Below are 144,179 nucleotides of genomic sequence, written 5' to 3' on the forward strand. Positions count from 1 at the left end.
GGCCTGGGTCCAAGTGCCACCTGCTTCAGAAGTATGTCAGAACAAACTTGGGTTTTGGGTCTGTTTTGAAACCCGATTATCAACAAATTGAGGATCACCATTAACTAAAAGTTGACTGGATGAGCTATGTCAGAAGTCACACAACACCAGGCTATAGTCCAACAAGTTTATTTGAAATCACAAGGTTTTACAGCACTGCTCCTTCATCAGGTGAAGTCATTTGCTCATCATAGTCTGTATTGCAGGTTGATTTGAGTGGGTTTGTGATCTGTAGTCTTTCAGGATCTTCTTGGTTTCTTGCATTTCTGCAGAAACTTGGTGCCTATGTTCATGTGTGCAATCTTCTTGGTGATCCTCTCCACTTTGAGCCAAAGGTTGTCGTGTCAATGGTAGCCATGATGTGAAGGTGCCAGTGTTGGACTGGATAAACAAAGAAGTCACATGACACTAGGTTATAGTCTAACAGGTTTGTTTGAAATCACAAGCTTTCAGAGCACTGTTCCATCATCAGATGAAGTGAGTAGCGCTCCAAGAGCTTGTGATTTCAAACAAACCTGTTAGACTATAACCTGGTGTCATGTGACTTCTGACTTTGTCTACCCCAGTCCAACACTGGCACCTCCACATCATGGATTAGCTATATAAGTGGCTACAAGAACAGGTCAGAGTGTTCAGAATATTGTAGTGAGCAACTCACCTCCTGCCACCTCAGAACCCATTGTCTTTTAAACTTTGCTTCTTCTTTTTTCTGACCTATGGTGTATAGCTAATATAACTTCTTTTTTCTTCATTTCTCTATTCCGTAAGGATTGTACCTAGGTAGCTTTGTACCTAAGAGAGCATTGTAAGTGGTGACTTATAATCTTTTTGTTGTACTCATTTGAATACATGTGACAATAAAACTAATTCAAATCAATTAACCGTCTACAAGGCACAAGTCAGGAGTGTGATGAAGTAACCTCCTTTATCTGAATATATGAAGTTCCAATAACACTCTCAAGAACTTGACACCATCCAGGCAAAAGCAGCCTGCTTAATTGACACCACGTCCACAAATATTTACTCCTTCCAGCACTGACACTCAGTAACAGCAGTATGTAGCGCCTACAGGTTGCATTGCAAAGCCTCACCAAGGCTCCTTTGACAACACTTGAAATATCATGACTGCTACCTTATAAATAAATAAGTTCAACATATACATTGGAAACATTGTATGCAAGGTCCTTCACTGGGACTAAATTCTGGAACTCCCCCCATCCACCCACCCACCCCCAACGGCATATAGGTCTGTCAACACCAAATGCTTTGCAGCAGTTCAATAAGATAGCTCACCATCATTTTCTTCATTGAGTTCATCTATCAGGTTTTCTCCTGGTCTGTAACGTTAATTTGATTCAGTCACCCACAAACCCCTTCCTAAGGATATTTTCACCATTAAGGCTGTAGTACCTTAAAACCATCAAATTAGCAATTGGCAATACATGCTGGGCCAGCCAGTGATACAACATCCTATCACTGAATTTTTTAAAAAATCTCACCTCCAGTAGAAAGCAGTCTTAGCTGATGTTCCCTCTCTAAGCTGTGTGGCTGCACAGCCATAGGAAGGTTTGTCACAGGCTGGTTGGAGAGCTTCCAGCAGCCTCTGCTTGCAGTGACCTTTGAGGTCTACAGACACAACTGTGAGAGGGAATGTTGGTTACAACCTGGACTTTTACAAGGGATGACTTTTAATTGGCTAAAGTGTGGGTTAGGTAGCAATTTAGCAACCGCAGGACAGGAATGAAAAGTGGACCAGACTTGATAGAGCACTGTTGAGACATCTGTCAGCAGTGAGACATCCAGCTTTTAATTACATGAGTCCTTGGCAGTTGTCACAAAGTCTTGATTATTTTTGTCATTGCAGAAGCAAGGGACATGTATTGACCACAAGAGGATGCAGACTGGAGGAGAGATTCCTTATCTACACTTTATCACTGGCATCGAGGAGGAAGACATGAAGATCATTAAAGACACTATTGAGAGCAAGTGAAGAAGACAAAATGTACACCCATAATGGCATTTAGTGGGCTAAAACCTAGCAAAGAGAGTTAAATGTAGTAAGGTGTAAAGTCATGCACTTTGGTATAAATAATTAAAAAGCACATTTCCATTTCACTTTGACTTGCAAAGAAATAGGCTTGATTATGGCGCTGAAAATGATGGAGTCATCGGTCAGTGTACATAATATGACAGGATTCACCCTGCAGTTTGAGAAGGATAAGTGGGAATAAAATGTAACAGCATTACAACTGGGGAAAGGTAACTATAAAGACATGGGGCAGGAGCTGGCCAGAGTTGATTGGAAGGGGACCTTAGCAGGGAAGATGGTGCAGCAACAATGGGAAGAAGAGACATACAAAGGGGACGATGAGGTCGATGAGACTATTCAGGGACAGCAAAAAAAGTAAAACAGAAAGCATACAATGTGCTGAAGATTAGTGGGAAGCCAGAAGATTGGGAAGCCTCTAAAACCCAGCAGAGGATAACTAAAAAAGCAATAAGGGGGGAGAAAGATTCACAAGTTTTTTTAGGTATCTAAATGGTAAGAGAGGGGGGAGAATGGGCATTGGACTGCTGGAAAATGAGGCTGGAGAAGCAGAAATGGGGAACAAAGAAATGGCATAGGAACACAATAGGTACTTTGCATCAGTTTTCACAGTGGAAGACACCAGCAGCACATCAGAACATAATGATATCCAAGAGTAGAGGTGTGTGTACTAGCCATTACTAAGGGTAAGTGGTTGGGGAACCTGAAAGGTCAAAAGATGGACAAATCACCTGGACAAGATGGACTACATGCCCGAGTTTTAAAGGAAATAATTGAGGAGATTGTAGAGATATTGGTCATGATCTTTCAGGAATCACTAGAGTCAGGGAGGGTACCAGAGGATTGGAAAATGGTTAATGTAGCACCCAATTTACAAAGGAATGGAGGCAAAATACAGGCCAATTAACCTGTCCTCTTTTGTTGGTAAAATTTTAGAGTCCTTTATTAAGGATAAGATTGTGGAATACATGGTAAAATAGGGCAGAACCAGCATGGCTTCATCAAAGGGTGGTCATACCTGACAAATCTGTTAGAATTCTTTGAGGAGGTAATGTGGAACTTAGACAAAGGAGAGCCAGCAGACATTCTTTGTTTCGATTTCCAATAGGTCTTTGACAAGGTACCACACAGGTGGTTGCTAAATAACATTACAGCCCATGGTGTTAAGGGCAAGGTACTAGCATGGATAAAGGATTGGCTGATTGGCAGAATGCAAAGAGTAGGGTTAAAGGTGTCTTTTGTCAGGATAGCAGCCAGTGACTAATGGAGGTTTGCAGGGGTCATTGTTGGGAACACAACTATTCACATTATACATTAACGATCTGAATAAAGGTACTGAGGGCATTTTGCCAAGTTTGCAAATAACACAAAGATGGTGGGACAGGTAGTGTTCAGGAAGGGGGGAGGCTGCAAAAGGACTTGGACAAGCTAAGAGAGTGAATGAAGAAATGGCAGATGGAATACAATGTGGGAAAATGTTAGATTGTGCACTTTGGTAGGAAGAACAAAGGTGTAGACAATTTTCTAAATAGGGAAATTCTTCAGAAAGCTGAAGCACAAAGAGACTTGGGACTTGTCATTCATATTAATATGTAGGTTCAGTTAGCAGTTAGGAAGGTAAATGCATTATTAACTCGAATACAAGTACTGTTGAGGCTGTATAATGCTCTGGTCAGATTGCAGCTGGAATATTGTGAGCAGTTTTGGACCCTGTATCTAAGGAAGAATGTGTTGGCCTTGGAGGGGTTCTAGAGAATGTTCAGAGATTGACACGAGAGATTAAGGGCTTGACATAAGAGGACTGTTTGAGGACTTTGGGTCTGAATTTAATGGAGTTTTGAAAGATGAGGAGGGAATCTATTGAAACTTATAGACTACTGAGAGGCCTGGATGGAATGGATATGGAGAAGATCTTTCCACTAGTAAGAGAGACTAGGATTCAAGACACAGCCTCAGAGTGAAGGGACTCCCTTGAGAACTGAGAAGAGGAGAAATTTCATCAGTCAGAGGGTAATTAATCTGTTGAACCCATTGTTGCTAAGGGCTGTGGAGGCCAAGTCATTGACCATATTGAAGTCAGAGATAGATAGATTCTTGATTAGTAAGGGGATCAAATGTTATGGAGAGAAGGCAGAAGAATGGTGTTGGGAAATGTATCAGCCACAATCAAATGGCAGAGCAGAACCACTGGGCTGAATGGCCTTATATTGCTCCTGTATCGTACGATGTTAACTGGTGGAAAAATCCAAAGATGCACATAAAATGTTAGTGTTCAGTTGCAGTGAGTAATTAAGAAGGCCTGTTTTGCTAGGGATTTGGAGTTTAAAAATATACAAGTCTTGTTACAACTGTACAGGGTATTGTTGAGGCCATACTTGGAATAACGTGTACAGTTCCGATCCCTGTATTTAAGGAAGTTTAACCACAAGCATCCCCAAACCTCAAAGCCAATGGACTATATGACAGGTTCCTGCCATCCCAGCTGCAGACCTTTGGTCTGTACATGGACGTAGTAGAAATACAAGGACAAAAAAACCCTTCTGAGGGTACATAGGTTGCTTGGGTTCATTGTAAGTAGAATATCACATTTATACATAGCACAAATATATTGACATAGATGAAGCAGTGGGTGCAATATATTTGGATTTTCAGAAGATGTTTGAAGGTACCACACAATAAACAACTTAATAAGATAAGAGCTCATGGTGTTTGGAGGTAATATAGAGGACTGCTAAAGGCTGTGGAGGCCAAGCCATTTAGCATATTGAAGTCAGAGATAGATAGGTTCTTGATTAGTAAGGGGATCAAATATTATGGGGAGAAGGCAAGAGAATGGAGTTGGGAAATGCCTGGATAGAGGACTGGCTAACTAATAGAAAACAGAGAGTCAGGGTAAGGGGAATTTTCAGAATGGCAACCTGTGACTGGTGAAGTGTGATTAGAATCAGTACTGGGGCCATATGGAAGAAAGAAGTTATTACTACAGTCAAATTTGGACATGACACAAAAATGCGTAGAAAGGCAAGTGATGAGGTTGATGTAAAAAGTGCAGAGGGATTGGGATAGTTTGAACAAGTGGCTAAAAACTTGACAGATGAAATATAATGTAGAAAAATATAAGTTAATGCAATTTGGTAGAAAACATAGAGGAGCTAAATATTATTTAAATGGAGAAAGACTGCAGAAAGCTACAGGGCATACGTATTTGAGAGCCCTTGTACACGAATCTCAAAAAAGCTACCCTACAAGATCAGTAGGTAATAGGGAAGGCAAGTAAAACATTGATCTTTATTTCAAAGGGGATGGAGTATAAAAGTAGGGAGCTTTGCTAAAACTATACAAGGCACTGGTCTGACCACAGATGGAATACTGAGATCAGTTTTGGAAAGGTTGGAGGCAGTGCAGAGAAAGCTGATAGCAGGTATGAAAGAACTGTTTTATGAGGAGAGGTCGATGAGGTTGGGCCTGTACTCATTGAAGTTTAGTAAAATGAGAGAGATCGCATTGAAACAAACAAGATATTTAGGGGATATGTCAGAGTAGATGCAGAAAAATTATTTCCCCTTGTGAGAGGTTCTAGGACCAGAGGGCATACATTGAAAATCAGGGATATGCCAATTTAAGACAGAGATGAGGAAGAATTCCTTCCCTCAGAGGGTAGTGAATCTGTGGAAGTCTTTACTGCAGAGGACTGTTGAGTTTAGATCAATAAGTATATTTAATGCTGGGTCAACATATTTAATTAGTATAGGAATCAAAGGTTACAGGACAAAAGCCGGAAAGAAGAGTTGGTCAGATCAGCCATGATCTCTTTGAAAGCTGATGCAAACTCAATGGATCGAATAGCCTACTTCCGCTCTTACGGTTTATGGTCTTATGGTCATCTGTCTGATCAACTGTCATTTTAGCATAGCATCTTGTCAATATTGAATATGGGAGCATCATATATTGTAAAACTTTCAAACGGTTTAACTTTTATTAAACAACACAAAAAACAAATAAAGAATGAATAATGAAACTGTATTTGCTTCTGAAACTGAATAGGGACTACTTGCTTTTTGAGCAGCAACCACATTACACCCAATGAATGAAGTCTTCACCCAACACAGACCTATCGGGAGTGGGTATCAATTACATGCTGTCTGGCTTGTTGCACCCAACACTGCACCACTCTGTCATGGCAAAGATCATGGTCGTCCCACTCAGTGTCTTCATCCTCCTCCTTGGAAGACTGATACTGTTCTTCCAGCTCTTCAGTGTCCATCACTTCCCCACTCTAGTTGTGCAGAGAACAGCAGGTTAAGATTTTGCAGCACACCAGAGACCAATCCCATCTTGAGGAATCTATCACCTATTATGTAAAGTCCATGGAAGAAGAATTGCATTGTATCTATACTCAGCCTCAAACAAGAAGGTTAGGTGATGGAGCCATTAGCCACGCTCGGAGAGGATATCCCCTATCTGTACGAGTCATCCTTGTGTTGTCTAAACCCTTTAGACACGGTGATCAATAAATTATAAATGAATTTACCCAGGGGTCCCACAATAACATAATGGTCAAATTACAGGAACAAATTAGTACTGATGCAAACTGTCACAATATTATAAAGGAACAAGTAACAGTCAGGCTTTAATACTATTCCTAATCCTGCCTGATCCCCTTAGTCATTACAATACTTCACAGAGTCTCTTGTAACTTAAGTCAGGTTCACAAAGTAGTTGTTCTTTTTCTCTCTCAGTCTGGATGGTCAATCATTCTTTGCCTTTGCCATTCCGGTCACCTCTTCTTTGTCTCCAGAAGAGATTGATCTGCAGGTTAGCCCTGTTTTTAAACTTTTTTGAATGGCTTTATGGAACTTTCTACAGTTACGACCAATCAGGGAAACTTGTTGAATGGTTTGAAACATTGTCAACTGTTTGGATGGCTCATTAATGTTTGTTTCTTTGTGTGGCAGGGCCTGGGTGCCTTTCTGTCAGGTGTTTGGTTGAAATTATGCATTCCTTCTTTGTTTGGTTGAACCGTTGATGAGACGTATCCTTTTACATTATTCTGATGTGATTAGCAACCTGGCAGCTGTGTTTGTACTGGGTCTAGTTTGTGGATTTGCAATTTGCAGAGCTTGACTTGGCCAACGTATCCCTTGCCCAGCATCCCCTGCTGTTTGGACAAGTTGGCAATCGAGTTGTGTTTTAGCAGTCATGAGACTATGACACTTGTAAGGCACCCTACCCATGGAATGAAGCAGGCATTTGGGAGTTCTCATGGATATAGGCATCATGGCAGCTCCCAGGTATTTGGCACTGACTTCTAAAATATTGCAGGAATGGTCACAGGTAATTTGGATATTGACTACTTGGAACTCTTTTCCATTAATAAAGTCAATTATATTATAAGGTGGCACTCTCAACACAACAGTGTACAGTCTATAGTGCACTGCACCTGGCAAAAACCTGCCATGGAGGCAAAGGCTACTGCCAGGGCTGTGGCACTGATCTCCTTATGGGCAAATGAGTGTGATATTGCACAAAGTACATCAGTAACATAAGAATGAGAATTAATAACAGGCCTCCAACTGTGTCATCTGCTGGAGCAGCACTTGTGATCTGAATGGTGGGTAGCCATCAAAGTAACAGACAATAACTTCAACTGTGAGAAGCAGACAGTTGAAGTTACTGTCTGTTACTTTGATGGCTACCCACCATTCAGATCACAAGTCCTGCTCCAGCAGATGACACAGTTTTGTGACCGTGTTCTGGGACATTCTCACTCTGTGGTAGTAATGTGCTTTGCTCATCTGGAAGAAATGGCAATGTGACTCTATGCCTCCTGTATGTCCTTTGCATCCTGAGGAGACCTGCAACTGTAGCTTGTCCATGTGGAAGTTGTTTAGCAGTTGCTGGAGCTTGCTGCCGGTTTTCTGGTGTAATTGGCTCCCCCTCAAATTTCTCTGCACCTTTTCTAGTGATTGTAACGAGGTCAGCCAGGTGGACCTCACAGAATATGAGTTGACTAATTCGGGCTTTTAACCTGGTCCAATCAGGGACCCTTGCTGACAGAGAAGAACAAGAGTGTCGCTGTGGAGTCCGTGGACCACGTGTATATTGGGTGTGGGCGTTTGCACTCCCTTTTTGATTTTCTCAAAAACCTCCTCCTCTGTTTTTGGCTGCACTTCAGTTCCACGCTCCAGATCTTTGGGCACCTGGTACGGAGGAGGGAGGGCAGGTATGAAGACCTCCTCGTGGGTCTGCTCCTGGGCCTGGCCAAACTGGCCATCAACAGGTCCAGGCAGCGGGCTGTGGAGGGGGTCGTTAGGGCCAGCTGCCTGCCACTCTTCCGTGGTTACGTTAGAGCCCGGGTGTCCTTGGAGAAGGAGCACGCGGTGTCCACCAACACCCTGGAGTTGTTCAGGGAGAGGTGGGCGCCGCAGGGAGTGGAGTGCATTATTTCCCCCTCCAACTCTATTTTGATTTAGTCCCTACCCTCCCCTTCACTGTTTTGATCACACAGCACTGCCCTTTGATGTGAAGGGCACTGCTTGTCACTGGCCACTGGGTGTTTTCCTATCTTCCTGGTGGTGGAATTGAATAAAGATTCGTGCACTTTGTGTCTCTCACTGTGTCTCACACCTGCACACACACACACCATGGATGCTGGGGAAAAAATAAGCACTACCACGGTTAGGCGGTAGTGTGGGGAAAAAAAAGAAAAAAAAGGGAAAAAAAGTAAACAGGGGATCACACCTGCACACACATACCATGGGTGCTGGGGAAAAATAATAAGCACTATTGCAGTTAGGCGGTAGTGTGGGGGTTATATATATTAAAAAAACAGGGACTTGCCCTTTGATGTGAAAGGCAGTGCTTGTCACTGGCCACTTGGGTGTTTTTCCCTATTGAGAGTTGGATCAGTGTGTGAGTGTGCACATGTGCAAACAAAAAGAAAAAAAAAGAACAAGAGTGTCAGACATCCTCCTCACTCTGAGAGCTGGCTCTGAGGGAGCTGGATCAGTGTCAGAGAATCGCCACGTATAAATAAAAAGTGACTCGGTGGCAGGATGCTAGTCTCTCTGGCGTTATTTCACCCTTGTTTTGCTGTGGTCCCAGGAATGGTAATGACTGCTGAAGCTGGATCCAATGATCGATCGAAATCATGGTTCCAATGACCCTATCTATTGGCATCAGAAATCTAGCTGCTATTGCAGACTACTGAAAGTAGCTCTAATTACTGCGGCAACCACAATTTCATTGTGTGCATTTAAAACTATTGATATTGCGCTTTCAATCATGCAGTAGTGTATGAACTGATTCAAGCAAAATGCCATCCAGTAATGGTGTAGTTCTTTATCTTTTTCCGTCAAGTTTGAAACATGAAGAGACAGAATACAGTCATTGTATTCACCAAGGCTGATTAGCACATACATGAGCACTTAGCTCTGTGCTTGGTTTTGAATCTGATGGGAAAGTGGCCTATCAAATTCATGCTGAGTTTGTCCAACTCTGTAGTTAGGATGGAGTTGTAGAATTGACCGTTTTGATACTTATCTACAGTCCAGAGAAAATTTATGGAGTATGAATGCATCAGGTTTACCGTGATCTCTTTTACTCAGAACTGAAATGCATGATTGGACCTGAAAATCTGGTTGAGTCCCTTTAACAGTGTTTAGCATTTTGGCAGTTAAGTGTAAATTCAGAGTTGCTTATGGACTTTCAATAATGTGAGCAATGTATGTACGAACTCCTGACAAGAGTTTTATTTAGTTTGCACCCAACAGAATGCATTAATTAAACCTGGCAGTCACTTCTGAGAGGAAATAAAGCTACTACAGCTCTCAGAAGCTATATATCCCATTAACGCTCAGCCCTGATTCTGTATTTCAGCTCAGGTTAATATATCCTGTCTCAGTAGAGATATCTTACTCTGGATTTATTTTTCTTCTGTGGACTGTGATCATTGGATCCAGTCTCAGCAGGGGTTATCATCACTGTGACCACGTGGCTGTGAGTATCACTTCGAAATCTAATAATTGTTGCCCACCCCTAATTGCTATACAGAGCTTTAAAGTCAGCCTAATAGTGCTGTGGATATGTAGGCCAGACTGGGTAGAAAGGCAGATTTCTTACCCTAAAGGACATTATGATGAGTTTTTATGTCAACTGATGATCATTTCATAATCACTACTGAGACTCTCTTTCCATTCCATAATTATAAATTAACTGAAGTTAAATTAGATTGACTGCCTTGGTTGAAGTTCACAGTGGTACAATACAGTCTTTGCAGGATACTGGGTGGGAGGAGGTGTAGGAAGGGTTACACCTGAAATGTTGACTTCTCCATCTCCTGATGCTGCCTGGCTTGCTGTTTTCTTCCAGCCTCCTGCTTGTCTACCGTGGTAGGACTTCAACCTGTGCAATTATATTGAAATGATTTTAAGCACGGCCTATGTTGTGTGCAATTCTGGTCTCCTTCCTATCGGAAAGATGTTGTGAAACTTGAAAGGGTTCAGAAAAGATCTACAAGGATGTTGCCAGGGTTGGACAATTTGAGCTATTGGGAGCGATTGAATAGGCTAGGGCTGTTTTCCCTGGAGCGTCGGAGGCTGAGGGATGACCTTATAGAGGTTTATAAAATCATGAAAGGCATCGATAGGATAAATAGACAAAGTCTTTTCCCTGGGGTCGGGGAGTCCCTAACTAGAGGGCATAGGTTTAGGGTGAGAGGGGTAAGATATAAATGAGACGAAGAGGCAACTTTTTCACTCAGAGGGCGGTATGTGTATGGAATGAGCTGCCAGAGGAAGTGGTGGAGGCTAATATAATTACAACTTTTAAAAGGCATCTGGATAGGTATATGAATAGGAAGGGTTTGGAGGGATGTAGGGCAGGTGCTGGCAGGTGGGACTAGATTGGGTTGGGATATCTGGTCGGCATGGACGGGTTGGACCAAAGAGTCTGTTTCTGTGCTGTACATCTCTATGACTCGATGACTAAATGCAGAATGTTGCAGATACTGAAAATCTGAAATAAAAACAGACAATGCTAAAGATAGGAGAGACTGCAAGGCAGGACATAGCCTTCCAGGGCCAAAATAAATGGTAAAGGAGTAAAAGAAACAAAAATGCAAGAAAACAAATATGCAAAGAGCAGGAATGCTCCTCTGTCATTCCTTTTCTCCTGTTGCCATCCCACCTTCCATTTGTTCTTGTCCCATTCAACCCTTGACAAAATCAATTTCATTTCAAGCTTTTCCCAATTCTGGTGCAAGATCACAGATTGAAAATGTTAGGTTGAACTTTGTTGTGCTTTGGCTAAGTGTCAATTTCAGAGAGTTTCATGGACGGTTTCTTCCCTGAGTCCTGCAATCTCACATAATCTTCTGTGGCTCATCTTGTTAATTATGCATCCGGGGTTCACAATATCCTTCTCAGACAATCATGCAATAATCAAAGGTGCAACCAGTGCCAGGACCTTTGAGTGTTCACATGGGTGGCTGTTATATTTAAACTCCAGCCGAGCACCACTTCAAGTTGCAAGCCAGGAGCAGCCAGTCCAAGCAAGTTACTCACGTGCAGTTTGAAAGGAAATGCCTGAGAAAGGGAAATTGGCACCTCACCTTAAGGTCCTGGTAGACAGGGTATGGGATAGGAGGGTTGTCCTCTTTCCTCAGGAACACAGGAGGAAACTATGGCAGCAGACGTTGCCAGCCTGATCAACATAGCAAATTGGATCATAGTCAGAAGAAATGCACAGCAATGTTCTAGGAAGGGCAAAAATCCTCTGTACTCTGCAAGGTTAGATCATAGGACCATAAAACCCAGGAGCAGAAGTAGGCTATTTGGCCCATCAAGTGTGCTTGGTCATTCATGGTCAGGATCAGATTATCTTCATCTTCACTTTCCTGCCTTACCCCCAAAAGTTAGGCTATCTTAGCCAGGTTAAGTGGCAGCAATTTTTCTCAGTTACCTCACGTTCACTGCACACCTCTATGAAGGCTCATGGTCTATTATTCCTACTGATGATATTCATTTATTCAAGGGATGTAGGCATTGCTGGCTGGACGTGCATTTATTGCCCATCTCTAACTGCCTAGAGGAAAGTCAAAAGTCTGGAGTCACATGTAGGTGAGACCAGGTAAGGATGACAGATCTTCTTTCCTTATAGGCATTAGTGAACCAAACGGTTTTTTTTCCAACAATCGACAATGGATGCATGGTCATCGTTACACTCTTAATTCCAGACTTTTTATTGAATTAAAATTCCACCATTTGCCATGGCTGGATTTGAACCTTGGTCCCCAGAACATTACCTGGGTCTCTGGATTAATATTCCAGTGATAATGCCACTAGACCATCATCTCCCCACTAATGCATGCAATATCTCTCCAAATGGCTCAAATCCTCTTCATCTTCCAAAACTACTGAGTATCCTGCCCTCTGTGCTTTCTACACCTTTAATGAGGACAACTCCAAACCTTTCCTGCTGCTGTGGTGCCACTACAACTCTTACATACACTTCCATCATACTCAGTATTTCCTTTTTTCTTGTTACAGAATGAAGTAACCTACCACCTAGACTGATAGCTCCACAGCATCCTATCTGACCTTCCTGTATTTCTCAGATTGGCCAGACTTAATCTAGAGGAATCATGGTGGCTGAACCTCTGGACTGCGGTTGGACAATAGCCATGACTGACTGTGGCGGCACACCCTAACTGATCATAGTTGCCCTTGACTCAACCAAGGATTATTCCTCTTAGATGTTCAGATGGGGCCACCTGGCTGAATCATATGTTGTGTGGCTACCATGTAAGCTGCGGGCAAATGCAGTAGGTGTGACATTGATATAGCGCCCTGCTAATAGAAACATGTCCATACCCATGACTGTTCCATGCTGGCAACATGACAGGGTGCCTGGCTTTCTCTCTGTGATAAAGGCAGGGCAGAAATGCTGTGAGCATCCAAGCAAGCACAGAGTGTGTGAGCATTAAGAAAACAAGCCAGCACTCCAAAGGTACACTCTGTTCCAAGGCATGAGATGGGTGTGCACTCGGGTAACCTGGCAGAAACTTTTCAATATAAGACCTTGTGAGTTGTGAAGGAGTAGTGGAGGTGTACTGAAGTGATTTTATAAGTTAGTCCAAATTCAGTCATGATGTAATGGTGAGGTTGATGTTTTGCCAATTCTAACTGCAGTACATGGAGGGTGGAGGATTGCTGCCCATCGACCGTCTCTGACAGGAATGATGATCAACATGGAGGTCCAGAGAAGCCAGTTAACTGCTCTATGACTTATCTTTAAGCTCTATAGAAGTTCATGTCACAAATTGGCACCATCACATTTCTCACCAACAACCGGGAGAGTCGTAAACAGTCTAAAAGTGAGAAGAGGTTAACCAATAATGAGGTACTAATAGGGTTAGGTAGTTAGCCACTTGGAATATTGTGCACCCGTAGATATTTGCAGTTAATGAACTGTATAAAAGAACGATATTAAGGAACAGGTCCTCGAGTTCATTATCCCCAGATTACAGCCCAAGCCATGTGCAAATTGGCTTAGGGTTAGGAAAATTAGGGAAGTAAACACGCAGCTAAGGGAGTGCGTGTGAAAGAGGGGTTCCATTTCATGGGGCATTGGCATCAGTTTGTAACTGGCGGGATCTGCACTGATGGGATGGTCTCTACCTGAACTGATCTGGATCCAGTGTTCTAATGAAAAGGATAAATAGGGTGGTCACTAGGACTTTGAACTAGTGAGTCGGGGGGAAGGGAAGGGGAAAACGACTGGAAGTATGATGGTACATAAAAAGGTAAGCAGCAGATTAGCATGTGTGCAGGGGGGTTTAAGTACAAGGCAGACTATGAAACAAGTAAAATGGAAGGATGACTCAGGAGATATTATTAGATATGTTGGAAATCATGAGGGTAAGAAAGCTAGCATCAGGGCACTTTACCAGAATGCTCATAGCATTTGTAACAAGGTCGATGAGTTAATGGCACAAATCATCGTGAATGAATATGATTTAGTAGCTATTACGGAGACATGGTTACACAATGGTCACAACTGGGACCTACATATCCAGAGGTACCAGACTATTCCGAAGGACAGACAGGAAGGTAAGGGAGGTGCTGTAGCTCTGATATTCAAGGACAACATCGGGGCGATACTGAGCGATGATGTAAGTTCTGGGGAAAATAGGGTTGAATCCATTTGGGTGGAAATTATAAATTTTCAGAAGAAAATGTCACTGATAGGCATGGTCTACAGGCCATCAAATAATAACATCACACTGGGGCAGGCAATAAACAAAGAAATAACTAATGCCTATAAAAATTGTACAGCAATTTTCATGGAGGATTTCAATCTACATGTTGATTGGTCAAGTCACCCTTAGGAGGAGTTCTTTGAGTATCCATGATAGTTTTCTTGAACAGTGTGTAATGGAACCGACAAGGGAGCAAGCTACACCAGATCAGGTCCTGTGGAATGAGACAGGAATAATTAATGACCTCATCGTTAAGGATCCTCTTCGAAGGAACATTCACAGTATGGTTGAATTTAGAATACAGATGGAGAGTGTGAAGATAAAATCCAATGCCAGGGTCCTGTGATTAAACAAGGGAGACTATAATAGAATGAAGGAAGAGTTGGCTAAAGTAAACTGGAAGCAAAGATTTTATGGTCAGACATTTGATGAGCAGTGGAGGATTTCCAAATAAATTTTCCAAAGTGCTCAGCAAAAGTATATTCCAATGAAAAGGAAGTACTACAAGAAAAGGGGTAATATGTCATGGGTGTCTAAGAAAATAAGGAAGGCTATCAAATGAAAGAGAAGGCATACAAAGTGACCAAAAACAGCAGGAAACTAGAAGAGTGGGAAAACCACAACAAGAACTGTAAAGAAAAGTAAGATAGAACATGAGAAAAAAACTAGCACAGAATATAAAGGCAGATAGCAAAAATTTTTAAAATATATAAAATGAAAAAGAGCGGCTAAAGTAAACTCTGGTCTTTTAGAGGATGAGAAGAGACATTTAGTTATGAGATATGATGAAATGGCCGAGGCATTGAACAGGTAATTGTTTTGATCTTCACAGGGGAGGACACGAATAACATGCCAGTAATTGATCAAAGAGATGAAGGTAGGTGAGGACCTGGAAACAATCATTATTACAGAAGAGATAGTGTTAGGCAAACTAATGGAGCTAAGGATACACAAGTCTCCTGGCCCTGATGGAATGCATCCCAGGGTACTAAAAGAGATGGCGGGAGAAATAGCAAGTACACTGGTGATATTTTTCCAAAATTTACTGGACTCTGGGGCAGTCCCATCAGATTGGAAAACAGCAAATGTGATACCACTGTTTAAAAAGGGAGATAGACAAAAAATGGGGAATTATAAACTGGTTAGCTTAACCTCTGTCGTGGGGAAGATTATCAAGGAAAAAATAGCAAGGCATCTCAATAGAAATTGTCCCATTGGGCAGACGCAGCTTGGGTTCATGAAGGGAGTGTCATGCTTAACAAATCTTTTTGAATTCTATGAAGACATTACAAGCAAGGTAGACAATGGGGACCCAGTGGATATGACGTACCTAGATTTCCAAAAGGCCTTTGACAAGGTGCCGCACAACAGGCTGCTGCGTAAGATAAGGATGCACGGCATTGTGGGTAAAGTATTAGCATGGATAGAGGATTGTTTGACTAACAGGAAGCAAAGAGTGAGGATAAATGAGTGCTATTCTGGCTGGCAAACAGTGACTAGTGGTATGCCTCAGGGATCGGTGTTGGAACTGCAATTATTCACAATTTATATAGATGATTTGGAGTTGGGGACCACGTGTATTGTGTCTAAGTTTGCAGATGCCACTAAGATGAGTGGCAGAGCAAAGTATGCAGAGGTCTGGGCATCTTTGCAGAGAAACATAGATACTTTGAGTGAGTGGGCAAAGGTCTGGCAAATGGAATATAACATTAACAAATGTGAAGTCATCCATTTTGGTAGGAGTAACAGTAAAAGGGATTATTACTTAAATGGTAAAAAGTTGCAGCATGCTGCTGTGCAGAGGGACCTGGGTGTCCTTGTGCATGAATCACAGAAGGTTGGTCTGCAGGTATACCAGGTATTTAGGAAGGCAGATGAAATTTTGTCCTTCATTGCTAAAGGGATTGAGTTTAAAAGCAGGAAGGTAATGTTGCAGCTGTATAGGGTGCTGGTGAGGCCACACCTAGAATACTGTGTGCAGTTTTGATCTTCTTACTTGAGAAAAGATGTACTGGCACCAGAGGGGGTGCAGAGGAAATTCGCTAGGTTGGTTCCAGAGTTGAGGTGGTTGGCTTATGAGGAGAGACTAAGTAGACTGGGATTATATTCATTGGAATTCAGAAGAATGAGGGGCCATCTTATAGAAATGTATAAAATTATGAAGGGAATCAATAAAATAAAAAGAGAGAGGATGTTTCCACTGGCAGGTGAAACTAGGATAAGACGGCATAGCCTCAAGACTAGAGGGAGCAGACTTAGGACTGAATTGAGAAGGAACTTCTTCACTAATTTTTTTTGCACAATAAAGGAATTAAGGGATACGGTGAGAGAACTGGTAAGTGAAGCTGAGTCCACGAAAAGATCAGCCATGACCTAATTGAGTGGCAAAGCAGACTCGAAGGGCCAGACGGCCTAATCCTGCTCCTAGTTCTTATGTTCTAATGTATTTAAAAAATCAGCAATCCTTTTAAATAGTAGGCAGCATAATTTAGCTAACTTTAGGGAAAACCAGACATCTTTTTCTTGATGTTGACAATCTAACTTTTTCATTCTCACCATACTTTCCCAAGTTTCTTGCCATTGCCCTGGTCAATAATGGAAAATTCTGCTGGAAAACTGGGTTTCTCTCTTTACTCAGATACTGCCTAACATGCTGAGCAACATTTTACCCAGGGATTTTCTGTTTTCCTTTTCATTTATAGTCTGTCCTTCTGGTTGCTGGTCTATTCACACATTGCACCCAATAGAAGCTGCGCAGTGCAGAAGGTAGAATTAAGACAGCATATTCCTCATTCCAATGTCATGTTATCCTAAAGTCAGTTGAATCCATCTGATTTAGTGGGATGGCTCCAAAATTTACATAAACTGGAGTCTTCTCACATAGATAGTGTCCAATAGACAGTTTTATTGTCTTCGTAAGAATATGCCATACTTGGTTTGGCTGCTGGGCCAGAGATGCAAGACCATCAAAGAAAATATTTTTAAAAATGTAATTCTTGAGCAATTCCTTCTGCTCCTACCTTCACATTGAGCTCTCCCATTCCACCAACTCCTCACTCGCTGTTGGGCAGCCTCTGGACTGACTAACATTACGATGACTCACATCAGAAAGTCTTTGAGAGCATCTTTTTTGGGACAGGCAGATAGGGCAACTCAATTTAGCTGATAAAATAGTGAGGAGCTACTGCTGCAGTTCTGCTGAGCAACAGCCTATTACTTAAAATTTTCACATATGTACTTACATACACAGATTGTGGAAATTTATTGTTATTTTTCAGCTAATGTTGCCAGAGGTGACAGTTGTGACAAATAAGAAAGGAACTGCAGGGACAATTACAGAATGTATTACTTATCACAAATAACTGGAGGTGAGTCAGGTTCAATGCAGTTTCAGATAATCAATTATAATTACGAGGTGTTTGATTTACCCTTTGAACTTCGTTGGTAGCCATGACTTCTCAATGGATAATGAAAGACCAGGGCTGCTTACAATCATGAAAGGGGATTATTTTGATCAAATTTCATTAACCTTAAATGGTAAATCTGCTCCACTATTTGATCATGGCTGATACGTTTCTCAACCCAAGGAGACAAGGGAATGGCGTTGAGAAATATAAGAGCCATGATCGAATGGCAAAGCAGATTCAATGGGCCAAATGGCCTAATTCTGTTCTGATCTTTTATGGTCTTATAATCTATGATCTTAACTCTGTTTCTCTTTCCATTTACACTGCCTGACCGAATGGGTATTTCTATCACTTTCTATGGTTATTTCAGATTTCCATCATCTGCAGTGCCTTGCTTTTATGACTTGTTAATGATCCTTTTACTGTTTGTGAGTTTTGCAGTGTGCACATTGCTCTCTACGTTTGCCTACATAATAACAATGTCCAGAGCTCAAAGATGAAGTGGTTTGGCATGTCCCATATATATGATGGCATTGTATAGGCAATAAAAAACATTTTAAAATACTTTTATTGATGAAGAACAAGGCATAAGACTGATGATGAAGTGATTGAATTATAAGGGCAAAAAAAATGGAATAACATCCAGAGAAGAGACTGCCTATATTTCAATTATTTTAGCAAAGCTGGGAATTTACAAAGATCTCTTAGAGCACAACATCGAGGGCAGAAAGAAGGGAGGACTGAGGCATTTGGACAACATTATGTCATAGTATGGTTACAGATGAGCTATTAAATATGTGTGAGGATGTCACAAGACAGATAAAGATGATGTAATATGTCAGCAGATCTTTTGGTAAGAGCAGTTATAAACAGGATAGGACGAGACAGGGCTAAGTTTTATAAAACAAGCAAAGAATGCTGGAGAAACTCAGCAGTTCCCACAGCATCTGTGGAAGGATGTTTACAGAGTTAACATTTCGTGTCCAGTATGACTTTTTTCAGAACAAAGTTTGACAACGTTGCATTTTTGGACATCGTAAAGCAGTATGCATTCGTGACTTATTCAACCTTTTCTTTTTATACAATTGTGCAAAATAAATCAGGAGGGCTTAGTTAGGTCAAAATCTAACTAATCTAACTAATTTCAAGAACTTCATCTTGAAATAGAGTAGTCCCCCGTATCCGCAGGGGATATGTTCAAAGACCTACCGTGGAAACCCAAAACCATGGATAGGAGTGAACCTATTCATTTAAATTTGATAGATCCAAAAACAGACAGAGTTACCACTGTGTGATTTGCATGTCCACTCATGACAATTGAGGTAAGCAGGCTAAATTATGCTGCCTGCTGTTTGTTAGGATTGCAATGTTTTTATTCTGCACTTCATTGATTGCAAATATCTACAGGGTACCCAATATTCCAAGTGGCTGACACTACCTAAAGACAGCCTGCATTTCTTAAATAAATGCAGAAAGTGTTGCAAAAAATCATTAGCCTGGTGACATCTGTAGAGAGAGAGAGACTTAAGTTTGAATAGAGGAAGATATGTTCACATTTCTATGTTCCTATGCACAGAATCCAGCCATCAGCTGATAGCTGAGGGTGAAAGGTTGAATTAATCTTTCTTCACTTGCACCATTTTATGTCAAATAGACATAACTCAGTTTAAAAACTAAAGCAGAGGGTGGGAAAAGGCAATTAAATATGGTTGCAAAAGGTATGCTCAGAGAAGAATGATCATCAATTCCAATAATATGTTTCAGGGAGTGTGTGAGTAAGTAAAGACTAGTATATTCACTTGTGACAATGCAGGCAAGTGTGGATTTCACTTGAAAATGAGTTATTCCCCTCTCAAATTCATGAGGATGGTGGTTTATATTTTCAGCAATTGCAATGTGAAATTATTAATATCTTTCCATGAGATCCTCATAGAAATTCAATCACACTATAAACTCTCCTGATGGTGATAATAAATGAATTACGCAGATCTTCTCTGAATCAGCTAAAACAGGAACAAACTGTAGCAGAGTTTCCACTGAGAAAGAAAACTTACCTAGGAGTTTTAAGTGAATTGATCCAAAGAAACAATTACAGATGCATTTGCACAGAATGACACCATAGGTTTGAAAGTTAAACATTTATGTTTGTTGGGGGGGGGAGCATCAGTTTAGCTCAGTTGGCTAGATTGTCATACAAAACGCCATGGGTTCAATTTCTGCTGTAGCTGAGATTCCCATGTTTGTCAAATTCTCCCTTTGCCTGAAGTACGGTGACCCTCAGGTTAACCCACCTCCAGTCATCTCTGTCTAATGAGGGAGCAGCCCTATGGTTGGTAAGACTACTGCAACTTTATTTTTTATTAACATTAGATTAGAATGGATTAGATTATTTACAGTGTGGGAACAGGCCCTTCGGCCCAACAAGTCCACACCGACCCGCCGAAACACAACCCACCCAGACCCATTCCCCCACATTTACCCCTGCCCCTAACACTACGGGCAATTTAGCATGGCCAATTCACCTAACCTGCACATGTTTGGACTGTGGGAGGAAACCGGAGCACCCGGAGGAAACCCACGCAGACGCAGGCAGAATGTGCAAACTCCAAACAGTCAGTCACCTGAGGCGGGAATTGAACCCGGGTCTCTGGCGCTGTGAGGCAGCAGTGCTAACCACTGTGCCACCGTGCTGCCCACTTGCCACCCTGCCAACCAGGCAGCTTAGACAGCAACAGCATAAAGCCCATGACATAAGAAAACAAATGTTGGCTAAAAAGAGTATTGATGATACAATAACATGCACGGTGTAATCAATGCTGTCAAACTTATTTGTGGCCCAATCACTCACGTGTCCACCACATCAATAGCCAAGAATGGAGGGGAGTTCATCAGGGCCAGAAGGCTTACTGGGGAAAACATTTTGAGGAACTCCTGAATGGAGATCTGTCTTTGACTCAAATGTTCTCAACTCCACTACTCAACAGCTCAAAAACTGCAGTCTACCTGATGTGGGTTGACACACAATGCCATTAGGGAGAGAATTCCAGGATTTTGACCAAGTGACAGTGAAGGAATGGTGTTATATTTCCAAGTTAGGATGATGAGTGTCTTGGAGGGGAACTTGAAGGTGCTGGTGTTCCGATACATCTGCAACCATTGTGCTTCTAAATGGAAGTGGTTGTGGGTTTGGAAGGTGCTGTCTAAGGATCTTTGATGAATTGCTACAGTGCATCTTGTAGGTAGTACATGTTGCTGTGACTGAGCATGCTTATGGATGCTTGTGGATGTAATGCCAATCAAGCAAGCTGTTTTGTCCTGGACAATGCCAAGCTTCTTGAGTGTTGTTGGGGATGCACTCATCCAGGCAAGTGGGGAGTATTTCCGTCACACTCCTGATTTATGTCTTGTTGTTGGTGGACGAGCTTTGGGGAGTCAAGAGGTGAGTTACTCACTGGAATACTCCTAGCCTCTGACCTGCTCTCATAGTCACTGTGTTTATGTGGTGAATCTAGTTGAGTTTCTGCTTAATGATAACTCCCAGTTTGTTGATAGTGGGGGATTTAGTGATGGCAATATCACTGAAAGTCAAGGGGTGAGGGTTAGATTGGCTCTCATTGGTGATGGTTGTAGCCCGGCAGTTGTGTGGCATGCATATCACATGCCATTTGCTAGCTCAAGCCTGGATATTGTCCAGATCTTGTTACATTTGAATATGGACTGCTTCAGCATCTGAGGAGTTGCAATTGGTGCTGAACATTGTGACATCATCAGCAAAATCCCCATTTCTGGCCTTATGATGGAGGGAAGGTCATTGATGAAGCAGCTGAAGTTGATTGGGCTGAGGACACTATCCTGAGGAGCTGAAATGTCTGACCTCCAACAACCACCACCATCTTCCTATGTGTCAGGTATGGCTCTAACCACCAGACACACATTGATTTGCCCTCTGACACACATTGATTCCAGTTTTACTAGGGCTGCTTGATGCCATAAGAGAAAATGCCTAACAGCATCTGTAAGGAGAGAAAAGAGCTGATGTTTCGAATCTAACTGACTCTTTCTCTTTCTCCACAGTAATTTGTTTTTATCTGCTTGTTGCCATACTCAATTGAATGCAGCCTTGATGTCAAGGGCTATCACTCTGTTTTTGTCCATTGATAGAGACTTATAGACATGATCGTCATGTGTGGCAACTTCAAGAAAAATGCAAGGAACATCAACAAACACTGTATGTCATCTTTATTGAGCTAACAAAGGCCTTTGATTCTGTCACTATGAAAGCATATTGAGTATCCTGCTCAGATTTATTTGTCTCTGAGATTTGTAATCACCATCCCACAATGATACGCACACTGTGATTCTCACCAATATGACCATCTCAACCCCATCTCATTGAAAACCTGAGGCAAGTTAGACTGTATCATTGCAACAACTCATTTCTATATTTTACTCATTACAACACTGCCCCTCACCTCCAGGAAATTACTCACACAGGTGGAGATAACCGACAGAAACCACAGGAATCTGTTAATCCTACTTCATCTTCAATCCAAAACCAGAGCCATTCTAAACTCAGCCACACAATTTCTGTATGCAGATGGTGTTTTCATGAGTGTTCAGGTTTTTGTTTTGATCTCCAGGTCATCTACAGTTAGCTCCTTCTTTGAAATATATGAGAAAATCAACCTTCCACTAAATGCTCAGAAAACGAAGGTCCTCTTCCATCCAAAACAACAAAATATCTCTTTTCATTGATGAAATTCAGTGGTGAAATCTTGGAAAATGTGGATTGCTTTCTGTAAGATGGGAGTCTTCTATCAATGAAAGCATAAGGAATAAAATTCATCATCATCTCCAATGTGGTAGCTCAGCCTTCAGCTGACCAAGGATTGGTGTATTTGTGGACTCCATCCAAGCCAGCTGCTGTTTAAAGTTCCCTGGACCAGTTTAAAAATGGATGGTTCAGATCCCCTGTAACTTAGATGGAGGAAGCCATGAGCGGAAAGGGAGCCTGATCTACTTCGAATGAGTGGGGTCATGAACCCTGGCAGCACAAAGAGTGTTTCCCGTTTGACAGATCATCAGGATATGCCACAATCTGAGACATATTGGTGTCACCCATAATCAAAGCTGGGCAGATTTTGGTACAAATGTAACAGCACTTTGCCAGGTTGGCTTCGACTTCTTGTTTTGAAAAGGCAGATGGCATTCTCAAAGAGAGTTTTAAATGATATGATTATTTTGAGAAAAGTATGACTCTCTGATGGAACGTATTTTGCCCCCAGACATTTATCGACTAATATTTTATGCTTTGTTTGAAATGGGCATTTGTAATGTATATGGGCAAAAGTGAAAACTGGGTGAAGGTAGATATTGGTTCTAGTGAAGAGGTGAAGGAAGGGTGAAGGTGGATTTGTAATGTTTTATTTGTAGTTTTGAACTAGCTGCTGACAGAATGTCTCTTGTGTCTGAACCGCCAGCCTTCCAGCCTGTGGTCTAGGTGAAACAGTGTGCTGAGAACTGGTGCATGATGATAAATCATGGCAAGAAACCAGGCACAGACCTGCACCCGTGGTCTGTATTCACAAACAGATGGAATATTTAATAAATGGAATCTTGTCAAGTCTGTACTTTATTCTTAATGGTTCCAGGAAATGCTATTAGGAAATCACAAACATCAATATCAAATGTGATGTTTTTATTTTGATATTCTGCCTTACTCTTCTAAAGCAAGAACTTTTAAATTAGTTCTGCTTGCCATTCCCTTATCTGCATTATAAACACCGTCCTTGACCTAATCTGTAATGTTTCAGACTATTTTAATCATTAATTTTACCTTCCTGTGCCCTTGGAGAGAGACTGTGGTGTTTGTCTTTTTAACTTTGCTTCTTGCTTTTCGATCTATGGTTATATGGTGTATGGCTGTAATGCAACCTTTCTTTTCTTCATTTCTCTATTCTGTAAGTAAGGATTGTACCTCGGTACTCTGTACCCAAGATGGTGCCATGTGTTGGTGATATTGTTACACTATAACTTAACTTGTAACTGAAGAAACTGCACCTAGATACCTTTGTACCTGAGACGGTATTGTTGGTGGCGACTTATCAACTTTCCACTGTACTAATTTGAGTGAATGTGACATTAACATTAACTTCATTCAATTCAATTCAATTCAATACACAAGCTAGCATTTGTTGCTCATCTTGAGTTTCCCTTGAGAAGGCAATGCTGAGTCTGAGCAACCTTCTTAAGTGGCTGCACTCTACCTGGTGCAGATAAACTGACAGTGCTGCTGGGAAGGGAACCAGCATTTTGATATTCTATGGCAATAAGGAACAGCTACTTCAAGTCAGAATGGCACGTGACTTGGATGGGAACTTTGAAATTTGCAATGTTGCCATGTGTCTGCTATCCGCGTCCTGCCAGATGGCAGAGATCAGAGTTTTGGAAAGTGCTATTGAATGAGCTTTGGCATGTTCCTGCCGTATATCTTTAAATGATGCATACTGCAGCACTGTACATCTGTGGTGAAGAGTGTGAATATTTAAAGTGGTGGATTAAGTACTGATCAGTCTCCTTTGTCCTGGATTAGGTTGAGTTTCCTGAGTAATATTGGAGCTGCATTCACCCTGGCATTGTTGCAAATAAGTTAGAATATTGAAAGTACTGATAGAGGAAAAACAGATGGTTTGGATTTCTCTTAGAGAGATGTAAGTGTCCTGAGTCAGGGTAATGCTTTGTCCCATTTTAAAAGCCAATAATTAAAGTCACTCTTTAAATTATGTTAGTGTCTGTCTAGAAGCAAGACCTGCAAAAATATCCCAAAATCTTTGAGACATGATGAAGCTCTGCTCTTCATCTTAAACTTCATTCTGATTATACTCAACACTGACACTAAAGGGATCACTTTTTGTGATGGAGGGAATCTATATACGGTCTCCAGTCTATTAGAAATGGGAACATACACTTTAAGAAGAATTGAGATGTGTCAAAGTGAGTAGTGCAGGAATTTATAAGTTTGTGACCCTATAGCTTTGAGGTCCTCATAAAAATGCTATATAAAGCAGTCAGGGAAACTCTGCAAATAGCTTTCAGTTTGTATTTAGGACTTGTGCAATTAGGGCTTGGGTAGTACTGTGGAACAGAGGGACTTTCAGGGTTCCGGTACGCAATTCTTTGAAGTTTGTCACATTCAGACAGGGTGGTTAAAAAGGCGTTTGGCATGCTTGCCTTCATTGCTCAGTCCTTTGAGTATAGGAGTTGGGACGTCATGTTGAGGTTGTAGAGGACATTGGTGAGGCCTCTTCTGGAATACTGTGTCCAGTTCTGGTCACCCAGTTATAGGAGGGATATTACTAAGCTGGAGAGGGTTCAATAGAGATTTACCAGTATGTTGCCAGGTATGGAAGGTTGAATTGTAAAGAAAGGCTGGATAGGTTGGGGACTTCTTTTCACTGGAGTGTAGGAAGTTGAGAGGCGACCTTATAGAAGTTTATAAAATAATGAGGGCTATTGATAGAGTTAATGGTAGTTGTCTTTTCCCTAGTTTGGAGGAGTTCAAGACCAGGGGACACAATATTAAGATGAGAGGAGAGAGATTTTAAAAAGATATGAAGAGTATTTTTTTTACACAGAGATAGTGGTTCATATGTGGAATGAACATCCTGAGGAAATGGTGCATGTGGGTACAATTATAACTTTTAAAAGACATTTGGATAATTACATAAATAGGAAAGGCTTGATTAGATTCCCTTCAATGTGGAAACAGGCCCTTTAGCCCAACAAGTCCACATTGACACTCCGAAGAGTAACCCACCCAGACTCATTTCCCTCTGACTAATGTACCTAACACTATGGGCAATTTAGCGTGGCCAATTCACCTGCCCTGCACATCTTTGTACTGTGGGAGGATACTGGAGCAAACCCACACAGACATAGGGAGAACATGCAAACTCCACACAGACAGTCACCTGAGGCTGGAATTGAACCTGAGACCCTGGTGCTGTGAGGCAGCAGTGCTAACCACTAAGCCACCATGCCACTCATAATGAATTATAGAAACCTACAATGTGGAAACAGGTCCTTTGGCCCAATAAGTCCACAGCGACCCTCTGAAGTTTGGAGGGATATGGACCAAGAGCACGCTGGTGAGACTTATTTAGTTAGGGATTATGCTCGGCATGGACTGATTTGACAGTTTCTGTACTGTATGACTCTATTTACAAAAAACCAGAAGCTATCCTCTGGCATTTAGCAGTGAGATTTATGAAAAACACTAGAAGGTATTGGTTCCCATCCCATAAGCCTACCCAGCTTGGATGCCAAATGAAAGTTTTCTTCCTGGAGTTGACACAACTCTCAATCTCCCAAAATCTTCTCCAGATCCTGATCTGTCTTTCCGATTTCAATCTCACTTCAGTTTTTCAATAGTCACCTGAATGCAGTTTTCTACAAATAAAAATTAAACACTAAAGAACAAGCCTGCTTTAATTGGGATGAAGAAAATTTACACTTTCTTACATGAGTTATATAAAAGCAGAGAATTGAGACATAGAAACATGGAGAAAGTGAGGATTGCAGATGCTGGAGATCAGAGTCAAAGAGTGTGGTGCTGGAAAAGCACAGCAGGTCAGGCAGCATCCGAAGAGCAGGAGAGTCGACATTGATGAAGAGCATATGCCCAAAACATTGGCTCTCCTGCTTCTAGAATGCTGCCTGACTGACTGTGATTTTCCAGCATCACACTTTTTGACATGGAAACATGGATCTACCATTGGTCATAATACTGCTGTGATGAACTTTGACCCACTGTAAGGATGCATCCCTAGCCCTGATTGAGTTTTCAGAGTGATGTGTAAGTAAAGTGGACAGAAACTGGTTGTTTTAGGTCTCAAAGCATAGCAACACACACAGACTCTGAGGCAGTTGAAGAATATTTTCAAGGTTGTTGAGCTGTGGAATTGAACAAATTTACTTATGACCAATTCCACTCCTTTTGGAGATTTAAAAATTAAGCCCATTCTCTAACTCCTTACTGTCCGTAACAATGATAGTGTAAGGCAAAAATAGAGAGACACAAGCTGTCTCTTTTACCTGTTTTTGTAAATAATTGAAAATCGAGAATCACCAGGATTCTAAATTACACTCGGCAGCATGTGAGATGTGCAACAAGGGAGAGCAAAGCTAATATAGTATAGAATAAAGGAAAGAGACAGGACCCAGAGATGTAGCTACAGTGGCAGTTTTCAGAATTGCTTACAAGTTTATAAAAGGATGTGTTTGCATCATTGACTACAATACGTAGGTAGGGCTGCAGCTGAATCATCCTGCATTTACAATACTATGCAAAATCTATTGTAAATTACATGAAGGCAAAGGAGTAAAGAAAATAACTGACAAACTTGTAGAAGCTTCACCAAAGCTGTCACTGCCGAGGGATGAATCAGCAATTCCAAGTAAGGAGCCTTTTCCACTACCGCACGTAAAGGCTGGAACAAGAGAGGGAAAATTCTATTTTTATATTCCTGGAACTCAAGTGCTTGAGGCACAAACTGCTGAAGCTACTGATTCAGTGCCTCAATCTGCCTGAGATCAGCTGTTTTCCATGAGCACTGTTTTGAAGAAAATTGGATGTCATTCATAAGTGATGGGCAACTGTAACATGATAGAGAAAGGCAGGGATAGCAAATTGTGAATTAAAATTCTCTTTTTTTGTAATAGCACTGCCTAAAACATCATCCTGAGCTCATGATTGCGGACACTTTTCACAACACAACCAACTTTAATCATTCGAAAACCTCTGAAGAGAAAATGACAGTTTCTGCTGTCATTCAGCAAATAAAATGTATATTTGTGAGATGTAAACTGAATAACGTGGCCATGTCCTGGACATGGGCCATGTGTGATTAGCAGTTTCAGTAGCTTACAAATCATGTAACTGTCCTAGAAATCTCTCCATCAACATTTCAAGACTGTTAATACTTTGTTTCATACCCATCCCATGACATACAAGAATTATAAAAGCTTAAACTGATTGTCCTCCAATAGCTAAGTTACAGACCTTGCTCGGGGATGTGCTGAAGAGCTATCAAATCTGTTACGGAAAATTCATGCCCAAGTCATTATCTTGACACATACAAAACACTGAAATAAAAGGCTGTTGATAGTCTTCAGATATTTCAGAGTTACACCGAGGAAGAAATTTGAGGAGGTTTCACAAAGGCTTGGCAGAGTTCAGGCCTGTATCTCGAGTTATGGTGATGTTACTACTGGACAAATCTGATCCCAGATCGAAATCTGGCTTGACAGATCATATTTTGTTATTTTAGTTTTAATTGTTGGTCTCTCACTGAAACATAAGTGTGCATTGTTGGGTATTTTGTTTAAACAACAGAACAGACGTTTATGAAGCAAACAATATTAAAATAAAGTAGAACAAAGCAATTCATGTACTTATAATATGAATTTAAATAGTTTCAAACAACACAGTAGAAATATAATTCTATTAGTCCTAGAACATTCATTTACTAAATCCAAAAATTAAATCTTTTTACAATATCCGAAGGAACCTTTGTACTGTATAGTACTTACACCACAATCCCTTTCTATAAGACTTGATAAGTTTAAGGTAACTGTGACGTCAACTCCTTGACTGAAATCCCTGATAACTATTCCCAGATCTATCACACACCTTCATCTTCACTTCAAGTTCCCTTTGGAGTTTAATCTCAACACTTCCAATATAGAACATGTACTAGTCACTGAATCTGAAGTAATCTCATTTTATTTTCATTTTTTATCAGAAGTGCTGCTCTATATATGCAACTCTATGCAAGGATTTCACAGAACTGCCCAAAACAAAGTAAAACAGAAAAAAAAACACTCCATTTGAACTCAGGGTACCTTCAGGTAAGAAGACTCACTAAGTCTGGAAATTTCTAACATACCAGAAAGCACTATGGTTCACCCTGTTAATGTATATTCATAAGTAAACAAGCACTCATTAGGCTGCTAAAGCAGACCTCACAAACTATTTTAAAAGAAATCACCATGGCCGCAGAAATACTGAAAGTTCATTATTAACTTTTTACACACAGAAAATCCATTTATTACTAGCCAATGATTCAAAACCTACATTTAAAATAACCAATATTAAAGGTATGTATAAATCATTGTTCACATCAGACCATCAAGCCAAACTGAAAACCAAGCAACATTTGCAACTTTTGCAAAGATTCATGCAATAAAAAGCAATGCTTATAGCATGATCTACACTGAGATTTGAACAATCCAGACTGCACTGAACAGGATCAAGTAATTTTGTCCTCCAAGCATCATTCAGGGTGAGAAAAAAAGTTTGCCATCTTTTTCACCATTTCAGTTAGATATACAGTAGGACTTTGATAGCATTAGGGACTTGTCAAAAATAAAAATCCAAAAGCAGGCCCAGTAATTTCAAATCTCTTCTGACATTTGTCAAAATCCTTATGCATAGCTGAATAAGAAAGGGTGCTTAGCACCAATGAACAGGTCTCAGAACAGCACTGTTTCATCCAAATATGAGTGCAGCCCCGATTGCAAAGAGGAACAAATGATAACTTAGCATATTGGGCAGGTGAGATATGTCTGGTAGGCTTTTCTCAAACTATAAATAGCATTAGCGGACAGATTCTGAGAAATTAAAACTGCAAGCTAGTTAAAAAGCCTAATTTAACAGAAACTGCCTGGATGTGCCAATCAATTGGAAGTTATGCCCTGAATAGAGGTTAATTACAGTGGAAGGAAGCTGACTTGGGGACTGCAAGTTGGGTGTGAGTCACCAGCTCTCTTTAAAAGCTGGAATATTTTTTGAAACTACAGAACATACTAGGTGGAGATGACAAGAAATGAATGTGACAAGAAATGAGCACTAGGCTTTGAATTTGGTGCAGAAGGGTAGGAGTTACTTTTTTCAGCTTGAAGTAGCTGGTGAATGTTCAAAAGCATTGGTTAATGAGTTTTGTGAATTCTCTAGACAGGAGCAATAGGGTAGATCAGTTCTGATAAGCTATAATTATTGCATGAAGTTGATAGCTTAATCAATTACACTACATAATGTAATTGCAAATAATGGTTGAGTGATATTTCTGAAATCAAAACTAAATTAATTAAATAAACCCAAATAAAGCTGGCAAAGTAGGTGATGTGTTACGGCTGCAGCACATGAAAGTTACTGGAGACCAGTGTGTTCCACGGCAACCACATTTGCAGTAAATGCCTGCAACTCAAGGATCTTTGGCTCAGCATTGATGAACTGGAGTCTGCTTAATGGAAGCGCTTTCAAAACCAGTAAAGCACCTCAAAAGGCTATATAAAAAGAAATAGATAACATGTGAAGGTAAGTTTGCTAGGAACATAGAAGTAGATTGGGAAGAGTGTATATAGAGAAAAAAGCGGCAATAAAGCAAACATTGATAACTTTAGAAACAGAAAAAAATGAGAATAAAGCAGAGATGATGAACAAATATTATGTTTGTCTTCACAGTAGAAAACACACTTAATACAAAAAAGGTGTAATCTAGTGGCTACTAAGAATCATATAATCCCTACAGTGCAATAGAGGCCATTCAGCCCATTGAGTCTGCACCGACCCTCCAAAGAGCACCCCATCCTATTCCTGTAAACCTGTATTTTGCTGCAGTTAATCCACCTAGCCTGCACACTATGGGGAGGATAATTCGGCATGGCCAAACCACCTAACCTGCGCATCTTTGGACAGTGGGAGGAAACCAGAGCACTCAGAGAAAACCCACGCAGAGGCAGGGAAAATGTCAAACTCCACTCAGATAGTCATCCCAGGCTGGCATAGAACCTGGGTCCCTGATGCTGTGAGGCAGTAGCACTAACCACTGTGCTGACCTCTTAAATATTTGAAGTCTCCCCAATGGGGACTTGAACCTTGGTCTCCCCTGTGACAGGCCGGGGGTACTAACCACTCTACTACTGAAGATTTCAGCATGAGGCGATTAAGGTAATTAATGTCAGCATAAAGGAAAGAAATTGGCACCAGACTTGGGCCTGAAATTTGATAAATCCCCACAATCTAACGGCCTGTATCTGGAGTTTTAAAGAAGATAGCTAGAGTGATAATGGATGAACTGATTACGATTTTCCAAACTTCCCAGGTGCTGGAACAAACAAAGCAAATTGAAAGTTAGCAAATGTAAACTACTATCTAAGAAAAAAGGCAATTTATTTTTACAAACAGGAAGTCCTATTTGACTAACTTACTACAGTTTTTCAGAATTTAAGTAGAAGGTGGGTAATACAGACACAAACAGCTGTATTATTTTCCTTCCATGTTGGTTGGTTAAAGTCCTGGAGCTCCCTCCTTAATAGCACTGTGGATGTACCTATACCAAGTGGACTGCAGCAGTTCAAGATTAGGATAGGCAGAAAGTGCTGGCCCAGCAAATGAAGCTCACATCCCATGAATACATTAAAAATATGTACATTTGGATTTCCAAAAGGCATTCAATGTGGTCCCACGGAAAAAAAATTAATATACAAAATAAAGGCTCGTTTCATTAGGCCAATATAGCAGCATCAATAGAAGATTACTTAACAAATGGTGAGTAAAGACCAGGGATAAATAGGACGTTTTTCAATTGATAGACTGTAATTGGTGGAGTGTTACAGGATCAGTGCTGGGCCTTCAGTTATTTACAATCTATGTTAATGGTTTAAGCAAGGTAACAGAGAGTTATGTATTCAAGATTGCTGATGATACAAAGCTAGGATGGAGCAGAAGCTGTATGCAGGACACAAAGAGCCTGCAGAAAGAAACTTGAATGAGGATTGAAGTAAATAGATTAACTTTGGGACAAATACATACATTTGACTGTTCAGGAACTTATAACAGAAGCAGGCAAATATGATGCAAAAGTTAGAAGAGTAAAGGTAGCTAGAAGTAATTTTGTGAAGATAAAGAATGAGCTAAAAATAAATTCGAGCTTGTTACAAGAAAAGAAATTCAGTTTAACCAGTGGACAATAGTTTGGCTGATGGAGTATATTACAGAGAAATGTGAAGTTGTCATTTTGGCCAAAATAAAATAGTAGATTTTTTAAAGACATAAAACTTGTAAATATTGAATGATAGAGAGCCTTGGTGCACTCATGTACGGAATACAAAAGGTTAGAAAGCAAATAGTATGTTGGTCTTTTGTTGTAAGGTGATTGGAGTACAAGGATAAAAAAATCTGGCTACAATTATGCTAAGGAATGCATTCCAGGCAATTTGGGACATTAATTATTTGTTGTTACCGAAGAAACCTAAAACAACTGAGTGTGACCATTTTAAAACTAAAAAGGTAATGAGTCATCATATTGAAGCAAGCTTGAAAATCACAGTAAAAAGAAATAATTACACATTTTAAACAGATTAGTGAAACATTGTTTAGATTTAGACCTGGAATTGGTGGGGTGGGGTGGGGGGACAAAAAGGGAATATTTAACCTGAGATTGATCTTTAGAATATTTAGAAGAAAACCAGAACATTACTCATGCTTTGCAGAATATAACAAAATATTCAATTGTCCTTCTCACTAAAACTTAACAGACATCTCACTGAACTAAGACATTACAGTCAATATATGAGATTAACTGAAAAGAGGACTATGATAAAACTGTGTACTGGTGCCAACATTACTTGATCTGCACAGAGAACAAATATTCAGAGATTTAAATGTACTTCAAAAATTGGAGTCAAGATCATAAATTTGCAGAATTGTGACAACACAATACTACTTACAGAATCAGAAGCCTTTCAAAGTTTTGTCAATCAAATAACATCTATAAGTTGGAAAAAATGGATTGAGTGTGAAAACCAAAAGGACTAAAATCAAAGCAGATAGAAGGAATATTTTAGAAGAGACCAGAACGAAGATTCATATTGGAACAGAGATATCTGTAGGTTTATCTGTTTAGGAAAAGTAATAATAAAAGATGGTAGATAAAATGCAAAATTTAGAAGAAGAGTCATTTTAGCCAAAAGTAATTTTGTGAAGACAAAGTGTATAAGATATAGGAGAAGAATTAAGTCATTTGGCCTATCAAGTCTACTCTGCCATTCAATCATGGCTGATATGTTTCTCAGTCCCATTCTCCAGGCTTCCCCCTATAATTTTCTTACTAATCAAGAACCTATCCACTTCTGTCTAAAATCTGTTCCACAGATTAACTACTCTGGCTAAAGAAATTCCCCCTCATCTCAGTTCTAAAGGATTGGCTGTTCACTCTGAGACCCTTAGTCTCTCCTACTAGTGGAAACATCTTCTCCAAGTCCATTCTCTTCAGGCCTCTCAGTATTCTGTAAGTTTCAATGATATCCCCCCTCATCCTTCTACACTCCCTTGAGTGCAGACCCCAGAATCTTCAACTGGTCCTCCTATGACAAGCCTTTCATTCTTTCATGGAATCTTCTTCCAAAGCCAGCACACTTTCCTTAGATCCGGGTTCCAAAACGGTTCACAGTATTCTGGATGCAGTCTGACCAGTGACCTATACAGCATCAGTAGTACACTTCTGCTGTTGTTCTCTCGTCCTCTTGAAATGAATGATAATATTGCATTTGCCTCCCTAACTGCCAAATGAACCTGCATGTTAACCTTAAGACTGAACTAAGACTTTGTACTTCAAATGTCTGAAGCCAGTCTCTTTTAGAAAATAGTCTAAGCTTCTGTTCTTCCTATCAAAGTGCATTATCCACTTTCCTCATATTGTGTTCCATCAGCTATTTCTTTCCAACTCTTGTAGTCTAAGTCCTTCTGCAGTTTCACTGCTTTCTCAACACTACCTGTCTCACCACTTATCTATGTGTCAGCTGCAAACTTAGCAACAATGCCCACAGTTCCTTCATCCAAATCACTAATGTATAATGTGAATAGTTGTGGTCCTAACACTGACCCCTACAGAATTCTCCTAGTCATCACCTCCATCCTGACAAAGACCACTTTATCTATACTCTCTGTCTTCTGCCAGTCAGCCAATCCTCTATCCATGCCAGTACCTTGCTCCTAACACCATGGGCTCTAATCTTATTTAACAGCCTCTCGTATGGCACTTTGTCAAAGGCCTTCTGGAAATCCAAATAGATCAAGACCACTGGCTCTCCTTTATATAACTTGCCGGTTACCTCCTCAGAGAATTCTAACAGATTTGTATGGCATGACTTCCCCTTGATGAAGCCATGATAACTCAGCCCTATTTTACCATGCACTTCCAAGTACTCTGTAATTTCATTCTTGACAATGGTCTCTAAAACCTTACCAAGGATCGAAGTCAGACTGATCGGCCATAATTTCCTGACTTCTGCCTCCCTCTTTTTTTGCACAGGGGTATTACATTAGCCATTTTCCAGTACTCTGCCCCAGATGTACTTATCCACCTTCAGAACATTCAGCTTCCCCACCACCTTCTCCCTATACACTCTTCTCTGCCCCCGGACTCTCTTGAAGTTGTGGTATGCTACTGATATTTTCATACAACACCAGGTTATAGTCCAACAGGTTTATTAGCTACCTGACAAAGGAGCAGCGCTCAAAATGCAAGTGCATCCAAATAAACCTGTTGGACTATAACCTGGTGTTGTGTGAGTTTTAATTTTGTCCACCCCAGTCCAACACCCGTGCCTCCTCACCACTTTATTTAAAAGTAATTATATACCTTGTGCTCTGGTTACCCAAGCTTTTATCTTAAAAAAAGCCTGCGATCTTCTTTCATATTACCAGCTAGCTGACGCTTATAGTTAATCTTCTCCCCCCACCATGCCGTTTATTCATTTTTTAGATGTCTTCTGCTAGTTTTAAAAGGCTTCCCATTAGCCTTCACATTAGGAATTTGCTCTTTTGCTTCATGTTGTCCCTGACATCCCTTGTCTCATTCTCTCAAGTGTTTTTTTTTTCCCTTGGGATGAATTTCTGCTGTGCCTCCCGGTTACTCCCAGAAACCTCTTCCCTAGCTGCTCCACTATCTGCCCTGCTAAGCTCCCCTTATCTGCAATGCCTGAAGTTAGATTCCTGACCATTTTCATACTCTGTCCTATTACCTGTTCTGGAAACATTAATGACCTCTCCTGAGCCCTCCCTGCCTTTAACTAGTTTAGAGTCCTTGTGACTACCGTATTTAGTTTTTCCATGGAATGCTGCCTGACCTGCTGTGCTGTTCCAGCAATAAAGTTTCAACTTTGATCTCCAGCATCTGCAGACCTCACTTTCTCCATGGAATCCTGGTCCCTTTCCCAGGGATATAGTTCCCTCCTGTCCCAATCTTGATGTTACTGCCCCACACCACTGCTTTAGCCACATGTTTACTTCCCTAGTCTTTGTATCTCTTTGCCAATTTGCAAATGGTCAAAAGTTGCTACTTTCTATCCATTTTCCTCTATGTTTCAGAAACCTGGACAGCAAGTAAAGATCCACAGAAGAAAATTAGAGACCTTTAAAAATTTGGATGCCAAATTGTATGCAAAAAATTCCAAGTACTAACCAAAAAACAAGTAAAGGGGTACCCTTCAAAAATTCATTCATGGGATGAGGGCATCGCTGGCTAAAAGCCAGCATTTATTGCCCCATTCCTAATTGCCCAGAGGACAGTTAAGAATCAACCACATTGCTGTGAGTCTGAGTCACATATTGACCAGACCAGGTAAGTATGGCAGTTTCCTTCCCTAAGGGACATTCGTGAACCAGATGGGTTTTTTTCTGACAGTCGCCAGTGGACTCATGGTCACCATTAGACTCTTCATTCCAGATATTTATTGAATTCAAATTTCACCATATGTCTTGGCAGGATACAAACCCGGGTCCCCTGAACTTTACTTAGATCTCTGGATTAACAGATCAGTGAATATACCACCAGGTTGTTGCCTCCCCTGTGGAAATTAAATGTAAACTTGAAAATTATGAAAGTAAAAAGAAATCTTAAACGTGCCATCCAAAAAATAAAATGCCTGCATTTGGCCGTTTGACCAGAGATGAAAAGCAGCCTAAATCTTTTCTAGAAAGCAGAGTGGAGCACAGGCGAAGGAGGAATCAACCTCAGCATGATTGGATGATGGATGTCAGAGTGATTGCAGATGAGTTACAGTGGATGTGTGAAGTTGGCACAAGACGAATGGGGATATTGTGCAATGATAGCAGAATCCTGGCAAGAACAGCTACAAGAATAGCAGTAATTACAATTGTACAAGGCTTCGGTGAGACTGCAGTCAGAATATTGTGTGTACATTTGGTCTGCACATTTAAGGAAGGATATTACCTATACTGGAGGTGATTTCTTCTGTGGGATGATAGGATTGTTTTACGCTGAGAGGCTGATTAAATTGAGTCTATGCTCTCAGGAGTTTGAAGAATGAGAGTAGATCCTATTGAAACATTCAAGGTTGTGAAGTGGCTTTACAGCAAGACGTTCTGAGATGTTCTTCCCCCTCTCTGAGGAATCTAGGAAAAAGAAAGAATAGTTTCAGACTAAGAAGCTGATCATTTAGGACTGAGATGAGGAAGCATTTCTTCAATCAAATTGTTGTGAATCTCTGAAAGATGGTTGTGGTTGAGCTATTATGGAAAATATTTAAGTTTGAAATAGGCATATTTTTGATCTCTCTGAGAATGAAAGGATATGGAGAGCAAGTAGGAAAGTGAAGCTAAAGCCAAATATCTACAATCAATTATATTAAATAGTGCAGCAGACCCAATGAGCCACGTGGTCCACTCTTGCTCCTAATTCTTTGGTCCTGATACTTTCTGTATGCAAACTTGTACTGAACCTCTATTCTTTCTGTAGAGAATGGAAGAAAAAGCATATGTAAACAAATAATGCAAGGTAATATAAGCAGCCACCTTCTGCTAAAGATAAGACACTGTGGTGGTTGTAATAAAATGACTTACATGCCTTATTTCTTGCCTGAATAATTTGTCGAGACATGGAAAAAGAATATTTTGATAACAAGTTCAATTTGTTTTGATCAAAAATCTGTAATCTTAAATTGCTGAATGTAAATATTTCTTTGAACAATTGTCCAAAGATTTTAGTGGGAGCTTCAGGAGGATGTATTTGAAATAAGGTAATACACCAACAGGTAATTACCTCAACACACAAGTCACCAATGCAGTTCATTATTCAGTTTAATGGTTTTTATTTTCTTCCACAAGGAATGGTATAATAAATTCTGCTGCTAAGTGGTGCAAAATGTTTCAAATAAAACGGTGAAGTATCAAATGTTAATATTTTGAAAGAGGACACTTCACTTAATTTATATATTAATATGTTCACCTCTAAAATTACCATTAATCAATACAATATATTTATCTGCAAAACACATAAAACGGTGTGGCAAAAATGACAATTTCTGCAGAGTATGTCCCAGATCTCCTTAGATGTAGATCACATTAACTTATAAAACTTCCAACAATATCATCAAGCTTTACTTTTTTGACGTACACCTTATTATTCTGTCAGGATAATTTTCAATTTGTTTTGTTTTCTAATTGCTTCAGATTTTGGGGTACATTCTGCCTCACCTCAAGCACACTGAGATACAAGTGAAACAAATCTATAAGTTGTAACTTACTCCTAAACTATTTCATTTCGACAAAAACACATCCATGAGGTTCTAAGCAGAATGTTTATGTCTTTGATATATTACAGAGATTTTCAACTGAGATTTTTATTCACTGCCACAAAATAAAAACAATTTGTAAACACCTAAGGAATAAACCTAAGACTGCCTTTCAGATATAGTTCTGCATTTTTAAGGGAAGGCATTCTTCAAAAAATAATAAATGGATTCTTTATCAAAAGTCAGATTGCAATAGTATTAATAATTTATTGTACTGAAATACATAAAGTGTGAACATCATTCTCTTGGCTGTCTGGTAAATTGCTTGCTCATGTCATAACATTTTCTTGATGATTCAGCAATCAGACAGGAGAGATTTGAATGACGTGTGTAACGGGCAGATTTGGGGCAAAATCATGGAAAGTAAGTTGATGCCTATCTTGACGTCAAAACTAACTTATTGCGTCTTTTCTGCATCTACCAAGCAGTGTGACAAGTTTCCTAAAAGACAGCAGCAAGGTGCCAGTCAAGGGCTTGGTAAATGTATTATGAATGTTACAACTCACCTCCATTAATATTCAGCTTCCTATAACACAAATGCATGGAACATGCTAGACATCAATAATTCTCATCACGGAAGTCAGAGCAGGTATCAGGTGACTTCAATTTGCCACTTGCTTCATAGGACTTCTGTCTTGGACAGTGAGCATGAAAATCACAAGGCACTTTCTGTGATGCTGGCCACACATAGCCCATGTCCACGTACATCAACATCTGACAAGTGCCCCAGTCTCTAAAAACCCTCATGGCATATCTCTGCTCTGCTTTCAGGTTGCTTGTGTATTTCAGTGTTGCACTTCAGGCTACACCAGCAACTATCATTGTAATATTAGTGCAAGGACACTGTGCACTCAGAGACATGCAGCCAGCTCAAGGAGTTGGACCACTTCTGATCTGTTCACTGTCACAGTGCCTGCTCACTCTGAGCTTACCTGGATGCCTACAACATCCTAACCTGCCTTGCCTTGCCTTTTAGCATTTTTCCCCCTCAAAGTGATACCAGGCTCACAGTACAGCTTTATTGCCACACCATTTGGTGCAGACACAAAGCCAGGAAGCTTGTCGTGGATGTCAGCAGTCTTCAGTCAAGTCATGAGATAGCCTTTGCTCATAGAGTCCCATTGCAATAGGTCAAAGGCAGCCTCTGATACCAGGCTTGGACATAGTCAACTACTTCAGACAGTCAAACTCATAATGCTCTCCACATAAGTGGTTAGGAGCCAAATACTGGAAAGCCCGCCACCCATCTTAGCTCCTCCTGCTCATGTATTTCTCCTGGAATGAGAGAGAGCCAGGTATGAAGGAAGTTTAAAGTGGGTAGCATATCCATTACCATTGGCTGAATCCTGGGTGAGTGTGCAGGCAGTGCAGAGGGCTTACAGGGTTAGTCATGCCAGAGGTAGGTGTGAGTAACAGCACAAGAGAGAAAATGTTGCGGGCAATAGTGAGAGTAAAAATGTGTGGTGCTGGAAAAGCACAGCCAGTCAGGCAGTATCTGAGGAGCAAGAGAGTTTCGAGCATGAGCTCTTTGTCAGGAATGAGGGGTGGCCCAAGGGGGCTGAGAGATAAATGGGAGGGAGTGGGGCTGGAGGGAAGGTAGCTGAGAATGCGATAGGTAGATGATGGTGGTGGTGATGGTGATAGGTTGGAGCGAAGGGTGAAACAGATAGGTGGGAAGGGAAATTGACAGGTAGGATAGTTCAAGAGGGCAGTGCCAAGTTGGAGGGTTGGATCTTGGATAATGTTGAGGGAGGGTAGATGAGGAAACTGGTGAAATCGATGTTGATGCCATGTGGTTGGAGGGTCCCAAGGCAGAAGATGAGGCGTTCTTCCTCCAGGCATCGAGTGGCTAGAATTTGGTCCTCACTTTCTCGTATTAGTGAGGGTGGTAGAGTATAAATCTTGTTGGGAGGTGGGTAGAATAAGTGAGATGGAATGAATGTGATATAGCAGAGAGAAGACAGTAGCATTTATCCTCATGGAATGGGGAAGGGCATTGACTTAACTTTTATATTTTCATGCATTGTCTAGATGGCTCAGGTTAAACTGAGCATGTGTACCAGCCCATCCAACAGGGCCTTCAGATCACTGCTCACAAGGTGGGGCACCAAATTTCTCTTGTTTGCTAAGTCCAGGACAAATGTCAGGAATGGTGGAAGGCAGTTCTGTACTGACAGTTCTTGTCTGAGCACTCAGCGGTCTTTTAAAGATGGCATTGGCACCAGTTTTGGAATATCTTGGCAGTAGCAAGTTATTTGGGAATGGCATGTGGCTAGATGGAGTTGGAATCAAGCAAGAGGAATGCCACAATGACAGTGTAAGTAGTTGTTGAGGTGAATTTTGTAAAATAATGTGAAAAATCACACTAGATCTCACAATGAAAAACCCTCTAAGAACTTGCCGCATCTGGCTCTTAACAAGAAAGAAGTAAGATTCAGCCCAAGGACTGAATTTCTTGGGCTGGATTTCCTTCACAAAAGTACAAACAAAGTTGCTGGCTGCAATTTTTGATATTCTGAGAATTACCACAGGTGTGGGGTGGCTCCTGTTCCACTGAAAACCAAACTCAATGCAGGTTTCTCGAGAAAACATGGAACTGAAAAAATGTTATCATCCACCAAAAAATTCATCAGTCTCACCTCATTTGTCTGCAGCATTAGGTTCATACCCATGACACAGGCAAGTTTTAGTGTACCAGGAGCAGATCTTGGTGGAAAGGGAATTCGTATCTTCAAGAAATCTCAAAGTTGTTGCCATTGAAAAATAAAAGCAAGCATTTTTTTCAATTTACTTTGTTTTAAGTCTTCATTCACCAGGATAATGTGAAATGTAATATTGCAAAGATGCTCCTCTTCCATGTACAATGTATAACTCCCAAGATGTGAATTTGCTTTTAATACAAATAACTTGTATTACTGACAATAATTATATTGAAGGAAGACAGGTATTTTTGATTCCTGTCACAGAGACTGAAATATCCCAGGCAGGTTAATTTATTCTTTTTTTTAATGAAACTAAATAAGGTCAGCTTTTAAATTTCATTGTTTCTATTTCTGAAACATATCCACAAAAAAGTGCAAAATCTTTGAATAATGAATGACACTGTCTTGTGTATCCCTATGCCCATGACTTACCGCCTCTCTCACTGTCATACCTGCCATATCTTCTCATCTCTCATCCTTGTGCTCTCTTAATGACCATAAATCACTCCAAAATCATATTTTTGGACATCTCTCATAAAATTCTAAAGTCTCCATGCTTGTACACCTTCATACTGTGGCAGCCAGGCCTTAAATCTTGTCTGATGTCTACTCACCAAACACCTATACTGCATAGTGATTTTGATCCCCATGTAAACAGTGGGAATTCTTTGAGATACTCATGAAACTATCAATATAAACAAACAATTTTAGTTTTAAAAACTTCAAAACCATAATCCAATGACGTAGTCTTGAAACTATCAAGATAAATAAACGCATGATCCCCTTGACAGCTGTGTCAACAATCCCTGTTAAACTGAGTCCAATAGCGCAATTCTAAACTCTTCGAGGCAACCAGAATGGAACTGGACTGCACGAATGTAAAAATAATGTTTACATTACTTTTTAAGTAGTTGAAAGAATTCAACCATCTCTTGCAACTTAAAAGCAAGGGAACACACAGGTGACCTGTTAGAAGATTAAATCAGGAGAGATAACTGACACTGTGCAATCTGAATATCAATACTATATATGCAAAGAACACTTTACCCATTACATAATACACTCTAATATGTCTGAAGATTTTTCCACTTCCACAATACGGTAAATTTAATGATCACTTACCTTTAAAGATCAAAGCTCTATTTTTAACCATTGCATCAAAAACATATTTAGCTTTTCACTTAGTGTTATATTGGGACATGTGAAGTTTTCAGCACGTTTTGAATTTACCCAGAAAATGTTCCCGACCCCAGAATAGGTTTTCCCTTCCCCATTATTGATAACATCTCTAAGCTGCCGTCAACGATGTTTCCATCAGAATCTCGCCCAACTTCATGAAAATTGCAGGTCTAAACCGCCAGTGCCCACAACGGAGCCCATACGGTTAGGAATGCTGTATAATGGGATCACCACTTTGTGTACTAGTTTCCTGCACCAATCAGAGCAGTCATGGACAGGATTAGGGACAAGCCTTCCTTACACGTTACCTGCCCACCTATTTTGTTCTGCTAAATGCAAGTTTTCCCCCTATCGCGACAGAAAGATTCGACCTAACTTCTTCAGACTGAGATCAAGTGTTGTGTATGCACTTCTTCATCTTCATTGCTATAAAGAGTACACTTGACATCGAACTTTGTATTAAAGGTTATTCAAATGAACATAATATTCTGTAATAGTCCATAGCTGTGTCCTCTTCAGTTGTTTCATTTCAGGTACCAAGCAGCTACAGAGTTTGGACAGTGTTATTGTGAGTACATCTTAAAACTAGATGTCTTCCAAATGGGAAGTACTGTGTTCTATGTTATTCTTAAAACTAAATGGCATCTCAAACTCCCCAGCAAGGACAGAGGTGAAGTCGCTTGGATTGAGTGTTAAAGTGATGTAATGACGGAGACGATGCTAACGAAGTGGAAATAAACAGCTTATATGTTATCAGTTCAGATTGCGGCGAAGAGACAATTAGGAAGACTCCGGTTCAACTCGGAAAAATCGAACTGCAATTTAGTTTTAAAAATTCTCACAATAACACTGTCCAAATTTCATAACCAAACAGTGTTGCTGCTTGGTATGTGAAATTTTAAAAAATGAATATGTGAAGTGTGTTTAAATAACAAGCTTGTTACTGTTCTTCTCCTGGTACTCAAGCTTTGCACCCAACCGACCAATCAGGCTGTCAGCTCGCATTCATGTCTCAGCCTTCAGTGAATGTTGTTGAGGGAAGGAGACAGTGACTGCGATTGTTGCTTTGCTGGCTGGCGGGACCGAAACGCTGTGTTGAAGTAGCCGTGAGGTCACAGTTGCAATGCGAAAGACTAGCGCCGTACCGCTCCCCTGGGACAAAGGTGACATCTGACTTGGCCGTACCCGGTATAGCATGCATCAGGCAGCTTCCACTGAAACAAGACTCACTGTACTTCACAATGAGTGGATGATATGACTTGACCTAGCGAGCTGTACGCGCCTGCTTTCATTAAGACCTGATGCCAAGGGAGACTTTGTCTTAAAAAAAAAGAGATGTTTATGTAATTGTGGGAAAGATTTGTGTCAGGCGTGTTGGTCGGTATTTCTTTGAGAGAATGCTGGTGGGAGCACCATGTGCACCCGCGGTCAGATCATTGCCAGTCTCTTCGTGCTCTCTGCTCTGGAAATAGGTTTCGGCATCACCAGCGTGGCTTTGGGTGCAGTCAGCATCGGGAGGAGCCGTGCTCAGGAACTCCACCTCGGGGACTCCTCACCGGTATGGAGCGGGGTCTGTGTACGTTGCAAACTGTTTCTCTTGCATTTCTTGACTCTGCGTTCAGACTCGGTCAATGCTTTCTGTATCTCGTACAGTCCACGAGCGTGCATCAAGGATAGTTAGAGCTGGGGGAACACGGAGAGTCCGCTAGGGTTTAGAATCGTAGACTTCTATAGTACGGAAGCAGGCCATTCGACCCATCGAGTCTGTACTGCTTCCAGAAAGAGCTACCTAGTTAGTCCCCTCGTTTAGCGCCGTCCCGAAACCCTCTAAATTCATCACTTTCAGTTTTAGTATTGATTATAAAAGTTAAAGCAGAAATGAATTTGCAAGGGGAAATACTGCAATTATAATCGAGTTTCAAACTACCAATATACATAACATTGCATTTCACACCTAAATAACTGCGAGCTTTGCATTTTCCTTGTTATGTAAAGTATTGTATCATTTCAAAAAGTGGCAGCCTCATTTCTCGTGCACCGTTTGTATTGCAGTGCCCTCTCAGTGCAAGTTAGTGTACACGTGAAACGTGAAGGTAAGGATTGCATTTACAGCAGGTTAAAGCAAATAATGTAGGTCTGGTCTGAGCCAACACCAGATTCCACCCTAATGTTAGCCCACCCTCTTCCACCAAACCACCAGAACTGTTACGGTTGCTGGATACATCACAAATTGTATGTCTGGTCTGAAAACTGCTGTTTGCAGACGTAATCGGCATCTGGTGAACTTTTGCCCCGCGCTTGATTAGGATTGACTTGAATGACCACTTGATTTTTTTTTTATGTTTTAAGCGTCTGGGGAAACTAAGTCGAAAACCGTCCGGATATGAGCATTTCAGTTCTTTTAACCCCCAGCCCAATTGCCCCGGATCTTTCCGTTAAAAACAGAAATTTGACAGTTCGAAACCGGACTGGTCCGGGGATGTGGGTGTGATTTTCTTCTCTGTGCTTAATAAAGCCCACGTTTGACATCCTAATGATAGTCAAAATGCTGTGTTCCAACAGCCGGCGAGCTGTTAACGATGAAGGGGAATGACGAATTGAATTGAAATGTTAACGTTGTTTCTCTCCACAGATCCACTCTGGTCTATTTCCAATCCTCTTTTTCTTTAAATTTCAGGTTTCCAAAATATCTGTGATATTTTGCTTTTGTGTTGAGCTATAACTATCATTGAGCTATCCCTTATTTCTGAACTGTATACAATCCTATGTTATTTGGCTCGTGCTGTATTACCAATTTAAAATCTATTGAATAGAATCTCAGTTATTTTATGCATTTCATAACTTATGTTGTGGACCAGTTTTGTTTCAAATTAATTATTTAGGGGAGTAAACTGAGTTTTCTAATTTGCTGGAGACTGATGTCAGGTATTCAGGATTCTCCAGTATATTTTGTAGGGGCTGTAACATTCTGTTAGATTATTGGGAAAATTGAAAAATAGTTCAAAATACAAAGTCTGGTACATGTAATGCTTCTTTAATGGGCTTCAAATGTTGATGTTAGTACCCGACTGATTTGAACTGGTATGAAGTGTTGGATTATACTGTACCACAATACTATGATTGGTAGTGAGAATGTCAGCTTATAGCAAACACCTCCAGCACTTTTTAACTCTGGTATCATTCTTATGTTAAAATGTAAGGTAACACAGCTTTCCCAGGGACTTCAAGCTCCAGACTGCAGATCAATTCCAAAGCTATAGGACTGGAATTTTCCATGGTTTTCAGGATCCCAACAACAGAATAACCAAGTGACTTCCTGAGCCTGAATTTGTTTGGACTGGGATTAGCAGTGCAAATTTCCCAGCGGTTGCCTCCTGTCTGGCTGCCTCCATTCTTAGCATCTGATGAAGGATAATCAGGGGGCTATTGCACCCCCTTCAGGAGGACAGCAGCTCTGGAGAGTGGGTGCTGCTGAAGTAGGTCACAAACTGTGAGCGCACTTCAATGTGCACATTTCCTCAAGATACAAATTGAAATGAAAAATTCAGACAACCCAAGTCAGGAGGCTCAGATCAGGAGCAAAACATTTGGCAGAAGTGTTTGAGGTGGGTGAGACATTTTATGGGTGAGACTTTTCCTGTCTCTCGGCCCTCTCTGTGGCATGGAGCCCCTGAGTCAGATGCCCCCTCTCACTTTGCTGCAGGGAATCCAGGTTCCATGACTGTGTCAAGACCAGTGGCAAGATGCCACCAGTGTCACAAAATCACTGCATTTGGGGCCTTAAGTATATAAATGAGCTGATTCACTTCCTAGGTCACAAGTCAGAAACTTTCCCAGTGTGGGATTGTGTTGTGGAGCAGTCCCAACATGAACCCTCCTTTATTTTGACAGCACCGTATGTCCAAACTCACCATCCTGTCACCTGGAAAACTTAGCTTGTATTGTCTCTCAGAAACTTGGTGCTAAAGCAGTCAGCTGAGTGATGAGAAGTGGCAGTCATGAATAGTTATATTTTTAGCAAGCACAAACAGTTATGTCAAACACAGCTTGTTGAAAACATGCAATCTCCATTATACTTGTTAGGTTCTTTTAACCAGGTATATATTGCATGTTACAATTTCTGAGAAATAACCCTTATTCAATATGTTACCAAGAAATTTAGTATGAAAGTTGTAGATTATTGAAATTATCATGAATTATGCTTTATGAGAAAGAAAACATTTTCACTTGCATGTTATATTTTGCAGGCATAATTTATTATAGTGCAATAGTTCTTATAATAAAATAAGACTTACTTTAAAGAATGGTAGATTTTGTTGCAGGAAATAATAGGGTAATCAATATGGTTAATCAAAATTACAGCAGAGAACGCAGTGAGAAATTATGTATAGAATTGTGGCAGCACACAAACCATTGGTATGAAGACTTGAAAAATCTAAGCCATCTTTTCCTCTTTCCAGTTTTTAATCTGTGGAGTATGTGGAATTGTCTGTGCCAAAAAGAAGTCGGGTCGCATAGTGAGTGATTTTATTTTTCAAACATTCAACACCAGTCCTCCAAACGCCTAGATGTCAACAGACATCACATCATTATTTTGCCATCACCGTTATAACATTTTCCCTGGAATGATAAACTTGCATTTCTTTTTCTTCACAACATTCCACAGTTTGAATTATTCTCTGAGAAAATGATTTTGCACTGTGCAATTGTAGAAATTGACTAGTCCCACCTTTGAAACTGAATTTAGATTTTTAAATGAAATTAAAGCTCTGCTGTGACATTGCAACCTGTTTCACAAAGAAGTAAATGGAAGACAAATGTTTGTTACAGTTCTTCTGCTGCATTCTGATTCATGTTTAGGCTTGCTTGATGCTAGGACAGTATGCCATTCAAAAGATCTAGTGAGTGGATTTCTAATTAAATAAAGCAGATACCAATTATATAAGTCTGTGCTTTTGCTACAGAATTAAAATGTGTTTTAATAATAGTATCTCTCTTAGACAACTACATAGGTTTTTTTTATTGTTCATTCAGGAGGTATGGGTATCACTGGCTATTGCACATCCCTAATTGCCCACATAGCTGTGCGTCTGGAGTCACATTTAGGCTCGACCAGATAAGGGTGGCAGCTTTACTTCCCTAAAGGACATTAGTAAATCAGATGGATTTTTCCTGACAATTGATAATAGTATCATGGTTACTGTTGGCCAGAGTTTCTTACTGAATTCAAATTCCATTATTTACCATGGTATGATTTGAATACATGTCCCAGAACATTATCTGGGTCTTTAGATTAATAATCTAGCAATGATACCACTGTATCCCCAAATGATATTATTCTAACTAAATGATGGTGGCATAGGTATCATATTTCTTACATATAAAATATAAAAATATGCTTCTTTGAAAAAGTATTATAGTATAAATAATTGACATTTCAAATATTAGCCGTATAAGCTAGGAACATATTTCTTTGAATTATGTAACAATACAAAATTCCTGGGGATGGGGACTGATGATGATTAAACTTTATTAAAATGGTATCTTTCTCATGTTATATAAATGATTTAATCTCTCAGCAAAATATAAAGCAAATGGGTATTTAAAATATAAAAACTTGACTGAAACATATTGTGTTGAAATAAAACATATTGTCAAATGTTGGGAATAACTATATCCACAGTGATAAACGCCCCATGAATAGAAAAAAAAACGCAAGATGTGTATAAACTTACGTAATGTGATTTTGTCTGAATTGGGAAGATGTTATGATCAAATAATCTATTTAAAACCAGTTGTATTGAAGGTTCATTCTGGGAAAAGTATTGTGTAATCTCATTATTACTGTATTTCTGCATAAGCATTCCTTGAGTCAGTGTTCTGTTTCATACAGAAAAAAATTATCTGCTGACAAGAATAGTACTTCAGGTCAGGCCAGTAACTATCCTGTTGGGAAGTTTCTGACCAAGTTTATTGGGATTGATTCTCCTTAACAACAATAAATGTCTCTTTTTTTGGAAAACTTGGAAGGGAATGGTAGGCAAGAGATCAGACAACTATAACTTTAAAATTCTGTTTAAGTGAACAACTTCCTTTAAATACTTCTATATCAGAAAGTAGAACTTTTCTTATGCCTTATAATTGTATTTCTAGTTTGCTGATATGGAGACTGATTTTAATTCTTCCTGTCTCCTGCCAGATGATATTATTTTCTGCCTGTTGTATCTGTGGACTGATCGGAGGAATATTAAATTTTCAGTTTCTGCGGGCACTAGCGAAAAGGACAGAAATCTCTTACCCCAGACATGTTGCTTCCATGTCAATGGCATGCTTGGGCATTGCAGGCTGCACTCTCTCTGCCTGGCTCACTTGTCGCCTGGCCAGCAACGAGCAGCAGAGGATGTTCCTGGAAAGAGATCACTCGTTGCATCACTCCCACGAAATGACAGACAAAGTATGTAAGGTTTGCAATCGAGAATATTCGGTATACATAGATTATATCAACTTTATTTTTGCTTTGTCAGCACAGGAGTAAGGCGGTAAGCCTTACCCATTTTAGTTTAGCATATTTATAGAAAATTTAGATAATTTTATCTAATTCACTTTATATTGTAAGATACCAATACAGTAATAAATAGTTTAATTTAATTAAGTAATAATTAAACTATTTACATGAAATGATAGTACTGTATTACCAATTATATTAATTATTATTTTATATTTTGATTGTATACCATATTATACGATAATACACTATAACACAGGTACAGGCCCTTTGGCCCGCCAAGCCTGTGCTGGTTCCTAATCCTTATTTGGACCTGTTACTTATTGCCTATGCACAGTATCTATCACTCTGTTCACCTCTCATTCACGTGTCAATCAAGATATGACTTAAACTTTGCTAACATGCCTTCTTCCATCACCTCCATTGGCAGTGTGTTCCCAGCACCCAACACACTCTATATGAAGAATTTTCCCCAATCATCTCCCCTAATCCTTCCCCCTCTCATCTTGAACCTGTACCCTCTTATACTTGACCTTCCCACCCTGAGAAAAAGCCTTTGACTATCCACCCGATCTATACCTTTCATAATATTGTAGACCTCTAATAGGTCATCCCTCAGTTACCGTCTTTCCAGTGATAACAATCTAAGTGTATTCAATCTCTCCTCATAACTAAAACCCTCCAGACCAAGCAACATCCTGGTAAACCTTCTCTGCACCCTGTCCAAAGCATCCACGTCCTTTTGATGGTGTGACAACCAGAACTGCACACAGTATTCCAGACGTGGCCTTACTAAAGTTTTATACAACTGTAACATGACTTGCCAACTTTTATATTCGATATCCCAGCTGATGAAAGCAAGCGTGCTGTCTGCCTTCTTGAACACTTTATCCACCTATGTTGCCATTTTCAGGGATCTGTGGACCTGTAGGCCTCCTCAAAAACTTAATCAAGTTGGTGAGGCATGACCTTCCCTGCACAAATCCATGCTGCCTATCACTAACAAGCACATTTGCTTCCAAGTGTGAATAAATCCTGTCTCTCAGTACCTTTTCAGCAGCATCCTCGCAAGTGACATCAACCCTGGGATAGCTCCCCTTTGGCCCTGGAGACTTGTCTATCTTGATTTAATTCAAGACAACCAACACTTCTTCCTCCATTATGTCGATCAGCCTGAGAGTATTCACACAACTTTACCTAATCTCAACATCCCTCATGTCCCTCTTTTAGGTGAATACCGATGTAAAGTATTCATTAAGGATCTCACCCATTTCCTCTTGCTCCACACGTAATGTCCCTCCTTTACCCTTGAGTATTGAATTAGTGTTCTTGTGAATTGTCCTCGTGGATGTATGATGAAAAGATTTTTCAGCAATATGAACAATTCCATCGTAAATTTATAAGCTGATTCATCTTTAAAATCAGTGAGTGTCTGCATAAGGTCTTGCCTGCTAAGTCTATTTAATCTGGCTGTGTATGTTGTAGTTATAGCAAGTTCAGTTGCATCATATATCAGATATAATGTGATAGGATTTTGCTGCATAGAAAAGGCCATTTGTCTCATTGTGCTTGTGCCAGTCTCTTACACACATTTGTTGTCCTTTTGTTGGAAATAAATAATGTAAATTTGTATAAACCGCTCTTATTCCTGTTGCTTCCATTTAGTATTTTCTTTCTCTTTGGATTTTTGGATTCCTTTCAGCAATAATTGCTCTACTGAGAGCCAGCATGAGAACTTAGTTATAAGTTGTGCCAAGTTAAACTCCTGAGCTTACTTTGCTCTTAAAATTTATAGTGTATAAAATTTGATTATTTGGTATTCTCAGCGCTATGGATGCCATTTTAAATGTGAAATGGCATCCATATTATGTATTTCAGCTCTTTGTCATTCAAAAGGTGCTCACTGAAATCTGTCACATCTTGCGGTCAGGTTTGTAGCCTCAAGAGCATGGTATTGCTATGACTGTAGAAGTGACCATGGTTATGTCGGCATCCTTCCAGGCTAGAGAATGTTGCAACTGTAAATATCTATGAGAGAGGTCACTAATGTGCAGAATGTCGGAAGATTGAAATCAGTTTACATCCTCTGTTTCCAGGGGGCATCGGAAGACTTAAGCATATGGCTTCACCAGGACAGCAGTTATCCCAATGCTGCAGGATTCCATTGACTGCATACACATCACCTTCATCAATACACTGCCACTGCAGAGGGTCGTGACCTCAGCTGGTGGGTGAACATACTTAGCACACCATGCAGGTCAATAGCCATGATGGTTCATCTTGCAATCATCTGAATCATCAATACGTCAAGCACCAATGGGAATTGAAGGGTGACTTTTGTTTAGCCGGGGCTAGCCATTGACCAGATGGCTCATGATTCTGGTTTGGAACCCATGCACATAGAGACAGTTTTCATATAAGGAGAGCCAGGCTGTCATAAGAAATATCATGAAGCAAGACTGTTAGGCTGCTAAAGCAAGCTTTGAGTGACTGGAATCTAGCAATACTTTCCATACAATGTCTCACAATTTTTTGTAGCCTGCTGCACTTGAAAGAACCTCACCATCATGAAGGCACCAGATATATGGTAAGCAATTGAGAAAGAAGAAGAGGAGGAGGTGCAACAGGAGAGAGAGAAGGAGGACGCAGTCGCACAATTTTCCTTTTCCACTGAGCCATTTCTGATCAGCTCATCTGATTATGGCTCCAGAGAATGTAACTTAAATTCCGTATCCATCAAGTTGTCCCAAGTATTATCTTCTTTCTGTTGCAGCCCGTTACAGCTTGCTCTTAAACACAGTGCTGCAATAAAATCCACAACAAAACAAATAATCCAAATCAATTTTATCAAATAAACTATCCGATATTCAATATAAAATCAACTAAGAAAGTTTTCAGATTCAGTATGTGGATGTACCTACGAGAGAAGGTGCAAAACTTTACCTACTCTTGGGAAATAAGGCAGGGCAGGTGACTGAGGTGTCAGTGGGGGAGCACTTTGGGGCCAGTGACCATAATTCTATTTGTTTTAACATAGTGAGGGAAAAGGATAGACCAGATCAAAAGTTAAAGTTCTAAATTGGAGAAAGGCCAATTTTGACAGTATTAGGCAAGAACTTTTAAAAGCTGATTGGGGGCAGATGTTCGCAGGTAAAGAAACGACTAGCAAATGGGAAGCCTTCAGAAATGTGATAATGAGAATCCAGAGACAGTATATTCCTGTTAGGATGAAAGAAAAGGCCGGTAGGCATAGGGAATGCTGGATGACTAAAGCAATTGAGGGTTTGGTTAAGAAAAAGAAGGGAGCATATGTAAGGTACAGATAGTATAGATGGAGTGTATACCTTGAAGAGTATAAAGGCAGTAGGAGTATATTGGGAAGTCTGGAGGGCAAAAAGGGGACATGAAATAGCTTTAGCAAACAGAGTTAAGGAGAATCCAAAGGGTTTTTACAAATATATTAAGGGCAAAAAGGGTAACTAGGGAGAGAATAGGGCCCCTCAAAGATCAGCAAAGCCACACAAGAAATGGGAGAGATACTAAATGAGTATTTTGCATCAGTATTTACTGTGGAAAAGGATATGGAAGATATAGAATGTAGGAAAATAGATGGTGACATCTTGAAAAATGCAACATTTAAGGGGCATATGAATAGGAAGTGTTTAGAGGGATATGGGCCATCTGTTTACAGGTGGGACTAACTTGGGTTAAGATAACTGGTCGGCATGGATGAACTGGACTAAAGTGTCTGTTTCTGTGTTGTACATCTCTATGACTCGAGTCACCTTTGTATATTCCCTTTGTGTCTACCTTTCATATGCATTTGCCTTTATCTTAATGCCCCTATGCTCTGCTTTCCCACTAGTTTGCACTAGTACAGGTGGAAGTCTCTTGATTTTCAGTCTGGGAAACCACACATGGCCTTGCAGATTGATCATAGTAGTTCTGGGCCTAGAAAGTCTGTTTTCAGGTTGCAACATCTCAGCATGGGCAGCAACATTCAGCTGATAGGCTGGAAGAAAACACCAAGAACATTGGTGGCATGGCAGTGATGGGAGATGATGAATGTTATCTTACTGAGAAGGATACCTGCAGAACCTTGCCACACAGAGCCACGAGCCCATGATGACAGTGTGGTGATCCTAATAATCACATTCTGAAATGCTGTGAGCTATTGCAAGACTATTTCAGTACTGGTTTCTATGGTAGTAAAGGCAGCATTTGGAACCTGTAAGGAAACAAAAGGACCTTTAATGTCTTCAATCTGCGATTCCATTGCAGCAAGGATATTGGGTGGCTTCCATTTGTGCTGGAAGCTAAGATATTGGCCATTGGTAGTTGCATGATGGTTGGATCCACAAGTGTGTTAATGGACTTGTCTTCCACCTCCAAGTTGCAAAGGATCAGCTTCCTCCAAGCTCCTTGACAGTGACTGCAAGATTTCATGCAGGCCTCCCAATATACCAAGCATTTCATTGCGATATCAATCAGCCCTTCTGTATGCCAGACCAACAAAGTGCTCATTTGAGTTCTCTGAACCAGAACTCCAACATCTTGATAGTACCTGTGCTCTCATTTACCTTTGTCTGGACTACTTCCTATGCATGTCCAGTGTCTCACCAACCTTGGTGCAACTCCAACCTTGAAGCTAGCTTGTAAAGTTTGTGTGGTTTCAGTACCTGGGCTGGGAGATGCAAGTGTAAGAGCGAGTGCCAGTGTTTCACTTTCTTCGTTCTGCTCTTTATCTTTCTCTCCTCAGTTTAATGCTGTGACTCTGCCTGGCCAGGAATAAGTTGCAAGAGTAGGGTTGTGTTGAAGTGAAGGGGAAAATCAAGACACATATGTATATATCATCTACACTTTGCAAATAGGAACAGATGCTGAGCAGAAGAGGAAATGGGATGAATGAATGATGGATATTATCAGTTTGCTGACAGTTTCAATGCTTTCAGCGCTATCATTAGTTACATTCACAGTGATGATGATTGTGCTGTGTCCCTCATTGAGGTGAGGAAATGTATCTTTCCCCTGATCATTATGTGCTGCTGCTTACAGTTATGTCTGAGAACACTCTGCAAGGGAGAGCAGTGTGACAGTGCATGTGCATGTGATATATCATATATCATATATCATAGATCACGATTAAATAACTGACAACATATGCAAGGTAAGGAATGGGACTGTGAGGCTTGCAAAAGTGTGTGATGGTAAGGTAAAGATTTCAATGTATTTAATGATTCATAGTTGATAAAGATTGTTGGAAGCTTTGTGAAGGTGCATTGAACAATGTATGAGGCTGGTGGTTAATCTATAAAGATATTGTAACAGGTGGCTTAAACCCACATGCAATAAGAAAATGATAAAACAGGGATTCCTTGTTCCACTGGCAATGAATCCTTGCAAATGTTAAAGGAAAACTATAGTTTAGCGAAATGAAATATTTGTAATGGGTATGTGCACAATGTTGCAGATCCTTGATGATATTGTTGAGGAGCTTACATCTGATTTCTAATCAGCTGGACAACCTTTTCAATGGGAGCAGCTCCTATGGTTAACTTCCTGTGATCACGTAACACCGATGATCTTGCCTCCCCGACACAAAGGGGATCCGTCTTTTCCTTCTGTCCTGTTGAATTCTGGGTTTTCCTCAAATGGTCCACTTAGGAACCCTACAGATATTACCTCACTCCATTAACATTTTCCAGCTTTCTATCCACCATCAGTGGATTCATGTGTCCAGCCCTTCCATGCTGACTCACCAGGCTGGAGCTCTACTCCAACTCCTGGATGCTGCTCCTCTCTCTCTCTCTCTCTCTCTTTCTCTCGCTCACTCTCTATCTCTCTCACTATCTTGCTCCCACTCCATGAGGCTTCCCCAGCTCAATGGCGCTACTCTTCAATTCAGCTAGTTGTACACTTGCTTCAGTTCCACTTTCTGGTTCCCTAGCCACCAGCAGATGCTTCCTACTCACAAATATTAACTATCTACTTTTTATTTCTTTGTCTCTTGCCCATAGCATCTGCCTCTGCCTACCACACCCACCTCTGGAGATTGCCAGAGATACTGTTCCCTGGAGGAACTGATGTACTCCTTCCCACTATTGCCACTTGCTGTCAAAGGCTTTACTTCCTTATGTCATTTGGTCTTGACCACTTGTCTGAGCTCCCTGAGCATCATGCAACCTCCTCCCAATGCCTTTGTAATAACTCGCTTTCACATTTCTCACTCCCATGTGGATTCAGTACATCCCTCCTCCTCACCATTGACCACACCAAACTTTGTCTCGTTGTTTTAGAGAACCTTAAAACTCACTCTTTGACAATACATACAATTTTTATCTCTTCCTCAGGGCATATTCATGATTAGAATCACCTCTAGCAAATGTTGCAATCAGAATTAACCTTCCTGCAAGTTTATACTCACTTTGAATTCAAAATTATTTATCATGGTTTTGGATTCCCAGCTTGAGTTTGCTTAATAGTGTGCACTGTGCAATCATGTGAATGAACAGACAGTATGAAGTTTGACGCACAAGCAATGGGCATTGTTTAATTGTGCAACATGATCCCCACCCGGGCCTTTGAGAACAGAATTTTGTGGCTACAGGCGGGGAACAATCAAACTTGATCTAACTTCATGGTTACTTTAATTTATTGTTGCCTCTTCTATACTTTGCAACTTGGTGGTGTTCACCACTGCAGATCCATGAGCGATATAGGTTTCTTTTGTTAAAAATATTACTTGAGTTTTGTTAGAGTGGGGCAGAGGTGGTTTTCCCTCTGATGGTTTCCTCTTTCCTTGTACAGAATCATCACACTTTGTTCAGTGTCTCCTGCTGACAGTCCGGGTGAGATTGGTAATTCACCATGTGAGGAATCGCAGGTGAGACTCCTAATCGCACCACAACACGGCATGACACAATGTCTCTCTTGCTTTGTATCATCCAAAAGAATCACCACAAACTACACATTCAGTTGATTACCTAACCACATCTCCGAACATGATGCAGATCTTCCAATTTGTAAGGCTGTCACCATGTTTTGAGTATCATTTCCTCTCATCTTGTGTGCCAGCCATCTGATAAAACCAAACTTTGATTTCCCTTCCCAACTCCAGCACAACCTCAAATAAAACAATCAAACCTTGGACATGATTTACTGAATGCCTGAAAAGATTGATTCCCAGCAACATACGACTTGATTTTCTCCAGAGAAACGTGTATGAGCTAATAGGGAAAGATTAAAATAATGTTACGATCAATCAACTTTAATCATGGCTTAACTTTTTGTTAAGTATAAAAAAAAGTTCTGTTGTTAGACATGAAACATTTAACATATCATGGTTAGCTGGAGTTGTTTAAATATAGATATGGTGGGATTGTACCAAACATTAGAAGATTTCAGTACACTACATTAAGTCAGAATGAACTGATTGCCCACAAAGTCACAGGAATGCAGTTCTGATGTATCTGGTTCTTGACAGTGATTTTTCATCGTAAAAACAATAGATGCGACATCTATTGTAATAATGCTTTGCAAGCAGTTAATTTACCAATTTCCCGTGAGAGCACTCTAATTCTTGAAAATTGGACCAGAGTAAAGCTTAGCATCAAGAAAGGCAACTTGGGTTTAATGATAGAAAAAAGAAAATTACTGCAGCTGGTGCAAATCTGAAATTAAAACAGAAGGTCTAACAGCATCTGTGGAGAGAGAAACAAAGTTAACACATGGAGTCTGACAAGAACTGAAAAAGTTGTATCGGATTCAAAATGTTAACTCTGTTTTCCCGTCCACAGCTGCTGCCAGACCTACTTGTCCAGAATATCTACTTTTACTTGCTTTCATGTTGTTCATCTATGAGTTCTCTTGAATTCTGTGGATTTATTTCTAGTGAGGGATATACATCAGAGCTTGTGAACTCTGCAACTCCAGCAAAACAAAACGTGAAAATAAGGTGAGACTGTTTCTGTACTATAATTAGATCTGACATTTAAAAAATTACTTTGAAATTGAGTTCATAGAGTGTAATTAGGACAGTTTTTCATAGCAGTACATTCTATAGCTGACTAGGAATTAGGCAACTCTAGACCTGGTAATGAACTCTGAGATCGGATTCACCAATAATCTCATGGTAAAGGAACCTCTAAATGGCAGTGATCACAAGAGGGTAGCATTTCATGTCGAGTTGAAAGTTGTCTAAGACCATTGTTTTAAACATGAGTAAAGATTGTTATAAGGATATGAAGGCAGAGCTGGCAAACTTGATCTGGGACATCAAGTTAATTAGTAGGACGCAGTGGCAAGTCTAATGACTTTCAGTGTTATTTTTGTGTAAGTGTACAGCAGCTTCAGATGGCAAGTAAATGCATAATCAATTTCAAATATGTTTGAGTTATTCTGGTTTATTGCCAGTTTCATGATAGCAGCATCTTGTTATCTGCTTACCATTGAAAAGCATTGAACAGCATAGTTGTTATATTTATGGAATAGATATGAACTAAACTTGCCTCAGAGGTTTAAATCCTATCCATTCCTGTTAACAATGTGATAAATATTAATTGCTGTCAATCAAGCAATCTGGTACTGAAAATTGACAAATTCAGTTGTGGATTTTTATTCATTCAGGTTTGTTGATTGTTAATTCAGATTTTAAAATGTGTAATTTGTTTTTTTTTTGAGTTTGCTTTCTGTCATTTTTCTCTGTCACGTAATCCAAACTTTGGTGCCCTCTCTTTCATTTTCTTTCTGTATTTGATTTAGCTTTCAATTCATCCATTGTACTTTATTCTTCTTTGTCAGTCCTTGTGCTGTAATTTCACAATCCTTCACTCTGGATCAGAAGACATATTGCTGTGAGTCCTGTTGACTCAGGTCTCAGATATCCTATACTCTGTTTTCCCATATGAGATATCAGATCACACTCTCAGAATTTCACCATATGAAAAATTAAAAAATATTATTTACGAGGGCTTGTCTAACATAAGTCAGACACCATTAGGTACCCAGCTAGAACAAACTATGACCCATCAGCAAATAATTGTTACAACCAGAAATTACAAAATTATGCAAATCACATTATAGACGGTTTTGAAGAAAGTGTAGCATAAAGTATAAAGGCTGAGTCGCAATGTGTCAACCCTTACCATTCCTTTATTAAAGGCAAACCCAGCACATAATATAAATGTAATAAGTACGACATGTGATGAACTTCGGATGACAACAACTTGAGGAATCAACTGTTCACCAGATCTCAAAGGAGAACTTGAAAGGCATGGAGTCTGTACTCCTTGGAGCCAGCATAGAAGTAATATGTCCCATAACATTAAAATGTTTGTTGATTGGCAAAATATGAACATAGGCACACATTTTCCTTATAGACATACATACAGCATGTGATAACAATGCATAACCCATAAGAAAACCTGTGCTTATTTATTTATAAAGCATTTTACCTTCATCATAGGACAAGAACAAGCAACCTCTGCTCAAGGTGAACCAGTGAAGGCAAACCATGAGAGAAATAAAAAAAAACTTTGAATCAGTCTACGTGTGAAGCAAATAGCAGCACAGACACCTCGTGCTAAGTAGATAGAAATACTAAGAGGGAATGCCTGATGGAACAATGTAAATTAGCACTGGTGAGGAAGTGTAGTAGTGGTCGAGGCTAAAGATGCAGTAAAATGCAAGGGAGTGATCTAGCATACTGAGTGTTCCTTCTCAGCTATATGGGATCACTACTCTGTGGGTGGTGAAAGTAGAACTCTATCATATGAAGATCCTGAAAGCTAGATAAACAATTCCATCAATCTCATTAGTGACGTCAGTGACTCTGACATGAGTTATGCCATGGAGGACCAGTTCCTTAATTGTTGAAAGCTTTTCTTTTGTATATCCATTGATGAGAGTGACACTGGCTGGGCAATCATTCATTGCCAATCCCTAGTTGCCCTTGAACTGCCTTCATAAACAGTTGCAGTCCATTTGCTTTATGGGGACCTACAATACCAAGAGGGAGAGAGTTCCTCAACTCTGACCCAGGAACACTGAAAGAACTGCAATATATTTCCAAGTCCGGATATTTGTGGTTAGAGGGCAACTTGCAGCTGGTGGTGTTCCCATTTATCTGCTGCCTTTGTGCCTGTACATTATATTGGCCTAGGTTTGGAAGCTACTTTCTAAGGACAATTTCTGCAGTGTATCTTATAGATAACATATAATGACTGTTACTAGTGGAGGAAGTGAATGTTTGTGGATGTGGTGCCAATCAAGTGGACTGTTTTATTTTGGATCATATCAAGCCTCTTGAGTGTTGTTGCAGCTGTACTCATCTGGGCATGTGGGGAATATCTTGACTTGTGTCTTGCAGATCATGGACAAGCTTTGGAAAGTCAGGAAGTGAGTTGTTTGCTGCAGGATTCTAAGTCTCTGACCTGCTGTTGTAACCACAGTACTTATATGGTTAGTCCAATTCAATTTCTGGTCAGTGATAAACCCCAGAATGTTGATGGTGTTGATTCAGATATAATAATTGTCTTGAATGCTAAGAGACAAGGGTTATGTTTTCTGTTATTGGAGATAGTCATTGCCTGCACTTGTTTGGCACAAATATTAGTTGGCACTTGTCAGCACAAACCTGGATATTTTCCAGATCTTGCTGCATTTGGACAGAATGCTTCAGTATTTCACAGGTCAGATATCAGAAATCATAAAATTCCTGGCTAGTAAGAACATCTCTCAAAAATGCCCTGCCACTGCCCATGAACTTTCAATGTCCAAAGCTGTGAGAGGCTTTTATATCCAATTTTAATTTGTACTGAAATTAGCAATTGTCAAGAAGGAACTTAAAACTTTGAGAATTTCTACTGTTTGTTGCACGATCTGAAAATTAGGTACAATAAGGACATAGCGAGTTTCGAGAAGATGTGTAGCTCAGGTTGAGGTTCTGGATGTAGGTTCGCTCACTGAGCTGGAAGGTTCATGTTCAGACATTTCGTCATCATGCTAGGTAACATCTTCAGTGAGCCTCTGGAGGAAGCATTGCTGGTGATTCCTGCTTCCTATTTATATGTTTGGGTTTCTTTGGGTTGGTGATGTCATTTCCTGTGGTGACATCATTTCTTTTGCTCAGGGGGTGGTAAATCAGACCTGAAACGATAAAGAAATGACATCGCCACAGGAAATGACATCACCACAGGAAATGACATCACCAACCCAAAGAAACCCAGACATATAAATATAAAGCCGGAATCACCAGCAATGCTTCATCTGGAGGCTCACTGAAGATGTTACCTAATATGATGACAAAACGTCTGAACATGAACCTTTCAGCTCAGCGAGCAAACCTGCATCCACAATGAGGACATACTCCTTGCAATGGCATATATTAAATTAGTGGAATAGCAGCTGCATGGTATTCACATGAAAGGGAGTCTGAGCTGCCAGCATGGTAGCAGACCACTCCAAAAGGAATAAACTCACACCCAGTTCATGGCAGGTGATCCCAAAAAACTGCTGCATAAATATTGATCGCACTGACAGAACATGAGCCTTCTGCATGTTATGGAACAGATCAGTGGACTAGTTATCAATCAGTGAAGCTCCTCCTTCAATTTATTCACTCACTGGCTCACTTTATGTTAGACTCTGTTAAATTTTGCCAAAAGGGAACACTTGTATAAAACTTGATATATCCCATGTCATTCTCCGTAAGAAATAAACAAGTGAAGCAAGTTGTAATCCATAACTAGTAAATTTGTCTATTAGAAAATGTTAACAAGAGGTATTGTGGAAATACAAGCCCACAGCTTGGAACACCTCATAAGAATATGTTCTTGCATATAAAATGAATAGAAGGCAAGCAGAGCAGGATAAACTGTTGAAAGAGCAAGAAGTAAGAGAAGGACAAAGGATCTTAGCAGGAGACTATATCCATGTGTGATTATGTTAACTAGATGTTCAAATGTCAAAACCAGGACTCATATAAAAGCTTTGATAAATTTGGGCTCCATGACAACTGCCATTTCTGGCAGCCAATAACAGGAATCAGAGGGTGTGGCAGTTCAGACTAAGAGGTCTCATGATAACATTTTGGACTATGTCTAGCTAAGTTGTAAGTTTGCTCGCTGAGCTGGTGAATTTTTTCTTAGACAAATGTGATAAAGTGAGCACGTGGCAAGATGAAGCGATATTTCTTAAAATGCAAGACATTCCCTTGCACTGAAGACAGACTTGGAGTACTGTATGCTGTTTTAGTATTCATAGCTCGGAAAAGATATACTTGCCTTAGTGATAGTACAATAAAGTTGACTATATCAATTCGTAGAATGGGAAGTTTGATAAGAGGCTGAGGAAATTAAATCTAAACCTTCTGAAGTTGAGAAGTCTGAGGTGATCTCATTGACACACACAAGGTTCTGAAGGGGCTTAACAGACTAGATGCTGTGAAATCTAGAATGCAGGGAACAGTCTCAGCTAAAGAGGTTGGTCATTTAATCCTGTGACGAACAGAAATTTCTTAATTTGGAGTGTTTTGTATCTTGGAATTCTAGAGGATTGAGGTTGCTTGATTGTAGATTATATTGAAGACTATGTTACAGTTTTGAGCTCGCAGGCAGAAATGGGGACAGGACAGTAAAGCTAAGGTAGAAAACCCACCATAATGGTATTGAATGGTGCAACAGGCTTCAGAGGCCCTGTGGTTATTCCTGCTGCAGGCTGGAGGTTCGTACGTACATATGAGCTTATGAGCTCCCTGCAGCACCTGCACTTTAGATTGCTTGACATTGTGCTAATATCAGAGCTGGGACTTTGATCAGCAGGTGCTATATCATGGTTGAACACTCAACTCTCATGCAAATGCTGTCCAGTTCCTGGAAGGGATTGCTGACAGGGATGGGGACTAAACTCCTCACAAAGTCTCCTTGCACCTTGTTATGCCACACAGACTTCTTAGTAGGCTGTTAAAGCACCAAGCATTTTATCATGAATACCTATCAGATACCTTCTGTACTGCTCTGCCTCTGAACATTTTGCATTACACCCATGCCAGGAAATGATCATTTTCATTAAAAGAGAATTGAAACATCTCTTGCTGTTCAACCACAGTACCATTACTAAATTCCCCTATTGTCAAAATCTGGGTAGTTACCACAGATTAGAAACAACTGCACCAGTTACTGAAATATAAGAGCAGGTCAGAGATTAGTAATTCTGTGGCAAGTAATTCACCTTCTGACTCTCCATTATCTAATGCCATTTATCAGGATCAAGTCAGGTGTGTGTTAGCATACTCTCCACATCTTTGGATTATTGCAGCTCTAATACCATTCAAAAATCAGCACTATCTAAACCAAAGTAGTCCACATTATCACCACCCTATCCATCTTCTGAAATATTTACTCCTTTGACCATTGAGACACAGTGGCAATAGTGTGTACTATCTTCAAATTGTATTGCAACAACTCATCACAATTCTTGAGACAGTACCTGCCAAACCTGTGATTTCTATTACCTGGAATGACAAGGGAACCGGATATAAGGGAATACTACTATCTGCACATTTCCTTCCAAGTTACATATCTCTATCTGTTGTTTCATTGTTGTGTATCTCAATCCTGGAAATCCCTTCCTTTCAGTGTTATGGGTGAGGTGTGTCAATACAGAATGAAGTGCAGCAGTTCAGGAGGCAATTCACTGTCATCTAGTGTTGTGGAGAAAATATAGAGAACCACCAGGAGACTCGGAGAGTTCTTCAAGAAGTAGGTCTTTTATTTGCAAACAAAATACTGTGGCACTGAGAAAGCAGATTCTCGAATGCCCCCAAACCTCCGGTCCGTGGATTTTTATGTTTTTTTATCATGTTTCTGTTAGCTTATTAGCATGTCCAACTACATTAATCAAAGTATCTCACTCTAGCTATGCAATAAACCAGCGATGTTAGTTCCCATTATCTCTTTAGTGGTACATTCTACTTAATGTTATTCTAATGTCACGATGAGATATTTATTGCTAACTGTGCTACAGTGATCTTCAATTCCAGACTAACCTGCCAAGATAGATATTTAGCTATTCCATCTGTTACAATAGTCTCCTGTCTCAAGCTGACTCTACTAACTATTAATTAGATATTTTAATGTCATGTCCCAAATTTTTTTTGTCCCAATCCTGTCATAATAACACTTAACAGAGAAACTTGCCTTATTACTTGTGTTATCTCATCTCGCCATAGTGACCTTTCAGCCTTAACCTTACTCTGCTAATTGGTGGGAGAATGTTCCACTATGGTTATCCCATTCTGTCTTCCACAGAACACAGATTAGATTAGATTACAGTGTGGAAACAGGCCCTTCGGCCCAACAAGTCCACACCGACCCACCGAAGCGCAACCCACCCATACCCCTACATTTACCCCTTACCTAACACTACGGGCAATTTAGCATGGCCAATTCACCTGACCTGCACATCTTTGGACTGTGGGAGGAAACCGGAGCACCCGGAGGAAACCCACGCAGACACGGGGAGAACGTGCAAACTCCACACAGTCAGTCGCCTGAGGCGGGAATTGAACCCGGGTCTCTGGCGCTGTGAGGCAGCAGTGCTAACCACTGTGCCACCATGCCGCCCATGAATTGGTGGCACAGATTGCCAGTAGTCTTCAAGCTTTAACCCTTCCCATGCTTTCATGTTCTTTATTTTCCATACTAGTCAGAAGTATTTAGTGGTGACAATAAATGTTGGCCTTTCCAGTAATGCTCAAATCCCATGAATGAATAAAACTGCTGAAAAAAGACACGTTGTGTCACAGCATATTATCTTGCACTCGTCAGCATTTTTACATGAAAACTAATGTATGGGGAAACAGTATGTTTCTACTGTATGTGCATAGCATGCTGCTTCAAACTGATTGGCAAGTGGGCTCTGATTGATAGACTGCTATAGACAATGCACCAGTTAGATAATGACAGGCAGCTACCTGCCAAGCTTTGTTTAAATTTACGGCAGGCAGGCTGACTCTGATTGGACAAGACATTAATGAGGAGTGAACCTGAGAGTACTGTCACCTATTTTGCTGAATTGTTAGAGACACAATGTGTGTGCATTTATATTAATATGTATTAATATACGTATCTTCCAGTATGCGCAAGTGTGCCCCTGTATGAGCCTGACCGACAATCTTCAACAAACTGCATCTTTGTTTTCAGTAATACTCAAGAAATGTGCTACCAAATGATTGAATGACTTATGCATTTAACTATTTTCACCTGCAAAGTTGCTGTACAGGATCTGGAACCTATGGTAACTTGTTCCCTGCCTGTTTGGGAACACAAATGTACCCATTTTATGGTTGAGAGTGTGGTGCTGGAAAAGCACAGTAGGTCAGGCAGCACCCAAGGAGCAGGACAATCGACATTTCGGACATAAGCACTTCATCAGGAATCTGTAGTCCTCACTTTTTCCCTGTGCCCAGTTTATGACTGGGCAAACTCCACCTCTAACTATCCTCTGAGGTACATACCGTGTAGATTTCTGAGATTGTGAGATCGATTGATAGTGTTTCTCCTTCATCACTGCCTTACTCTGACACCTCTGGTCAGTTTGAAATTCTTGATTATCAGAAAGGCACAAGTGTAAGACTGTGGTGAGAGGAGGAGTTAAGATGAGAGAAAAGCAAAAGGTTCAATCTTACCTCATCTGCAGTTTCTGAATCAGACAACCTTGTGGGAGAAGTGGAATGTGAGACAGTTATGTTGTCACACTTGTATCTTTTCAGCACAGTTGTTAACCAAACTGTACAACAAAATCCAGATACTAACTTTCTACTTCAAGGTACCAGGGCGCTTCTCAGGAATGTTCCAATGTTTTTTTAATAAATCAAGCAAATTTAAAGACCTAGCCACTTAAAGTTACTGGTTTTTCTTTCTCTGTTTGGTGTGGCTTTTTTTTTGTTACTGTCCCACTACATCAACCCTGCTGCCCTTAGCTATGTTTTCGTCTATGTTTTCATCTGTCTGCTTGTGTCTCCATGTGCTCTGTCAGTGCCATTAGCTTGCAGTGCTGTGAACTTGTTATTTCTGATGAGCATTTTCTGTGCCTTGAGGTGCGCAGACTCGCTTAATTAGCTGATCTGTCAGCCTTTTATCTCAATCTTCAAATGTGCATGTTTTGGCTGCATTTTTCAGTTTTGTTTCGAAGTTATCAATAGGGTCATCTAATACCAATCAGAAACCTTGAAACTCATACCCCCGATCTGATGATTTGATATTGGCTGGAGGTGTGTGTTGAATCTTTCAAAAGTTTTGTCTGGGTTTCTGCTGTCCTCTTTAGTACACTCCCAGCAACTAAATGCATTTAATCCTTTGCCATCTGTCCATAGATGAATATAGCTGACCCTGTTTTCATTGCTAGTGCCTTTTACTGGAACTTCTGACGCTAATGTGCATTTTTGTTTATACCTCTCAAATGCCTCTACAATATCATCATCTCTCTGATTCATTCTGGGCTGTAGCTGTGTACGCATTGCTGTGCCAGTCAACATTCCATTTTTCATTTGTTGCAGGTTTCCTTCCTCTCGCAGGCACTAATTTGGATTGATTTTCCAGCTCAGCATTAAACTCATTGAAAAGGTTTTAGGTTCACTCACAGCTGCTACCATGTTATGTCTTCTTTTGGCTCCCAGATCTTAGGATTAAGCAAACATTGTGTTTGGAACAGTTAGATATCTTTGCCTTTAATCTAATTTGTCATGCTGCCTAGTTAGTAGATTACCTTAAACCAGTGTTATGTATAACCTGACTTTTCAGTGCAGCTGTGAATGTGGAGCACTTAGACACTTGCATATTTGGTTCCTGGCTAATTAGTTACAAGCTTTTTACAGACAAGTGTTTCAAGAAGGTGTTGGGGTCTCCCAGCAGGCTAGGAAGCAGGCAAGAGCACTGCCTCACCTCTTTTTGGTATCCACAGTGAGTGTGTATCAGGCACTTAACAACAGTGGGTCTCCCCAGGATCAATTACCCTTTGGGGCAGGAGTATAATCTCTCCACCAAGAGTTGCTGTAATCAGAGGCTGGTAGCTTTGCACTGTTCAGTAACATCACCAGGGAGGCCCATGGTTGCAGAAGGACCCAGGACACAGGTGACTGACTAAAGGCAATAGGGTGGTAATGGGATGGTCTTTGCATGGGGGACACTAGTAGCAATGCAAAAGGTCACTTTCAGCATTCCCCCCCCCCCCTCCCCCCAATCCTTGCTGATGCTGGACACCTCGATTAGGTAGTGAATGTCTCGGAATGAGGTTGAAGTTGGATAATAGTTTGCATGGACAAATGGTAAAGAGCTGTTTCTTTGAAGAGGTGAGCAATGATGGCAAATGTGTAGGAGAGAGAGGGAAAGAATCTGAAGAGAGAGAACTATTTATTATATCAGCTCACATCGGAACTAGAGAAAGAAATTGGATGTCTGCAAATTTAGTAGACTTGGCTCACGGGAGCAGGAGGCAGGTCTTCTGGAGAAGATGAGCTTGGGGCTGGTGTGAGGGGGATAATAGGGAAATGTTTAGTTCAGGTCTAGCTTTAGTGGAAGCTTGGTCAAATGGGTAAGTGGAAGGGAGAAAACTGACAGAGGCAGGTGATTTGATGGTCTCAATGTTGGTGACATAGAGGCCTATGACTTCTTCACACTTACTGTTGGAAGTGAAGGTGGGGAACTATTCTCATGAATCCTTTCAGATAATTAAGTGTCAGATTGGTTGGTATATTTCAGCATTGCCTTTTAGTGGTTGTAGTGTTGGCCAGAGTGCATTCTCACCGGGGACTTTATTCTTAATACAAACTGGGCAAACCTAATTTACAGAATTGTGCAGAGGACAAGATTGTGTGTGTGCTCACATTATTTCCTAGTACATCATGAAAGTAATTCGGGAAAATAATATGTTAGATCTAATATTGTACAATTTTAAAAGGTTAACCTGGTAATGAAAATGGTTGGAGAGAAAGGTGATCATAACATTACCAGATTTTACAAGGAGTTCAAAAGTGATCTCATTAAATAGGGCCTGAACAAAGCAAAGTTTGTAGATTGAGGAATGAGTGAATAAAGATAGTTTGGGGATTCATCATAAAGTTAGGGTGGTTGACCTACATGGCAAACACTGAACAGATAAATTCATAATTTGCAACAAAAATACATTTCATTAAGGAATAAAAGCTTATCCCACTGGATAAGTAGTCCAACCATACCTCTCAAGTGAAGTAAATGATGATATTACATTAAATGAGGAGGACAAAAATATTGCCAAAAGAATAGTAAAACTGATAATTGGGAAGATTAATGAATTCCGAAAAAGATGACTAAGAAATAATAAAGAAATAGAAAAGAGAATGTGAGAGTAAACTAGCAAGGAAGTTTAAAAAAAGATTGCAAAAAGCAATGAATCAGCTAACATAAATGAATCTCCTCAGCAAAAGCAGGAGAAATTATAAAGGAGAACCAGGAAATTGCCGAAACATTGAACAAATACTTTGGATTTGATTTTAATTCTATGCAACTGAATAGGTTTTAAGTGAATTAATACCTCAGCCTTCATATCTGTCTATTTGAAAATAAGAAAGAGTGGGGAAACAATGGTCTGGTGAGTATAAGAAATGTAAAGAAACTAGTATTCCTAACAAAAGAGTCCTGGAAGAATTAGTGGGTCTAAAATCTCCTTGAATTGACACTGCACCCTGTACAAGTAGCTGCACTGATAGTGAATGAATTGATTTTGATTCAGAATTTCCTAGATTCTTCCAGAATTCCCTAGATTCTAAGATGTTCTCTATGAATTGGGAGTTAGCAAACATAACCCCACTTGGAAAAAAAGAGGGACAGAGAAATCACAGAACAGTAGGCCAGTTATCTTGATATCCATAGTAGGCTAAATGCTAGAGTTGTTCATTAGGCACATAGTAACTGGACACCTGTAAAATCATAATATGATCAAGCAGTATTAACACTGAAAGGGAAATTGTGTTTAAGAATCAAGAGTTTCTATGTTTGTAACAGATGGGGTGGGTCAGGAAGGATGTGACCTATTTAGATTTGGAAATAAATTTCGAGAATAATTTTTAAACAGTGAGAGACTGTGAAATAATTGCATTCAGAAGAATCTGTTGTGTAAATGAAACACTGAGAGGTAATCTACAGATAAAGCAAGTAATTAGGTATTCAAATTGTGTATTAACTTTATTACAAAGGAATGATAACTTTAAAATAAAAAACTCTTCACTTAGTTATAAAAGACCTTGTGAGACCACATCCTGAATATGGTTCACAGTTTTGGTCTCCTTACCCAAGGGAGAATTTGCCTGCCTTAGACGGAGTGCAAAAGAGGTCCATGAGACTAATTCCGAGGATGAGATGATTATCCTAATCAAGAAGACATTGAAAGTCTAGGTTCATGGTCTCCAATACATATATTGAGATTTATTGGTCGATTGTAGAGTCTTTGATTGTTGATCTCACCATCCACCTATGTACTCTTGCCATGCATGTCTATCATCATATGACTGTATGACCTCCATTTCCACAAAGCGCATGGCATGAGAAAAGTGCAAGATCTTAACAGGCTGTGCCAGCTATGTTGATTCATGTTTCAATTTAGTCCTGATGGAATATGATTACAGTATGAAGTAAGTTTTCTGGTGGGAATGCAAACAAATAACAAAGACAGACACTAGGAAATGATATGTGAATCCAATATTTTACAGTTCTAGAAACATAAGTGGCTATTCTGCCCATCATATCCAGGTGGACTCTCTGTAAGAGCAGCTCAGCTAGTCCCACTCTTCAGCTCATTCTCTGTAGACTGCAGTTTGTTTTCTTCAGCTGCTTATCTAAAAGGTCTATGCAGACCCAAGAAAATGTCTGGGGAATGCTGTGGTACCCATAATCCAATATCCACGCATTGCATGCCCCCATTCAGGGGCTTCCCTGAAACAAATTCCAACCACAGATGTGACCTCTAAGACTCTAGACTTGAAAGCAGCCAGCAACACTCTAGATGTTCCAGAGGTGCGTATCCAGAACCCTATCTGCAGCATGACCAGCAACAAAATGATGTCACAAATTACAAGGTCAAGCAACAATGATGAGCGATGAACTGGCATTATCGAAAAATTAACAAAAATGTACAACTTTCACTGGGACAGTTGTGAAAGATAAGACCATTTACCTTATATATTACCAAAGAGTATCAACAAGTTAAAAAGAGAATTTGGAACAACACCACACAGGTAGTTTTTACTCAAATAGCTTTTTTGGACAAAGAATGTTGACCAACTGAAGGCTTTTTGGAAGCTACTATTTTTTTTCAAAGTTAGCAGCAAAAACTGAGATCTGCACTGAAGCATTATTTCACATTTGCCAACACAAGAAGTCATTCACATATGGTGAACGAATTACAGAAGCAATAACTGTGGCACTCACTCTTGCATCAAAAACCTTTAAGAACTAGGAAGAAATAATAATGGCAATCCAGAGTGGTGCTTGATGCTTCGATGGTAGCAATGCAATTAGAATCATTGTCCAAAGACACTTTTCAACAACTGCAGCAGAACCTGAAAGTCTGTGAATGCTTCTTATTGCAGTTTGATCAATCCAGAAACATGAATGACACAGCCCAGCTGATTGTTTGTGTGTACATGTTTTTAAAGGATACAGCAACCAAAGAAGATCCTCTCACCCCCTTAACGCAAGGGGTGAGGATATCTACATCGAGTTCAAAAGGTACTTGTTTGAGAAAAAAAACATTCCGAACAAGTATCCATCACAACTGATGGTGCACCAGCCATGTTTCACGTCAGTGCAAAATGTTCTTTGCAAAAATGACCTAATTTCCCTTTTTATTAATCAATTACCACTGTATACACCACTAGTAAGGCTTAGCAAATAAAGTTATGGACTTTTCTCATTTTATGAACGTTGTTAAAATTGTAAACTTATTTTGCGTAACGGCCCTTCTGTATCTGTAAATTCTTACTTGTTGATCTCAGTCCTGCCTCTGGTGAAATAATCTGCAATGCTGGTGTGTCGTGGTAATGCTGAGGGAAGCAAGTACTTTTAGCTCTCATGCCTGAAATTGTCACTTCTTCAATCAAAAAATAAAGTCTATGTTGTACTGCCAGACATTATAAAGTTGCTCAACTCCAGGTTCCTTCCAGACATAATAGAAAAACTGTAAACTAAGGAAAAGTACAGGGTCTTAGTACATATGATCATGCATTCAAATTCAAACTGGGCTTGTGGTCCTCCCAATTAAAAAAAGTAAAATCCTGCAATACTTCCCAAACCTGGAGAAAATGCTAGAAGAAGATCAAAGGCAAAGAAAAATGCTTTCACCCAGAGGCCTTCTGTGTACAACTGAAGAAGTTAGTAGAGGAATTCATAGGCAGTTTCAGGAATTGAATGTGATGGAACAAATCACCACATTAGTCTCAAAATCAGGTGTTTGAATTACAAAGCAGTGTAGTTGATATAGAGATAAATATTGTGCAATAAAATATTGAGGTGAAAGTCATATTTTTGCAGATTTGTAAACAGAAAGAAATACTCAGTCCTGTCATCCCTGGTTTAAAACGGAAAGTTTATTTTAACCCCTCAAATCTCTGCGAAACGGCATCTTCTCAAATGAAGGTGATCAAGTCCTAAGTATCATGCCAGTTCTCAGATGCCAGTTTGATAAATTATATATGACTACCAGTCTCAAATTACCACCCAGACTTCAAGGCACTGGCTGATAACGTGGAGATCCCTGGTTCAGGTTTATATTCCTCTGAATTTAGAAGATTGAGAGATGACCTCATCAGCATGTATACATTTCTATAGGGGATGATTAGGATAAAGGGAGAGAGAATTCTTCTTCTGTTTGGGAAGCCTGTCACTATAGGAGAAAGTGAGGACTGCACATGCTGGAGATCAGAGCTGAAAAATGTGTTGCTGGAAAAGTGCAGCAGGTCAAGCAGCATCAAAGGAGCAGGAGAATCGACGTTTCGGGCATAAGCCCTTCTTCAGGAATGAATGTCACTATAGGGTCACAGTCACAGAATAAGACTTACCATTTACAGCTGAGATGAATAGAAATGGCATCTCAAAGGGTTTTGAATGTTTGGAATTTTCTCAAGAGATCAGTGGCTGCCCATTCATTGAGTAGTGTAATGAAACAGATTGATGGATTTTTTGTGAATAAAGTGATCATTACAGTCATATAGCTGATTAGTCTCTTAATATTTAGTAACTGAACTACAACTCATCATAGGATAATGGAATGGAATTCTTGCTGCTAGCTAAAATGTAGGAGTCTTACATGAGATATGTGAGAGCAGCATTCACCAAATTCATGAGCATCACTATCAAGATTATTCCCTGTTCATAATTACATCTATTCTGTCTCTAAATGGTGAATCTTACTTACAGGATAACTGTTGTGGCAATGGAAAACATTACACAGGTACATTAGATGGTAATCTATTGTGGATTTCAACTATAATAAGAAAGGTTTGGGGGGATAGGGGCCAGGAGCAGGCAGATGGGACTAGCTTGGTTTACATTCATGGACTGGTTGGGATGACTGTTTTTATGCTGTAAGTCTCTAGTCAATTTTGCAACTGAAATGAATATTTATTGTTTATTTTAGAAAATGAGTGTGAGTACAAAACTTTTGTTTCTGTATAATAGCCTGACATTATTTTTCAATTAACAAGGCTTTTTTAGGGAAAGCTTGGTAGATTTCCTCTACACTTTGTGTGAAAATGTGTGTTCTCCCATCATTTAAAGATTGGCTCAATCTACTGTGAAGGTTTTGCATCCTTGATGTGGACTCCCCCACAAATGGAGTTTGTTTCTCTCCATTCACCCAAACAAGTCCTTTTATCATCTAAAAATATCAATCGAGTCACCCCTAAGCTTTCCATAATGAAGAGAATTCATACCCGGTCTTGGCAATCTATCCTCATAATTTAACCCTTTTATTCTTGGACTTCAACTCAGTTTGCAATTTTGAATACTTTTTTAATTATCTGCACACCAACTTGAGACGAGATTGTATGATGTTAAGTTTGTGAACTGTTATTAAAGTAGAATGTGTTATACTTAACTTTGGCTGACACAGTCCAATGGACTGTATTGATGCAGTATTCATGACATGTCTCTTTACATTTAGTTTAAAAAGCTTCCTCTAAGCAGAATTCTAATTTTAATGGATGTTTCTTTTAATGGGTTTTCCTGCAACCAGTGCCAAATGACAGCACATCATCTGATGTTGTCACTGGATCTATTTCCCATCCCTATCTCTCCATTGCTGATATTGAGTGAATGTGCCATTCTGCCGATCTGCAAAACATGCTTGTCTGCTACTGTCAATATGGCTATGATTACAAATTATACCTGGTTTTCTATTGTTGACTCTTCTCCTGTAATGAGAGGAGGGAGAGTGTGAAAAGTACAATGTGTGTTCAGGATGGTATAAGAATATTTAGATGACTCACTTGTGAAGGATAGGTGTGAGGAGGCATTAGAGTCAGGGTGAGCATGAGTGTTAGCCACAAAATGGAGATTTGAGGAGATATCTAGAGGCAAGGGAATGTATGGAACTGCAAGGTATGTTGATCAGGAGAATGCTGTGCAAGGGAATACTGGGGAGCTGAGGTAGTGATGGTTGCCAGCTGAAAGTCAGCTTGCCTGAATGAACGACATTGTTTACTTTTCTGTGACACTTAATGCTAAATCCAGGCCTTTGGCACCAGACCCCTGATACAAATGCTGGTACTTCCAAACACATTCTCTTCATTGGGCTCACTGGCCTTTGCCTGTCATCCTGAGGGAAGGACATTTCTTTCTTAATTCCTCGTGGCTCCATCTTTGCTGTCAAGAAAGAGTCAAGAGCTAAGGCAGGAAGAATGGGGAATTGAGTGTTGGGGAGGAGAGTGGCACTATTAGCCTGGGGGAGGGGGTGTGATGCGAGTGGTTGAAGCTGTCCTCCACAGCTTTCCCCTGTCTTCCTCACATTCTGCATATTTCTGTACACCTCGCCTGCAGAATCTCCTGCACTGTTCAAAGATATCAGACCTTTGTGCTCCACATGTCATCTCCTTCAATATTCATTATTTCTAAACTTATTAAAATCTTGTATATCCTGCAGACTTTTAAAGTTCTAATGCTTATTTCTCAATTTTACAAGAACATTTGTATTACTGTGACGTTTTTGATCTACCATCCTTAACAACACTTTCTCTTTTCCTTGACCTCAGCTAGATCATTTCAAAACTTGCCTTATTCCAATTTGGTACCCTCACGCATTTTGAAAAACCTAAAAATGTATTGATTCAGCTCCTTCGGACTTAGCAATTTCAGAAACTAGACCTATGATCCCAGACCCAAGGAACGTTGGAGTTTGATAGCCCATTATCATTAGAAACAAAATGTTAGATAAGAAAATCCTGCTCTAACCCCTAATTGCACAACTGACCACCAGTCAATTAAACAACCCACTTCCTGAGCTCGTCCTCGACCCCTGAATAACCCTAACTTGGGCAATAACTCTGTCTGAACCCCCATTCCATCCACTAACCCCAGATGCCACTCCTGACCCAACCCAACCACTTATCCAATTCACGTTGACTAGCTCCCCACCATCTGACTGTCCCTCACATCTAGTTCTGACTAGGCCCTGATCTGACAACTCCTTTTAACCTGACCCAAATACCTTAGCCCACTCATCCACATGCCCACCTCAAACACCAGATACCCTGTACACCTTCCACACTACCCTCCTACCACCTCACTCACCTGTCTCCCTCCCTATTTACCACCCTACACATCTATTATCTAAACAACTTCCACCCTTTCCACTGGCCTCACCCACCTCACAGTCAAGCCATTTATTTATTCACCCACTTACTAACATTCACATTAGACATTTAAACTTAAGTCAAGAAGGGTGGGGGAGGTTGTCTTCTGAGCTGATTGTCCTTGCATGCTGAGAGAGCTCTTCTACATCATGAATAGGAGGTTAGGCCTGAAAAAAAAATGTTTGCAGATAAGTGGGCAGCTTTCACTCTGCTCAGCATTATACACAATGGTTACAATACTGATCACAAGATTTTGACCATTATTTTGCTGTTTACAAATTGAAAATGTCCGATCATCCATACTGAATTCATCTTCTAGGTCTATTATGTTGCTTCAGCAGGACGTAGCGACATCACTCCCTTTACCAGAAAGCAGTGCAATTCAGGCTTTTCTGGGCAGGGGCTGAAATGTGGCCTGTGGAGGCCATGTATGTGACCAGATACAGGGAAAAATGGGTAAATGGATTCTTGTCAGGTTCTACCTGCCCAATCACAGGCTAACTCTCACCAGCATTAGTTGCTGATAAGCTCACGAGTTATGTTTTGTGACCCTATCAGGAGGACTTGTGAGGAGGAAGCAACATGAGGTAGTAATGCTGCAGTAAGGACTGTGTGCTCAGAGACAGGCACTCAGCTCGTGGACGAGACAAGGCTGGATCTCCGGGCTTTTTGTCTGCTGTCATAGCACTCAATAGCTCAGCCTACTTGGATGTTCGAGGCATCCCTGTCCTGTGGTACCCTGTCTTTTTGCACCTTGGCCTCAGCCAGAGATACGGGGCTCACAGTGCTTGTGTCTTGCTGTGCTGTGCTGTGCTGTACAGACATAAGGCCAGGGAGCTTCTCACAGTTGTCATTGTTATTTATTCCAATCCACGAAAATTTGAGGCTGTGTTCACTTAGAAGTACCTGGCATCACACACTTCATCTGCTTATAAATAAAGGTTACTGGTTCCTGGTGAGATAATGCCACAAATGTGGCGGTCTGATCCAGGATCATAACATAATTTGGGAACTCAATGAACATATGAATATCCACAGAAAAATACAATCACTGAGAGTTGCCAAGGTTAAGGATGGTTAAGGTTTTCATGATGAATTTTACTGTATGTATTGAAAACAAAAATGGCTTTGCCAGTTGCTGTGACATTTCTGGGGAGGCAAGGTTGATCCCTCAATGATTTACAAATATAATCCAACGGTAGGCTAATATCATTGGCAGAGAAAGGTGGATATTGAATTAAAAGCAGATTCTCAGAAAGCAGATATAATTCAGTTAATAGCATCTGAGATTGGAAGAAAACGAGTCTCAATCAGGTGGAAGGTAGATGAATTGACTGGAATTCAGTTATGGATGAAGCAGCTTGGAATAGAAATGGACATTTGATTAGATTCCTTACAGTGTGGAAACAGGCCCTTTGGCCCAACAAGTCCACACCAAACAGTAACCCACCCAGTCCCATTTCTCTCTGGCTAATGCAGCTAACACTACAGGCAATTTAACATGACCAATTCACCTCTTTGGACTGAGGGAGGAAACCAGAGCACCCAGAGAAAATCCACACGGACACGGGGAGAATGTGCAAACTCCACACAGACAGTTGCTCAAGGCTGGAATTGAACCTGGGACCCTGGTGTGGTGAAGCAGCAATGCTAACCACTGAGCCACTGTGCAGGGACTTGAACTTGAACGATAAATCCAATGCTTGAATATAACTTTCAGAGAGAGGTTGACAAGTGAGGAAGAAGGTAAAGAGAGAGGAAAAAACTTCAAAGAAAGGAAGAAATCTGAAAGCATGAATTTGTTAAAGAAAAACTAAAGTTATATTGTTGATGTCTGCTTTGTTCCTCAAATCTGGAACAAGTTTTCTGTTTTTCAGAACTCAAACTCCAGCAGAACAGTTTTTGGATATATATCGTTTGTCCCACAGTCTCACTAGATAGCTGAAATCCCTTATCCTTCACAGTTTCCTGATTGAGGGTGGAATTGGTTGCCCCCATATCTGTCATAAATAGGATTGACAATCCAGCTATCTGCAGGGTAATGTTGGGTTCCTGCTGAGGAGTCGTGCTGACAACTGGGAGGTTACTGTTCAGGAATCAGGTGAATGGATTGTTAGATGTGAAATGAGACCGGGGCCGCAGCTCCAGGCCTGGATAGTCAGGTTCTGGGTGAAGTGGGCATTCAGCCTTCCAGTGACCAGGCCTTCCACAGTTGAAACACTGGCCTGGCTGCCTCACTGGGAATTAGCCCCGTCTCCTTCTTATCCAAGGTGCATCAGGGGACACCCCCAGTATCCCCCTCCAAGGTCCTCGTGGGGAGTGGTGGCTTGGTGGGTGTCACTGGACAGGCATCTGGGCGAGAGTTTGTGCCCGGGGGTATCCTGGTTCCATTAAAATTTGTTAGTACCGACTGGGGTTGCTGAACAAACTCCGTTTTTGGGTGAGATTTGGAGCGTGGTTTGGGGTCATTCTGGACTTCCCAATAATACATAGGGGCTCTTCTCATCTGGGACCTGGTGTTTTCAGACCAGTCCATGTTGTTCATGCGTATCATGTCAGCAAGCCTTGAGAGGACACTTTGTAGAATCATTGAGTTAAACAAAGGTGAGTCCTTCCCAGAGTTAAAAACTTGATCCCCAGCAAAGGTCCTATAGCAGGCAATAAATCTCTCCAAGAAGTCTCCCCTGGACTCTCCCACCTTGGGTCTGCAGTCAAGGACCTTGCTAATGTTAGCAGGCTGTTGTAGGGTGCATTCTAATGGCTGGAGAATTTGATTCACTTGAGTGTTGTCTTTGAATCTGACACTTAAATCCTCGTAGGTGAGGATTGGCCCCTTTCTATCACTCTCACCCATCTGCTCCTGCCATTTAGTTACTTCTTCTGGTGACAAAGTCATGCAGCAAATTACAAACAGATCACGGGGTGTCGCATTGTATATTTGAATGGTGCGCCAGACGTACTGAGTGAATTGGGCAGGCTTATCTTTATGGTTTGGCGCCTGGTTCATAATCATGATCATCTCTTGGGGTTTCCACGGGATATAAACTCCGATAGTGGGCGGCTCATCTTCCTCAGGATTCAGCAACTGCCTGTTGAGGAACATAGTTTTGAGGGTGACATGGAGATGGTGAACTCCCGTGCAGAGATTGAAGGGTGCCGCAGATTTCCTAGCGTGCATTTTAACCTGGTCGGCTATGCAAGATCTCTTGGGATTCGGGTACGGTGGCGGAGAGGGGTTCGGGGTGTTTCAGCTGGTGGTCTTGGCGCACTGGGATAGCATCCCCATTCTTCCTCTATCTCAGTGTCATTCCCTGCCAGAGTCATTATGCCAGATCTGAGCTCAGGATCGCGAGAAGTGCATTTGTGCTCTTTGCAGTGCTATCGCTTTAACCCCTCTAGTTTACTGTCCTCAGCTTTAGCCTCTTTGCACTGTTTGTCCTGTTCCCTTTCTCGCCTACCATCCACCCATTCACATTCCACCTTTAGTGCTTCCCAGCCCTTCGGAGTCCCATCTGCTGTGAACAACTCAATCTCCCTGTTGCAGGCATTACTTCTCCAGCTGGCTAGCAAGGTGTCCTGCCCTTTATTATCAGCCCTCTCCTTCCTTAATATATCCTTAATTGCCCTCTCCTTAATGATGGATTTCCACCTTTTACCACAATTTCTCTTCCAGATCAAGTTCACCGCTTGCTCACAGGCACCCACATCCCAAGATCACCCCAGAGGCCAAATCTTGTGCCCTAATCTTTGTTCAGTGCTGCACTTAATTTTTGGAAGACCTTTTCCTGATCAGGGAAGTTTTTGCATGTGCTTTGAAAGGTGCAGCGGTGGGGGATCCCCTTATCAGGCACATCTAGTGATTGTCCCATTTTACTACTCTGCTCTACTATAAACAAATTTCCACCGGCCGTGTTAGTAGCATGGGATGAGAAATTTACTGAGCCTGCTCTCTTTTCTATAAACCAATTTCCACCAGCCAAATCCAAAGAGGCAATTTCCAAACCAGAATTCGCACAATATAGAGTAGCCAATGTCACCCCGCAGCAGTTTAGAGCAACTGGACAACTTTCCTACCTTACAAGCTGAGTCCGGGTGGTTTGTGCGACCTCATCAAGGTGCCAGTTCCACGGGGTGATGGACAGATCATCTGGCTGAACACAACGAGCAGTCTGGGTTAAAACAGCCCGGGATGCCCTTACCGCTCGGTTTTGCCCAATTCAGATTTTCATGCAGCTTACTCAGCCCCGTAAGACGTTCCCTATGTTGAGGTCCAAGTTGCGGCATTAAATGTTGATGTCTGTTCCACAAATCCGGATGACACAGGTTTTCTGTACAACAGCAGTAGCTATATTATCGGACAGCTGGCGAGAGATTCAAAGCGTCTCCAAAGTAGCCAAGTGTCTACTTGTAGTGACTCTTCTTCACGAATCTCTGCCTTACACACAGACAGTATATTTTATAGGAATTAAACAAAGGTATATCAGTCACATGGGTGATTGTCATTACATAGCTTAAAGTAGGTAATTATGAATTTACAAAGCTTGATGAATGTCGATGTCCTATGATAACGTGTGAATGGATTACAGAAACTAATTATCGTATTGCTCATGATTATGTGTTGATGGAAAGACATTAAGGCAGAAGGGTTCTTCCATCAGTAAATGGGGAATTCACATACCTATGAAGGGCTTTTGCCCGAAACGGCGATTTTCCTGCTGCTCGGATGCTGCCTGACCTACTGTGCTTTTCCAGCACCACTCTGATCTAAACTCTGGTTTCCTGCATCTACAGTCCTCACATTTGCCTCATTCACATACCTATGCTAATAGGGAGGGGAAGAAAGACAATGGGAGTGAGAGGCATTTTAACAGGGTTGTGGCCAAGGCTATCAGTCTTGTCTGGAAAGAACAAATTCCTCTGTCTGGGGCTATGGGGGAATCCACATATGTGTGGCTCCAATAGGTTCTATTTCTAAGATACAGTCAGCCTCCCCGCTACTGAGTTGTTCTGTCTGGATTGTAAGAATACAGGCCTTCAGTTGATACTGCAGTAAATCTTTTGGCCGGGGGATGTTTAACCCTTAAGTCCCCAATGTGTCCTGAAAGAGAAGCAAAGCATGGAACTGACCCCTCTGTGGCTTTTTAACTTCCTCATTATGATTTATGGGAACTTGGTCCAGTCAATGCAAATTATGATAAAAAGAAAAGAAATGTTGTTAGAAAACTACTATGTTTCCATCGACATAAGAGAGAGCATGTCGAAACAAATTGTTGGAAGTGAAACGGCAAACCAATGGGAGTAATAGTAACACTTTAGGATTTGTTAGTAAAGGAAATGAGTTTTAAAACAATGGAAATGGTGCACATGAAATGGTGTCCCTCAGAGGCAAATAGAAAGAGGGATGTGTCTCAGGGTAGTCAAGAAAATTCTTCTTTGAATACTGCTACAATAAATCAGTTTATTGGAGATTATAGGGATTTTGTTTCTAAGGTTGAAGTGATCCCTTATTCTTCCAACAACAGAAATAACAGATTAATATTTTGAGAGCTACTGAAGCAAATCAGTCATTGATGGTTGCTGATGTTACAATTTGTCTTCCAGTTGGTTTGGTATAAGATAAATTATGAATAAGGGATCCTTACGGGATTATTGCACCTCTTCCCTTGTACAAAGTTAATTTATGAAGAGACTTATTGAACCAAATGTTTACTGTGGGAATTATTCGCAGATTACCTGTTGAGGGAGTGGATTTTATACTCAGTAATGATTTGGCAAGTTTGAAAATCTTGGCATCTCTGAAAATTGAAAGAGAGCCAGATGAGATGAGAGAGATGGAGATTTTACAGGAGATATATCCTAGACTCTCCCCACTTGTGCAGTTGGCATAGTCTAAAATGGAAAAATAACATGCCCAGGACCAAGAAAAGTTAATGTCTGATATGCAAGAATGTCCATGGCAGCATCAGGAACAAGGCTGTATTTTAATAAAACCTAATGAGTTGAGAGAACCAAGCATCCCATATGAAAGATGAATTTGCTAATGGAAAATGCAAGCTGGTGACAACATTTGAGTATCTGTCACTGCAAGTAAAACACTTGGATGTGAACTTGAAGTAAATTGAACAGGAATAGGAACTCAATTAAAACCTGATGACCTTCAAGTATCAGAGATCTTCATGAAGTATGATGGAAAATGCCTTGAGCAGGAAATGGAATTGCTGATGAATCAGAAAGGTTGCTTGAATGTAGAATTTAAAGCCCAGACTGACCCAGCTCTCAAGTGGAGCTTTGTCTTCAAAGAACAAAGAGAGTTTAGAACTCCGATGCAATATGGAGAATAAAAATAGAAAATGTTGGTGAAACTCACCGGGTTTGGCACCATCTGTGGAAAGAAAAACAGAGTTAACACGTTGAAAGAGAGGGGGTGGAATCTTATATGGGTCTGCACAATAGCGACACTGGTGAGATTTGAGGCAGAATTGTGTCAGAATTCTGGCGAGGCTTATCTTGTTGTCGGGAGCATCTTGCTTCATTGCTTTTGCATTTCTCAAGTTGTGAGTGAGTTTCTCAGTAGGATGCAGCAAGTTGCCAATTAAGGGGGATTCTAACTTGTTAAAGTGGCAACATTCAGGTTCCTAACATCATTCATATTGAACAAACTAAACATTGAGAATTCTCATCGTGGAGGTCAAGTGGGCACCTGACGCTTTCAGCTAGCTCCTGGCTGCAGAGTCTCCATGTTGCCCAACATCAAACAACTCCTCAGCTCTTGACCCACAGGCACCAAACGCATGTACCCCACCACCTAAGAGACACAGGGAGAATGTGCAAACTCTACAAAGACAGTTGCCCAAGGGTGGGATTGAACCCGGGTCCCTGGCGCTGTGAGACAACAGTGCTAACTACTGAACCACTGAATGAGAGAAAGGAAGAGATTGGGAGAGATAACATGGATGGCACAGCTGTCAGTGTTGGTACAGGCAGTGGAAAGGTGGTGAAATGTTCCGAGTGAGTGAGTAGGCAGTGCAGAGACCATGCAGGATTGGTACTGTGGGAGGTTGTGTTTGGGGTTGGGAACACGAGTAGATAAGGAAAGGTGTTGCAGGCAATAGTGAGAATGGCAGTGCCTGAGCTTTGGTGGGAAGTGGATGCACTGGCAGAGATAGAGTGAGTGGGAGGTAAGAGAGAGGAGTGTGGCACTTACCGTGGCAGAGAGGAAAAAGTAATTGACCTTCTTACGGCACTATGGTTGTTCCTTTGCACCATGGAGACCACACTGCCCTGGATAGTGACCTTTGACCAGACTCCCAGAGTCTGGTATTATGATCGTTTCTGCCAGTCCTCTGGGAAGAAATCATGCCTCCTCTGGATCACTCTGCCCAGGAGGACCTCCAGATCCCTTTGGTGTATTGGGGCACCGTTTTCCCATTCTCTGAATCTTGGAAATGTATGTCAGCACCAAGGTTCAGATGGGTGCATAGCAGCCTTTTATATATGGCTCACACTCATTGGATGCCCATCTTTTGGCAAATATCTGCTGCTTGGTGAGCTATTCTGGGAATGGTGCATGGTAAGTTGGAGATAAGATCATATGAGAAGGAGGTCATGGGATGGATAGGTCGTTAATGTGGTGAGTTTGTTATGATATGGCCGTGCAATGAAAAAACCTCCAAAACCCTAGCACAATTAATGCTTGGCTGAAAAAGGGTGAGGTTCCACCTAATGTTAACTCACCTTCTGGACAAGTCATATTGGACTCAAAATATTAACTCTGTTCCTGTCTTCCCAGATTCTGTCAAGCCTGCTGAGTTTCTCCAGTACTTTCTGTTTTTATTTCCGATTTCCAGCATCACAGTACTTTGCTTTTATATATGAAAGATGAGATACGTGGTATGGAAGAGCAGGTCTGACTTTAAAAGCAGCAATGGAAAGTTTCAAGGAAATTATTGTAATTACCAATGGAGAAGATTACTTCTTGCAGAAGAGCAAGATATGGTTAAAACTAGTTATATTCAATGCGGTTTGAACGACATTGTCAGAAGATAAAGCTAAGTTTTGTCATTTCAGCTCAGGAGAAGCTCTAAAAGCTTTGGAGTCTCAGTGCAGCTAGGAAACAGGATGAAAGAAGCCTATAAGCCTTTCTGGCTTTCAACAACTGAGCAAGATTAGAACTCAGAGAAATGCAGAGGCAGTACCTGCTTAGTGAAGCAAGCTTAGTGTGAAAAGTTGAAATTTTGCTTAGGACTAGGAGTATCCAGAAGAACCTCAATTATCCGAATGAGATAGGCAGGCACTATTTCGTTCGGATAATTGATTATTTGGTTAATTAATTCAATGCCTCTCCTCTGGGACATGGAGTTTTCTGAAGTTTCCTTTTCCTTTGCTCCCTCTCTCTGTCTCAGGGTTTGTTTCTGACCAGACACACACTTGTGTATAAGGGACCTACAGCATTGCTGAAGCCTCCACCCTCCTCACCACCTCCCCCACTCCCCACCCCCCGCACTCCCCACCAATCTGTTCAATAGGATTGACACAGCAAGTACTTGCTAAGTCCGCTCCCCGTTCAGGAGTCTAGGCAGCAGCACACCACGCAGGAGTCCCCGCCCTCCCAGCCATGTTCAACCCAACTCAACAATTTTGAGTTTCAAAATAGCACACATACACAACTTTTTACTGCAGTTTTTTGACAAGTTCCACCTTTGTCCTGTGCAGGGCAATTTTGGAGAGTTTATCTGGGGAAGAGGTGTTTAGGGTGGAACTCCAGGGAAAGTATGGGGAGAGAGAGAGGGTCGGGCGGTCAGTCACTTGGAGATAGTGCCTGGGCTCCCATCAATGTCCAGGACTGTTCTCGACAGCATTTCAGTAAGCTGAGTTCATTTTTAATCATTGTAAAACAAAAGCTGTGATCAGTGTTGGAAACACTTCTTTGATATAATGTTTCTATCGTGACCTTGAGCTCTTCTTCAGATAATCCGAAATTTGGATAATTAATATACGGATAATCGAGGTTCCTCTGTTTCCTGAATCCCGAAGGGCAGCGCCTCAATTGGGAGAGTGAATCATTGAAGCATTCTATGAGATCATGGCTTCTGAAGGCATTCCAATGCTGTGTCTTCAAGAATGGAGAATTGCAATCTCTTGTACGTTTTAAAAGAGATTTGTTGACCCACTGTGCCGTGAAGATCTGGGGGACGGTGTGTGGGGGATAGGAGCTGAGGGAGCTACGGGCTCTGTCTGGATTTCGTTTGCTTTCTGATGTGTTCTGTGGGCTGTTCAACCACAGTATCAATTCCTCATGTTTACCTCAGGTGAATACTAATAGATTTTTTGAATAAAAGTGGTAAAGATATTGTAGATTTGTAGATTGAACTTTGTATAGTAAAGTTTATTTTCATGCTTACCAAACCCACGCTACTATCTAAACATTTAAGGGCAGCAAATACATGGGAACACCACCACCTGCAAGTTCCCTTCCAAGCCCCTCCCCAATTTACCTTGGAAATATATCACTATTCCTTCAGTGTTATTGGATGAAAATCCTGTAATTCCCTGCCTAAGGGCACTGTAGATCTACCTACTATACAGTTCTGCAGCAGTTCAAGAAGGCAGCTCATCATCATCTTCTAGAGGGCAACTAGAGGCGGGCAATAAATCCCAGCCTAGCCACATCCATGAGTGAAGAAAAATAAATAAGTAAAAGCTGTACAACATGGGCTAAATGAGCTCCTAGTCAGATTTATGCTCCTCACTGGGAAGAGGTCCTGCCTTCGAGAGCTGGTACTAATCTGATCAGCTGCCAGCTACAGCACTCTTTGCAGCATGAGAGCTCCTTAGTGGACACTGCTGGTACTGCAAGCAAGCTGAGGAAGGAGGCTCACAGGACTCCAGAGGAAGTTAAGTCTATGGAAATTGGACAGGAGCCCCTTCCCTTGGCTTAGGCGCTAGACAAGATTGTTGGGCTTCATACTATGGGAAGGAGGAACTGTCCTCTTTGGGGATTGCCCCGGATGGGCAAAAAGCACACCAAATTATGTCACACTTCTTTTCTTCCGAGCATTTTAAACACTTTGAGGAAAACAGTTTGCTCTGCAACCAAGCTGGATTTATCCTTAATAATTTATTTACAAGTAGTAAGTGGGCAGCTTATTTCAGCACCTGTCCAACTTCCATACTGTTGGATGAGTTGGAGACTGGATGCGAAGGTGAGCCATCCACCCCTGCCCAAAGTATCAGATAAGGGTGTGTAATATTCAGCCTGTTTATAGTTTTGTTTTAAGAAATAGATTACTGTTCCTTAGCAGACTGGTCCAGAATAATAACAGATTATTAACTTGCCTAAAAGCGCACCAGTGAAATGTATATATAGTGTCTCAATGTTGTAAAACATTCCAGGATATTTTATGGGAGCATTGTCAAACAATATTTGACTTCAAGCCACATTGGGGCCATTATGACAGGTAACCACAGTCTGGATCAAAAGTAAGCTTCAAAGTGTTTCTTAAAGGTGGGAAGTGAGGTCATGTGGGGCAGAGGATTAGTATGTATTCCAAAGATAGGGTCTTGTCAGCTGCAAGATACGACTGCTAGGTGTGGAGCAATGACACTCAGAGTTGACCAGGGGCAGGAGGCATTGTAAATCAGTGAGCACAATTTTGATGGATGACTGGGACTTGGTTTGAGTTAGAACAGAGATAACAGAGCTTTTAAAGATGCTAAATCAATGGTGGGAGATGGGTGGTGGTGTCAACATGGGAGATAGTCCAGAAATGTATTTGAGCTGTCAATTTTGGAGGTGACAAAATAAATGTGGATTTCATTTGTAGATAAGCTAAAAAAAATCTAAGCAGTTGGATGTTCAGGTTAGAAATGGCAGTCCCATAGGAAAACTGCTGTAAAAAGAAAAGTAGTCCTTGGAAATGAACAAACTGATCATAGTGAAGCATTGTCATGAGATTTAAGAGACAAGAATTCATCATTCAGAAGGTTTCCTGGTTTTTCCTTCTGATGTTTTAGGTATGGCATAAACATGTGGTTGGAAATTCATCCTAGTCAAATTTGATGCCAGTGTTGCCAACAATCTAGCTGAATCTTAAATTATTGTCAGGGAGAAGGATTCATTCAGTGGCTAGGAAAAGTATTTGTGGCAAAGTGTGAAGAAAATGGTCAAAGCTTATGACAGAAAAAATGCTGAGGTTAGCAGTGCTCACAATTAATCACATGGAAACCGAACACCAAATTCTAGCAACTGCACATGCATAGTTAAACGCAGAAATCCAGAAGTTGTTGTCCATTTGTCTTGCCATCCAAATCTTCGCATTTGGTGGCATCTCACTGAATAACCCATAGATGGAATTAAAATTACCAGAAAAAAAAGATTTATTTCTACCAATGTAAGTAATCTTTTAATGGTGTGCTAAATGTTAATTACTCACAAGCAACCAGGCTAGCATTGAAATTAAGTTTTAAGTATGTGCAGTCTCTTTTGTTTAGATTTTAACTATAATTGGAAATGTTTAAAAGAAGTTTATTTTAAAAAGTTTATTTTTATTTTATTTTCCTGTTTCTTTTTTACATTTCTCTAAATCCAGTCATTTATTCCATCTGTTTGTTATGGTTTCTGCACTTGATTTGACATTGAATTTCATATTCTAATTGGTGCTCCTTAGTTTAAACTCTGCACTGTTCATCAGCAAATCTTCAATTTGCTTGTGCCTGCGGTTATGATCTTTTAGATTAGATTAGATTACATTACAGTGTGGAAACAGGCCCTTCGGCCCAACATGTCCACACCGACCCGCCGAAGCGAAACCCACCCATACCCCTACATTTACCCCTTACCTAACACTACGGGCAATTTAGCATGGCCAATTCACCTGACCCTGCACATCTTTTGGACTGTGGGAGGAAACCGGAGCACCCGGAGGAAACCCACGCAGACACGGGGAGAACGTGCAAACTCCACACAGTCAGTCGCCTGAGGCGGGAATTGAACCCGGGTCTCAGGCGCTGTGAGGCAGCAGTGCTAACCACTGTGCCACCGTGCCGCCCTAAGAGATGCGACTGCAGAGATAGTAGATGCATTGTTATAATCTTCCAAAATTATTTAGATTCCAATTTGGCAAATTTTTGGAAACAACTTACTTAAACAGCTTTATTCAAAAAAGGAGACGTAAAGCAGAAAACCAAAGCCTGCTATCCTAACAGCTGTCAAACAGAAATCACTAAAATCCATTAATAAGGAGTTTATAGCAGGATACTTAGAAAATCATTATATGATCAGGTAGATTCAATATGGCTTCATAAAAGGATAAAAGGGAGCTTCTGGATGTACTTAATGTGAATTTCCAAAAGTTTTTAGTATGATGCCCCATTATGTTACTACACAAGATGAGGATGTGTGGTATAACATATTGGCATCATTAGGGATTGGTTAGCTAATTAGAATCAGAATGTTATGACCAGATGATGGGAGCAGTACACTGTTTTCTCTAGATGCAATACCCCATCAGTCACGGCAGAAGTTCAGTTGGTTTATTCAGTTCCTGTAATTGCCAATTAAACATTTTCTTTGTGTTAGACGTAAGCCAAAAACAAAGTTATTAATTTATTGTAAAATAAAATTTATTCCATTAAAATGCAAAATCAGTTGACATACACAGTGTATAATATGAAAATATAAATGTTTAACCCTCAATGTAATCCATACACACAATTACACAGTCATTCACTCCAGGAGAAAAAGAGAAAACAAATTTCTGTCATTAGAAATTCACTTTGAGAAAGAGAGAAACTTGTTTTCTCAGTAAGCCTTAGTCTTTGAAGGCTAAAGATGAAGATGTGGAAATTTCAGATGGTTCTTGGTCTGACATTCTCAAATGTGCAGACAGATGTCACCAACATAGACAGATGTCTCCTATGCTCAGGAAACACAGTATTGAGAAGTCTTCAGATGCTCTTCAAGAGAGCAATCAAGATTCACACTAGATTCACCACAAAGCTGCTTCAGAAAGAGGAGACACGAATAGAATGGTTCCTTTCTTTCAGCAAGCCCAACTGACTGAAAACAAAACCATCTTCAATGCTGCAAACACTGTTCAAGCAGAACAGCAATAAAATCTTTTAAAAAGTCAGGTATTTCCCTGAAGTGAGTTCAAGCCACCAAGATCAGTAATTAACTGGAACCATGTGGTGTCTAAGAAATGCCTTGTTAATAAAGTTTTAGCATCCTTCACTGACATCTTTATCAAAACAATTCCACCTATCCTCAATCCTTCATAGTCACGTTCACAAAAAAGTTAAACATAAATCTAACATAACAAGAGAGTTGAAATAAATGGATCATTATTAGGTTTGCAAACTGTACCTGGTGGATTTCCAGAGGGCTCAGTGCTGGGCCTCAACTATATTTAGATGATTTAGATGCAGATAATGAACATACAGTTTGCCATTGTCACCAAGATAATTAAGGAGGTTGTCAAGAGGAGGCAGAGAGTCTGCAAAGGGATGTAGAGAGCTTGAGTGGAAACAAAATGACAGGTGGAGTATAGTGTGGAAAATATGAGCTTGATCACTTTAGCAGGAAGGCTAGAAAAGCAGCATAATGTTTAAATGGGGAGAGATTTCAGAATTCAGTGGTACAGAAGGATTTGATTGTGCTGGTATATATTTGCATAAAGTTTTTATGAAGGTTCAGCAATTGACTTGGAGGGCAGATGGAAAGTTGGTGTTTATTGCTATAGGGATGGAATATAAAAATATCAAAGTTTTACTGCAATTAGTGAAATCCCATCTGGTATACTATGTACAGTTTTAGTTTCATCATTGACAAAAAGGATTAGGAGCAATTCAGAAAAGCTTCTCTTGACTCATTCCTGGATGAAGAGTTTACCTTATATAAAAGATTGAAGAGCTTCAAGAATGAGGCATGATTTTGTGAAAACATTTAGGATCCTGAGTAGACTTGTAAGGGTGGATGACAGTTCTTTTTGTGAAGGAGAGTAAAATTTTGGGACACAGTTTAAGAATTAGAGGTCTCCCTTTTAAGACAAAGGTGAGGAGAACATTTTTTTCTCTGGGAGGGAGAGTCATTAGTATGTAGAATTTTCTTCCCGGAAAGCAGAGGAGCTGGGTCATTAAAGGCAAAGTCAGAAAAGCGTTTGGTTATGAAGCTCAGTCAGGAAAGTGGAATTGAGACCACCACCAGATTGGTCAGAATCTTAGTGAATAGTAGAGAACCTGTAAAGAGTCAAAAAGACCATCTCAGCTACTAAGTCCTGTACTCCTATATGAAGGAGGTAGTTATTCACCCTGCTTGCCCAAGTCCCAATGCTTTGTAACACTTTCATTTTTTTGGCTAGTTTATAGTAAACTAGAAAACAGAGTTCTGTAGGATAGTAAATTAGAAAACAGAGTTCTGTAGGCATCTGCATGTCCTTATTACAGCAGACACTACTTGTTTACCTTGAGAGAGCAAATTCTTTCCATTATATTCCACTCTTGCTTAGTTGACAGCCACATTTCTCTTAGTCCTACTCATTTTTTACAAAAAATTCTTGGGATGGGAACCTCATTTACAAAACCAGCATTTATAGGCCATCCTTTATTGGTCTTGAGAAGGTGATGGTGAGTTGCGTTCTTGAGCCACTGTGGTTTATGTGGTTTTGGTACAACCTACAGTGCTGATAGCAAGGTAATTTCAGGATGTTGATCACGCAATAGTGAAAGAAAGGCAATACACTCCCAAGTCAGGCTTGTTTGTGGCTTGGAGGGAAATGGTCAGATGATGTTGTTCCCATGCATTTGCTTTCTGCCTATGGCCTCCTAGTTGGTGGACGTCAGGTGTTTGGAAGATGCTGTTGAAGGAGTCTTGACAGGTAGCTGTGCTGCATCTTGTGTATGAAGCACACTGTTGCAACTGGGCATCTGTGGTGTCTTCCCATGACATAATTTGAATCCCATAGTTTATTTCCCACATTCTGAACATTGCAACGCATGCTCTTCACAAGTTTCCTTGCCTGTATATTTAACATCAGTCACTTCACTTGATACCTTTTGTGTCCATACCAGCTGACATCATGTTCCTTTGACAGAGCCTTTCCACTTTTTCTAACCTTTCAATTATGTGTTACTCATAAATTCCCATTTGTTAACCATTTGGTTGAACACTTTTAAAAATTTTTTATCACATTAATCTCTATTTCTACCTTATCCTTGCACTTCTCAATTGCTTTCATTTTCATCTACCTCCATTCCATCTGAGGATTGACTTTAAGATTCTGGCATAGACTTCAAAAAGTTCCATTGGCCTAATCATCATAGAATAAGCGTTCAGCTGATTAAAGATTTGATCAATACCCATAAAAAAGTCACTTAGCAATTATTTTATTAGCAGAGGATTTTAATTAAACAAAGGGAGTGCAGTTGTTGTAAAAACTCATGACTATAAGCATTTTCGATGTATTTACATCAGATTAGATTTATTGTTCTAGAATTGATCTTAATGATGAAGTAGGCCACAAGTGGCATCTTTCCTACCTCATTACTCACCGGGATTAAATTAACCCTTTTTTTTAAAAGCTAGGGCTTCAAATTAACATCCATTATGAATAGAGTAAATTGATGAGAGCACAATCTTTAGAGTTCAGATCTTCACAAAATGGCATGACTTTATAACTTACACTGTACTGCTGATTTCTGTCATTGGTGCCTAAATTTCCATGTCTCTCAGACCCAAAACCTATTGGGAAAGAAGTGAGGTCAGCAGCTAAATATACCTAGCTCCATACATACAAACAAAGAAGGACACCACTTTGACTGGGACAACACACACATCCTAGGACAGGCAAAACAAAGATACATATGAGAATTCTTAGAGCCATGGCATTCTAACCAGAACTCCATCAATAAACACATCAACGTAGGACCCATCTACCTTCCCTTGAAAAAGAGAACAGGAAATGACATCACCCACGTTAAGAAACCAAGATCCATAAATAGAGAGGCAGGACATACCACCAGGGCTTCACCGGAGACTCTCACTGATGATGTTACCTAGTCATAGTGACAAAATATCTGAAAACAAACCTTCCAGCTCAGCGAGCTAACTTACATACATACCTAGCTCCAAAATTACATTGGCTGAGAATTTCCATTACTTCCCAACGTGTGGCAAGAGATTAAGTTAAAGTTAAACCTGAATCATTAACTGTTCTATCTAAATGTCCACTGTGGATACTGCTTACTTTGTGAATTATTTATTACAGATCTCCAACCTATAGTTTTCCTTTATACATAACCCTTATCTGTGTGTCACAGAAACACTGGGAAAGGCATGATGTTGAATTTAGGCATACTGTCTTTCTCACATGAGCATTTAAGTGACTTCCAGTAGGTTTTACAATTCCATAAAAGAAGTGGTAAAAGAATACACAGACAGGTGAAACAAAACCAGAGTTATAATCTAAGCAGTAACTGGCAATAATTCCCACTTAGATTATTTTGTGAAGTCATGAATCTGATGTGGCCATGCATGTGACAAAGCCGCTGCTGTGACTTTGAGTTGATTCCATTTGTTGGAATTAGATCCAAACAAGAGTATACCCTATACAGAAACAGTGGTTTTTATGCAAAGGACATTTTTAACCCACTTATTGTGAAAAACAATTCACATCCCTTCAGCTTTTTCTAAAACGTAACGACTCTGACCATTGACTTTCTTTCAACTCGCAAATCAGAATTGGCGATAAAACCAGTGCGCAAATAGAATATTTAGAAATTGCTATTATTAAATGTGTAAATAACCTAACAATATTTAATTCAGAAACATTTATCATCTTGCATTGCAAATTAATAGGCTGTTGAGAAAAGGTCATTTATCCCTCTCAAGTTTGACTCTTCAGTATGCTTACTTCTCTAGTTCAGCACCATATTGCGAGTTTTATTTTTCTCAAAATATTTTAGCAGCTCCCATTTGCAATATCAGTTTTAAATGCTGCTTAGATTGCTTTAATTTGCATTCTTTGGTCCTTTACTTCCTGCTTTGCTGCAAAAGAAGCAAGGATGAAATGAGGAAAATCTTTTTCAGTCAGTGGGTAGCTAGTGACTGAAAATGCAGTAATTTAAAATAGTTCAGTTGAGGTATTCAAGAAGGCATTGGATAAAAATAACATGCAAGGGTGTGGGGAAAAGGCACGCGATAATAATGCTGGTGTAGGCACTGGACCAAACAGCCTCTGTCTATGGCATAACAGTTCTGTGATTTTTAATTTAATATTGTGGGCTTACCTCATCCAGACAACTTAATCTTTTATGCATGTGAGAGAGGAGCATCTTCTCTCCCAATGGCAACCAGCTCTCAATCCAACACACCACCTTAATTCTAGGCGAGAGAACTTGAACTTTTCTTGCAGACCCCTTCTAGTTATGTTTCTAATCAAATTGCTCAATGATGTTATGACACACTTCTGGACTAGCTGGGATTTGAACCTGAGTTATTATCCATTATCACCCACATTACCATCTAATCTCGGCCTCATTAATATGCAGGCTTCATTCTCCCATCATACAGATAGAAACTTGACACCAAGAATTCCCAGCACGTAAATCCAAATGGGTAGCTGACAATTCCTGTTCGCCTCCTGCTTCTCTAACTTCCATCTCCACCGGACATGCCAGCATCTCTGCTTCATCATGCCGCATCTCCAGATCACTTTCAATGCAGTTCTAGACTTCAGTGAACTTTGGAATGTACCAGCACCTTTCAGTGCAACGCTGCTGCAAAGATACTTGGTGCTGATGGACAGGAACCCAGCTCACAGGCTGGACAAAGTTCCACCTCAGGACTTCCTGCTCACTGTCTTAGTGCTCACTCACTTCAAGCATACTCACAGCATTCCTGCCTTGCTTTGATTTGTCTTGCTTTGCCTTGTTTCCACCTATATTTTAGTGTGTTGCCACTTTAGCCGCACCTTAAATGCTCACAGTACTTCTGCCGTGCCTTGTATTTTAGAGCACAACAAAGCCAAGCAGTTTGCCAAGCAGTTTGTCACTGGTCATCAGTCAAGTAGGCAGACCTTTCGCTGAATGGCACAGTGCTACATTAATCTCACACCCAGACCTTGTGACAGACTTAGAGATGTTGTTCACACTGTGCATCAATCAAGTGGTCATGTTTCAAGATCTGAGGGGTGTAGTCCTTTATCAAGCCCAGGGAGACAGCTTCAGGCAGGGAGTCCAAGTACAGAATGTCAAGGGCATTCTGCAATATCAGTTCATGGGCTTGGACAGAATCAGAGCAGAGTGGTCAGCGTCAGGGAATCCACACCTCTTCAGGCCACAAAGTGGACTAGGGTCAGCCCTGTGGCTCCAGTGTAACTAGTCCAGGGAATCACGGAAATGACGTCGGGGAGCTGTACAGAATCAGGTCAGGAGTTTGTCGCTTATCAACTGCAGCAAGTGGGAGACTTGGGCTAGCATTAGATGTGAGGGAGATGGTAGGTAGTTAATTAGGTGAATTTAGAACTATTGTATGAAACAACTCACCAGGCCTGACAGAGAGAAGGACGTCTATGTTAAGGGACAGATGTCACGATGGCTGAGATAAGCCTTTATAGTGAAGGCTTGAGCAAGCGAAGAAATGTAAGGAAGGTGTGGGAAGGCTGCCCTTTGTTCTGTAACTCTTATCTGAAAGTATTGCTGGAGGAGATGAGTATCCATAAGGATGTGCTGTTTCCTCAGGACAAGAGAAAGAGATCGGTGTCCCTGAGGGAATAGGCGTGACTGGAAATGGTGCTGTGTGCAACAGGAATGAGATGTCAAGGACCTGGATAAAGTGTCTGAAAGATTTAAGCCTCCACTTTCTGACCTCCTCTGCATTTTTATGCACAGCATTCCTCCAACCAACACACTTTGCTATTCCACGCATTTATTTCTTTCTAGGAATCTCCTCAAATCTCCCACTGAATAACTAAGTCGAGTGTGTGGTGCTGGAAAAGCACAGCCAGTCAGGCAGCATCCAAGGAGTAGGAGAATCGATGTTTCAGGCAAAAACCCTTCATCAGCACCACACTCTCAACACTGATGTTCCGCATCTGCAGTCCTCACTTTCTCCCTCTGAATAACTAACTCTGATTCTCATAATAACTTTAGCTCGTATGCATTCCTCATAGTCACCATGCTGCCACCCACCCCATAAATGTTCTCATTTCATCCTGACAGCCAGCTTCCAACTGCTTTCATTGCTCTCTGCTTTTCTCAAGATGGGGAAGAGATCACACAACTCTAGAGAGAGGAGCGAGCCAGCACTTGATTCGCAGTGCTAGTCACCTTGACCACATTGCAGGAAGTGAGTTTGGAGACTGACAGAGTGGTGCTGACATTTGACATTACCAGTGGAGAGATTACTATTATTCACAGAGCTGGTAACAGAATTAGATATGATGCTGCCATTCGTTTTGAACAGTTTTAATCACTCATGGAACTTAGGGTCTATACAATGAAGACTGTTAACTTTTTCCCATTGGCCAGTTTTAATCAATGTCCATCACTTCCCACAGATACTTTAAGACTGTCAGAGAATCTGGAACAGTAAGAGGCCAAGGACTCCTTCGTGGACAGTGAACACTCTGTGATTCACTGACAGGCCTGCACCGTTGACCAGCTCAGGTCTGTGCATCTCCATGGGAAGTATCATCAGAGAAAACAAGGCTGCCACATGGTGAGGAAAACAATACATGGGGGCAGTAGCAAATGCTGAAAACAGGGACAGTAGTGGAGAATACATTTCAAAGAGCGCAGGATGCTACAGTGCTCAGGTGAATGCATTTTGGAGGCCTTCATCAATGGGGATCTCCTGGAACAGAAAAGTGAAATGTTTGTACTTCTTCAGTATTTCCAGATGTAATGCAAACCATATGGTAGAAATTGGAGGAGTCCATTGCAAACCACAATAGTATAATGTCTCAGACATTTGCACTGCTGTCAATATTTGTGAAAAGAATGACTACCTGAATGGGAATTGGATGTGATTGGGAACCAACCCCTTCTTGTTTCTGACCTGCACATTCTAACTGGCACTTTACACATCATACACCAAAGCCTTACCTTGGTAGCTTCACTGACATGCAGCCAAATGGTCCCTAGCTTTAACAATTAAAGAAATATAGCTGGGAATGAGAAGGAAGATAGAGATGGGAACATGGCCAAGGGACACCTGTCAAGGTGTTGCGACTCCTCATTTCCTGTCTCCTCATCTCCAGATAGAGCCACACTTCTGTCACCTTTATCAATGACCAAGACCACCCATGCAAAGGTGCAGAAGGGAAGGTTTTAGCAAAACTCTCAAGAGCTCCAAAACAAAGAGGATGTCCACCATAGGCATCTTTTCTATCAACACAGAGGGACTAATGCCTTGTCTCGTGCTCTTTTGAAGTTATTGGGATTGTGCCACCTGTGGTAACAATAAGAGGATGAAAAAGAAGTAACTGTTGCACAAGTGGGCTCACAAGTATGTACAGCAGTGTTCATGGATTTATATTTATGCTTATTTCAATAAACAACTTTGGCCTCGATTTTCACCACACCAAAGAGTCTTTCTATCATATAAAAATAGGCAGAAGAGCCTAAAAGTTGCAAGTCCAAGCCTAACACATCATTTGTCACTTTCACAGGGCCAGACATGGCTCTGGTGGGATTTGCACGTGCACAGTTCACAGAATAAGCTGGCTATTTAAATCATCAGCTGCCAACACTGAAGGGGGGTTTTGATAACTTTGGAGTGTGAAACCTGAAGTGTGAACTTTGTGCGTTTCTTTGGCTAGCCAGTGATACTCTTTTGGAGGCATAAGGTACCCTTTGGACCTGGTCCTGGGACTGCTCTGGTGAAGATGAGATGCCATTTGCTGGAGGTATGGTACCTTTCGCTCGAGGTCAAGTGCTCTTTGGTGTGAATCATGTACTTCACATGGTAGGTAAAGTGCCCTTTAGAATTGTCAAAAGTAGTTGTACAGGTATGTAAAAAGTGTATAAAGCCATTACTATCAAGCACATTGAAACTGTCAAAGGATGTTTCAAGAGGTCACATCAAAAGGAGCTATCAAGAAGACCTGTCAAAAGTGTCAAAGAGATCTGTCAAAAGGATCTGCCAAGAAGAGCTGACAGAAGTGTCAAACATATCTATCAAAAGAACCTGTCAAAAGGGTCAAGAAGATGTATGAAAGGGAACTGTTAAGCTGGCAAGGAATTTTTAAATCTTCAACAGTAGATTTTTGAGAAAAAAATGTTTCAGTTGTTAAAAAATTATTGCTTGGTATTTCACTGTTTGTTTACATGTATCTTAGGGCCTCCATCACTTGATTATTGTGGCACGACAGTATTCAAAACCATCCATTGTCACAGTAGGGTGTCTGCCAGTTCACAGTCTAATTAACATCTGTAATTGATTTTAAACTGTTGAGGGTCTGTGAGTTCCAATTCTTGTTTTAAATAAGGGCTTGTGGTCTTAATGAAACATTTTGTGTGAAAGGTTTTATTTAATTAAAAGAATGTCAAGGTAATAAATGCTTTGTATTTTTGTGAATGCAAATTTTTATTCCAATATAGTGAAGCATGCAATAAATACCTTGAGCATTATAGTGTGTAAAAAAATAATCTCTGCATAGATCCTGAGGTGTATCCATGGTAGATGTTGTGTGAGATGATGTATGTAAAAACTAGGCAGAGCTGAAACAACTCAAGATTAGGTAACTTTAGATGGTTAGATAATGGGTGTCCATAGAGTTCTGTAGGAAGGAGGCTTTGTTCCAGGACACTGCATATGTCAGAAACAACTCATTGCAAAAGTCTAGAACTCATGATGGACTTTTGCTTGAGAAACGGGTCTTCTATTTAAATACCTTGTATTGGTGGTATTGGTTGTTTTGAGGTGGACCTCAGTCCATTCCATCTTCTGAAGTAGCACGCAGCTTTGTTGAAGCCAGCTGCTGTTTCTTTTTGCTGCTCCCACAGCTAATTCTGCTGTACATGTTAGCATGGCTCCTCATGCTGCTGGAGTTGTTCCTCATCTGAGATCCATGTTACAGCTGCATGATTCGCTCCCGCACTGCAGTGAAGGCTGGTAACAGGGAACAACTCATCACAGTGGATAAAGTACATGGTTTGAAGTCACTTCTGGAGCAGGCTCAGAAAAGGATGCTCTGAGCACGAACCTCTTACATTGGCAGGCCAACAGATATGCCAAGCCATTCCCATTTCATTGAATAACGCCTCCAACCTATGCTCACTCTGTTGACCCTGACATGTTAATTCATTCCTCAGGAAACCAGGAGTGAACTGTTAAAGACATAATAATGGGTGAGGTCTATAATTATGTTGCATTTTGAAAATATTTACCCATTAGCTCCACAGCATTTTCATACTTAACTCCCAACTTAAGACACTTGAAGCTGGAAGAGTGCAGAATCATGATGAGTTTCCAACATTGTGCCACTACTCACAATCCAACTTGTATTCCTTAACAGTTAGTTCTGAATCTTATTTTTGACTTTACTCCGTTATTACATCTGTTGAGGTTTTCTTGAATCAATCTGCAGCACAGTGGCGAAAAGCTGAGGTAGATACCCCAAGGAATGGTTTCCAGCAATCGGATTTGAAAAGGTTCTTCCAATTGCTTTTTCTTAATTCACCAAACTGTTCCTAATTATTGATTTTCTGAGTCATTGTAATGGAATAGGAAATTGGAGGCACGTGTAATGAGGATAACACAGTATTTGTGTGGGAGTTTAATCTTCATGTAGATTGGGTAAACCAAATTTACAGTGACAGTGTAGAGCAAGACTTCATGGATTATAAAGAGAACCATTTTTGAGGTCACCATGTTAAAGAACAGGCTAAGAAATAGGCTATTTCATATCCAAAAAATGCTCAACAAGCTCAGCAGATCTGACAGCATCATGAAGAGAGAAACAGAATTAATATTTCTGAAAAAGAGTTGTATTCAGCTTGAAATTTAACCCTGATGGAACTACACCTGGTGAGTTTCACCAGAATTGTCTGCTTTAATTTTAGATTTCCAGCATCTGCAGTACTTTATTTTCGATCTAGTATTGTGCATTGAAAAACATCTCATTAGTACTGTTATATTAAAGGGGCCTCTATGGAAGAGAAATCATAATATTGATTGAATTTAAAGTTTAAAGGTTATTTAGTTAAATCAGAAAGCAAAGTTTTAAATATAAATAAACTACATAGCTATGAAGGTTATGTTGTTTGCAGTAGATTGTGAAACTCCAGTAAAAGAAATGTATTGACAGACAAGCAGTGGCTAACAGTTAGAACTCCAAATACGTAATTAGCAACAAATATATATTGTTTGGAGACACAAAAACGCAACAGAAGAAAAAAAGCTTCATTGTGTCTAACAAGATAAGTTAACCACAGAGTTAGATCAAGTGATTAGCCTTATAATGTTGCCAAAAAGAGTAGTGTGCCTGAGAAATAGGAGAACTTAAATATTCAGCAAAGGAGGACCAATAACATGATAAGGAAGAAGAGAAGAGAATATCAGCATAGACTACAAGTGACAAAAAATTGTAAGCTTTTCTATCACAATGGAACTACTCAGATTAGTGAAAGTAAAAGTGGGACCAATAGAGGTAAAGAGAGGTGAAATGATGTGAGGAATAAGGAGGTATTATTAAATACTTTGTAACTGTCTTCATGGTAGAGACATAAAAGCATTATGAGAAACCAGGAATTTAGCAAGAATGCAACACTCAAATAAATCACTATATGTAATGAAATAGGACAGAAAATAATTAAAGGAACAATATGGGGACAAATGCCTTGGACGTGACAACCTATATGCTTGGCTTTCAAATTAGATAATTTCTGCGATAGTGGATACATTGGTTTTGATATTTCAGAATTCTTAAGTTTTCAGAACAGTGGCTAGGGATTGGAATGTGACAAAAATAATCTTGCCTTTTAAGGAACAGAAAAATTGTGAGCTATACTGTAGTAAGCAAAATGCTAGAACGCAAAAATAGGTGTGTTGTAAAACACCTGGAAAATCGTACAAAGAAGGATTTACGCAGATTTATGAAAGGCAAATTATATTTGGCAAATTAGTTTGTTTTATGATAATGACCAATAACAGATATATAATAATTTTGAAAAGCATTTGATAGGGGTGTCACACAAGACATTATCAGGATCATATGAGATTAGAGTAATTTAAGCATTGAATGGGGATTGGAAAATGGGCAGAAAAAAATGTTAGTTATAAACAGGACTGTTTACAATTGCGAGACTGTAAATAACAAAGTACCACACTGATCAGCACTTGGGTCTCAGTTATTGACAATCTATAATAATGTCTTAGATGAGAGGACGGAGTGTAATATATCTAATTTTGCTGTCAATATAAATTTATGTGTGAAAGTAAATGGCAGGGAAGATACAAAGGCTGTAAAGGAATTACAGACAGGTTGGCTGAAGGGGCATACATGTGACAGATGTGGCCAGGGAGAGCTTTAAAAAAAAAAGTCCTTTTGGATGATAAAAGATTGCAAAATGCTTACATTCAGCGTTGACCCATTCTTGTACAAAAATCACAGAAAGCTAGCATACAAGTAGAGTAAGCAATTAGGAAAACCATTTCATCCACTCTCTTCCCTGCTTTGCACAGTCCTTTCATCACCTCACTAAATTCCTCTCCCACTTCACTCATTCTATTTGTCTCTTTTTACTGATTGAGGATGATCTGCCATGGTCATAATGAATGGTGGTGCAGGCTCGAAGGGCAGAATGGCCTACTCCTGCACCTATTGTCTATTGTCTTCACTCACTAATTATAATTGGGGTAATTGTGTTTATCTACTATTTTCAGACTTCATTCATGCACTAAATAGAGTTTTCAAAGGTAGAGTCTTACCTCTTATATGTCTGTTTGAATAGCACCATTTTTAATGCAGGTAGCTGCCTCAGATGTTGTTGACAGTGACATCATGGGCATTGACTCTGGATGTGCAGGATATGGTCTTTCAAACGTGTATTAACAATGAATGCTGAATGAAACAGTGGTGTATGAAGTTAGGAAATGTAACCTTATGTTTAACTCCAAACAAGCATAAGATGGATGAAGAATTGGCGCCAGGATTATCATTCACCAATTGACTTTCTGAATTATAACAGCATGTTGTTTTGGACACCTCTGTAGGTAAGGATGCACTCACCCTGGAGAAATTGAATTGTCCCATGAGAAGAGATTGAGTAGACTAAGTGATGTTAGGTACATTGAGAAGGATGAGTGATGATCTGGTTGAAACGTAGAAATATCCGTAAGAGGTTTGATAGGGTCGATGGTTTCCCTGGATGAGAAATCCAAAACACAGGGTCACAGCCTCAGAATAAGACATTGATGAATTGACACTGAGGTTAAGAGACATCCTTTTACTTAGAAAGTTCCAAATCTTTGCAGTTAACTCTGCCATAGAGCTGTGGGTGCTTGGACACTGAGTATGTGAGGCCAGTAAAATTTGGGGGTTTGAGGGACTTATGAGAAATGGAGATAGTGTGAGAAGATGGGGTTTTATGCACGGCTTGAGGCACGAAATGGTGTGGCAGTGAGGAAGTCCATCACACCCTCCCAATGACCAGGTGCTGTGTCTTACCAGTGCCGACGTGAGGAAAACCCTTTGCAAAGTCAACCCATGTAATGCTGCTGGACCAATTAACACCTGACAGAGTGCTCAGAGGATGCTCTGACGTACTAGCGGATGTTCTCATGGACATCTTCAACATCTCCCTGAGCTGCACCATAGTTCCAACGTGCTTCAAGGCCGCTACCATTGTTCCCGTGCTGAAGAATTCTTCAGCGTCCTGTCTCAACGACTATTGCCCTGTTGTGCTTACGCCCATCATGATGAAGTGCTTTGAGAGGTTTTTGATGAGGCATATTAAGACCCTGCTGACCCCTCTCAATGGACACCCTGCAGTTTGTGTATCGATCCAACCGCTCAACAGATGATGCCATTTCCACCACCCTCCATCTGGCCCTCACCCACCTGGAGAAGGACACCTACATCAGATTACTGTGCATAGACCTCAGTTCTGCATTTAACCTGATCATTCCTCAGCATCTGATTGGAAAGCTGAGTCTGCTGGGCCTAAGTACCTCCTTTGTAACTGGATTCTGGACTTCCTGATTGGGAGACCTCAGTCAGTCTGGATTGGGAACAGCATCTCCAACACCATCACACTGAACATGGGAGGCCCCCAGGGCTGTGTGCTCAGTCCACTGCTGTTCACTCTGCTGACACACAACTGTGCAGCAATGCACAGCTTCAATCACATCATCAAGTGTGCTGATGATACGAATGGAGTGGGTTTCATCTGCATGAGCAATGAGTCAGCACACAGAGAGGAGGTGCAGTGGTTAACAACCTGTCTCTGAATGTGAACAAGATGAAAGAGATGGTTGTTGACTTCAGGAGGGCAAGGAGCAACCACTCTCCACTGGATATCAACGGCTCGCCCGTGGAGATCATGAAGAGCACCAAATTCCTTGATGTACACCTGGCAGCATATCTCACCTGGACCCTCAACACCAGTTCCATAGCCAAGAAAGCCCAGCAGCATCTCTACTTTCTGCGCAGGCTGAGGAAGCCCACCTCCCACCCCCCCATACACACCACATTCTACAGAGGGTTCATTGAGAGTACCCTGAGCTGCTGCATCACTGCCTGGTTCGGGAATTGTATCGTCTCGGCTTGTAAGACCCTACAACAGATAGTGAGGACAGCTGAGAAGATCATCGGGGTCTCTCTTCCCTCCATTACAGACATTTACACCACATGCTGCATCTAAAAGGCTAAAAGCATTGTGGAAGACCCCACACACCCCTCACTCAAACTCTTCTCCCTCCTGCTATCTGGCAGAAGATACAGGAGCATTCGGTTTCTCACGGCCAGGATGTGAACAGTTTTTTCCCCAAAGCCATCAGGCTCCTAAACACAGTATGATCGGACTTCAAATTGCTTCTAGAAAAATGTTTATTATTTATCATTCTTCTACTATACTGTAGCTTTCGTGTTTTGCATTCTTATGCACTTTATGCCGTGTACGATTGTATAGTTAGTGCTGTCCATGTAGCACCCTCGGTACTGGAGGAATGGTGTCTTGTTTTTACTGTATCAGTTGTATATGGTAGAAATGACAAATAAAAGCTACTTTACTAATGTAGAGAATCAGCTTCAATCCATTGAGTGATGGAACATGATTGAAAGACTAAACGGGTCTGATCTTTTAAAAAATACTCTCAATAACAATATTCTCAAGTCCTATTGTTTAGCACCAAACAGGTGAAAGTGCCTTTATGAATGACTTTTTTTGTTGAGTATCACAAAGAATCCATTTTCTTCCATCAGATCCTTGTGCATCAGACAAGTCATTCCCCCAACAAAAATAAATTCCTACAAGAAATTCATTTCCCAAATGTGTTCTTTTGTGATCATTGTGTTGCTGATTCAATTGCAAGTATAGAGGATTTTACATTCATCAATTCCTGCTTGCGTAAAAGGACACATGCCGATGGTGCAGTAACAGCAAATTAACCTCTTGATTTGTTATTTTTCAGGTGCAGGAGATTACAGATAACATAAGCAATGGAATACCACAAATTATGCAGAATGGCAGACCAACATGATGAAAAGAATACTTCACAGAAATAAAACTTTTACTGCAAGTTAACTCTGCATGACGAATGTGATATTTTTACATAGCCCATAATTATTAATACCAAAGTCTGGAGTTCAGGTTTCTGTAAGCAAACCACTACCAGGTGCCAGAAACAGCAGAGTGGCACTACAATCTCAAGGAAGCTTCAAAGAAATACTCAGCTCTGAGTTTACAAGAAGATTTAAAAGAGATTCAAGAGGTTCAGGTGTATCGCTTTAAGGAATGTTTTGTGAGAAATCAAAGGCTAGAATTTTAAGAAACATCACTCAACAGACTTTCCAAGAAGCATGCAAAAGAAGCTATTCAGCTTTCAAAGAAAGCACGAAAAGTTATTGATATTCAAAAGCAAATTTTCATGGAATGCCAACAATACTAAAACAAATTCAATCTCCAAGTTACTGTATCTATGCTAAATGCACTACTATATATATATACACTATGGGTGAAAGATGGACAATATAATGACTATTTGTTGTTGAATTCTATATTTAAAATTTATGAATCACTATTTTTCTATAAATGTTATTATGACTTCATAACAAATAACACAGTAAATAAGCATAGCTTCATCAGTCTGCACTTGGGTTTCTTAAACATATTTCTTCCTCTCCCACAGCAAAACATTTGTCCTGCCTTGATTGAGAAAAGTTAAAATAATGGTAATGAGGATATTATCATAGATGTAGGATTTGTTATGCCACAATATTTTCTCTTGTGACCTCAGTTTGCTGTTGTATGTAAACTGCTTTTGGTTGGGCACACATTATAATGTACTCTTGATGCAGATAATACTGAAAAATGATTTCTGATTGCAAATCTACAATGATTAAACATTTACTTTTGGCAAAAAGAACAGGAAGCAGTGGGACTAGTTTGAGAATAAAGTCTTTTACTCCAAATGCAATGAATAGCAGTGTAGTTTTAGTTTCTAGGAAGAGCTGGAAAAATATTTCCTCAACAATATGATGAATATTGGTACTGCATTCAAAATACCATCCATTAATCTTCTGATGAATATTAATAAATATTAGTACATTTATTAAAATATGTTGCTTGTTGTTTCAGTCAATAAATGCTCTGTCCGCCACAATCCAAAACTGGTAATTTCTTTGGAATTGCTCTCACTCAGCTGCTCTAAGTTTACATGCAGGATGTCAGAGAAAATTCCTGGCCCAAGAAATGTTTCAGGTTTCATAACTGGACTAAGCTGCATCACCTAACTTCAGCCAAGATAGGGATGGAAATACTACATTTAGTCTCTGGGTACCCTTAGACTAGGCTGGAATGGAAATCAGTTACAATTCCTGATACTGTTTGTCCAGTAACTACAAGTGGATAAAATACATTAATGAACATGGGTGAGGATGAGATCAAGATGACAGTAATGTCTTCCTACTAGACAAATGGTGTGCAATTGTCTGGTAATTGTCCCTGTCTATATTCATAGAGTCCTACAGCATGGAAACAGACACTTTTGTCATGCTGACCAGATATCTTAAATTGATCTAGTCCCATTTGCCAGCACTTGGCCCATATCCATCTAAACCCTTCCTACCCATTCAGGTGCCTTTTAAATGTTGTAATTGTACCAGCCTCCACCACTTCCTCTGGCAATTCATTTGATACATGCACCATACGCTGCATGAAAACATTGCCCCTCAAGTCCCTTTTAAATCTTTCCCCTTTCACTTTAAACCTATACCTTCTAGTTTTTGACTCCACTACCCTTGCTAAAAGACCATGGCTATCCATGCCCCTCGTGATTTTTTAAACCTCTGTAAGGTCGCCCCTAAGCCTCCAACATTCCAGAGAAAATCCCACAACTCAAAAATCAGTATAACTTAGCCTTGAATACATTGAATCCCCATTACTCTCTGGGGGAAAAGAAGTCCAAAGACCAACAACAAACTCCTCCTCATCTCTGATTTAACCTTTCAGTTTGATGCTGCGCCCTCGGAGTTGGAAATCGCCCCACAAGGGAAAACATCGACCATTTCAAGCCCCGTCAGAATTCTGTGTTTTAGCATGATCACCTCTCATTCTTCTAAACCTAACTTGAGATAGCAAAGTTGAGTAACCAGCAGCATAAAGGTTACTGACTGCATGCGCAGTAATAAAAACAGCGACTTTACGAAGAACAGGAGTCTGATTTAATTCACATGGACAAAGTAGCATCAGTGGGTCAATGAGTGGCATACATCAGCAAGGAAACACTTGGAACACTTGAAACAAGGAACTCCTCGTTGGTCAACACATCTTCAGTATTCTACAGAATGAGAGTCATTCAAACATCGAATGGTGTAGCAATAACACCATGAGCAGCACGGTGGCTCAATGGTTAGCACTGCTGCCAACAGTCCCAGGGGCCCAGGTTCAATTCCACCCTCGGGTGACTGTGTGGAGTTTGCACATTCTCCCCATGTCTCCGTGGGTTTCTTTTGGGTGCTCTGGCTTCCTCCCACAGTCCAAAGATGCGCGGGCTAGGTGAACTGGCCATTCTAAATTGCCTGTGGTGTTTCAGGGATGTGTAGTTTAGGTGCATTAGTCAGGGGAAATGTAAAGTAATAGGATAGGGGAGTGGGTCTGGGTGGGTTACTGTTTGGAGGATCGGTGTTGACTTGTTCGGCCAAATGGCCTATTTCCACACTGTAGGGATTCAAACTATAGACAGATTAACATCAGTGCTAGATAAGGTTTTAGAAACAATAATCCAGGGGAAAAAAGCCACTGACACTTAGAGGGGATTGAGTTAATTAAGGAGAGATAGCACGGATTTGTAAAAGGCAGATTGAGTTTTATTAATCTAATTTCATTTTTGGTGGAGAAAAAAACGTGTGAAGTGGGAGAAGGAATGGAGGAGGCAATGTAGATTTAGTGGCATTGTGCTAAGGAGTATGTTGGAACAGAGGGAGCTAGGGTTTCATGTGCATATATTTTTGATGTGGCATATGAGATCTTGGTCTTTACAAATAAAGGTATTAAGTACAAAAACGGGATCTTTATACGACTCTGGTTAGACCATAACTAGAATATTGTATACAATTCTGGTCACCACACTTTTGAAGGTGTAGAGAATCATTTCAGGGATAAAAGATTTTTGCTAGATTTTTGTTTAGAGAAATCAGGGTTTCTCTTTCGGAACAAAGAATATTGAAGGCAGATTTGATAGAGGTGTACAAGACTGACAAGTTCAAGTGAGATAGATGAAGAAAGGTTTTCCCATTGCAATGATGGATGACATAATTTTAAGGTTTGGTTAAGAAATAAAGGGAGGGTGAATGTGCGAAAGAATTTTTTATTTTTTACAAAGCTATTAGCAATGACCAGGAACTTGTTGCTTATGAGACTCGTGAAGATGGAGACCATTTGCTGAATTTTATTTGAAATTTGCTAAGTATCAATCTTGGAGAGTTAAATGGAGGTTTGTCTTCACAAGTCTCGTCAAATTTAGTCACACTATCTTCACAAACTCACTTTATCGCCTATGCACTGCACCTCTATGGCACCATACTTGTCCACAGACAGAAATTCTCTCCACTGATGGGATTGCCAAAGATTCCTGTGTTGGACAACACACATAAAACACAGTTTTGAACCAGAGTGAGGGAGGTCCAGAGCTGACTTGTGTGGTCCATGTCATTTTCCACACACATCAGACAAGAGAAAACTGGCACCCCTCTTTAAGACCAGTGGCCTGGAGGTTGGAATGGTACAGAGAAGGGCATATTCCTCCCACAGGACTAGCAGAGTAGATTGCAGCACCAGGCCCTGCCAGCCTGGTCTGAAGCTGTCACCCAGGTCAGTGAAGTCTCCACAGTCTGTGACATGCCTGCATCAATGACACTAATTGTTCTATCAGGATTAGTGCCTACTATTTTTCTCTGCTATCTCATACTACCTTGGTCACCACACAAACTTCCCATCAAGGCTTATGGTCGACCACTCTCACTATCATATGCAACATCTTCCTTAATTTGTTCTTACCACCCTAAATCCCCCTCACCCTAACCCTGCATGCCCCCTGCCCTGCCCATGCACTCACTTGAGTCACCTCATCACCTTTCTCCCACCTGCACCAGCACAAACAGCCACATCACCCACTTTCATTTCACTCAATCCCTCCCTTCATACCATTCCATGAAAAAATGGCTCACATTAAGAGAGACAAAGTGGGTGGTGGGATGCACAACATTCAGTTCCTTGTCCCTTATGAAGGCAGGATGTTGCTCCTCCTGGCCAGTGAGGGCCACAAATGCTCATGTGATGATGCCAAAACATCTCTGTCCTAAATCACCATCCATTGCTGTGCTACTCTCCCATTACCACCACTGTAAAGGTATTGTTAGCATACCCAAACTATGACCCTTATGTTACAACACAGGGTAAACTCTCCTGCTTAATTTAAAACCAGCAACATAGAAAAGGTTTATCCTGTGCAGTAATCTGTAAAAAATCGAGTGGCCAAGAACTATATAAAGTAAAAATTAGCAATTTTATTTCTTAAAGTATAAGAGAATAATTAACTAACAACTATTTACAATTTCTATATTTTATCTTCCCTTCTATAATACTAGTCCAATAAAACTCCCAATTAAGATTTACAAAACAACACATCTTTTTATCTCAAACCCAGGTAGCTTTGTCTTCGAATCTTCCTGTGTCTTCATTTTTCCTTGTTAGGAATTTCTGCATCACAGGTTACTGATTGAAAAGGTACTATTAAGAAATATATTTTTACAAGCAGTCTGTTACATGCTAGGACTTGGCAGTTCTCCTCTCAACTGTTCAATTTCCCCCAGTCTTATACCTCAAAGCATCGGATTATGTCATTGGCTTTTAAGATTGTCAATATACTCAATTCAAACTTGATTGGAAATTGGTATTTTTCGGGTTAGAATATAAACTGATTGGCCAAATTCAAATTTGTTTTTGTCTCCAGGCAACGACCTAATTGACATGTTCGACCCAGCGTTATATTGTTGCCTTATTGAGAACGCTTGGTACTGTGTCCGGTAGTTCTACTGCTTTTAACTCTCTTAAAGGTACACCCATATCTTCATAACACCTCCCCCCTTAAGAAAAAATGAACCATCATAATGAAAAGATGGTTTCATTTTTTTCTATCTTTTAAACACATTACTCTAACATACTGATAACTTTTATGTAAGTTCACCTTAACTTCTTCCCATATACCTATACATAAAACATTAAATAAAGACAAATCTCATCTAAACTCTATCAGTTAAATCTGCAATAATGCGTCTGTGATTACATTCTTCTGACCCAAAACATGAATGATTTTTAACTCCAACAAAATAGTCTCATGTTCTCATCTTTAAAATGTTCTATGAATGTAAGCGGATTGTGATCAGTGGACACAATCATCTCCGACACATTGTTCGTGGCATATATATCAAAATGCCGTAAGGCCAGTACCAAACTCAATGGTTCCTTTTCAATTCTGGAGTGTTTCCTCTGGTGGATGTTGATCTTCTTCGAAAAGTAACCAACTGGCAGCTCAATCCCATCCTCACCTTCCTGTAGGAGTGCAGCTCCAACTCCAATGTCACTAGCATTGATGGCAACTTTAAAAGGTTTTGAAAAAGTTGGTGTAGCTAAAACTGGTTTGGTGGTTAATATCGATTTCAAATGGTCGAATGCCTCCTGGCATGACTCTGTCCACCAAAACTTTGTGTCCTTCTTCAGCAAACTGGTTAACCGTGCTGAAGTTTGGAACAAACTTCCGATAGACTCCGCTGAGTCCTAAGAATCAAAACACCTCTTTCTTTGAAGTTGGTCGTGGAAATTCCTCGGTAACCATCGTCTTTGTGTTCTGTGGGGTCAACCTTCCATGACTGATGTTATGTCCCAAGAATGTTACCTCTGCTTTCGCGAATTCCGTTTTATTTAAGTTTATCACCAGCTTTGCTTCTCATAGTCGTTCAAAGAGCTCTGCCAACGGTACCATGTGATCTTTCCAAGACTTACTAAAGATCACTACATTGTCCAAACAGACTGCACAGTTTGTTAACCCAGTCACAACTCTGTTCATAAATCTTTGGAATGTGGCAGGCGTGTTCTTTCTTCCAAAGGGCATCACTTGAAACTGATATAGCCCAGTTGGGGTGACAAATGCAGAAATTTCTTTTGCTGATTCTGATAAAGATACCTGCCAGTAACCACACAGTAAGTCCAACTTGGTGGCATAACTGGCTTGTCTGACTTTCTCAATACAATCCTCTAATCTAGGAATTGGATATGAGTCTGATTTTGTACCAGCATTGACCTTCCAACAATCCACGCAGAATCGTTGTGTCCCGTCCGGTTTGGCAATTAAGACAATCGATGAACTACACTCGCTCTGGCTTGGTTCGATGATGTTTTCTTCAAGCATGGCCTCCACCTCCATCTGGACCTGTCTAGCTTTGACAGGATTAAGCAGATAGGGGTGTTGTGTTATTGGAACAGTATTCCCTACATCTACTTCACGTACAATAGCTTTAGTCCTCCCTATCTGATTCTTACATATGGCCTTACACTGCAGTAACAAATCTTTCAACTCCATTCTATGTTCCTGAGACAAATACCTTACTAATCTATCCCACTCCTCAAGGACTTCTTCATTTTTAAATCTATTTTGAGGCACCTCAAAATCCATGTCATCTGGAATTGATTCCCCATTCTGCGTGGCAGTAACTAACACCTGCTTCTCCAGTTCTTTCTCTCTAGTATCACACTGTTTCAACATGTTCACGTGACATACCCGATACCTTTTTTTTTCTATCTGGCATCTTTACTAAATAGTACACCCGACTCAACTTTTTCTCAGTTTGATAGGGACCACTAAACCTGGCTTTGAAGGGATCTCCTATCATTGGTAACAGTACTAACATGTTATCCCCTTGGGAAAACATCTGAGTCTCAGAGCTTTTATCTGCCACCTGCTTCATTCTACACTGTGCCCTCTTTAGTCGCTGTTTAGCAACTCAACTACTTGATTTAGTCTCTCCCTCAACTCCAATACATAATCTAAATGTGAGATTTCCGACTTTGGTCCTGTCAATTTTTCTTTAATTAATTTTAAAGGGATTCTCACTTCATGACCGAATATAACTCAAAGGGAGTAAACTGAGTAGGTTCATTTGGGGCATCTCAAATGGCAAACAATTCAAATGGGATACCTTTATCCCAATGATTTGGGTAATCCTGACAGTATGCTCTTAACATGGTCTTCAAGGTCTGATGTCACCTTTCTCAAGTTCTCTGGGATTCAAGATGATAAGCACTGGATTTAAAGTACTGTATACCTAAGCTATCCATAACCTCCTTAAACAGCCTAGCAGTTAAATTTGACCTTTGGTCCGACTGAATCTCTCTGGGTAGCCCATACCGTGTGAAGAAAGATACTGACTCCTCGACTACCCTTTTTTGCCTTGATACTTCAGAAATCTGGTAGACACACCCATTATGGTTAACAAGTACTGGTTCCCACTTTTAGTTCTCGGGAGGGGGCCTAAACAATCAATTATAACCCACGTGAAAGGTTCTTCAAATGCAGGAATTGGCAACAGAGGTGCTGGTTTTATTACCGACAGCGAGTTAACTACCATTTGGCATGTATGACACGTTTGGCAAAAGTTAACCATATCTTTGTGCATTCTAGGCCAATAAAAATGTTTTTGTACCTTAGTCTGAGTCTTTTGTACCCCTACGTGATCTCCTACAGGTACTTCATGTGCTACCTGTAACACTTCCTGTCTGTATGGGCGGCATGGTGGCACAGTGGTTAGCACTGTTGCCTCACAGCGCCAGAGACCCGGATTCAATTCCCGCCTCAGGTGACTGACTGTGTGGAGTTTGCACGTTCTCCCCTTTTCTGCGTGGGTTTCCTCCGGGTGCTCTGGTTTCCTCCCACAGTCCAAAGATGTGCAGGTCAGGTGAATTGGCCATGCTAAATTGCCCATAGTGTTAGGTAAGGGGTATGGGTGGATTACGCTTTGGCGGGTCGGTGTGGACTTGTTGGGCCGAAGGGCCTGTTTCCACACTGTAATGTAATCTAATCTAAATCTATGCTACCGGCAACACAATCTGGTGCACTTCGGCCCATTTCTCCTCTGCACTAACCTGCCGTGGTCTCCATTGTACGCATTCACATATATGTCTTTTATCATCTTGTCTTACTGTTGCAGGTCTCTTAGCCTTTCAGGACTAAACACTTCTGTCTGACCCTCAGTATGTTGAGGCTTTTCCTGCACTATTACATCAAACAGGGTATCTGCTAACTGAACTTCAATCTTTCTCTTTACTTTTCACTTAGTGCTGTGACTTACGAAAGTGGGATCTGGTTACCACACAGTCTGGGAAAATTCCAGGATACCTTTGTTTTAACTCCTCACTTTCTTGGTCTTCCTTGCGCTTCTCCACAACAAGGGGTGTCACTCCCACCTTGGATCCTGCCAAATCATTCCCAAGAACAATCTGAATTCCTGGAACTGACACTCTGTCAGTCACTCCCATTGTAACTTCCCCAGTCCTGAGTTGGCACTCCAACCTGATCGTACATAGGGAACGCTAAATTTCTGTCCATCTATCCCACAAATTACCACACTCTCGGGTAACAGATCAGAAAGAATGCATATTCTCTCATCCCTTACTATCAGCAACTGGTTGGATCCTGTATCTCTCAAAATTATAACTTCTTATCCTTCTCTGCTTGTTTTTTTCTGAGTAAATTTTACCCACAGAGGTGAATTCTTTGTAGAGATCAGGTACTAACTCCATACCCAGTCCCTGCCTAGGCTGTGCACACTCCTGCAGCTCCTCAGCTCTTTTTTGGGGTCTCCTTTATTACCTTCATTAATGCCACTGGCTTAGCTTCTTTAGCACATCTTTTCCCACAGTGCTTTTCTTTAACAAACAGCACTGTGTCTTTACATGTCCCACCTTCTCTGGCAGTGAAAATACCTTTTCCCAGTGCCCTTCTGTAACCACCGGTACTGATTTTCTGTGTCCCATTCCATTACAGTGAAAACACCTGAGGCCTATCACCTCCTATCCACCCTCTTGTGCTACTTTAACTTGTGATAAAATCTTACCAGTGCCCTTTATTGTTGGATAGTAGTGTAAGATATCCCCTTCTTCCAACTTCTATCCCTCACAGGACATAATTCTGCCCAGAAGCTTGTCCTATTCACCAGCATGTTCTCATCTGCTAATTCTGCTGCCCTTCTCACTTCCTGAACTTTCTGTTCCTCCACGTGAATTCTTACCATCTCTGGAAGTGAGTTTTAAACTCCTCCAGCAGAATAATCTCTCTTAGAGCCTCAAATGTCCTATCTATTTTCAAATCACGCACCCATAGATCAAAGTGACTATGTTTAATTCTTTCATACTCAATATAAGTCTAATCTGGTTCCTTCTTTGTGTTTCTGAACCACTGTCTATATGCATCTGGTACCAGTTCATAAGCACTTAAAATAGTCTGCTAACCTCTTCATAATCTCTTGTCACCTCATCTGACATCGCAGCAAATACCTCAGTGGCTCTGCCTACCAGTTTAGTCTGAACTAGCATTACCCATAAATCCTCGCACCACTCCATCTGCCTCGCCATTTTTTTGAATGAAATAAAGAAGGTTTCAACATCTTTCACATCAAAATGTGACAGAGTTTTGACATATTTATATGTATCACTACCTTCTCATTTAATCTCCATCCTGTTAACTTGACTTTGCTGAATAAGTTGAAATTTCTCAAGTTCAAATTCTCTTTCTCTTTCTTCTCTCTCCCTTTCTTCTCTCTCTTTGCTCAGCCAAGAACCTTCTTTCTCTCCCTTTTTCCTCTCCCTCTCTCTTTTTCTTTTTCCTCTCTTCTCTTTCTCTTTCTCTCTCCCTTTGTTTATCTTCTAACTCCATTTTCCTCAATTGTAATTTAAGTTTTTCTACCTCTTATGCACTTGACTGTTTCTCTGACTCACATAAGTATTTGAGTAATTTCCTTACAATTTCAGCTTTACTTTTGTCCTTTATTAACCCCAAATCTAACTTCTTTGCTAATTCAAAAGGTATGGCCTTTTTCTTTCCTTCTAAACTTTCTTGGTAATCCCAGAACCTCTTTAACAATTTTAAGAGCCATTTCTCTCACTTTTAATTCAATCAACCACAAGTCATTGTAATTAAACAAGTTGTCTATGGTTTATTTAAAGATCTAGGACACTAACCTGAAAGTGTTTAAATCTGGTGGGATTTTACATACCCCCAAATCTATTCAAATCTGTCTAAACGAGTTCAAATCACAGCCCCCAGCCCCCACGCTGTTATGACATGGGGTAAACTCTCCTGCTTAATTTAAAACCAGCAACAAAGAAAAGATTTATCCCATCCACTAATCTGTAAACATTTGAGTGGTCAAGAACTATGTAAAGTAAAAATTAACAACTTTATTTCTTAAAGTATAACAGAGAATAATTAACTTACCGCTATTTACAATTTCTTTCTCTAACCTATCTTTTACCTTCCCTTCTATAACACTAGTTCGATAACACACCCAATTGAGATTTACAAAACAACACATCTTTTTATCTCAAACCTACAGCTACAGTTTCTTGTCTTCGTATCTTTCTGTGTCTTCTTTTCTCCTTGTTAGGAATTTCTGCGTCACAGGTTACTGACTGAAAAGGTACTTTTACGACAGGATATTTTTTCAAGCAGTCTGTTCCATGCTAGGACTTGGCAGTTCTCCTCTCAACTGTTCAATTCCTCCCCCCCCAGTCTTATACCTCAGAGCATCAGATTGTGTCATTGGCTTTTAAAATTGTCAACATACTCAATTCAAACTTGATTGGAATTTTGTATTTTTTTCTGGGTATAATTTAAACTGATTGGCCCAACTCCAATTTGCTTTTGACTCCAGGCAATGAACTAATCGAGTTATTTGACCCAGTGTTATATCGTTGCCTTATTGAGAACACTTGGTACTGTGTCCGGTAGTTCTACTGCTTTTAACTCTCTTAAAGGTACACCCAAACCTTCATAACACTTAGTTCTCAAATAGGCCAACCTCAGAAGAGATCTCAACGTCTGAAGAGAAAACCACAGATACCTCTGAGGATGTACCAGTAAGGCTGCTTCCTGCACCCTCCACCAGCTCAGATACTGATACCACAACAACTCAATAGTTGGATTAACATCAGGCACACTTGCTAGTCAGCACATCACTGTTGTGTCTCTACTTGTGGTTGAGGATGCGGTTTGGAATCCAGCACTATCAGTGTCTGTTGGATTTAAGCATGAACTTGCACTTTCTTGCTTGACCACAGGTGCTCAGTCCCAGTGGCAAGGATGATGAGGCATTTTGAACTCACTCCTTTGTTCACAAGGACACAAGGCATGCCAGTAGGTACCTCATTAGAGGAGGAGCCCTACTCAGGCCTCTCAGACATTTCCAGTCAGAATACTCTAGAGATGACCAGGTCTTTCATCTCTGCCATCAGCTTGATAGGAGTTCAAACTGGGCATTAACACTCAGCACGTCTGAGTCCTCTATTCAATTACCAAGCCAAAATTCCAAGGTCAACATTCTCCAACGTAGGGCAGAGTCCCTCCATCTCAACTGTGGACCCTGAGACTGCACCTGTACAGAGTTAGAGAGAAATGAAGAAGACTTTGTAATGGGACATAGTCATGTGGGTGATAGTTAATTGTAAATACATGATCGTATTTATATATTTACATTCACTTTCCATCATCTCCTGTGTGCATGAATGTTAGTCTGGCAGAAACAAGAAATTGAAGACACAGAACCTCACCATCGTTAGCGCTAGTTTTATCATCCAAAATATGAAGTGAGCTGCTCCTGCACCAGGTTCAGGCTATGGGAACTTAGAGGTGTTAGTTACATTGACAGATAGAGTCAATCTATCCAGGCTGCAATACATTGCTTGTACATTAAAGCCATTACTGTGATTGATTCATGATAGGCTACTCAAGACTGCTTGGGGTTACGATTTGGAGTCCATACATTAGGTTAGTGCTTAAGGTACATAATAGCAGGTGCTTTTCACCTGTGCTGAACAGATAGCTGTGTTGTTCTGCTGCCCACTGAAGGACCTCAAATCACTCAAGCGTGAAGTTCCCTCCTTCTCAGAATGAGGGATAGTGTAGTAAGTCTGGTACTTGCCTAATGGATGGGGTTGCATGAGACTCTGCCCTCGGAGCATGCCCTGTGTCAGTGGTGACTGATGTTCAAAATGGTGATCCAAAGGATCAGGTGGTGAGCTGGGTTTAGCAGATTAACTGCTCTGACTTTCATATCAGGAATTGTCACCATATAACTCCTATCCAGCAGGTGGAAGAATGGGATAACTTCATATAAATGAGGTGAGGTTAAGTAACAACAAGGATGTTAATGCATGCTAATGCATACAAATAGACTGCTTTTTGCCCACTAATAAGAATCTCATCTTGCCATCTAATACTCAGTTGGAAAATGGGACATTTTGCTCTCGATGTCAAGAAGCTCCTTGCTGGCCATCTCATACGTTTCCCAACTCTCTGACCAATATTGAAATCATTCCAAAAATGTCACTCAATGAGTTATTTCAAATGGGTATTAGAGGTATATAATGTTGGCGGACTGGGGGATAAAGCAGAGGAATAGGGAGAATGGAGTGTTCTACAAAGTGCTGGCATAGACTCCTTGGGTTGAACAGCTTTACGTTGTGCATATTGGCTTCATACCTCTATGACATTGTGTGTCAGGGTCACTGAATGACCTTAAGCCTTTCTATATTTATCAGCTAGCAGCTGTCCATTCAATTAGTTTACCAATTGCTTTGTATCAAGTTGATTGTCCTTTCAATCAATCAAAAATACAATATGCTGCATCTTTTAGGGGTCTCAGTGAGGTGGACTATGGCGAGAGCTATGGCAGAATCATACAGGAAGTCTGCCAAGGCCTGTCTTGAGATTGTGAGCAACTTGCTGCTTCTTTACACTACTGCCCAGTGGCAAGGTGAGTTTCTTGCTAGGCAGTGGTGAAGTTGCTAATTAAGGGGGATCATAGTTTGAATGTAGCTAGAACCAAATGCCTTATTAACAATTCAACTAATCTTATAATATTCAGCTCTCTGCATTACCAAACATGTGAAATTAACAAGATGCCCAGAATTCCGAAAGTGGATGTCAGCGCAGGTTCCAGGCAATTTCAGCTCACTGCTGGCTGTGAGGAACCTCCGTGTTGCTCCGCATAAGCAGCATTTCAGGGCATAGTCCATGGGCACCAGCCACATACGTGGACAGTGGTATCTGACGATTTCCTCAGAATCATCATGGTGCCTCTCTAATGCAGGCTGCTGAGGAAACACAGACTTGCATTACAGGACACAGCGGTAACTCACATAGAGAGGCTACTGTAAGGACACTTCTCAGGTAAGGACAGGAACCCAGCTCAAAAGTTAGACTGGGCTGCATCTCAGAGTTGCTTGCTTTCTCTCATTGTGCTTGCTTACCCACTGTCAGCCTGCATGTTGGCAGCATCCCTGCCTTTCCTTGCCTTGCCCAAATTAGAGCAGTCACACAACCAGGCAGCTTGCCTTTTTAGTCAGCAGTCCTCAGTTAAGGGAATATTCATCTTGATGTGCAGCAGTGAGCTTTGAGATTCTCACAACTACACCATGTGCCAGCAGCATGTTCAGCAAGCACACTGCATGTGCTGCAAGCAGGCCGCCATGCCTAATGGGAATATTCTTCACTGAAGTCCATGGAGGTACCAGTGAAGTGCGGTGCTCACCACCTTGTGCTCCTCAATTCTCAAAAGCTAGTATTCCCAGTGTCAGTACCTGAGCTAGCCGGGGTGTGTAGGAGGCAGTCTTGCCAATGCCTCCTGTGAAGCCAATATCCTTTTGTCCTCTGAGGTTGAGGAGGTGGCTTCTGGGGGAGCTGACTGTTTTTCCATGGAGGTCGTGGACTTCCTGCTGATGCCTGCAAGATAGAAGAGAGTGAAGTTAACAATGATGAGCAATGAATGACACTGGAAATGCGGTTACTGTTAGAGTTGCAGTGGAATGGAGAATAGTACTTACTCGGTTGGTGGGCTATGGATGTCGCCAATATCCCCAGAGAAGCAGTCCCTGTCTTCACCTGCAAGGGGCAGGATTCTCTCTACATAGAGGCTGAAGTATCTGTCATCAAACAGATTCCACCCATCTGGTCTTTTTCTACTCTATTATAGGCAATCTGAAAAGCAGGATGAAGAGGGATTGAGTACACTTAATGAGGGTGGCAGGGGAGATAGTGACGATGTAAGTTATGGAAAGGTGTTGAGGGATTCAAGTTAGTGAGTAGGCAGTGAAGGCTTTGCAGATTTAGTGTTGTTGGGAAGTTTTGGGTGGGGGGTGGTGTGCAGGCTAACTGTGAGTGAGGGAAGATGTTGCATGCAATAATGAGAGTGGAAGAGCCTGGGCCTTGGTGGGATGTGGGTGCAGAAGCAGAGATGGAGTAGAAGAGAGAACAATGCGGCACTCACACCGCAATGACCTTCTTGGAGTTCTGCTGGCCATTCCTCTAGACTGTAAAGACTTCAGACCAGGCTACTGGGCTCTGGTGTTATAGCCTGGTCTGAAGTCTTCAGTCTAGAGGAAAGGCCAGCTATCTTCCCCTTCTCTGAAATCTTCACATTGCATTCATCACTGAGCAGGGCAGCTCGAATTGCCAATGGCTCATCCGGGTCCACAGAAACCTTATAAGCACAGTGCATGGCCAGGGATACAGATTCCCACTGAATGGTAAGTTGTTCTGGGAATGCGGGTGAGGATGGGGATAGAATCAGATGTGAGGAATGTCATTGGGGCAGAGTAGGAAGTTGATGAGGTGAGTTTAGTAAGATGTGATGACACCATCAGCATTCAAATAATGATAAATAGTAAACCCAGATCTTTCTCTCTTAAAAACTATGTCATCAATTAATCTACAGAAAGTTAGGGGTAATGTGTTTTTCAAAAAGATTACAGTGCATGCTGTGAAGGTTGTCACTAAGGCAGGGGAAAAATAGGATACGTACTATCAAGGCATAACCCCAATGATCAGTTTCCCGAGATGTTCAATATAACTTCATCAGAAGAATGGCTTATCTGTATTTCATATATCATAAAATTAAGTGGAAGATAACTGAATTGAATAACCTTCTGCCTGTGAAATCAATAGAAAGCATGCTCTCTGAACAACTTATCTTAATTTTCATGTCTCACAAAGTGAGGAAATTTAAAAAGATGTTAAACCTAAAATATTATTAGCATTAATTTATCCTAATAGCATTAAAATGTCAGCCCAAAATCACTAACCAATGCTGCTGATTGAATTTTATTACAAGTAGACATTATATACGTAAGATTGTGGTTTAATTCAATATCTGATGTAAGGGTCTGCCAGTTTTAGTTAAAATGCTGATTATTTGTCTGTTGTATAGATTGTCAGCAGTTTATTTTTAATGGAACATGAGATTTTGTGTGGGTTTAATTTTATTGCTGACTCCTATTACTATATGAAGTCATATCACAAAACATCCTGAGAATGAGTTGCTGTTCAGTCCACTACAGGTTTAGAGAAACCATTTATAATGGCTTTCTGCTTTCTTTCACATGTTTGAATTCTGAGGTGTAAGTGTGAATCCTGTCACTTAAATGTAATGTAAAGGTGCTTTACCAGTTTAATGATGAATCTGATTGTGACTTACTTGAGGATTTTTGAACCTTTTTTTCCACAGAACGGACACAGAAAATATAAATCTTATTCTGGATTGTGTTTTAAATCAAAATATATTCATACCAGTTTGAAGAAGTAGTTAAATGAAAGTAATTAACTTTTAAGACCATGAATTTGATACAATTAATTTGTTTGTCCAAGTGATCAAAAAAATCACACTCATTTTGGTCCTTAATCCCAGGCAGTCATAGAGTCATAGAGATGTACAGCATGGAAACAGACCCTTCGGTCCAATTCGTCCATGCTGACCAGATATCCCAACCCAATCTAGTCCCACCTGCCAGCACCCAGCCCATATCCCTCCAAACCCTTCCTATTCATATACCCATCCAAATGCCTCTTAAATGTTTCAATTGTACCAGCCTCCACCACATCCTCTGGCAGGGAAAAGACTTTGTCGATTTATCCTATCCATGCCCCTCATAATTTTGTAAACCTCTATAAGAGCGACTTGACCAAACCCTCCACGGCAAAATAAATCACAGGAGCTGACTCACAATGAGTCAGAATTTTATACAGAAAATTATCAGGGTAAGTTTTCAGCAGCCTGAGAAGCAGAGTATAGAAGGAGGCATTTCATTTCAAAATTGGAGGTGTAGTGGACAGCGAAGAGGGTTACCTCAGATTACAACAGGATATGGACCAAATGAGCCAATGGGCTGAGAAGTGGCAGATGGAGTTTAATTCAGATAAATGCGAGGTGGCTGCATTTTGGGAAAGCAAATCTTAGCAGGACTTATACACTTAATGGTAAGGTCCTAGGGAGTGTTGCAGAACAAAGAGACCTTGGAGTGCAGGTTCATGGCTCCTTGAAAGTGGAGTCGCAGGTGGATAGGATAGTAAAGCATTTGGTATGCTTTCCTTTATTGGTCAGAGTACTGAGTACAGGAGTTGGGAGGTCATGTTGCAGCTGCACAGGACATTAGTGAGGCCACTCTTGGAATATTGCGTGCAATTCTGGTCTCCTTCCTATCGGAAAGATGTTGTGAAACTTGAAAGGGTTCAGAAAAGATTTCCAAGGATGTTGCCAGGGTTGGAGGTTTTGAGTTATAAGGAGAGGCTGAACAGGCTGGGGCTGTTTTCTATGGAGCATCAGAGGCTGAGGGGTGACGGTATAGAGGTTTACAAAATTATGAGGGGCATGGATAGGGTAAATAGGCAAAGTCTTTTCCCTGGGGTCGGGGAGTCCAGAACTAGAGGGCATAGGTTTAGGGTGAGAGGGGTAAGATGTAAAAGAGACCTACGGGGCAACTTTTTCACACAGAGGGTGGTATGTGTATGGAATGAGCTGCTAGAGGAAGTGGTGGAGGCTGGTGCAATTGCAACATTTAAGAGACATTTGGATGGGTATATGAATAGGAACGTTTTGGACGGATATGGGCCAGGTGCTGGCAGGTGGGACTAGATTGGGTTGGGATATCTGGTCGGCATGGACAGGTTGGACTGAAGGGTCTGTTTCCATGCTGTACATCTCTATGACTCTATTTCAGGTGTCAGCCATGGCTCTGTCTCTTCAGCTACCTTTACATTGGTGAGTCAGAGGTTGATGACGAATTTCAAAAATGTGAGCTACTAATCAAGATTGTGTCTCTAGAGTGTGTGGGTCCACGTGTCACCCTTTGGCAAAAAGTTAAAAATCACACAATACCAGGTTATAGTCCAACAGGTTTAATTGGACGCACACTAGCTTTCGGAGCGACGCTCCTTCATCAGGTGATAGTGGAGGGCTCAATCCTAACACACAGAATTTATAGCAAAAATTTACAGTGTGATATAACTGAAATTATACGTTGAAAAATTGATTGTCTGTTAAGCCTTTCATCTGTTAGAATACCATGATAGTTTCACTTCTTTCATGTGTAAATCACAAAACCTTTTTTAAAAAAGTTGCATTCTCAGGTTAGCTGTTAACAATGCTGATAGCTAGACAATATGTTGAAGGTGTTAGCCCCCTATGTTCTCTGTCTATGCCATGTTTAGATTGATTCTTATCTAAAAAATGAGATAACTGAGTTTTACATGAATTCATGCAGTTTTTGAACAAAGTACAAAGTAACCCTGCAAGTACAAATTCACCCCACAAAATATATGTGTGCATGTGGGTCTTTGTCTGTCTGTGTGTATGTGTCTGTCTGGGTTGGAGGTTGTGAGTGTGAGAAAGTGTATGTGTGTGTGTAGTGAGTGCAGAGTGTCTTAAGTCTGTGAGGGGGTGCATGTGTGAGTGTGGGAATGTGTGCGTCTCTAAGGGTGTGTGTGGGTGTCTGTGTGCATGTCTGTGTATAGGAGTGTCTGTGTGTATGTGAGTGTGTGTGTGCAGGAGTGTCTGTGTGTGTATAGTGCAATGGTGGTCACCTGTAATGTGACATGAACCCAAGGTCCCGGTTGAGGCCCTCCCTATGGGTAATGAACTTAGCTATCAGCCTCTGCTCGGCCACTTTTCGCTGCTGCCTGTCCCGAAGTCCACCTTGGAGGATGGTCACCCGAAGGTCCAAGGTCGAATGTCCTCGACCACTGAAGTGTTCCCCAACTGGAAGGGAACACTCCTGTCTGTTGATTATTGTGCGGTGTCCATTCATCCGTTGTCGTAGCCTTTGCTCGGTTTCCCCAATGTACCATGCCTCCGGGCATCCTTGCTTGCAGCGTATAAGATAGGCAACGCTGGCTGAGTCACATGAGTACCTGCCATGTTCAAGGTGGGAGGTGTCCCCATGCGTAATGGTGGTATCTATGTTCACATTCTGACATGTCTTGCAGCGCCTAACATGACAGGGTTGTATGGAGTTGTCCTGAGAGCCGGGCAGCTTGCTATGAACAATGAACTGTTTGAGGTTTGGCGGTTGTTTAAAGGCAAGTAGTGGAGGTGTGGGGAAGGTCTTGGTGAGGTGCTCATCCTCATTGATAATGTGTTGCAGGTCACGAAGAACATGTCGTAGTTTTTCAGCTCCTGGGAAATACTGAACAACGAAGGGTACCCTGTCGGTTGCAGCACGTGTCTGTCTTCTGAGGAGGTCATTACGATTCCTTGCTGTGGCACATCGGAACTGGCGGTCGATGAGTTGGGCATCGTACCCCGTTCTTGTGAGGGCATCCCTGAGTACTTCCAGGTGTCTGTCACGTTCCTCCTCATCAGAGCAGATCCGGTGTATGCGTAGGGCTTGTCCATAGGGGATGGCTGTTTTAATATGTTTTGGGTGGAAGCTGGAGAAGTGTAACATTGTGAGATTGTCAGGGAAAAAGAGATTGCAAAATATTCACTTTTTTTTTCCACACAGTGTTGTCAGTAACTTCCCTTATACCGTGGTGAATGGTGAGATGATGCAGATATCGCCCATTGAATTGCTGGCATGTAGAAATTGAGTGCCACAGTCATTCTTATAGCCTCTGCTAAAGCTTGCTCTGTTCTGAGTTTGTAGGTGTATCTTTGTTAGGTGGTAGCTTTCCATTAGTAATCTCAGTTGTGAAATGGAGCCAAACTGCACACACTGTTGCTTTCTGAGTCTGAGATAAGAGGATTGCTCCCTGGAGATCTAAGGTGGATATGACCCTATGATGAGAGCACTGAGCAGCTTTTTCTCTTCATTCTCCCTATCATGCTGGAAGTCAAGTAGGTCTAAAGTGTAGCATTCATGACTATAAACAAGATGAGAACAGATCTTTTAACATGAGAACTGTGGTCTTCACCAAGTGTCACACTAATTCCTGTTGACTTTCTTAAAATAAGGAACTTGACCACAAAATGATGCTACTAAATCATAAACAAATAGCAAAACAAAAAACAAAATCAGCAGCTAATCTGAATATGATGAGCGCTTAATATGTTTATTTTTTGATTGAGGTGATGGTGCAGGTCCTTCCTGCTGCTCAACAGTTATTGCGCTGTACAAGATTAAAAGGGATCATCGGTAAGACTCTTGAGGTCAATAATGACACCGCTCAAGTCAGTGTTACATACTGATTGATGTGACGAGCTGCCTTCTCTGCATGTCACTGGCGACGTGTTCAGCGCCTATGTTCATGATTTGCCTAAAATGATGTCCAACAAGACCAGTCATTCCCAAACACAATGTAGGACCTGAAACAGCATTGCCCCATCCTGAAATACTGGACACATAGGTAATACACATCACTTATTGTAGATATTGTATTAGTGAGGCGAATGAGAAGCAAGTAGGTAGGCAAAGTGAAAACTGGAGGCAATAGTACAGGTGGAGAAAGAGAGCAGGACCAGCGGTAAAAGAGAAGGGACAAAAATATAGCTATATTTTTCAATTTATTATCATACTTCAAAGGTGCCTGCTGCTGCTCCTTGGTAGTATACAGTTCACCAACGCTAGATGGCACTGTAAGACAAGACCACACGTTAGTTGCATTAGTTAAAAACGTAAAATTAAGGCATAACGCTGTTCAGCTCTCACTGAATCCACTGGGTAACTAAAGCAATCAAACAGACACTGATCATGTTCATCTTGAGACTGCTCCATATGATCACTGTTCTGATCAGTGAAATACCACACAAACCATCCCTCAATCCCCACAATTTCCATAAGACCTTGGGAAATCAATAGAAATATATTTCAGGGGAGATGGAAAATGGTCTGCCAATTCACTATCTCACACCATTGTTTGAAGACAAAATTTATCCCTTAGTAGAAATGTGAAACTCCCACTCTCAAAAGGCTGTGAATGTTGTATCAACTGACATTTTCATAACAGAAATTGATAAATATTGTTGGGTTGGGTATGAAGGCACATAGATCAACGGTAGAAAACTGGATGACATATAAATCAACCATAACCTAAACGAACAGTACAATAGGTTTGTTTGGCTGAATGGCCTGCCAATGTTCCTATAATTGCATCTTTTTTTAAATTAAAAGCATTCTACTTGATTAGATTTACCTGAAAATTTCTTCTGAAACTTCCAAAATTCAGCTTGACTTTTCACTTTAATATTTATCTTTTAACTTTGTAATCAAGATGAACACAATAAATCTTAATCTTAAAGGTCTTTTTTCCCATGGTAGGAGAGTCCAAAAACTGGAGGGCATTGGTTTAGGGTGAGAGGGGAAAGATTTAAAAGGGGCAACTGTTTCATGCAAAGGGTGGTGTATACAGGGAATAAGCTGCCAGAGGAAGTGGCAGAGGTTGGTACAATTACAATATTTAAAATTTATGTGGATAGGTACATGAATAAGAAGGGTTGAGAGGATATGGGCCAAATGCTGGCAAGTGGGACTAGATCAGCCTAACATATCTGATCAGTGTGAAAGGGTTGGATTGAAGAGTCTGTTTCCGTGCTGTACATCTCTATGACTCTATGACACAATCATCAGCTTTTTAAGCTGAGAATGTGTCATCCATGTGTCAACTTGCCAATATTTCATTCCAGATTTGCAAGTTGTCAATAGCAGCCAATTAAGTCCGTAAAGGCACAGCTAAAAGGTTCCCAGAACTAATTTGTTCACCCCCACTTTGTCGTGAATACTAGATTACTGAGGTGTTAAGAAATGCTCCATTGTAAATGTCACAGATATAAATGAACAGTTTTGTTTGCAAACTAAACAATAGGTGGGACTTTTTATGCATTAGGTCCAATTAAAGTTATCCTCTGATTCAATGATGTCAGTTACTCCTAAAATTGACCTGGGCACACAACTTTCACAGGACTTGATTCCCATGCTCTATATCATACTTGCAATGGTATAAGTTCTTATCTGATACATATGTACACATTCAATCCCTTTGAAGGTTGACCCAATTGTCAAGGAGGTAAAGTTCCATGCAATTTGGTGACTGCTTTAGTCCATAGAAAGATAAAATGTACAAGAAACAAGTCTATTCAGTCAGTTAATTTATTAGACAAAACTTATGATTACAAATGTTACAACAATGAAGAACATAAGTCACCAGTTTCATTCACTGAGTCACCTTATCTGATTTAATAAGAATAAATCTATATGTGTTGTTCTTTGTGGTTTTGGAAAAACCCCAAGAGCTGAAAATGTGTCTCAGTCCTTGTCTCAGTCCCAACCCTCGAACTCAGCACCACCTTCCTAACCTGCAATCTTCTTCCTGACCTCTCCGCCCTCACCCCCACTCTGGCCTATCACCCTCACCTTAACCTCCTTCCACCTATCGCATTTCCAACACCCCTCCCCCAAGTCCCTCCTCCCTACCTTTTATCTGAGCCTACTTGGCACACTCTCCTCATTCCTGAAGAAGGGCTCATGCCCGAAATGTCGATTCTCCTACTCCTTGGATGCTGCCTGACCTGCTGCGCCTTTCCAGCAACGCATTTTCAGCTCTGATCTCCAGCATCTGCAGTCCTCACTTTCTCCTAGAATAACCCCAAGACCCTTGCTACCCTTTAGGCTCCTAGCTGATCCAACATTTCCACAGCATTTCCTGATCAGACTGTCTGTTTTGTTCTTGGGTTCTGAGTTTTAGTACTCTCTTTCACAGATCTATCAAGACCGAAAGGGAATTTTCATATATGATGACATGAGATGTGTATTTGAGTACCAGATATGCTAAAGATCTCCCTGAGAGAGAACTTAGAGAAGTCGCTTCTCATTTGTATATTAATTTACTCTTGCCTGACTAAGGATCAACAACGTCCTGTACAGATGACCAGAGAAACTCATCCTTTTGGGACAAATCTTTGCTCCAAATATGTCTTAACATGTTCTCTGCCTGGACAATAAAAAAAATTAAAAATGATGACCCATGAGGTTAACAAATAAGAAAATAAAATACAACTTCTAAAAACATGTTATGTTTCTCAAAACAACTTTCTGGCATGTATCCATCTTAGTTTGTTGAATCCCTCACTGGATATGGGTGGGCTCACATTTATTGTCCTTCCTTAGTTACCCTTCAGAAGGTGGTAGTGAGCTGATGTTTTGAACTGCTGCATACTACTAAGGGGGGGAAGGGGGGGTGGTTCAGGATTTTGACATAGTGATGCTGAAAGAATAGCGATACATTTCCATATCATTGTGGTGAGTGGCTTATAGGAAAATGTCCCCATGTATCTGCCTATTATCTTCTAGGTGGGAGTGTTCATAGGTTTGGAAGACGTTGTCTAAGGAGTTTTGGTTAATTTCTGCAGTGCAGTTTATAGATAGTACCCAATGATGCTGCTGTGCATCAGTAGTGAAGGAAGTGGATTTTGGTGGATGTGGTGCCAATTAAGCAGCCTGCTTTGTCCTGGATAGTGTTAAGCATCTTGATTGAGCTGGAGCTGTACTCATCTGGCCAAGTGAGGCATATTTCATCAGACTCCTGACTTGTGCCTTGTAGATGATGGACAGATCTTGGGGAGTCAGGAGGTGAAATACAGCAAATGTCTTCTCTCTGACCTGCTCATTTTATTGATAGCGGGCCGAGGATGCTACCCTGAAGAAGTCCCGCACAGATATCCTGGAACTGAGATGATTGTTCTCCAACAACCACCACGAACCTCCTTTGACCAGGAGTAAGTCCAACCAACAGAGAGTTTTCCCATTGATTCCCATTGACTCTAATTTTGCTAGAATACCTGGATGTCACACTTGGTCAAATGAGGCCTTGATATAACTCTCTTTGCATTCTCCAAGTGCTGAGGGGATGATGGTACATTGTAATCAGCAGGGGATTTCCTTGCCCATGGTTGACCAGATGCTAGGGCACATCATGGGATTCAGAATCAATGTTGAAGACTCCCAGGCAACTCCCTCCTAACTGTATACCACATCCATTGGGTTTGTCCTCCCAATGGATCATTGTCTGTAAAGTATTAGTCAGGCAGTTGCTGGACGAGTCTATGAAATACCTTTCTTAATGTTGGCATTAATGCCCAGATGTTAAGAAGTCAGAGTTTGCAGGGTCAACAGGGTTGTGTTTGCTGTTGTCCTTTCCAGTGTCTTAGTCAATGCCAAGTGGATCTGTTCAGTTTTATTTCTTTATTCTTTTTTCGTAGTTGATACATCTGAGTGGCTTGCTAGGCCTTTTCAGAGGGTAATTAAGAGTTAACCACATTGCTGTGGATCTGGAGCCAGAATCTATGAATGTTGATCTGGTTTCTATGAAGTCATCCGCAACACTTCTTTGGTTTATGAAAGTGAGGAGGTTGTGGTGTAGTGGTATTATGACTGGACGAGTAAGCGAGAGATCCAGGTTAATGCTCTATGAAACTCTGGAACTAAAAACTAGACTACTGGCAACCATGCCACCACTGGCAATTGAGTCAAAACTCATCTGGTTTACTAACGTCCTTTTGGGAAGGAAATCCAGCATCCTTATCTGGTCTGGCTTACATATGTCTCCAGACCCACAGCAATATGGTTGACCCTCAACTGCCCTTGGAAATGGCCATAGAAAACCAGATAATTCAAGTAGCATATTGGGATGGGTAGTAAATGCTGACCCAGCTAGCGACACTCACGTCCCATGTATGAATTTACAAAAAAACCCAAATCTTTGCCCTTTAGAAGGAACCCTTTGGACTCTCATGGTGGTCTCAGAAGGCTAGGAGTGAACTTAATTAGGTGCAAGGCAAAAGTTCCGTTTCCCAATGGTGGATTGAAGTTAGGTTCAGATATTCCTGATCCTTCAAGGTTGGGAACCTCTTCTGCATTCATTTGCATGCCATGAATACTCATTAGCACTTTAGCACACTAGAATTACATTCAACGTTTTAATTTTATTAGACAAGATGGGCAGCAGTTTCACAAACCCAATTATATCTATGTATGACGTATGAGAGGGTAGACTTCTTCCTAAAGCTCCAGTGAGTAAACCATCTTCATTAACTTGGCTCCTTCTCAGCCAAGCCATTCCTTTGTGCAACACGTACAGCATAAGTAGGAAAGCCCATCCTGGTTAACCTGGTCATGAGACGTCTCAGTTATATGCAGTCTTGCTTGGCATTTAATGCTTCAGTATAATTAGTGAAGCCTGTCCAGGGCAGCTAGCCTGCTCAAGCAAGATAATAAACCAGCACACCGGCCGTCATGAGCAAACCTGATGAGGGCAAAAGTGAGAAAGGTTGGATGGAAAACGGTTCAAATAAAGCTTGGTTAAGTGGGAAGAATAATAGGGAATGGAATTAGAAGAATGTGTTTGTTAGAAGCACTGGAAGGATCCCAGAAAACAGAGGGAGGAAACTGGGATGTAAGGGAAAGAATTACAGTGATAGGGCAGGGGACTAAGGAAGGGAGGAGTTACACAGTAACAGTAGGGAAGTGAAGATAATGAGTAGTATTGAGGATCAAGAAAGAGAATGAATTGAGTAAGTGGCTGGGTAAAAGTAAGGCTTGGTGTGGGATTGTTCTTCATTTCTTGCTTTTTTTTACAGTTCTTTTTAGCTTTTCTTTGCTGTCTATTTATGTTCTGGAGTGGATTTGGCTGTGGAGGCAGAGTGGGAACTTTGTCGGTCAGCCATGAGGGTTTTGGTGTGCCTGGGCAGAACTCTGGGTGGTCAGTGGAAGCTGCTGGGGGCCCGGAGTGGCAGTGAGACAGCAGCATGGTGGTGTTGGATTGAGAGATTGAGCCCTTGTGGGGAAAGCCCAGCATAGAGCGATTGCAGTCCTATAGTTAAAGAAAAATTGTAATTTGAAACTTTAAATTGTATTTCTTATTTCCAACTTTACACTGACAAGAACTGTAATGTTGAACTTTTGACTTAAGTCTTTATTTTTCTGTTCTTTACCCAAGATTTTGTACCTAGGCATGTTGTACCTAAGATGGCGCTGTGAGTGGCATCATTGTAAATTTTTAACTGTATTCCTGCACCCCTGTACTTGAGTACATGTGACAATAAAACCTAATTCTAATTTTAAAAAGAGTGTACAAGCTGGAACTGTTCCCCTTGGAGAAGGCTGAAAGGTGATTTAACAGAAGCATTTAAAATCATGAGGTGTTCTGACAGAATAGGCAAAGAGCAACCCACTCTGTCTCCACTTTCTGGGTGCAGTATGGTCTGGTACAGTAACTGCTCTGTCCAGGATAGTAAGAAACTACAAAAGGTTGTATGTATAGCCCAGAGCATCACAGAAACCAACCTCCCATCTGTGGATTCCACTTGTACATCTCGCTGCCACAGAAAGGCTACCAACATCAACAGATACCCTTTCACCAGGTAATGCTCTCCTACAATCTCTTCGGTCTGGCAGAAGATAGAGGCTTGAACACATGCACTGGCAGCTTCAAGAACAGTGTCTTCCCTGCTGTTATTAGACTGCTGAATGGAGTCTCTAACTTCAAATAAAGTTGATCTAGATAATTTTAATTTTGCCTTGTGCACATCTGTGCAGTGCAACCTGTATTCCTCACTCTGTCCAAGTCTTTTTTCACGTCTTCTTCACTCCCTTGCTTACTGTGATCTGCCTGGACTGCTCGCAAACACAGCTTTACGTTGTGACAATGAATGAAAAGAAATCAGACGTCAAAATTCAGGGGACACAAACTTATGGCAACTGGTGAAGGAAACAATTAGGGCAAAAATTTTTATGCAGCTGTTAGGGTCTAGGATGCATTGCCTGAGGCAGAATAAAAGGGAATTTTATATTTTTATTAAAAGAAGTACAGGGTAAGTAGCATCCAGTAATTACAGAGGGCTAGCAGGAACGCACTGGATGGCCTCCTTCAGCACTGGAACTCTTCCAAATGGACAGAGAGTAAGATTGAATGTAATAACAAGTTGTCTAACTTGTCCAAAGACCTGAAGCTAATGTCTCTCTCTGACTGGAGACCAGCGTCACCTGGTGGCCAGAAACTCGCTTTACGACGGCACGGCGCGGCGCGCCTCCGCTTTACGGCAGCAACGGCAGCATGGCGAATGGTGGTCAGGAGGACGGTGCGGCCCCCCGGGGAGGAGGAGGCCAAGGACAAGGCCAGCAGCTCTCCTTCAGCCAGGCCTGCGCCCTTATCCAAAGCCCGTATTCGTGCCTGGTGCTGGACACCTGCCGGAGGCACATCACCCTGGCCCCGGTGTACCTGAAGCGGCAGAGATCCGGCATCGAGAAGCAGCTGCGGACGGAGTTACTGCGGTTCTCCGAGAGGTCAGCGCGGGGGCGGGGGCGGGGGGATGTGTGACGGTGACGTGGGGGAGGGGTGATGGGGGCACGTGCGGACGATATCGGGGTTCCCTGGCGGGGCATGCGTGAGGACAATGCGGAACGTGAGGCGGATGTGCGCGGGGGAGGGGGGTGTGGAGAGGCGTGAGGGGGATGTTAGAGGTTGAGGGGAATTTGGGGAATGGTGGCATTGGGGATGTGTGAGGATGGTGTGGGGGATGGCATGAGGGGGATATTGGAGTGGGCACAAGTGGGATATGGGGGGTTGAGGGGAATGCGGGAGATGTGAGGGGGTGGTGGTGTGAGATGGAATGTGAGGTTGTGGATGGGTTTTGGGGAAATTTGGGTGGAGGTTGAGGGGTGAGCGTGGGTATGAGGGCAATGGAAGGTGAATAGACATGGGAAGAGGTTGAGGGAGGAGTGTGGGGGAGTGAGAGCAATGGAGGGTGAGGGCATGTCAGAGAGCGATGAGGGAAAGTGAAGGGCAGTGAAAGGAAGAGGAGAAGCTGGAGAGAGGAATGGGTGAAGGAGTAGGAAAGTGTGGAAGAGGGAGGATTTGGGGTTTGGGAGATCACAGAAGATGGGAAAGACCTGTAGGAGAGTCAGAAGCCAGGAGACAGAGTGGGGAAATACAGGTCAAGGTGGGGTTAGTTTTTAAGAGGAGATTGTCAGATGGGGTGAGTTGGAATTGGGATGAGCAAAACCTGAGAGGTTTGGGAAGTTTAGAGTTGAATGTGAGTTGAGAGGAGAGGGGCAAAGAGGTGAGGTTATGGTTAAGTTGTGAGTTAGATTTGGTAGTGATAAGAGTATTTGGATATTCTGCTTAGGTTGTTTGCTGTTTTGGAGTGCTGATCCATGGAATTCTTTACTACAAAGGGCAAGTTGAATTTGGAATTTGTTTGTAAAGATGATGGGAATGCTGAATTGATTCTGTACGTTAAATCCTTGGACTAATGTGTGGAATTTAAACTTTGTTTTTAAAGAAAAGCTAAGTTTCTAATTGACTCTTACTAACCTTGAATTTGACATCCATTTTTGGATGAGACCCCAAGAAATAGAAGAAAAAGACCATAAAACCAGTCAAGCCTGCTCCACTAATTACCACAATCATTGCTGATCCAAAGCTTCAATCACAACTTCAACTCTATCGTTTGATTATAGAATCTTTTCAGTGCAGAATGAGGCCATTTGGCCAATTGAATCTGCACTGATCATCTGAAGAGCAGTCCACCCAGACACAGCCACACCCTATCCCCATAACTCTGTATTTTCCTTGACTAATCCACCTAATCTGCGCGTTCCTGGGCACTTTGTGGCAATTTGGCATGGCCTATCCACCTAAACTGCACATAAAGTCATAGAGATGAACGGAAACAGACCCTTGAGTCCAACTTGTCCATGCCAACCAGATATCCTAAATTAATCTAATCCTACTTGCCTGCACTTGGCCCATTGGTCTCCCTCCTATAGGAAGGATATTGTGAAACTTGAAAGGATTCTGGAAAGATTTACAAGGATGTTGCCAGGGTTGGAGGATTTGATCTAAAGGGAGAGGCTGAATAAGCTGGTGCTCTTTTCTCTGGAACGTCGGAGGCTGAGGGTGAACTTATAGACGTTTATAAAATCATGAGGGACATGTTAGGGTAAGTCGACAAGCTCTTTTCCCTGAGTTGGGGGGAGACCAGCATTAGAGGGCATAGGTTTAGGGTAAGAGGGGAAAGATTTAAAAGGGTCCTAAATGGCAATGTTTTCACACACAGGATGGTTCGTGTATGGAATCAGCTGACAGATAAAGTGATGGGGGCTGGTACAATTACAACATTTAAAAGGCATCTGGATGGCTATATTTGGACTGAGGGGGGAAACTGGAACATCCCTATGGAAACCCATGCAGACCAGGGGAGAATGTGCAAACTTCACACAGTCATCCAAGGCCAGAATTGAACCTGGGTGAGGCAGTAGTGCTAGCCTCTGAGCCACTGTGCTGTGATTCTGAGAGACCAGAATCCCATTGGGCCATTGAGTATATTCAATTCCAAATATAGAGGAACCTCGATTATCCGGCATTCAATTATCTGAATTTCGGATTATTCAAACAAGATTGCAAGGTCCCGATGCTTAGCTAATTATGTTGTCCAGCATTCGCTTATCTGACATTTGATTATCTGAACAAAATATTCCCTGCCCGTGTCCTTTGGATAATCGAGCTTCCTCTGTCGTCTGATTTCTGGTTGGCTCCGTGATATATTGTCACAAAAGTCACATATCCTGAATATTTAGTTCCCGACTTCGATCTCTTTGTAATCATGCAGCCATAAAGGCTACAAGTTCATATCCATTAACCTCTGTTTGTGCTGTTAACTATTTGTCCTGACTGTTTTAACGTGTAAACCAGTTAGCCCTTTGAACCATTTCTGTCAGTGAAATTGTGGCTGATCCTCTATTTCGCTGCCTTTCTGTGCTATCACTGTACGTGTTTTTAATTTGTAGACATTTTATCAATCCCAGCCTTGAGTATAATGAATGACTGAGCCTCCACAGCTGCCAACTTCTATAAGCTATTCTCCTTGCAATAAAGCCCTTGCAAAATAGTAATTGCCTTCTCAGTTGCTTGTTATACCTATATACTAGCTTGATCTATGTGCATGAACCCACAAAGGACCTTGTGTCACAGCATTCTGCTGTTGTGCTCCATTTAAGTAATGTTTTTGTCTCAACCAAGGGCAATGAAGGTGAAACCTTTTTTGTTAAATTTTAAAAAATGAATAATATTGCTGAATTTGTGAAATAGATGAGGCTGATCATGTATTTCAGAGAAGTATCAAAAGAAAAACCTGTATTGAATAGTCTTTCCAGTTAACCGACAAAGTTGTTGGAGACAAGCTGTTTTGTCCAGCCATTTGTGGACAAAAAACATCAAGGTCCATTATTCTGATACATTTCCAGCTATTGCATCACCTTGCAGTAGAAACTATGATAGGTGATAATGTTCCATTATTAACTTTTACGGCTTTCCCGTGTGTGCACAGCATGGGTCCCCAGTGTCTGAAATGCCTGATCCTTGTCACACAGCTGAAATCTGAACTGGTTAAAGTGCTTAAATGTATTAACCTGGGAATCTAAGTCAGTTACTTGTTGACCTCGAAAGGAGAGCAGGACATGCAAGCTGAGTTGGCAGCCTACTTTGGATAGTCCACATCTGTATCTAGGTTGTTAGCTGGAAAAAAGTCTAATTTTTGTCTACAAGATGGGAGGATGCTAACTGTGCAGGTGGGAGGATGTCTTTGGTGACAAAAGCTGTGTTCAATCTGTCACTTGCCCACTATGAGACACTGAACTGCTCAATAGCCAGCACTCCTCTGCTGGCTTCTCTGTCCCAGGCTTCCCTGGTTGTGTAAACATTCAGCCTCAGCAGGACCATCTCTGCAAGATGAATCAGTGACTTTATTGCAAATGGGACCTAAGAACGTCACCATGCACATGCAGATTCATTCAAGCTTAAATATCTGTCATTGATTTTTGATGTCACCTTGCCTAACTAGGCAGATGGATGTATTCAGTGCCCTCATCTTATTACATGGATTGAATCCAGCTGGCTGATGAACTGCATCAATGATGATGGGAATCTTCGGAAGAAGCTGAAATGAATCATCTACTTGGCACATCGACTAAAGATGCTTGTGGATGGTTCATCCTTGTCATGTATACTCTAAAGACTCATGTCCTCATTCTGGGGATCATAGGTAGTGTTTTGAAGGTGGCAGAACTTATTGACAATAATATGTGATCTTGGACTTCATAAATAGAAGCATTTAGCATAAAACACGGAAATGATGCTGAACCTATACTAAAGCGTGGTGACCAGAAGTTATGTTTTATAAAACTGTGAAGATCCTTGAGTGTTGAGTTAGATTTATCAGAATAGCTCGTGGGGTGAGAGATTTTAGTTCCAAGATTAGCTCGGAGAAACTGAGATTGTTCTGCTTGGTGTAAAGGCAGTTGAGAGGAATTTTGTAAGAAGTGCACAATATTATGACAGGTACAGATACAATGGACAAGAGGTTTGCATCAGCTGATGATATAAATGCCAAGATAGATGGATTTATGGACAGGAGTTGCAGAGGAATGTGAGCGTGTTTTTGCATAGTGACACCGATCTGGAATTTGCTGCCTGGCTATTCGAGGGCTCAACTTGTAGGGGTCACTATGCAAAATAGGAGAATGCCATTGGATTGCTCAAAAGAAACCTGGTATGCTCTTCATGGTCTCTTCCTGTGTCATAATTACCAAATGTCTTCTGAAATTTCAAATAAATAAGGTTCATTTTAAGAGACTATTACAGATTCCCGTGGAAATGAAGGCAAATTATTGACTTAATTAAAAATCTTTCTGACCAGTTGAGGGCATAGCACTAATGGTCAGGTATTCCAGCTACTCCTGGCTATCTTTATGTTTGTATCAGTTATGCCATTCACTATAGTAATGCTATTTAAAATTAAAAAAGGTGGGTTGGATACCTCCCAGCCAATTAGCATTTTGGTGCTTGTGTGGCTTATCAGCTTAAACCTGTGGAATTCAGGTTTAACTCCATATGGGCATAGACACATTATCTGAAGAATGCAAATGAAACAGAACTTTGTGCATTCATCGGGGATCATCCTTTCTGCTAAGCATAATATACAGGAAAGGTAATACAAGAACGTGAAGCAGCTAAAGAGGTTAGACTACTGCTTAGCCTTGGGCTTGACTTGACTTTCAGCATCCACAATTTCCTTCCTTTGTGCTAGATCAGATTTCAACAAATGGACTGTTTTCTCCAATTCCTTAAATTTTACTTGATGTCATGTGTGGTCGAAGGCTGGCCTGATGTGAAAGACATTGCTCCCATCTGAAATCTGCTGTTTTAACCATGTTTGGATCAAGGCTGAATTGATTTGAAGAGCATAATGATCCAGGTGGAAACCAAATTGGTTAGATTATTTGTGAGTGTGTACATTGACAGCACAGTCAATGTTAGCTTCCATCATATGACTGAGAGTTTTATAGACTGCTAATTGGCTGGAAGGTGCACCACCATCTTGGATAGGTGCCAGTGTGCTCGGTGTACTGGAACAGTGTGGCTTAATATACTGCATGTGGAGTACAACTCTTCAGTACTGCAGCCAAAATGATGTTGGGACCTATAGCCTTTGATGTATTCAGTGCCCTCATCTTATTACATGGATTGAATCCAGCTGGCTGATGAACTGCATCAATGATGATGGGAATCTTTGGAAGAAGCTGAAATGAATCATCTACTTGGCACATCAACTAAAGATGCTTGTGGATGGTTCATCCTTGTCATGTATACTCTAAAGACTCATGTCCTCTTTCTAGGGCTCATAGTTAGTGTTTTGAGGGTGGCAGAACTTATTGACAATAATATGGGATCTTGGATTTCATAAATAGAAGCATTTAGCATAAAGCACGGAAATGATGTTGAACCTATACTAAAGCATGGTGACCAGAAGTTGTATGTTTTATAAAACTGTGAAGATCCTTGAGTGTTGAGTTAGATTTATCAGAATAGTTTGTGGGGTGAGAGATTTTAGTTCCAAGATTAGCTCGGAGAAACTGAGATTGTTCTGCTTGGTGTAAAGGCAGTTGAGAGGAATTTTGTAAGAAGTGCACAATATTATGACATGTACAGATACAGTGGACAAGAAGCTTGCATCAGCTGATGATATAAATGCCAAGATAGATAGATTTATGGACAGGAGTTGCAGAGGAATGTGAGTGTGTTTTTGCATAGTGACACCGATCTGGAATTTGCTGCCTGGCTATTCGAGGGCTCAACTTGTAGGGGTCCAGAGATAAAATAGGAGAATGCCATTGGATTGCTCAAAAGAAACCTGGTATGCTCTTCATGGTCTCTTCCTGTGTCATAATTACCAAATGTCTTCTGAAATTTCAAATAAATAAGGTTCATTTTAAGAGACTGTTACAGATTCCCATGGAAATGAAGGCAAATTATTGACTTAATTAAAAACCTGGCTGACCAGTTGAGGGCATAGCACTAATGGTCAGGTATTCCAGCTGCTCTAATGGGCAATATGTGGCTACTGGAAACGTGTTGCTGGAAAAGCGCAGCAGGTCAGGCAGCATCCAGGGAACAGGAGAATCGACGTTTCGGGCATAAGCCCTTCTTCAGGAATGAGGAAAGTTTGTCCAGCAGGCTAAGATAAAAGGTAGAGAGGAGGGACTTGGGGGAGGGGCGTCGGAAATGTGATAGGTGGAAAGAGGTCAAGGTGAGGGTGATAGGTCAGACTGGGGTGGGGGCGGAGAGGTCGGGAAGAAGATCTCAGGTTAGGAAGGCGGTGCTGAATTTGATGGATTTGACTGAGACAGGGTGGGGGGAGGGGAAATGAGGAAACTGGTGAAATCCGAGTTCATCCCTTGTGGTTGGAGGGTTCCTAGCCGGAAGATGAGGCGTTCTTCCTCCAACCGTCGTTTTGTTGTGGTCTGGCGATGGAGGAGTCCAAAGACCTGCATATCCTTGGTGGAGTGGGAGGGGGAATTGAAATGGTGAGCTACAGGGTGGTTGGGTTGGTTGGTCCGGGTGTCCCAGAGGTGTTCTCTGAAACGCTCCGCAAGTAGCAAATATGTGGCTACTGTTGTTTAAGGATCTGTGTGGGGTTTCTGCTTAACTTAGATAATTGGATGGGAAAGCTACCGTGAAATTTGCTGACAACACAAAATATTGCAAGCAGTGTTGATGGAAGTGTAAGATTGCCAAAAAATATTGATCCATTCAGTTGATAGGCAAAACTAGTAAATGGATTTTATTGTGGATAATCAACTTTGGATTCATAAATAACCAAACAAGGCAAGTTCTAAATTATGAAAAACTCTCAACAGTGAGATTCAAAAGAGGCTTCGTGGGAGATGGGAGGTCCATGTCACTTTTGTTCAAATAGCTGCAGCTTAACTTCTGAATGGTAATGTTGTGTTCAAGGCACATTTCAGAGACTCGAACTTAATTTAGCTGTCTCTGTAGCAGAGTACAGAGGGAGGTACAGATATTTGGATAGGCTTTTGAAGAAACTAACTGGTCATTTGTTTCCCACATGATTGTGGGACCTTCTGCACAGATTGCCTGCAATAGCACCAATTCAAAAACACTTCATAAATGAAGGCCTCTAGAACATTGGATCATTGAAGGCACTGTCACTCTTTCTTCCAATGGTTTTGGAACTCGCTGTTGATTTTCCAGTTTGAAAATTTTGTTTAAAAAATCATGTATTGATTCTCTTCAGTGTAGACATCACACGCATATCTGCAGCTGGGAACAAAAAAACCCAAAGAGCTACAAGATTGCTCTTATGATCTGTGCTGCATATGTTATAATTAGATATAAAAGTAATTAAAAGGCAGTCATTTTATCTTGGATCCAGATAATTATTCATGATCACGAGTTTCAGTTTTGTGGTTTTTGATCTCATCTGGAATCCTTAATGAAATGATTGCCTGTAAGGAAACCCATGATTCCGTTCTTCACTCTATAATTCACATCAACTTTTAATTAGATGTGGCTTCATGAATAAAGACACAACTTGGTTTAATATTAAACTGTACCAAACACAAGATCCAGGTGTGATTCCCAGTCTCTTGAATAAATTGCTTTCATCAGAAAACAGGATGTTGTTACAGTTGGTCCCATGCTCCTAATCATGCAAGGGAAAGAAATAACATTACTGCAGAAGACTGGTATGCATGTTACAGGCTAACCAGTTATGCTGTTCACAGTCAAATGGTCTGGCTGCTCTGTGTCTCACCTCATGATGAGTGGTCACTTGAGTGAAATAACATAGACCTGCTGGTGCCTGAGAGTGCCTACTTTGCTCTTGGGAGTATGAAGAGAAAACAAAATCTTCTCGCTGGAGATCTCTCCTTTGAATCAGATGCAATATCTTGACCAGTAGGTACTTCCATGTATCCCATCCTTTTTCCTGAGGATGTTTTTAATGATCTGGCCAAAACAGGTGCAACTGTTTCACTTGGAAAAACTGAGAGAAAGCATCAGTTTGATGTGGGAACTGTATAATTTGTGGAATCCACTTAGCTAGCTTGCTCAGCATGTAATTCCGGTCTCGGCAAAACATTTTGTGATCATTGAAAGTAGATAATCTAAACTTTAAAATGTATCATGTATGCTGCATCTTCACTGATCCTTTTTGTACCATTTTAACAGTGATCCTATTACAATACATTCAGGTGGGGTTTACCTTTAGGTAAAATGCCTGTTTTATATTCCGTTTGGAATTTTACATCTTTTTAAAAAAGATGTTTTAGTAATAATTATTCTGCATTTATGTTCTTATCTTAAAAAAAAGTTAGAAGAATTGTGTAACCTCTTGATATATTTATTAGTCTGCAGGGTGTCCCAATTGCTTTCGATAAAGTCAGATTAATTGGTGAATTGGGTGACATCTATGATGACCAAGGATATATCCATCTCAATATTGAAGCAGACTTTGTTATCTTCAGGCCTAAAATTGGACAGAAGCTGATGGTAAGTTTAACTGGAAGGTAAATGTGAAAAAGGAACAATTTTCAGGCAATAAAAAAGCAGAAAGTCAGTAAAGTAGTGTGGATATAAGGGGTTTTAAGAAAAATGTAATTTAAATTTAGGAGTTAATTTTGGGGGAAAAGAAATGAAACTTAAGGAGCAAGGGAAAGATTGGCATGCAAGTAGGTTTTAAGAATAAACTGCCTTCAAAATTCTTTAATACTAAAGAAATGGGCAAACAACTGTTAAACTGCCATCAGATATTTGTTGTGAGAATACAAGTTTGAGAAAGAAATGGGTAGGGTTGTAGATGTTTGGGATGCTTGAGCACAGTTTTAGTTCTGTAGTGAGTAGCAGAATGAGACCTATTGAGATCAGCGATTGAGAGAATAAAATCCCAAACTTTTCTGCTTAAAGGCCTGCAGTTTTAAGATGGAACAACTGTTTCAAAGTCTTATCACTCAAATTATTTGTCTCCATCAGAGGATGAAGTCAGTTGATAAGAATACGTAACCATGCAGCTAATACAATAAAATCAAGGACTGAGTTTGACAAATGTTTTTTTTCTGTATTTGATTAAGCATATTTTATAATATTTTGTGAATTGCAGTTTGGTAGGTCAGTATATTATTGTAGTGCTCCAAGATGCTGGAGCAAAAAGAGCACCTGAATTTTGATTCAAAATTAATTTAATAGGTACTGTGCACCTAAAAGGAGGCAAAATTTGAGGCAAGTGCTGTGTTAATCTCACTTTCTTCTTAGAGTGACTGATTTGAAAGCACAGTTAAAAATATGTAAACTTTCGGCTGCCTTCACTTCTAATTTTGGAACATTGCTGGAAACTGTTTCCAAGGAGGTGAACAAAAGTCACTCAAAATTAAAATTGTATAAAGGAGAATTAGTTTTTTTGGAAAAGTTGGGCAACTATATGTGCGTTTTTATTTATGGCTTGCTCATTTTTCAGAATGTTAAATGGTATAGCTTTTGAGAGAATACTGTAAGAATTTTATAAGCTTGGAATAGTTACAAAAAAATGGGATGAGTGTTTTAGCTTTAGAAGGATTTGACAGGGGCAGTTACAGAGATGTAGTATTGCATTGGTGAATGCATGGGATCAGAAACTTAGCCAAAGGTGAATTCTTCATTCTCTCCATTCTTTAATTGGAGAAAATTGGCTCTCAACCATGGCTAGATCATGACATGTTGTTCAGTTTGTAAATATAGGTGTGTTTGTCTTAAAATGATAAAACAGAATGAGTTGTTGTGTATCATATATAGCCTTTCGTTTTTCTCAGGAATGACCACCTGGACCCAGTAATCTAGCCTATAGGCTTTCACAAACTTTGTCAAACTGTTGATGGTGCAGTGAGTGACTGTGTCTCTTTGAACAATAAATCAAAAGCATTTAACTGTTACTTAGAATGTGGGGCTTATAGTATATGTTCATATTTATCTATTTTAAAGTAATTACAGTTTTTGTCACTTCAATTTTAAATGCATGGCTAATAACTTTGTGTGTCAAACTTTTTCAGGGTATCGTAAATAAAGTTGCTCCAAGTCATCTTGGCTGTCTGGTACATGGGTGTTTTAATGCTTCAATACCCAAACCACACAAGGCAAATGGAACTTGGCCAGGTTTTGCAGTAACAGTGGGTGATAGCTTGAAATTTGAAGTTCTGCAGCTGGATGCTGATGTCGCTGGTGTACTGTGCATTCGAGGACAGTTGCATTTAAGGTACCGGTACTTATCACGAGATAAAAGTGTTACACATTTATGACTTTTGAATAGGGGTAGTTAATGATGTGGAGACTGGTACAATTTTAAACTGAGTTTTCAACTGCGCAGATTAGAGTTTGCATCTGGGAGTTATTATTTGGATCACTTGTTGGACTGTGATTCCTTTTGAGTGAAACTGGGAGAATGTCTCCTTTTTGCCATAGTTAATGACCTGATAACATCATTTCCACTTTTCAAAGTTTCAGTTTTCTGGAATTGCATTAGGTCATTAAGAAAAGAGAATGGATGTGTTTTTTGTTTTCTGCTGTGGAATTTTACTTTTTCCAGACAACTGCAATAATTTTATTATTAAGCTATTAAGAGTGATTATAATTTATCTACACAAAAAAAATATTTATCGTGTGATACTTCAAACATTACAAAGTACATTCACATCTTGCAGCTGCCATTGAATGTTTTCAGTGTTGTATTAACTCTGAGGCATTTAAAAGATTGTACAGATCAAGATAGCTGAATTTAAAAGCCTTCGTCACTTTCCTAATGAGAAGCAAAATACCATTAGTACTGAAAATCTGAAATAACAGAAGTACTGTGGTTAGGCAGAACCTGTAGAGGAAAAAAACAAAGGTGACATTTCAGGTTGAGGAGGAAGAGAGGAAGCAAAAGGGTTAAGTGTTGCTTTTCCTGTGCTTCCGTAGGAAGGAAGGTGTAGCAAGGAGATGTTGGGTGTGACTGGGGAGTGGACCAGGGTCACAGAGGGAATGGACCCTTCAAACTATTGAAGCAGAAGGGATGGGAAGTGGGAAATCCCATTGGAGGTAGTGGAAATGGAGTTTGTGTGTGCCGGGGGTGGGGGTGCAAAGAATTGAAAACAGAAGTAAATATACTTGATTTAATACTAATAAACGTTCCATGAACCAAAGTGCAAGTCATTTTCTCAGTGGAGTAATAAAAAACTTAGTTTACTGTATATTGTTAGTCCAAGCACAATGCGGAAGCGGGAGGAATAATATAAGAGGCATGGTGAAAGAAAATGTAGTCAAGGTGGCTGTGGGAGTCATTGGGCTTAGTGGATTGCTATACTAGTCAATTGTTTATCTCTAGAAATGGAAGCAAGTGGAGGAGGGATACAGAAGAGTATTGAAATTTAAATTTTAATTGAAATTTACGTCTCACGTTCACCTCTGTCTCCTACACTATTCCAATGAAAGAAGATGAAGTACATCACATCATCCTTTTATTCGGCACTTTGTAACCATCTGGCTGAACACTAAGTCCAACAATTTCAAATCATAACCTTCCCCTTCATTTGTTTTCAGAGACATTTGTTAGCAATGATTCTACTACTTCCACACACAGCAACTTGAGATCTATCTTTGATTTATTTTCAATTACTATTTCTTTATTTCCACATTTCTTATTATTGTCTTCTCCTCCTTTGCACTATCATCCTCACCTTACTTTTTATCCCCTTCCCCACTTTCCTAATCTGAGTATGTTGATCATTTTCGGTTTGCCATTAAGGATTTGTATATGTAACTGCTCTTTAAATTTCACGAGATGGCTTTATCTCTGCCACAAGGCAATCTAAAATGCTATGTTAACTATCAAAATCTTATGACAGGTTGTCAAGTTTTAACTTGCCAAGGTGAACCAAATGAATACGATGCAGTGAAAGGCATGTATTTACTATTTTTAATGTCCATAGCATGTCCTGAAGGGCTTTATAATCAATAAAGTACTTTTAAAGTTGAATTGTTGGAAATGGCACCAACCAATTTACAAAGTACTTCAAACTGTAATAGAATAACTAACTAGTTAATCTAGGGTGTAGCTTTGCTCGCTGAGCTGTAGGTTTGATATCCAGATGTTTCATTACCTGGCTAGGTATCATCAGTGGCGACCTCCAAGTGAAGCAAAGCTGTTGTCTCCTGCTTTCTATTTATATGTTTGCCCTGGATGGGGTTCCTGTGGTTTGTGGTGATGTCATTTCCTGTTTGTTTTCTGAGGGGTTGATAGATATATCTAGATCTATGTGTTTGTTTATGGAGTTGTGGTTGGAGTGCCAGGCCTCTAGGAATTCTCTGGCATGTCTTTGCTTAGCCTGTCCCAGGATAGATGTGTTCTCCCAGTCAAATTGATGGTTTTTTTAATTCGTGTGTAGGGCTACGAGGGAGAGAGGGTCGTGTCTTTTTGTGGCTAGCTGGTGTTCGTGTATCCTGGTGGCTAGCTTTCTTCCTGTTTGTCCTACGTAGTGTTTGTGGCAGTCCTTGCATGGAATTGTGTAGATGACGTTGGTTTTTTCCATGGGTTGTACTGGGTCTTTTAAGTTTGTTAGTTTTGTTTGAGAGCGTTGGTGGGTTTGTGTGCTACTAGGATTCCGAGGGGTCTTAGTAGTCTGGCTGTCATTTCTAAAACTACTTTGATGTATGGTAAGGTGGTTAGGGTTTCTGGCTGTGTTCGGTCTGCTTGTCGTGGTTTGTTCTTGAGGAATCTGCGGACTGTATTTTTTGAGTATCCGTTCTTCTTGAATACGTTGTGTAGGTGGTTCTCCTCTGTTTTCCGAAGTTCGTCTGTGCTGCAGTGTGTGGTGGCTCGTTGGAATAGTGTTCTGATACAGCTTTGTTTGTGTGTGTTGGGATGGTTGCTTGTGTAGTTAAGTATTTGGTCAGTGTTTGTCAGTTTTCTGTATACGCAGGTTTGTAGTTCTCCGTTGTCCTTTCTTTTGACTGTGACGTCCAGGAATGCGAGTTTGTTGTCAGTTTCTTCCTCCTTGGTGAACTTTATGCCTGTGAGGGTGTTGTTGATGATGTTAAATGTCTCTTCTATTTTGTTTCGTTTTGTGATGACAAAGGTGTCATCTACGTAGCGGACCGAGATTTTTGGTTTGGTTGGTAGGGCTGTTTGTTCTAGTCTTTGCATTACCACTTCTGCTGTGAATCCTGATAGCGGAGAACCCATGGGTTGTCCCATAGTTAATCTGCTGTGTTCCTTAAGGAATAAGGTTGACAAAGTGAAGAATCATTTTGAAAGGTGTCTTGGAATCATTTCTGTTGAGTAATGATATTGAAGATATCCTAGTCGGAGAATATTAACTCTGATGGTTAGCTGTGTACTAGAGGTTGTGATTGTTAGCAAGTTTCTATCATTATTGGTGGATGTTATGCAGTACTACATCTGGTGATGGTAGGAAGAAAATGAAAGCAGTGTCTTTACCTTAAAAGTTCTCATCACTCTTTTCACCTCCTTGCACTCTGTTGTTCCTTTCTATCTCTATCATCTCCACCAACTCCACAGCTCTTCAAAGTGTTTGCAATCCTAATTCTGGCATAATTTTGTGTCTTCTCAATCATAATTGCCCACTGTTGATGGCTGTGCCATTCATATGGTTTGGTCCCAAACTCTGAAAATCTGTCTCTGCTTCTCTTGTTCCTCCTTTAAGGTGTTTCTTAAAATCTATCTCTTTGCCAAGCTTTTTGTCAATCTGCCTAGTATTATCTTCTGTTGCTTGGTCTCATACTTAAATTAACAGTACTCTTGTGAAATGCTTTAGGATCTTTTTTAACATCACTCAGTTTTGTGTGCATGTAATTTGTTGTTGAATAAGTCATGCTGAGTCTCACGTTTGTTCTGTCATTCATTTAAAGCATTGTTGATTTGATTTTGGCCTCTCATCGACTTCCCTACCTCTGGTTCCCTACCTCTTGGCAGTCTTTTGCAATCTATTCTGTCCAGACCCTGAATAATCTTGAATATTTTTAACAAATTTCTTCTCAAATTTCCTTTCTATGAGGAGAATCGTTCTAGCTTCATTCATGTAACAATATAACGGAAATTATTCGTAAATTTGTTCTGCACAAATACCATCACAGCCTCTGTAAAATGCACTACCCAGAATTTGACCTAATTCTCCAGTTGGAAGGTGAGCCAGTTTTGTCAAGGTTCGTCTTAACCTCCTTGCTTTTGTTTTCTATGCCACTATTTCTAAAACTAAGGATCTTGATGGTATATTACATTTCTCTCAATGTGTTCTTCTACTTCAGTAATTTATACACACATACACCCAGGTCCTTTGGCTCCTCCATTCCCTTCAGAATTGCATAACTTATTTTATACTGCCTCTCCTCTTCCTACTACAATGAATTGAATGTCCCATTCCACCAGCTGTTCTGTGTTCTTTGGAAATTTAGCACTATCCTCATTGTTCCCAACACTTCTAAGTGTTTAGTCATTGTAAATTTTGAAATTGTACTCTCCACATCCAAATCTGGGTCATGGATCAGGGAAAATGATTCTACATGCGGAGCCCTTTGGGAAATCCACTATACATCTTCTAGCAGTTAAACAAAAATGCAACAAGATTTGTTAAAGATGATTTGCCTTTAAAGTGATTGTTAAGTTTGGCCTAGATTTATTTCTTTTAAAAATTTTCCCACCACTGAGATTAAATTTATTAATATTTTTTGAAAAGGATACAACATTTGCAATTCTCCAGTCCTGATACAACTCCTATATCTGAGGAAGACTAGAAAACTATGGCACGAGCTTCCAGATTTCTTTCACCATTCAGGGAGCTCTGGTTTTGTTTCTTCTATTTTCGTTGAAATGAATGTACCTTGGCTGCAGCTGAAGTATCTCTAGTTTGAGCAAACATTTTGGTTATCATGTACAAGAACATCTAGTAACCTCAATACTGTAGCATTCTGTAGTCTCCCTCCATTTCTTGTTTAGCTTGTTCTTCCTACCAAAATGGATAACAACTAACTTTCCACATTATACTTCATTTGCCATATTTTTGCCCAACCATATCACCTGCATGTATTCTGTACACTTTCTATCTTAGACAAATGTGTCCCCCACCAAATTCTGTATAGTTAATGACGCTGTGCTCCTTCTTCCAAGTTAATAACAATGCAGTTTACATTGAGATTCAATGTATATTAAAAGCTCTAAGATACACTGACCAGGGTTGAAGTATTATATTGGTTATACTACAATACTAGTAATGTAGAAAGCACAGTTTGACAATTTTAGTTCTTTTATTTTAAAGAATTACAGTTCTTACCACAAACTGTGGCCATGAAGCTGTAATGTTGTTATAAAAGTCCAGCTGATCTGTCAATGACTCAGACCTATGCATTTGGCTCTCAACTGCCCTCTGAAGTTGTACCAAACGATACTTGGTTCAAGAAGCAGTTCCTCTACCAAGTTCTTAGTGCTTATTAATATGGGCAGTAAGTGCTGGCTTTGCATCCAGAGAATGAATTTAATAAGAAACAAACTCACTTTTATTTCCACTGCCAGTGGGGAAAGGTTGGACTGTGAAGGATTTGGATATTTGGCAATCTGTTATAAGCTGGACAGAAAAAGATTTCTAACATAATGCTAGAAAGTTCATGACCCAAGTTTAAAAATAGATTCAATCTGTAATGCTGTAGATTTGTTATTGGTTCAGTTGCTTACCAGTTTAACATACAGAAACCATTATTGTTGATTTACTCAGGCTACCTATTTAATTCAAGAGTACTCAAAATGTACATGTGCCCTATGCTCATCATGAGAACAACTTTTTGACATGTGACTGAGTTACCAAGAAACAACAATGTTTACTGTGAGCTATTTGTCTACTTTACTGGTTTGTTACTTTATGCCCAGGTTGCAGGCAACATGTGTGGATTCTGAAGGATCACTTCAAGATAATACTGGAGAACAAAATGATGGGATAGTACGGAAAAAGAAAAAGAAAAAGAAAAAGAAGAAAGATGAAACATGTGACGGAGAAGTTGAAGAGACTCTGAATTATGAGATTTCAGACAAGAATTGCCATGAAGATCAAATGGGAAGCACTGAAGTAATTTTAGACAGTAAGAAACACAAAAAGAAAAAGCGGAAGACAGCAGAACTAGACGCAGACACTGAAACCCATGGGCGGGATGACAGTGATTATTTCAGTGACAAAGCAGTTAAGAAAAAGAAAAGAAAATTGTCTGTGGATGATTCAGAACTTTCTGGTTACGCGCAAAAAGCAAAATGCAAAAAGAAAAATGTTGAAAAATATATTTAACTGTATATGTAGTTCAAATATTCCTTGAATATTGCCTTGCAGATGATTTGCTTACTCTGCATTTTTACTTTGCGATTCACTTATTGTATTTTTGGGGGGCATATTCTGAAGAATGTATAAACTTCTACAAAAAGTATTGATTTTTGTTGCTTCAGTGATGTTTGTGTTACAAATGAATGAGCATTTGGCTCATGCTCCAAGGATGGAGTGAAATGTAAAAGGAATTATCTAATGAAATTTTTATAGTTATTGGTTTCTTAATGACATTATTAAATAGCAGCTGTGTATACTTCTGGTGCTGCTGCAAATTGCATTATTTCCACATTTTACAATTATCTAAATGCTGTTCGAACTTTGTGGTCTGCAAAAACATTTTTAAATTAATTTTTTTACCATCCATACATCAGATTCCTCTTTGAAAGTTCACTCTAAGGATCTTTTGTTGCTAGCAACTTTTGATATTCAGTAGATCTATCTAATCATTCTAAACCAACTACAACATTGAACAGAACAGCTTGTCAGTATTAAAATACCTAATTGCTGGCAAATGCAGAAGACTGGCACAGTTCTTTCTGCATTTCTACTTTTTAAACTTGCTCTTAATTGCGAGTT

The 144,179-nt window shown here is 40.6% G+C and overlaps 2 protein-coding genes across 6 annotated transcripts; both read left to right on the forward strand.

The window, feature by feature from the left end:
• The first annotated feature begins 42,195 nt into the window (after positions 1-42,195).
• On the forward strand, positions 42,196-101,473 carry tmem196 (transmembrane protein 196). Of its 5 annotated transcripts, XM_043689780.2 has the most exons (5): positions 42,196-42,865; positions 45,750-45,806; positions 47,489-47,743; positions 54,602-54,677; positions 100,303-101,473. In XM_043689780.2, the coding sequence occupies exons 1-4, from the start codon at positions 42,704-42,706 to the stop codon at positions 54,632-54,634; spliced, it is 507 nt and encodes a 168-aa protein (XP_043545715.1). In that variant the 5' UTR covers positions 42,196-42,703; the 3' UTR covers positions 54,635-54,677; positions 100,303-101,473. The 5 variants fall into 5 exon arrangements, with proteins under 5 accessions (XP_043545715.1, XP_087842961.1, XP_087842960.1 ...); XM_087986835.1 differs by lacking the exons at positions 54,602-54,677; positions 100,303-101,473 and adding an exon at positions 92,225-92,363; XM_043689776.2 differs by lacking the exon at positions 54,602-54,677 and having other exon boundaries at positions 42,197-42,865; positions 100,303-101,469.
• Positions 101,474-126,967: 25,494 nt separating this feature from the next.
• polr1f (RNA polymerase I subunit F) lies at positions 126,968-143,859 on the forward strand. Its single transcript, XM_043689775.2, has 4 exons — positions 126,968-127,202; positions 135,627-135,768; positions 137,298-137,500; positions 143,159-143,859. Exons 1-4 carry the CDS (start codon positions 126,973-126,975, stop codon positions 143,565-143,567), a joined length of 984 nt encoding a protein of 327 aa, XP_043545710.1. The 5' UTR covers positions 126,968-126,972; the 3' UTR covers positions 143,568-143,859.
• Positions 143,860-144,179: the final 320 nt, after the last annotated feature.

The sequence above is a fragment of the Chiloscyllium plagiosum genome, unplaced genomic scaffold (genome assembly GCF_037043375.1).
Source record: "Chiloscyllium plagiosum isolate Xiang-an unplaced genomic scaffold, Cpla_swu_hap1 HiC_scaffold_5, whole genome shotgun sequence".
NCBI classification, from domain to species: Eukaryota; Metazoa; Chordata; class Chondrichthyes; order Orectolobiformes; family Hemiscylliidae; genus Chiloscyllium; species Chiloscyllium plagiosum.

Coding starts and splice junctions, on each gene's coding strand:
- tmem196 (XM_087986834.1), top strand. CDS start 42,704: ATGTGCACCCGCGGTCAGATCATTGCCAGTCTCTTCGTGCTCTCTGCT. Junction 42,866..45,749: donor CGGTATGGAGCGGGGTCTGT/GTACGTTGCAAA, acceptor TCCTCTTTCCAG/TTTTTAATCTGTGGAGTATG. Junction 45,807..47,488: donor AAAAGAAGTCGGGTCGCATA/GTGAGTGATTTT, acceptor GTCTCCTGCCAG/ATGATATTATTTTCTGCCTG.
- polr1f (XM_043689775.2), top strand. CDS start 126,973: ATGGCGAATGGTGGTCAGGAGGACGGTGCGGCCCCCCGGGGAGGAGGA. Junction 127,203..135,626: donor TTACTGCGGTTCTCCGAGAG/GTCAGCGCGGGG, acceptor TATATTTATTAG/TCTGCAGGGTGTCCCAATTG. Junction 137,501..143,158: donor CGAGGACAGTTGCATTTAAG/GTACCGGTACTT, acceptor CTTTATGCCCAG/GTTGCAGGCAACATGTGTGG.